The 144,179-nt window shown below is 40.5% G+C and overlaps 1 protein-coding gene and 1 pseudogene across 1 annotated transcript; both read left to right on the top strand.

Annotated features, from left to right (window-relative positions):
* Window positions 1–29,067: 29,067 nt before the first annotated feature.
* LOC126778763 (uncharacterized) lies at window positions 29,068–29,866 on the top strand. Its single transcript, XM_050502381.1, has one exon. The coding sequence runs from the start codon at window positions 29,102–29,104 to the stop codon at window positions 29,864–29,866; it is 765 nt and encodes a 254-aa protein (XP_050358338.1). The 5' UTR covers window positions 29,068–29,101.
* Window positions 29,867–42,680: 12,814 nt separating this feature from the next.
* Window positions 42,681–109,642, top strand: LOC126778836 (GTP-binding protein 2-like; annotated as a pseudogene).
* The last annotated feature ends 34,537 nt before the right edge of the window (window positions 109,643–144,179 follow it).

A 144,179-nucleotide genomic window follows, 5' to 3' on the forward strand; every position in this document is an offset into this window, starting at 1 on the left:
CCACGCAGCGCGGCGCAGTCGCGCACGCCCACCACGTACACCGCCGCGCCGCTGCCCGAGCGCAGCCACCACTTCAGCTGCGGGGGGGGGGGGGGGGGCACGTGTTGAGGTGTCAGGGTGACAATACGATATATTTTTACTGGTGGGAGAGCTTTGTGCGAGCCCGTCCGGGTACGAGGGGGTGCCTCGTCAGATATTCTACCGCAGACCAGCGGTACTCGGTATTGTTGTGTTCCGGTTTGAAGGGTGAGTGAGCCAGTTTAAATACAGGCACGGGGGACACAGCATCTTAGTTCCCGAGGTTGGTGGCGCATTGATGATGTGAGCGATGATTAACATTTCTTACAATGCCAATGTCTATGGACGTCGATGACCACTTCCCATCGGGTGGCCCATATGCTCGTCCGCCTTCCTATTCTATAAAAAAAAAAATATCTCGCTGAATGTCAACCGCCTATCAAAATTCATTTTAATTAAACGATTCGCTAACTAACAGCTTCACACGTGTGTATCCGGGGCATTATTATGTTTTTGACATGCCGCTTATCGTTGTACTTCACTCGAAACGGCGCCACCTATCGGCCCCGAGTGGAACTACGAGCATCGCATCGATATATTTCACGAATAATATATCGAATCGAATATATATATTGAGGGTATTCTCTGAATATTCTCGTATTGTGTTCGGTAAGATTATTGTATATATAAGTCGTGCCATCTCTCCGTTTGGACATCCTCCGCTCCCCGCAACGACCCCCTCCGGTACCAGTTGTACTAGCCGCGTCCTCCGACGTCGGCTTGAGGAAACGGCCGGTGCTAGTTGCCAGGAGTCTGCCTGCTCAGAGAAGAGAAGCGCACGAGTGGATCCTGCACTTTTTTGGTAACCAAAAAATCCTGCAGGATCAATAAAGCATCGGATAGCTGAAGATCAGAATTACCGGTGTGCACGGACCGAACTTCCGCTCGCGGGTGCTTAGTTGGGCCTCCCCTAGGGGTCTCACCTGGCTTGGTTGCACGCGCTGAGGTCGTGGTGCCCGTGCATATCTATCGTGAGCAGCAATAACGAGTTGTATTATAAATAGTGATTGTCATGTTTATGCGGACGATTTACAAGTTTATACATCATTTCACTTGTCGAACCTAGAGGCTGCCGTTAAAAACTTAAATGATGATTTAAATAGAATATTTGCATGGTCACAATCCCACACCCTAGTTTTAAATGCGAAGAAGACTAAATATATGATATTTGGCACAAACAAACAAATTAAACAATTATCTAGTTATAGCCCTATTATATCTATAAACGATGAAATTATTGAAAGAGTCACCGAAGCTAAAAATCTAGGCGTCATTATGGACGAAAACTTGCGTTTTGAAAAACAAGTAAATAATACCGTTCGTAACTGTTTTTACCGTTTAAAATTACTGTACCGTGTACGAGAGTCTCTATCAAACGAATTACGTCTTACACTGTGTGAGTCACTGGTGCTGTCAAAATTAAATTATGCCGATACAGTGATAGGGCCACGAATGCTTGCTCGCTCAAAAACGGCCATTCAAAAAGTACAGAATGCCTGCGCTCGTTATTGTTTTAACATTCCGCCACGTGCTCATGTAACGCCTTACATTAATGAAGCTAAATCTTTAAGGACTGACTACCGCAGACAATTGCATTTCGCTTTACTTTTATTCGGAGTCATAAAATCCAAATCACCAGGATATCTCTATGATAAGCTTTTGTGGTCATCGGCCGTAAATACAACTCGCTCCACCAGGGCGAATTCCTATTTGCTGCTTGTGCACCCACATCGTACTGCAGCCTTTCGTGGAAGCTTCAAATACGCCGCGACCAAATGTTGGAACAATCTGCCGCCCCCACTTCGTAACCTAAAATCATTGCATACGCTTAGACTAAGATATAAGTTATATTTATTTAACCTACAGACTGAACTTTAACTTTCTCATTCACATATTCGTGTATATTGATAATAAATAATTCATAGTATACAAAATTGAAAGAAACATGTTTGACGATATAATTATTTAATTAAAAATGTACCTATAATTGCATGGCCAATTTGTTTCATGCAGATTGTTCATGTCATATTGGTTGCGGAGTGTCTGCCTCCACTGTAGGTTTTAGGAATACCATTATCGCCGTCTCTAAAACAACAGAAATTTGGGCATAAATATATTTTATTACTAGCTGTACCCGCGACTTCGTCCGCGTAGAATTTAACAAAAAAGTTAATCATTTTTATTATCATTTTTTTCTAAAATAAAAGCAGCCTTAGCCAGCCAATAGCCAACAAACAGACAGACAGACAGACAAACAGACAGACAAAAATTGTAAAAAAAAAATATTTCGGTGTATGTACCGTATATATATTATTGCATGTAGTAAAAAGCGGTTATTTCGATATTAAAAACAGACACTCCAATTTTATTTATATGTATAGATTATCATTTTTTTTTCTAAAATAAAAGTAGCCTAAGTTACTCCTTATAACATCAGCTATCTGCCAGTGAAAGTCCCATCAAAATCGGTCCAGCCATTTCAGAGATTAGCCGGAACAAACAGACAGACAGACAGACAAAAATTGTAAAAAATGTTGTTTTGGTATATGTACCGTGTATACATCCATATGCATTTAGTAAAAAGCGGTTATTTTAATATTACAAACAGACACTCCAATTTTATTTTATTTATATGTATAGATTGATATTATCTATGTAAATTACATGGTTAATCTGTAAACACAAATAACGTAATATATTTATGTAAAGCAAAAACAAAGATTAGGTCTTAAGTACTTACCTATTCTCGCTTCTCAGAATGCTCATTCGCCCTGTTGTTTCTTAATAGCATTGGCCGCCATTACTTCCCATGGCGTTGATCGCTGAGTTTGAGTCGGAGTCATATTAATTTTCAAAAATACCGCCTAAATGTCAACTTTTTAATTTGTATATCGGATTTAATCTCCTATTTTTTTATAATCGTATATGTATTTCAGATAACGACTTTAGTTTTAAGTTTTATTAACTTGTAATTTAATAACTTGTTTATACGTAACAATCTACCACTTTAATATTTGATATTACTCTTTGTCACGTTTACATGGCCGTCCGTCACTGTCACATGGAGGCCTCTGAAAATCAGTGCTGGGTTAATATTATGCCAGCTTCAACTGAGAGGTTGTCCATTTTGGATGCCACACCACTTTACAGTTAATTTTTGTTAATTTTTATTTATTTTTTTTTTCTCTTTTCTTTGTGTTTCCATAATAATGCAATTCCCATTTTGCATCCAATTATATTTAATAGATATAGATTAAATAAAATTAGATGCAAAATATTTTTGTAAATATTTTTGTAAATATTTTTGTAAATGTTTTTGTAAGTTAGTTAATTTTTTATTTATTTTTTTCTACGATATAAATTAACTTAAACTCTGTGTTACTTTTGTCATTTCTTTTTTATCTTCTTATTTTTACTCATGTGGTGTGATCCAAATAAAGACTTTATCTTATCTTATCTTATCTTATCAATTCGACACCACCATTATGTCTGAAGGGGGGGAGCCCCCCCCCCTTAGACCAACGCAAGCGTGGCCGAGACAGGTCCGGCATCGCGCGGTCAGTTGTTCGAAGAGACATCTTCGACAACTCGACCGTGCCTGTCGCCCTCACCCCCGCCGCCGCCCCGCGTATACGCATAGTACATGCAGAGACCGGTGGAGAGGACGTTCACCGGGCTGCTGAAGCAGACTTCGCCGCCACTGTAGCTGAGTCTACAGCAGGCGCGGAAGGAGCCAAGCGCCCGAGACCGGACTCTTCTCCGGAGTCATTGGAAGGGGAGGACAAGCGCCCCAAGACCGACGTCTCCACTGCATCACCGCCGTACGGATCGCCGCAGGATTCGGCATCCTCATCGCGCGCGGCATCGCCTACAACGGGCGAAGCAAGCGCAGTAGGACGGCCAAGGGAATTACCACCGCCGCGATCCCCCTCCCCGATGGAGGGGGGGTCGCAAGACACCTGGCCGCGTGACTCGACGAGCTACGCGGCCCTGCCATCGACGGTTGAGGAGAGGACAGCCTCCCGTCCCACTTCACCGCAACCGGGGCCGTCAGGGGTCTCCTATGCGGCGGCCGCTGCCGCTCCAGCGTCGCCCAGGAGTCGGGCCCCTGCACCGGTACCAGCCCCAAGAACGACGCCTCGTTCCAGCTACCCGCCGATTACGGCGGAACGCTTACCGAACTGGACGACGCACTTCGAGGTGCTGAAGAACAAACTCGGTCACGCCCCGAACGCACGCCCTTTAGGAAAGGGAGTGCGCTTCTTGCCCGGATCCGCGGAGGAGTTTCGGGTCATCCAGCGCCATCTGACTGAGGCTATGAACCAGGATAAGACTATATCCTGGTTCTGCTATAGCCCAGCCGCGGAACTGCCAACCAAGGTGGCCATTAGGGGGCTGCCACTCGACACACCCCCGGAAGAGGTGATCGCCGCCCTGCGCAGTTTAGGGTTCCCTGCGCAGAGCGCGAAGGCGATCCCAGGCGGAAGAGGTCGACATGGGTGCACCTATTTCGTCCAGCTGGTGCACCTGAAGGAGCAGGAGCTCACAAGACTATATAGAACTACTGAGCTCCTGTGCATGCCCGGCCTGCTGATCGAGGCCTGGAGAGGCGCGAAGAGCCCACCTCAATGCCACCGCTGCCAGGCATTTGGCCACTCCTCGGCCAATTGCCACAGGCAACGGAAGTGTGTTCGTTGCGCCAGCGAACACCTGGCACGGGACTGCCCGAGACCATTATCAGAACCACCGACGTGCGCAAACTGTGCAAAGGCGCACACAGCAAAGGACCGGAGGTGCCCGGTCTTCAAGAAAGAAGCACGAAGGAGGGGCATTAACGTGCCTGCCCCTCGCCCGAACGGATCGAGAGCACAGCCAAAGGGGGACAGGAAGCGTGTCCCCCCGGTAGCACCTAAGCAGGTGGTCGGTCGCCCTATCGTCGCAGAACCCAGAGCGACGATAGTAGTCGACCAGCGAACAAAGCAGCCACCTCCTGTGAAGAAAGCCACGGAGGTGCGAGCTAAGCTTGCGCCCCCAACAACTCTGGCGCCTCCAGCCAACCAGTCGACGGCCAGGGACCAACCTCTAAAGGCGCCTAGCAGAAAGAGGAAGAGGAAGAGGGCAGCTAGGCCACCCAGGACTGAGCCTGCGGCGGCATCGACGCCGCAGCCCAGGAAGGCAGCGACGGAGCCAAAGTCCGCTCCGGCTGCCGCCACGCGGCCGGTGGTGAGGCAAGAAGTGCCTCCCCCTAAGCAGATGACAACCTCGGCCAGTGCGAAAGGCCCGGACAACACCATCATCGTCCGGGTCTTCATGGAGGCACTGACAGCGATCCTGGTCGCCTATACACAAGGCCAGGACATAATACCTGCCATCTCAGCTGGAATAGCCGCTCTTGCGAAGCTTAATTCCAGCTGAGAATACTTTATTGGAACCCAGGCGGCATACGCGGCCATATCCGGGAGCTGACCCTACTCGCCCAGTCGCAGGATATTCACGTAATCCTCCTGGGCGAGACGAAGCTCTCGGCCGAAATCGCGCTCCGAATCCCGAACTTCTTCGTTTATCGGCGAGATGAAGTCTCTCCCCGGGGCTGCCCATTCAGAGGAACTGCAGCCCTGGTGAGGAGGGATATCATACATGAAGAACTTGCACATGCACCGTTTGTGAGCCTACGTACGCAGGGGGTGCGTGTGCATGCTGGTGAGACGGAGCTGCTGCTGTATGCCGCCTACAAGCCACCCGGACAGGTTTTCTGCAGCACCGATGTCCAATCGCTTATTGACTCGCCGATGCCTACAGTGATCGTGGGTGATCTGAACGCGAAGCACCACGCTTGGGGCTCGCGCGTCATCACCCAGGCGGGTAGGCACCTGCTCGAGGATAGCGAACGACAGGGTTACGGTGTGTTAGGTCCAGGAGCGCCGACCCACATACCGACTAACCCTACGTACCAGCCGGACGTCCTGGACATCGTGCTGCACCACCGACTAGACGCACCCATCGATGTTGAGGTGAACTACGACCTCAATACACAGCATCTACCGATTGTGGTCACAATCGCCCTGCAGCGCGACTTCACAGTGCCCCGCTCCCCTCGTTTGCGGGTCGACTGGGGGCGCTACTCCTCAGAGCTCTCGGAGTTTGAGCTCACGGTCCCGATCGCGACGACTGAAGATGTAGAAGGAGCTGCTTCTAAAATTTCTGAGGCGATCCAGAAAGCCAAAGAAGCAGCCACCTCTCAAGGAAACACGCCGAGAAGTCGTCAGGACCAGCTGCCGAGCTCGCTCCGAGTGAAACTGAGGAAGAAGCGTAATCTTCGCCGACTATGGGCGCGAACGCGCTGCCCGAGGGTGAAGCGTGACCTCAATAGGATTGCAGAGGAAGTGTCGCGTGCGCTCGTGGCTCTCGAGGATGACTACTGGGAGGCCACCATCGATCGAGCATCCGAGCACGACACTACGCTGTACCACCTCTGCAAACAGCTTACCGGACATGACTCGCCTGTCTACCCGCTCCTAGATCGAGCGGGTAACAGAAGATATTCCGCCAGCGACAGAGCAGAGATCCTGGCGGAACACTTGGAGGGTCAATTCACCCCCAACCCACCGGACTTATCTAAGATCGATGTCGTCCATCATCACGCGGCGATCCAGAGTCAAGTGGAGGTATTCCTGTCGGCCCCAACCCCGCCTCTCCAGGGAGACGATTATATCTCTCTGTCCGAGCTGCGGAAGGCCGTCTTCCGACTACCGAAGAGGAAGGCGCCAGGCCCCGACGGAATTACCAACGCCGCGTTGATGCAGCTACCCAACAACTGCCTCGTAGCGCTCGCGAGTGCTTTTAACGGGATACTCCGGACCGGACACTTCCCCGAGGCGTGGAAGAGAGGGAAGGTTATCGCCCTCCCTAAACCCGGGAAGGATCGTCGCTTCCCGGCAAGCTATCGGCCTATCACGCTACTCTCGCACATCGCCAAGCTGTTCGAGCGTCTGTTGCTGCGGAGACTCGCGCCTCACCTGCCCCTGCGCGAGGAGCAGTTCGGATTCCGCAGCGACCACTCAACGACGCTCCAGCTGGCGAGAGTTTTTTTTTTTTTTATAGAATAGGAAGGTGGACGAGCATATGGGCCACCTGATGATAAGTGGTCACCAAACGCCCTTAGACATTGGCATTGCAAGAAATGTCAACCATAGCTTATAGCCAATGCGCCACCAACCTTGGGAACTAAGATTTTATGTCTCTTGTGCCTGTAATTACACTGGCTCACTCACCCTTCAAACCGGAACACAACAATATCAAGTATTGCTGTTTTGCGGTAGAATATCTGATGAGTGGGTGGTACCTACCCAGACGGGCTTGCACAAAGCCCTACCACCAGTTCTTAGCCACTTAGCCAGTGAGCGAAACAAAGGGCATCCCACCGTCGGGGTCTTTCTCGACATGGAGAAGGCCTTCGACCGGGTGTGGCATGCCGGACTCCTGGCTAAGCTCTTGAACACCTCGGCGCCTCTCGCGTATGTGCGAGTAGTGGCGTCGTTTTTGGAAGGCCGAAGCTTCTATGTCTCGGTGGAAGGCGCGGATTCTCAGCCGCGCCCCATTCGAGCCGGAGTACCCCAGGGTAGCTGCCTGTCACCGCGTCTATACGCGGTGTATACGGACGACATCCCTACCCTTGGCGACCATCTGCGAGAGGGTGAAGAGGATGTGATGCTGGCCCTGTACGCGGACGACAGCGCATTCTTTTCGTCGTCCTACCACCAGATCGTCGCCATAAACAGGATGCAACGCGTGTTGGATCTGATACCGGATTGGCTAGACAAGTGGAGGATGGCTGTCAACGTTGGTAAGACGGCCGCTCTGCTTGTCGGTGCTGATAAGCCGATGCGTCGGCTCACCTTCCGAGGCCAGGACGTGGGATTTCAGACCTCAGTCTGCTACTTGGGGTGTCACTTGGACCGCAGGCTGCGCATGATACCCACCGTTAACAAGGTGGTGAGTCATGCCGCGGCTGCCCGGTCTAAGCTGCACACCCACTTCACGTCGCGGCTTCCGTTGAAGACCAGACTGAGGGTCTACGGTGCCTACGTCCGCTCGCGCCTGACGTATGCGGCCCCCGCCTGGTACGCACTCTGCTCAGCGTACCAGAAGCGGAGGATTCAGATCCAACAGAACCGATGCCTACGCTTGATTGTAGGAACTCCGAGGTACGTCAGAAATGATGTCATCCATCGAGACACCAGGACGCCCACCGTGGAGGAGTTCGTCCGCAAGCTCGCTCGCTCGCTATTTGCTAAGGCAGATAGCAGTGCGAGCGTACACCTCCACGGTATAGCACCGCTTCATGCCAGACCACCTGAGGGGCGTCCGTTACCTCGTGAGCTCCTACTGTCGCTGACCATCAGCGCCGATGCGGGCATCGGTGAAGAGGACGACGACGATCTGGAGACACGGTAGGACGACCTCACCCGTGAACAATAGAATACTAAGGAAGAAAGACAGCCGCTGGGTCACAACGACCCTGGCCCTTTGGGCCAAAATGTAAAGACACGACGGACGAACCGTCGGGGAGGACCAACCGGGTAGGGGGGGCAACCCCGAGGCCCGTACCCAGACTGGCCTAGGCCAGCCAGGAGGACCATTGATTGATTGATATTTCACGAGCACAACCTCAATAAAATTGTTTGTATTATACGCTCAAATTGAATATACATATATATTGCTTAAACGACATATAAAAACGCTATTGTTTTTTTTAATCCGTGTTATAAAATGAATTACCTCGTGGCGTTGAGCTGTCAAGACCACAGGGTCTGTATGAAAGCACACACTGTAGCTCGTGGTTGCGTTTTATCAGCGTTAACAGTCAAAATTAGCATATTTTTAAAACCTTCGTGATTTAATAAAATATTTCGAACAAGGAAAATGTTTTCCTAATAAAATGTTTGTTTTATATCAATTAATAACCGTTGTGTGATATCAAAGGTATTTTTTTTTATAGAATAGGAAAACGGACGAGCATATGGGCCACCTGATGGTAAGTGGTCACTAACGCCCATAGACATAGGCATTGTAAGAAATGTTAACCATCGCTTACATCGCAAATGCGCCACCAACCTTGGGAACTAAGACGTTATGTCCCTTGTGCCTGTAATTATACTGTCTCACTCACCCTTCAAACCGGAACACAACAATGCCAAGTACTGCTGTTTTGCGGTAGAATATCTGATGAGTGGGTGATACCTACCCAGTCAGCTACCTAAGTTATATATAATGTTATATATTTAATATTATTTATTATTCACTTGCGTCACCAGGTGCTGGATGCGTCGCTCGTACGGCGAGACCAGCTGCAGTTTGTACTCGACGTTCCCGAAACGAGGCTCCGGGGGTAGACTCCCGTAGCACTCGTCGCCGGAATCGTCGGCGTCGGATGTTCTGAGGGCCAAATCGAATATATTTAACATTGATCTTATTTCGATTATACCATCCGCGTTCGGTGAGACCGACTCACTGTTTATGATCTCCTGGTACATTAGCACTGTAATCCTAACTAAAACTAATTGACTCTTTTAATCTAATCGTTCGGTGAGACCGACTCACTGTTTATGATCTCCTGGTACATTAACACTGTAATCCTATCTGAAACTAATTGACTCTTTTAATATAATCGTTCGGTGAGACCGTCTCACTGTTTATGATCTCCTGGTACATTAACACTGTCATCCGCCTATCAAAATTCATTTTAATTAAACGATTCGCTAACTAACAGCTTCACACGTGTGTATCCGGGGCATTATTATGCTTTTGACATGCCGCTTAACGTTGTACGTCACTCGAAACGGCGCCACCTATCGGCCCCGAGTGGAACTACGAGCATCGCATCGATATATTTCACAAAGCCCTACCATCATTACTGGTGGTAGGGCTTTGTGCAAGCTCGTCTGGGTAGGTACCACCCACTCATCAGATATTCTACCGCAAAACAGCAATACTTGATATTGTTGTGTTCCGATTTGAAGGGTGAGTGAGCCAGTGTAATTACAGACACAAGGGACATAAAATCTTAGTTCCCAAGGTTGGTGGCGCATTGGCTATAAGCGATGGTTGACATTTCTTACAATGCCAATGTCTAAGGGCGTTTGGTGACCACTTACCATCAGGTGGCCCATATGCTCGTCCACCTTCCTATTCTATAAAAAAAAAATCCTAACTGAAACTAATTGACTCTTTTAATCTAATCGTTCGGTGAGACCGACTCACTGTTTATGATCTCCTGGTACATTAACACTGTAATCCTAACTGAAACTAATTGACTCTTTTAATCTAATCGTTCGGTGAGACGGACTCACTGTTTATGATCTTCTGGTACATTAACACTGTAATCCTAATTCTACATCTCTGAAACTAATTGACTCTTTTAATCTAGATGTTAGTTAATGAGCTTAAATATAAAGCCTTGATTGAAATCCCGGGTGAAGCGAATAGATATGTTATTGTTTCTTGCTCTTCCATACCGTGGAAAGCAAGCAAAGCCTTAAGAAAAAACGTATAATTACCCAAAATTACAACACATAAGAGATGAGATGGTCTAGTGATAAGAACGCGTGAATCTTGAACGATGATCGTGGGTTCAAGCCTGGGCAAGCACCACTGAATTTTCATGTGCTTAATTTGTCATTATAATTCATCTCGTGCTTTACGGTGAAAGAAAACATCGTGAGGAAACCTGAATGAAAATGAAATAATAATGCCCCGGATACACACGTGTGGAGCTGTTAGTTAGCGAATCTTTTAATTAAAATGAATTTTGATAGGCGGTTGACATTCAGCGAGATATTTTTTTTTTATAGAATAGGAAGGCGGACGAGCATATGGGCCACCCGATGGGAAGTGGTCATCGACGTCCATAGACATTGGCATTGTAAGAAATATTAATCATCGCTCACATCATCAATGCGCCACCAACCTCGGGAACTAAGATGCTATGTCCCCCGTGCCTGTATTTACGCTGGCTCACTCACCCTTCAAACAGGAACACAACAATACCGAGTACCGCTGGTCTGCGGTAGAATATCTGACGAGGCACCCCCTCGTACCCGGACGGGCTCGCACAAAGCTCTCCCACCAGTGAAAATATATGGTAATGTCACCCCGACACCTCAACACGTGCCCCCCCCCCGCAGCTGAAGTGGCAGCTGTGCTCGAGCGGCGGCGCGGCGGTGTACGTGGTGGGCGAGCGCGACTGCGGCGCGCTGCGCGGGCTGCGGGCTGGCGCGCTGCGGGCGTCGCAGCGCGCGCTGCGGGAAATGGCGCGCGCGCTCGGCGCCGCGCTCGTGAGCGCGCGGGCCCGCCGCGTGGCTCCCGCGCGCGCCGTCGCCGAGGTGTACATCCGCAAGGTGGGCACGCCTGGAACTGGTACACCGAGAGGCCGCGAGGCCGCGATCGAGACGGAGATGGTTTGTCGATGTGTGCTTATAACGTTGCCATAGTACCCGCGTTCCCTGTTTTGGGAGATTTTCGGGACTTAATTATAACTAAATAGGGTTATTAAATTTTACTTTTTAATTTTTATTATACATTTTTTTTAATTATAATATTTTTTGTTTTCCTCCTACACCCGAAAACCGTTGCATTGTTTGTTTTTGTTTCCGTTATCAATAGTACTTCGGCATCTTTATATGGTACTGGATTAGCGTTCTCCTCATAAAGAATGGTTGCCACATATATTTCTATGTTACCCTCTTGACTCGGAATCTAATAATATTATAAATTCATGAAGAATGTTAAATCATGTTGTCGTTAGAAAACTATAAATAGGATAACGAATAAATTAAAATAACATATATACATATAACGAAGCACTTTAGTTTATTAATGGACTCCGTATTTATTTGTTTCATTGTCGACGAGTCGATATTTTTTATCGAATATCGGGACTTTTTTTAGCCGATGCTTTCAGCACTTACATGATAAATAATTATAGGTTATGAATAATAAAAACTGGAAAATCATATTATCTTTAGGATTTTAATGCGATATAAGGTTCCGTCATGCTATGGCATAAATAAACATCACTGAGAAACTATATTTTGAGACAAAATAGTCGTACTTACGCATGAAAACACACGCCGGCAATTTTCTTCTTGCTGTCGCTTTAACATGAAATAATACGACACTGCACCACTGTATAACCATCGATATGATATAAGGATTGTTTCTCGGCCTTTACACTGGATTAGAATCGTTTTCTAACATAAATATAAGCGAAAATTGAACATAAAACACAATGAACGCACCAACTGTCAAGTTTGTTTCGCTACTTAAGTAGCGAAACAAACACCAACACTGGTTACACGATAAGGGTCAAAAGATTTGATAATTCTATCTCTGTCTAAACCTGTCTACGCTACAGTACGTACTCGGTTCGCAGCTGGCGGACACGCAGCAGAGCGTCGAGCTGCGGGTCGCGGTGATGGGGGCGAACGAGTCGGGCAAGTCGACGCTCATAGGCGTTCTCACTCAAGGTACGTTCGTTATTATCTTGTTGAAGTCGTGAGTTCTAGTAACTAAATTAAATATTGAGTATTTAATTACAGGCACAAGGGACATAACATCTTAGTTCCCAAGGTTGGTGGCGCATTGGCGATGTAAGCGATGGTTAACATTTCTTGCAATGTCAATGTCTATGGGCGTTGGTGACCACTTACCATCAGGTGGCCCATATGCTATAAGAACAATCCCCCACCCACTTGCAAAGCCCGGGCAAACACCACTGCACTTTGATGTGCTTAATTAATGGGCACATTGTCAGGAGATCTGCTTTTATGGGATGAAGTATTGCTATGTATATCCATCAACCCGCATTTAAACTGCAATTTAGAGCTCCAAATCACAAGTGGAGGGGAGGGCTTAGCCCAGCAGAGGCGTTATTTTTTTATAATAAGTAAATAGAAAAGAAAAGTAAAAGTAAGTTGTACACTAGAAGTGAGATTTGGAAGCATGTAAAGACATTGTTTGCACCTGAACTCTCTAATTTTCACCCTGGGATTTTATGTAAATGTCAATGTCCCACGGCTGGGCTAATCCCTCCCTCTTCTCCCTTTGATGAGGAGCTTATTCCAATACGCTGTTCCAATTTAGTGGGGCTAATCTGGGTTTTAACACGCTATCATTGGTAACGATTTACACATTCTATTCACTACCATCTCGGTTCTCAATAGGATTAAGAGTGTGTGGGAATAGAGACTGTCTGTGCTTGCACGCACACACAAGTACCATTATTAGTCCCGTGCAGTTGTCTAAACCGTTCGTATTCGTAACAGCCTGTCAATGTCCCACTGCTGGGCTAAAGGCGGGTTGGTGGAATACACATGTGGCAGAATTTCAGTGAAATTAGACAGATACAGGTTTCCTCACAGTGTTTTCCTTCACCGTCAAGCAGAGATGAATTATAATCACAAATTAAGCACATGAAAATTCAGTGGTGCTTGCCCGGGTTTGAACTCACGATCATCGGTTGAGATTCATGCGTTCTTACCACTGGGCCATCTCGGCTACAAGTTGTCTAAACATCTGTATCTAGTTTTCATACTCATTTTTCAATTATATTAATCTTTGTAAAAGCTTCCGTTATTCTATTATCCATCAATCAATGGTCCTCCCGGCTAGCCTAGGCCAGTCTGGGTACGGGCCTCGGGGTTCCCCGTCCTACCCGGGATGGTCCTCCCCGACGGATTCATCCGTCGTGTCCTTTCGTTTTGGCCCAGAGGGCCAGAATCGTTATGACCCGGTGGCTATAAGTCCTTACGATTACGATTACGATTTTCCTTTTTTGAGGGTGATGTCGTCCTACCGTGTCTCCAGATCGTCGTCGTCCTCTTCACCGATGCCCGCATCGGCGCTGATGGTCGGCGACAGTAGGAGCTCACGAGGTAACGGACGCCCCTCAGGTGGTCTGGCATGCAGCGGTGCTATACCGTGGAGGTGTACGCTCGCACTGCTATCTGCCTTAGCAAATAGCGAGCGAGCGAGCTTGTGGACGAACTCCTCCACGGTGGGTGTCCTGGTGTCTCTATGGATGACATCATTTCTGACGTACCTCGGAGCTCCTACAATCAAGCGTAGGCATCGGTTCTGTTGGATCTGAATCCTCCGCTTCTGGTACGCTGAGCAGAGTGCGTACCAGGCGGGGGCCGCATACGTCAGGCGCGAGCGGACGTAGGCACCGTAGACCCTCAGTCTGGTCTTCAACGGAAGCCGCGACGTGAAGAGGGTGTGCAGCTTAGACCGGGCAGCCGCGGCATGACTTACCACCTTGTTAGCGGTGGGTATCATGCGCAGCCTGGGGTCCAAGTGACACCCCAAGTAGCAGACTGAGGTCTGCCATCCCACGTCCTGGCCTCGGAAGGTGAGCCGACGCATCGGCTTATCAGCACCGACAAGCAGAGCGGCCGTCTTACCAACGTTGACAGCCATCCTCCACTTGTCTAGCCAATCCGGTATCAGATCCAACACGCGTTGCATCCTGTTTATGGCGACGATCTGGTGGTAGGACGACGAAAAGAATGCGCTGTCGTCCGCGTACAGGGCCAGCATCACATCCTCTTCACCCTCTCGCAGATGGTCACGAAGGTAGGGATGTCGTCCGTGTACACCGCGTATAGACGCGGTGACAGGCAGCTACCCTGGGGTACTCCGGCTCGAATGGGGCGCGGCTGAGAATCCGCGCCTTCCACCGAGACATAGAAGCTTCGGCCTTCCAAAAACGACGCCACTACTCGCACATACGCGAGAGGCGCCGAGGTAGTCAAGAGCTTAGCCGGGAGTCCGGCATGCCACACCCGGTCGAAGGCCTTCTCCATGTCGAGAAAGACCCCGACGGTGGGATGCCCTTTGTATCGCTCACTGGCTAAGTGGCTAAGAACTCTCGCCAGCTGGAGCGTCGTTGAGTGGTCGCTGCGGAATCCGAACTGCTCCTCGCGCAGGGGCAGGTGAGGCGCAAGTCTCCGCAGCAACAGACGCTCGAACAGCTTGGCGATGTGCGAGAGTAGCGTGATAGGCCGATAGCTTGCCGGGAAGCGACGATCCTTCCCGGGTTTAGGGTGGGCGATAACCTTCCCTCTCTTCCACGCCTCGGGGAAGTGTCCGGTCCGGAGTATCCCGTTAAATGCACTCGCGAGCGCTACGAGGCAGTTGTTGGGTAGCTGCATCAACGCGGCGTTGGTAATTCCGTCGGGGCCTGGCGCCTTCCTCTTCGGTAGTCGGAAGACGGCCTTCCGCAGCTCGAACAGAGAGATATAATCGTCTCCCTGGAGCGGCGGGATTGGGGCCGACAGGAATACCTCCACTTGACTCTGGATCGCCGCGTGATGATGGACGACATCGATCTTAGATAAGTCCGGTGGGTTGGGGGTAAATTGACCCTCCAAATATTCCGCCAGGATCTCTGCTCTGTCGCTGGCGGAATATCTTCTGTTACCCGCTCGATCTAGGAGCGGGTAGACAGGCGAGTCATGTCCGGTAAGCTGTTTGCAGAGGTGGTACAGCGTAGTGTCGTGCTCGGATGCTCGATCGATGGTGGCCTCCCAGAAGTCATCCTCGAGAGCCACGAGCGCACGCGACACTTCCTCTGCAATCCTATTGAGGTCACGCTTCACCCTCGGGCAGCGCGTTCGCGCCCATAGTCGGCGAAGATTACGCTTCTTCCTCAGTTTCACTCGGAGCGAGCTCGGCAGCTGGTCCTGACGACTTCTCGGCGTGTTTCCTTGAGAGGTGGCTGCTTCTTTGGCTTTCTGGATCGCCTCAGAAATTTTAGAAGCAGCTCCTTCTACATCTTCAGTCGTCGCGATCGGGACCGTGAGCTCAAACTCCGAGAGCTCTGAGGAGTAGCGCCCCCAGTCGACCCGCAAACGAGGGGAGCAGGGCACTGTGAAGTCGCGCTGGAGGGCGATTGTGACCACAATCGGTAGGTGCTGTGTGTTGAGGTCATAGTTCACCTCAACATCGATGGGTGCGTCTAGTCGGTGGTGCAGCACGATGTCCAGGACGTCCGGCTGGTACGTAGGGTTAGTCGGTATGTGGGTCGGCGCTCCTGGACCCAACACACCGTAACCCTGTCGTTCGCTATCCTCGAGCAGGTGCCTACCCGCCTGGGTGATGACGCGCGAGCCCCAAGCATGGTGCTTCGCGTTCAGATCACCCACGATCAGTGTAGGCATCGGCGAGTCAATAAGCGATTGGACATCGGTGCTGCAGAAAACCTGTCCGGGTGGCTTGTAGGCGGCATACAGCAGCAGCTCCGTCTCACCAGCATGCACTCGCACCCCCTGCGTACGTAGGCTCACAAACGGTGCATGTGCAAGTTCTTCGTGTATGATATCCCTCCTCACCAGGGCTGCAGTTCCTCTGAATGGGCAGCCCCGGGGAGAGACTTCATCTCGCCGATACACGAAGAAGTTCGGGATTCGGAGCTCGATTTCGGCCGAGAGCTTCGTCTCGCCCAGGAGGATTACGTGAATATCCTGCGACTGGGTGAGTAGGGTCAGCTCCCGGATATGGCCGCGTATGCCACCTGGGTTCCAATAAAGTATTCTCAGCTGGAATTAAGCTTCGCAAGAGCGGCTATTCCAGCTTATTATTATTATTATTTACTTAAAATTGCAATTTTAAGTTAATGATACATATTTATATAACATTACGATATCTAACTATCAATGATCGGATTATTTAATGCCGATTTTACTTTAGACGATATGACATTGACTTTTTATGATTTGTATTAATTAATATTTTTATAGCTATCTGTGGCATCGATATTAATTAAACTACAATAATATTAAACATAATTTAATAAAAGCAATTAATGGTTGAATAAGATTTTTTTTAAACAAAGATAATTAGTATCATTTACGTTTTTGGTCTAAGAAAACGTGTCGCGTTAAAAGTTATTTTTTTAAATAAAAAAACATATTCAAGCCTTTACTAACCTGATTATTATATTACACATAACAAATTTAAAAAAATTGCAGCATAAAATAATGTTAATTATATATAAATTAAAAAATAAACATCCAGGTATTTAGGTATAAGTTGTAATAACTCGGTCATATTTTTTTGAGAACTTTAGGCATTATAAGCACGAACTATTCCCGTCAATCATATTCTGATCAGTTATAAATATAAATGAAATTTCGTCTATTACCTAACTTATGCAATACTAAATTTGAATATGTACCAAAACAAAATTATATATTACTATTTTGGTAATTTTTTACAAAATTCAAGCGATTCATCACTGCTTGAAAATTATATTTTATTCTTATTAGGCGCCATTTTGAATATATAAGGAATGGCCTGTGTTTAAGACTGCGGCAACATGAATGGAAAAAAATACCGCTAAGCTAAATAACAATAATTTTTAAAAGAATAGCAGACCTAACATCAGAAATAGCATTTGAGTGATAACCATCCTCAAGAATATTAAAAAATGCTTAGTAACAGCCTGTTAATATCCCACTGCTGGGCTAAGGCCTCCTCTCCCTTTTGAGGAAAAGGTTTAAAGCTTATTCCACCACGCTGCTCTAATGCGGGTTGGTAGAATACACATGTGGCAGAATTTCAATGAAATTAGACACATGCAGGTTTCCTCACGATGTTTTCCTTCACCGTTAAGCACGAGATGAATTATAAACACAAATTAAGCACATGAAAATTCAGTGGTGCTTGCCCGGGTTTGAACCCACGATCATCGGTTAAGATTCACGCGTTCTTACCACTAGGCCAAAATGCTCTGTTATGTCATATTCTGTTATTTTGAAAAGACCCCATTTTCAAATTCGTATTGTGTTATTTAAATTTATTAAAATATTAAATATTTTTAAACATAATCATGACGCCATTTTAAATTTAAATTTTGGCGCGATTCATATTATTGTATTATTGTATACATATCTTTTGTCGAAGTATTTAAATTTTGTACATTAAATCTAAATGATTTTTCTAGTTCCTGTAAGCTGATATAACTTGCTATTTTAAGTTAAATATACGTATTTATGTAACACAAACGTAAGACATTTTTAAGTGACACCATTTTGAAATTCAGAAATATTTATGGGAACAAAATTAATTAAATAATTTGCTGTTTCGTTTTTCATCTGTAAAAACAATTGTAAGTAAATTTTGTAAGTAAATTTTATTTTAATTTATAATTTGTATGAACTAAAAATACCTAAAAAGTAATCCTACTAAAAAAATGTATATTTATAAGTGTATTTTTTACATTTACTCTATATTTATCATCAAATTTGTATTTTATATGACGGCGGAGGGCCATCACCACAGTTATAGTTCATGGTTTTCTTATGTGGGCGTCTATCGGTGGGTGACGAAGGACCAAGAAAACACACTTTTACAATCAACCACAGTATAATGACTCAGTAACACAGTTTAAGTAGGTGACCGGAATGCGCGATGGTTCTGTGACCGCACGCGCCGAACGCTCGGAGAGTAGTCCTGTCCGACGTTCCCCTCAATCAATGGTCCTCCTGGTTGGCCTAGGCCAGTCTGGGTACGGGCCTCGGGGTTGCCCCCCCTACCCGGGATGGTCCTCCCCGACGGATTCATCCGTCGTGTCCTTTCGTTTTGGCCCAGAGGGCCAGGGTCGTTATGACCCGGTGGCTATAAGTTTCGATTACGATTACGATTTTCCTTTCTTGAGGGTGATGTCGTCCTATCATGTCTCCAGATCGTCGTCGTCCTCTTCACCGATGCCCGCATCGGCGCTGATGGTCGGCGACAGTAGGAGCTCACGAGGTAGCGGACGCCCCTCAGGTGGTCTGGCATGAAGCGGTGCTATACCGTGGAGGTGTACGCTCGCACTGCTATCTGCCTTAGCAAATAGCGAGCGAGCGAGCTTGCGGACGAACTCCTCACGGTGGGCGTCCTGGTGTCTCGATGGATGACATCATTTCTGACGTACCTCGGAGCTCCTACAATCAAGCGTAGGCATCGGTTCTGTTGGATCTGAATCCTCCGCTTCTGATACGCTGAGCAGAGTGCGTACCAGGCGGGGGCCGCATACGTCAGGCGCGAGCGGACGTAGGCACCGTAGACCCTCAGTCTGGTCTTCAACGGAAGCCGCGACGTGAAGAGGGTGTGCAGCTTAGACCGGGCAGCCGCGGCATGACTCACCACCTTGTTAACGGTGGGTATCATGCGCAGCCTGCGGTCCAAGTGACACCCCAAGTAGCAGACTGAGGTCTGCCATCCCACGTCCTGGCCTCGGAAGGTGAGCCGACGCATCGGCTTATCAGCACCGACAAGCAGAGCGGCCGTCTTACCAACGTTGACAGCCATCCTCCACTTGTCTAGCCAATCCGGTATCAGATCCAACACGCGTTGCATCCTGTTTATGGCGACGATCTGGTGGTAGGACTTTCCCCTCTGGCGCATGCTTACACAAACTCCATCGAGTGCCGCTACGTGGCGCTGGCGTTCCGGAAACGATTCCATAACGTAGTCTCGAACGTATACCACTAGATGGCGTTGACAAAATTATTCACCCGGTTGCGACACGGCCATCCTGCTTGCACACGCCCACGTGTGATTGTTAACCTGCCGACAAAACATACCACAGGAAAACCTTGTTCTGCTCGGCCACTTCTGACATTACATACACATCGGATAAATAAAGAAACTCTTAGATCACTACAGTTTAATTTCTATTAACAACTCAACTTCAACTCTACTTTAAAACAATATCGAACAATAGGAATTCAAAATAATCAAAATTACAATTACAGTCAAGATCACCACGCCAGGCCAGATACCACAGTCATTTTATTCCACATTAACACTATACTGCAACATTATCTTTAAAGTTTACAAAACTCTACGAGTAAAAACCTCTAGCGCCACGGCTCTAGCCGACTGGCAATCACATTGCCCTGCCGCATCCACCGCGTGGATCGAAAACTTGCATGTGTCTATGTGTATCACCCCGTGACTACACACCATTGTGGTCTCTCTTAGACCCCGACCTCCGCCTGAGTTAAACGCGCACCGCGCACCCACGGTCTACTTGAGTTGCCTCAAGAGTTACCGACTTCTACCGGGCTACGACTACGTAATAACTACAGGTACGGTCGAACGCAATACGGCCGCTAGCACCCCTTACTCGTCTACACACATTAAGCTTACTCGTCAATACCGTTACAGCTGTCATCAACATCAACATCAACTGGTAAATGATCTGCTGGCATTTTTCTTAATCGTCTAAATCGAAATCGTCGGTATATTGATGAAATGTATTGTTCCCATAGGCGTTTTTTTCCTGATATATCTAATATGGGAATATTATTTTCATCCGTAAGTTGGTGAGTCGTCTTTTTGTGTCCTACCAAAGATTTTATTTCCTTATGCAGGTTAAATGCATCATATTTAGCATAAAGGTCCTCCACAAAATCACACTTGCACTGATACCAAGCATCTCTAGCATAACGAACTTCACGCCGAATTTTCTTATAAATCTCAGTATACTTGCTATTGTCGGAATTCTTGTAGATTCTCCTTTCTTCGATAAGATCATATATTTTTTCTGTCATCCCACTCTGCTTAGGAATCCAATCTCTTTTCAAGTGTGTCTTATTGATGTTTAATATTTTGTTCTTCATTGAACACCACTCTTCCTCCACCGTACGCATTATCCCAGGTTTCTCATCTGCTGCCCACTCGTTTATTTCTTTCGCCACTTTATCTTGGATGTTAAGTTCTTTAAGTTTCCTCACGTCTATTGCGTGGTACTGTGTTCTCTTCTTTAGTTGTTTGAGTCTACATGATATTAACATGGTTCGGTTTGATTTTGGTACTAAGTTAACAGGTGCATTAATGTATTTTGTGTTTATGATTACTCCCACTCCATACTTGTTGGAGCTATCCTCGGAACCAGAGTAATACATGGTGTAATTATTATCTATTTGGTGTTTACCTTTGCCTATCCATCTAATCTCACTTAGTCCCATGATGTTAATCTTCATTCGTTGCATTTCTTTGCAGACATTGTAGACTTTTTCAGGACTCTTCAAGCTTCTGACGTTCCACGTTCCTATCTTCATTTGTTGTTTTTTCCACCTGGAGATTCTTAGCACCCCTGTCCCATCTAAGGGACGCCAGGAACTCGGGGCCATTTCTTTCTTAGACGTTTCCATAAAGCTGACGATAACTAGGGAATAATAGTGCAGTGGTTTCCCCTTGCCTTCTGCACCAGACATTTTAGAGGTTACTTGTACCTCAAGGTCGCTGTTTCCCTTTTTCCAATCATGGTGCGTATGGTTATACCGCCATTGATCGGTCGCCAGAGCCTCGTCTGTTATCTAGCAGGGAGCACCACGTGCAGGTGAGGTTGGCAATTGGGTCGGTTTAGATGGTAGTTCCGTTCCCCCCTTATAAAATAATATAACATTTATAAACATATTTTATAGTAAACATTTTTTTTAATTTAACTTTTTCTAATCTGTTATGACTAATAAAAACATTAAAATGCCTTATCGGTTATCTGTTGTGATTATTTTGATAATGAAATTTGTCATTCATGTTATGTTATTGTATTCAAAAGGAATGTTACTTATCTGTTCCCTAGTCACTTTCTGTGTGTTTTTTTTAAATATATATATCGAGCAGGCATAGTGTAATACATATAACACTACCTTAAACAATAATGACTGTTTCAAACCTAAACAAGCACCAGTGAATTTTCATGTGATTAGTTTGCGTTTAAAAATATCGTGAGACAGCCTGCATTTATAATTATCAAATTTCACTGAAATTCTGCTAAACAATCCACTGTGTATTATCCAAAAAGGTAGAACAGACCTTAACCGGCCAGCTTACTCGTACTTCCTAAAAATAACATAAAATAATTTTGAATTACATTGCTTGTTCGACTCTGTTACATATAATGACATTTTCGGAACATCCAGATTAAATACAGAAATTGGCAATATACCACTTCAATAAAAAAAAATAACCAATGCCAGAAATGAACGATGCCCTACTGGTGGTAGGGCTTTGTGCAAGCTCGTCTGGGTAGGTACCACCCACTCATCAGATATTCTACCGCAAAACAGCAATACTTGATATTGTTGTGTTCCGGTTTGAAGGGTGAGTGAGCCAGTGTAATTACAGGCACAAGGGACATAAAATCTTAGTTCCCAAGGTTGGTGGCGCATTGGATATGTAAGCGATGGTTGACATTTCTTACAATGCCAATGTCTAAGAGCGTTGGTGACCACTTACCATCAGGTGGCCCATATGCTCGTCCGCCTTCCTATTCTATAAAAAAAAAAAATGAAAATATGGTGTGTTGCCAAAACAATTTATAAAGCTTTTATTTTACAATAATACTATAATTATGAAATCGATTTTCAATATTTATTTGTTAAAATAAAACTTCAAAATATACAAGCGCTGTCCCGCAGTTTTATTCGCATTCTATCCAATTGAAGTTAAACAAAATGACGCCCTGAATTCGAGCCTTTTATGAGACTAATTTGTTTATAAAAAAAGGAATGTGAATAAAACCTCGGGCGGAACTAATTTGAAGCCTAGCAGTAGTATTTATATTATATGACGAGCCGTTTGGCGTGGTTGGTAGGTACCTGCCTTTCACGCCGAAGGATGTGGGTTCGATTCCCACCCAGGACAGACATTTGTGTGCATGAACATGTCTGTTTGTCCTGAGTCTGGGTGTAATTATCTATATAAGTATGTATTTACAAAAGAAAAGTAGTATATGTAGTATATCAGTTGTCTGGTTTCCATGGCACAAGCTCTGCTTAATTTGGGATCAGATGGCCGTGTGTGAATAAAGTCCCAGGATATTATTATTATTATTATACATAGAGCTATACAATAATTATTAGTTGGCGGTTCTGTGGTCACGTTATCGTATGTCTATTATATGAGCAAATAAATATTCGCTTTCAAATTGAGTTCCAATTTTAAATTAAGGCTTAGTTTGTTTTAATTTTTGTTATTTTCAACGTTAGGTAGTAATTATTAATATAAAACAATATACTTATATTTAATTTCGTGTCGTATCGTCTCGGTAGAATCCACACGTGAGTCCGATGAAATTATGCCACTTCACTGTATCAGATTATATAGACTTTAGATAAAACAGTTCAGTGCCTTCTTCTCCTTTGTTAAAGGATTCTTTTTTTTGAGCTTTAGTGTTATTCATAAAAAAAAAATTAAAGAGTAGAAAAAATTACGGTCGAAATATGCAAATTCATATATGTCTACAGAACTTGTACCTATGTAAGTATGTTTATAGATGTAGTAAGGGCTAGCTAATGTCGATAATATTAGTATATATGTTATTTTAAAGTTGCCGTCATGATTTTTCTTTAATACAATGATTATAAGAAAAAACTATGACAGATTTTTTTTTTTTGACGTCAAAGAAAATGACGCCCTGAATTCGAGCATTTTACAAGATACAAAAAAAAGACAAGTATCTACTGCTGCTTTAAGCTTTAAGGTCTTATATCCCTCTATGAAGGTTAGGAGCTGTCTCAGGTTACTGCATTACCCTCGTGGTTAGAAGCGCGTTATTATATAGATTACTAACTCCGTAATATTTTAAGGGCTTAAATAAAATGTTTTTACGGAAGGACAGACAAAAAAAAATACTTATTTTTGAGTCAGAAATCTTCGCAGTTTTACACAGAACACCTCACCAAAACTCATACACAATCGAATGATTAGTTCAAGAACGTTTACATAACGACAAACATACTTACAAACATTCCTTTTCATTTATTAATATGCTTAATGTTATTATGTATATTAGTAGTTTTATTCAAAACATAGAGCCGACATGGCCCAGTGGTAACAACGCGTGAATCTTAACCGATGATAGTGGGTTCAAACCCGGCCAAGCACCACTGAATTTTCATGTGCTTAATTTGTGATTATAATTCATCTCTTGCTTTACGGTGAAGGAAAACATCGTGAGGAAATCTGCATGTGTCTGATTACACTGAAATTCTGCCACATGTGTATTCCACCAACCGGCATCGGAGCAGCGTTGTGGAATAAGCTGCAAACCTTCTCCTCAAAAAGAGAAGAGGAGGACTTTAGCCCAGCAGTGGGACATTCACAGGCTGTTACGGATTCAAAGCATGCTAATTTTATTTTTATCGTGTCAGTGAACTCTATTTAAATTTATTTATAATAAGAAAATTCACGATTGTCACGTTAAGAGTCTAAATTTAAAGAGGGTGACACTGCGAAGTACATATATATAGGCCTCTGCATCTTTGACAGATGATTTAAGCTGCATCGCGAAGGCACTTGCGTTCATGACTGAAAAGACCAATGCGAGAGAGGATCCTCCGGCCGCATTTCCGACAAGTGTATGCGCCCCCAGATGGGCGGGGGTTTGAAGCCCGCTCATAACGCGTAGTGCGTTTTTCTTTTAGTAGTTTAAACCAGTCATTGTAATGCTTTGATTGACCTTCGTGAATAAGGCGTCGCCACTTGGCACGGTCCTCTGCCAGTTCCTCCCATCGATTGCTAGGGATGTTAAACGCAACCATATCACGCTTAGCGCAATCTTTGTAACGGAGCATAGGCCGCCCAACAGACCTCTTTGCATCCACAACCTCTCCAAGTAGTATTTGCCTTGGAAGACGGGTCTGCTCCATTCGATGCACGTGTCCCAGCCACCGTAACCGTTTTTTTTTGAGAATGGCCATGATGCTAGGCAGCTGTGGCTCGCCTAGAACAGACTCGTTTGTCACGCGATCCTGCCATGTGATGCCCAGAATTTTCCGAAGACAGCGCAAGTGAAATGTGTTTAGTCGGCGTTCTTGTTTTGCGTACGTTGTCCACGTTTCTGCTCCATACAAGAGTGTGCTTAAGACACATGATTGGTAAACAAGCATTTTCGTTTTTACCGTAAGGTGTCTGTTATCCCAAGCCCTTGAACAGAGCCTCCCGAACGTAGAGGCTGCTTTGCCGATGCGGAAGTCGATCTCTGCATCAAGCGAGAGATTGCTCGACAAATGCGACCCAAGGTAGCAAAATTTGTTAACCACCTGTAAAGGTGCGCCGTTAAGCAAGATGACTGGTTGCTCTAAACATCCTTGCGCTAAAATAACAGTCTTCTTGCAGTTTATGGACATTGAAAAGAGGTCGCACGCTCTGGCAAATTTGTCCATTAGACTCTGGAGTTGAGCTTGGTCATGAGCAACGAAGGCAGCGTCGTCAGCGAAGAGGAGACTATCTACAAATAGGTCCTCCCTGTAGCGTTTGGACTTGAGCATTGAGATGTTGTACAGCCTACCATCGGTTCGCGTGTGTAAGTGGACGCCTTGCTGTTCATCTCCAAAAGCAACCTTCAGAAGCACTGAGAAGAATATTCCGAACAAGGTGGGGGCCAGTGCACAACCTTGACGAACACCACGGCGTACGTCGAATGGCGTGGATGCGTTGCCATTGTGCAGGACGGTGACTTCCATACCTTCGTGGAACGATTGCACTATCCTTAGGAGTTTTGGGGGGCATCCAATTCTGACAAGAACCGAGTACAACCCCTCTCTGCTCACGGAGTCAAAAGCCTTATTTAGGTCTACAAATGCAATGACTAGGGGGGTATGTTGCTCCCTACACTTTTCTTGTAACTGTCTGAGTGAAAATATCATGTCGACAGTTGACCGTTGGGACCTAAAACCACATTGTGCCTCAGGGTATACGCGGTCGGCGAGCCTTTGTAGTTTGCCTAAAATGGCCCTGGCAAAGGCTTTACCGACGATGCTAAGAAGAGATATTCCGCGGTAACAGTTGCAGTCGCCACGATCGCCTTTGCCTTTATAAAGAGTGACGATGTTAGCATCTCGCATATCCTGAGGGACGTAGTTTTCTTCCCAGCACTTAGCCAGGTGGTTATGAAGGATGGGCAAGAGGCACTCAAGCTTGACGACTTCGGTGACAACATCGTCTTTTCCGGGGCTCTTTCCGCATTTGAGCTTCTTGACGGCCAGATAAAGTTCCTCTACTGTGGGTGCAACGTCTAGCTCGTGCCAAGTTGCCAGATTCGGGACAAGCTCCATTGCTTCTGGCTGAATATCCACTGGGCACGAGTAGAGCCCCTTGTAGTATTCTACCCATCTTGCCATCTGACGAGTGCTGTCTGTTATAACAGAACCGTCGGTTTCCTTGAGAGGTGCCGTCTTTTTTGGAGTAGGTCCAAGAGCTCTTTTGATGCCCGCGTACACCCCGCCAATATCCCCCACGTTTGCGCACGCTTGGATGCTTTGGCAAAGCTCTGTCCAATACGCATTTACAAAGAAGCGCGTGCTACGCTGGAGTGAGGCTTTTGCCTTCATGAGATCTTTACGCGTCGCATCGCAAGGGTTAAGGCGAAAATTTAAAGCGGCTTGGCGTTTCGAGTCAATCAAGGGAAGTAATTGCTCCTCGTTTTCTTGAAACCAGTCGTAAGATTTTGCCTTTTGATAGCCAAAAATCTTGCCTGCAGTGTCAGTCAGAAGAGACTTGACTTTTTCCCATTCGACTCGCGCTGATGCCGTACTATCCCAAGTTGCAACTTCTTGGCGGACGAGTTCCCCAAATGACTCCACTACTTCCATGTCACGAGTCTTGAAAAGATTTATTTTTTTTCGACCGGGTGGCTTGGAAGAATGGACTCTTCTAGGGACAAGTCGGACTTTAGTAGCAACGAGGCTGTGATCGGTGTCACAATCGGCACTGTGAAACGCCCGCGTGTGGAGCGTTTCCCGTAGATCCCTCCTTCTTGTAAGAGCAAGGTCTAATTGGTGCCAGTGTTTAGATCGAGGGTGCATCCACGAGACTTTCCGCATCATTTTGCCTTTAAAAAAGGTGTTGGTAACACACAGCTGGTGCCTTGAGCAAAACTCCAACAGTCGTTGTCCGTTGTCGTTAAGCTTGCCTATGCCGTGTGCACCGAGGCATTCAGGCCAGGCTGATGTGCCCTGACCGACGCGGGCATTAAAGTCACCCAAAATATGCAGTCTGTCAGTTGGATTCACCCTGCGCACTGTCTCATCGAGCTGGCCGTAGAATTGATCCTTGGTCTCAGGTTTTGAACTAAGCGTACGCACCGAGCGTAAGCGGAAATTAGCGTGACAAAGCCGCTTTTTGTGTTTAGACGCAAGACCATAATCCGCTCGGAAACGCCTACAGGTGTTTCTATGGCGTTGATGAGATGGTTTCGAACCGCGAAACCTACACCGTGCTCTCGTGTTTCCAAGGAACTCTTGCCCTTCCAGTAAAAAGTGTAGTTAGCTTCACGCAAAGACCCTTCGTCTGCAGTTCTGGTCTCTTGTAAGGCTACAATATCGATATTGAGCCTTTTAAGCTCCACGTCGATACTGTAGGTTTTGCGCAGTTTTTGGGCGCAATCGGAGCTTCCGTAGGTGTTCGGGAAGCCTGTCCTCATCGTTCGGACATTCCATGTCGCAAAGCGCATGTAAGCAGCGTTGGTGTGGGTTTTGAGATTTTTGTTTCTTTGAGCAGGTGGTTAATGTCACAGCGTCAACGTCTAGCTGTAAGGCTTGTGTTCCGTTCACCCAGGCGGAACAAGTTAACGCTGAGGCGGATCAGTACCTTATTGATCGGGGGCTACCCGACTTAAAGCAGGCGGTAACTGATCAATGGATCTACGATGGATCCTCCTACTGTCAAGAGTGGCCCCTGGCGTCCGCACTTACGCCTATTCGTGCTGACTTATAACCGGTGACTGCCACTCTCCGTGTTGTTTTCCACCTGCAAGACAGGTGAGCGAAGTGTCCTCTCCGTGGATGCTGCTACGCCTGGGCCAGGCGACTTTATGGCAACACGGGCTTGCCCAGAGAAATTCACACTGGCTTAATATAATAAAAAGTTAACGACGTTTTTTTAAAAAAAGAAACAATTCAGATTGTAAAAAAATATTTGAAGCAATAGCTTTTAATGTTGTTTCTTTTTACGGGTTAGTAAATAATTATAATTTGTACTCATACTTTGTTTGCAGAAGTAATTTGTGATATGATATAAAAAAGAATAAATTTCGCTTAACAGAGCAAAAGCAGAGAGCGAAGTACATCTATTTATATAATAATAGTTTTCGCCCGCAGCTTGACCCATGTTTGAGGGACTGAGACAGATGTATGTCCTTTGTCCTTTTCTGTTACAATGTCAACATTTTTTCGGTCATGATAATCGGTCGAGAAGTTAAAACGTAAAAGCGTAACAAAGAAACAAACACACTTTCACATTCGTAATATTAGTAAGGATTCTTTTGACCCTGTTGGTCTAGAAGCGATATATAAGGCCGCTGATCTCGAGGTCCTCAGTTCAATCCCCGGGTGGGGCTGATAGAAAGTTATTGGGTTATTCTTTTGAAAATTCTCAATAGCAGCTCGGAGTTTGGATGTTAGATGTGTGTTCATACCCGTGCCTCGGAAAGCACGTAAAGCCGTTGGTCAAGCGCTTGGACTCCCTTCGGTTGTTGTTGTATTGTTGAAACGTAAGCAATGAAGTTCTGAACAAAAATATCATCTATACTTAATATTATAAATGCGAAAGTAACTGTATGTCTGTTACGCTTTCACGGCTTAACCACCCCCCTATAACACGCGTGCGAAACTGCGAGTGTTAACTAGTATTCTAAAAGCAAAACAAAAATAAGCTTAATAAACATAACTAAATCTAAAAGTATAAGTAAGACATTCTAAAATAATTGTCTAACCATAAATCAATAAAATAACAAATAAAAAGCTATCAATAAAATAAAAGGTTTTTCGGGTAGGTGTCAAATAAAAGACAACACGGTTTTATAAGAGCTCTTGTTAATTTCAATTAAATAAATTGGAAGATCAATAATTACACTAATACAAATGTGCTAATAGTGTTCCCTACCTGCCAGCTAAATCTCCATAACACGGATTAAATCCCCCATAAACAGAAACATTGAAAGAATATATAATACATTCACATTTGCACTATGGAGTCCATCAAGCACTCAATTCAAGACCTGACCGAACACTTCAACTCACGGATGGCTGAATTTCAAAAGACTCTTCAGAGTTCTATCCCAGCATCAAGTCCAACCACCAACATAGCGGCTCAGTTTAATACATTTAGAGTCTTTGTTTTAACTGCGTTGGAGAGCCTTCAGAAGCAAGTTGAACTCCTATCAAAGCAATACAACCAAATGGAGATGCGAAGTAGAAGGAAGATGCTCCTCTTGCATGGAATTCCTGAAGAAGTAAAGGAGAATGTACCAACTGTGGTGTCGAGGGTTTTATCAGATAAACTCAAGTTGCCCGAGTTTACCATGGATAAGCTCAGCCGATGCCAGCGATTGGGTCAATCCACGCGAGATAAGCCTCGAGCTATTCTTGTCAAATTTCATGACGCGTCGCTTCGTAATAAAATCTGGTACTCGAAAACATCTCTCAAAAATACGGGTGTGACTCTTTCGGAATTCCTTACTAAGGAGAGACATGAACTGTTTATGGCTGCGAGACGGAAGTTTGGAATATCTAAATGCTGGACGAAGGATGGTGCCGTTATTGTTACTGGGTCAGACGGTAAGCGCCATCGTATTGTCACAACAGCTGAACTTAATTCAATCAAATGCACACAGAATGATATTCCTTTGGCTACTATTCCTGCTGCTATTCCCAGTACCAGTTCTGTCGACTCAATTGGTAAATCTACCAGTTCCACACAGGCTATTCGAAGCAAGAGAACTGTCAAAAAGTAAGCTTTGTTTTGTTAGACGTACTGTAGCATTAAATTAATATCGTATACTTTTGAACATTAGTGTTTAGCTTCGATTTGTATTTTGTATTTATGTTAGATACTATATTGTTCTATTTTTACTTTCATTATTTATAATTAATGGACATGTCGGTACAATGTCAACAATTAGACGTTTGACAAGTTTACATGCTAATTGTAGTTGATTGGCTTTGGACTCTTGCATTTTGGCCGTAGTTTTTTTTTTTTTTCTTTAGTACAAATAACTGTAGTAATTAAATATCTTACACTTATTTTTGTATTACTTTAATTAGTACTTTTTTTTTTTTAATATCCTTTTTATTATTTAAATGTTTCTTGTTTTTTTTTTTGGGATAGTTTAATAGCTTGTTATAATAGTTCTATAGTTTGTGGATACTTGTTGTGTAATTATTCATAATGCTGATGTATGCTTTTTTAGTTATTATTATTTTTTTTTTTATTGTTTTCTTTACCGTGTCACTTAAATCTTTAAAATTGTATCCACTCCTATTGTTTATTATGATATATGATATGATTGGTATTTTCAATATTAATTTTAAAATGCTATCTCACATACTGCTGGCGGGTTAGAGATATGCCTTGGTTAGACCTTATATATATATATATATATATATATATATATATATATATTTTATTCATATATATTTTTATTATTTTATCTATTTGTATATATATATATATATATGTTTTTAATTATTATTATTTTTAGAATTTATACATACATATAATAGTTGGTTGTTAATATAACCAGCATGATTTCAAACACTCTCAGTTTAAGCGACTCGAATGACAATAGTGAGTATCTTAGTGACGCAGTGCTCTCTAGTGATGATAGTTTTCATAGTGCTTCTATTCCTCTAAACTCTCTTTTAGATTCAACTTTCTCCGGTTTCACTAGAAATTTTAATGTAGTGCATATAAATGCACAGAGTGTACCTTCTCATTACCCCGATTTCCTGTCTTCCTTCGATAGTAAAAATATTCATGCCGACCTAGTATCCGAATCTTTTCTGAAACCCTGCTTACCTTCAACTTCTTACTGTTTACCTGGCTTTCATCTGATCCGGAATGATCGTACCGGTAAAGGTGGTGGTGGAGTGGCAATATATCTCCGTAGTCATATCCCCTTTACTATTTTAAATAAATCTCCTACACAATACTGTGAGTCATCTGAACATATTTTTATTGAAGTCTTATTCGGCCATCTCAAACTACTACTGGGTGTTTTTTATAGTCCATCCCTTACTATTAATTATTTTGATAATTTTGAAAATTTGTTGGAACAATTTAGTACGTCTGTTGATCACACAATCATTATGGGAGATTTTAATACTTGTTTAATTAAAGATGATCAACGCGCCAAACGTTTTAAAAATATAATTAATAGCTGTAACCTTAATGTACTTCATACGAACGCAACTCATTTTTTTCCGAATTGTTTGCCATCGCTGTTGGACTTAATGGTTGTTTCCTCGCCTAGTCATGTTGATGCGCATGGTCAGCTTCCCGCTGAAGCCTTTTCTTACCATGCCTTAATTTATTTATCCTATAGGATACGACCTCCGCGGGCTAAGCCCACCATAGTCATGCGGCGAAATTACCAGAATTTGAATACTCTCAATTTTATGGCTGATGTAAACAATATCGACTGGACCGCAATATATAATGCCAACTCAATTGACGATAAAATGAGTATATTTAATTCCCTATTAAATGATCTATTGGATGTACATGCCCCTTTAAGACCTATCAAGCTTAAGCACCTACCGGCTCCTTGGCTAACTCAGGACATTAAAGCACTCATGGCAAAGCGTAATGCTGCGAAAGCTAGATACAAAAGAAATGCGACGAACGATAAGCTTTTAAAATATAAGCAGCTGCGAAATCGTTGCAGTATGCTTTGTCGTGATGCTCAGCGTAAGTTTATTACTAATGCTATCGAAAAAAGCGGAACATCTAGGATATGGCAGTTTTTGAGATCACTGGGGATAGGGCGTCAGCGAGAAACGTTTCCTGCCAATTTCAATCTCGATGATCTTAATAAACACTTTATTTCCTCTTCCTCTCTAAACAATCAGTACAAATCCATCACACTCAACTATCTCCATTCCTTGCCAATCCCTAGCTATCCTCCTTTCCAATTCAGTCCTGTTACCATGGGAGAATTAAAAAAAACACATCCTATGCATCAAATCTGATGCAATCGGTTGTGACGGAATTAGTCGAAAACTTATACTTCTTACCCTTAACAGTATATTGCCTACTTTATGCCATATATTTAACTATTCTTTATTACATGGTGCCTTTCCTTCTGTATGGCGTAAAGCTCTCGTGATTCCTATTCCTAAAGTTTCCAATCCTTTGCTTCCTTCTCATTTTAGACCTATTTCTGTTCTTCCATTTCTTTCAAAGGTGTTAGAGCATGTTGTTCACTCTCAACTAAACCAATTCCTCACTATTAATAAAATCCTATGCCCTTTTCAATCATTCATATTCATATTCAATTCAATAAGGTATGTGATGACATTCGCCAGGGTATTGATAACAAATCCGTGACTGTACTAGCTCTCCTTGACTTTTCAAATGCCTTTAATAACATCGACTATGACATATGCTTGGCAATCCTAAGATCGCTAAGCATAGATTCTACTGTCATTGAATGGTTCCACTCTTATCTGTTTAACCGACAGCAATGCATAATGGCTAATAATAAATATTCATCCTATCTAGATATTCCTTCCGGTGTCCCGCAAGGTGGTGTGCTCTCTCCTCTTCTCTTTTCTATATTCATTAATACTCTCTCTTCACTTATTTCCTCCTCTTATCATCTATATGCTGATGATCTACAAATTTACGTTACCGCTCTTTTAGACAGTATCGATGAGGCAGCTGCAACCTTGAATCATGATTTGGCAAAGATATCCGAATGGTGTAAATCTTACGGTCTCAAAGTGAACCCGAGCAAGTCGCAAGTGGCTATGTTTGGCAGTCATAAGCTTCTGACGAGGGTCCAAGTTAAACATCTACCTCCAATCTTATTTGAGGGCCAAATATTACACATGCAAGAGACTGTTAGAAATCTTGGACTACTTCTTGATGCTTCCTTTTCCTGGATACCTCAAATCACTGAAATGAGTCGTAAGATTTTCGCTATCATTGGTTTCTTAAGGCGATGGAAAAACCTATTGCCTATCAAGGCAAAGATCAGTTTAGCTAATACGTTCCTGTTACCAATACTGGACTATGCTGATGTCTGCTACATGGATTTAACTGAAGACCTCCTAAATAAATTAGAACGGCTGCAAAATATAGCCATAAGATTTATTTTTGGCCTGCGAAAGTTTGATCATGTCTCTGAGTATCGGTCTCAGTTAAAGTGGCTGCCAATCAGACTACGAAGAAATCTACACGCCTTATCTCTTCTCTACTCTATTATTTATATCGATCACACACCATCTTACCTTAAAGAACGCTTTAAATTTCTTGGTTGCGACAGCGCACACAACCTGCGTTCTTCGGATGATAATAAGCTAGTTACTCCCTGCAGCCGGACACAAACCTACAGTAACTCTTTTACTGCAAAAACCATCAAACTTTGGAATGCACTGCCTACAGATATTCGGCAGTCGAATTCATTGAGTATTTTTAAATACCGCTTGAAAAGCTATTATTTGTCCATTTCCAAGTAAGGTATGTATGTATGTATGAAATAGTATGTGGTTTATAATTTATCTATATATAATTTTATACTCTATAATTATATATAATATGTATATGCTAAGTAATAATTATATATGTGTATGTATATATATATATATATATATTTGTATGAATGTTTATGTGTATGTGTGTGTATGTATGTATGTATATGTGGTTAGTGGGATGTAGATATGTGTAGTCTATTAAATATTTAGTATCTCCTTTTTATATGTAAATGCACTTACCTGTTCTCTTACAAAATTCTTTCACCAAAGGTTGTCTGTTACAGATCGCTATAAGCGATAAGACCGCCTTTGCGCACCATTTTTTATTTTCTTTTTCTTTGATTGTTTCCTACTTCTCTCATTTTATGTATATGTTGTGCAAAAAGTGTTAAATAAATAAATAAATAAAAAGCAAAAATCCACGCGAGTATTGGTTCCAAAATGTCTTATACCATTCTAATCGCGCGCGGATTATACATATTTCTTCCATTTGTTTAATATTTAAATTTCATTATTGACGGGCCGGTTGGCGTGGTTGGTAGACACTTACCTTTCACGCCGAAGGTTGTTGGTTCGATTCCCACCAGGACAGATATTCGTGTGCATGAACATGTCTGTTTGTCCCTAGTCTGGGTGTAATTATCTATATAAGTATGTATTTACAAAAGAAAAGTAGTATATGTAGTGGAGACGGCTGTTGAACCAATGCCGGGGGAAACTGTATTGACCTGCCAGACAGGGAGACCCGAAGAAACGGCTGTTCCGCTGGCCGCCCGTGGCATAGTACAGGGGCCCGAGCGTGCCTAACCAGCTCTCGAGGCTGCCCCACCAGGCCACGCATAATCTCGGGGTGGACCGTCGTGCCGGTTGGTGACCGGAAGGTGGGGTCCCGGCGGCCACTTCCGGGGGGGTTCGGGGGCCCTTCCGTCCGGCGGATCAGTATATTTTCCTTTTTGGCAAACATTTGGGAAAACACGCCTCCATACTTTGCCCATCCCTATCGTGGCAATACGTCGCTCGCCTCACGTCTCTTTTCCTAATTTCCAAATGGTAGCGCAAATAAGAAATAACGGTCGTTCAGCGGTGCACACCCCCACCATACCCACGCTGTTTGAGGTCGAGTTCTCTAACATCCGAGGACTCCATGCTAACCTCAACGCTGTCCACCACCATCTCGAGACAGCACGGCCAGCAATGTTGTTTCTCACGGAGACGCAAATACTCCGCCCTGCCGACACCAGCTACCTTAACTATCCCGGCTACATGCTGGAAGAATCTTTTAAAGCGAAAGCCGGAGTATGCTTGTTCGTCAGGGCGGATGTTTGTTGTCACCGATTGCGCTGCTTGGAGGACCCCTCCTTCTCCATGTTGGTGGTACGTGTGGACCTGGTTCGTCAGAGTCGAGTCTACGTGTGCCTCTACAGATCCCACAATGGTGACTTGGAGACAAGCCGATTATTCGACCATCTTAGTCGGGTCGCAGATGCTGCGCAAGAGCAGTTTCCTAACGCGGAATTGGTGTTTTTGGGGGATTTTAATGCTCACCATGAATCATGGTTGAAATCCCTCAAAACTGACCATGCTGGAAGAACTGCTCATGCTTTTGCTCTCACACACGACTTGACCCAACTGGTTGATCAGCCCACCAGGATCCCGGACATTGATGGGCAAGCGCCTTCTCTACTGGATCTTCTGCTGACTTCTCACCCGGTGGAATATCAGGTTGTGGTTCAGGCTCCACTTGGTTCTTCGGATCACGGCCTTATATCTACCAAAGTGCCACAGGCCAAGCTGCCGCCATCAGCGGTATGCAAACGTCGCGTTTGGCACTATAAGTCGGCAGATTGGGACGGTATGCGCGATTACTATGCGTCAGTCCCTTGGAAGGAACGTTGCTTCAGTGGGAATGACCCGACAGCTAGTGCCGCTGCTGTTGCTGATGAGATCATGTTAGGAATGGAATACTACATTCCTAGCTCAGATCTCATCAATAGGGGTACGCGTAACCGTTGGTTCACGCGTGAATGTGCCGACGCTGTATCATCTAAGCAGGCGGCATATCGCGCGTGGATCAACGGCTGCATTAGCGGGGCATCTAACATTGACTCACTGAAAGCAAACTACAATAAAAATTCCAAGTCCTGTAGGAAGGCATACACGAGAGCGGATGCACAGCGCATTGTACAGATTGGTCATGACCTTATTTCGCATCCTAGGGGCTCCCGTAGCTTCTGGCGTCTGACCAAGTCTGTGCAAAACAATTTCTGCCAACCTTCGCTGCCACCGCTCAGAAATCCGGACGGATCGCTAGCTCACAGTCCGCAGGAGAAAGCCGACCTCCTGGCTAAACTCTTTGCCGACAACTCTGTGATCGATGATTGTAGTGCGCAGCCACCAACAATACCTTCATGTGGCCACACGATGCCTGACATCAAAATCAGGCAACGTGATGTGCGTGCGGAGCTGCAATCACTCGATATACGGAAAGCTAGCGGTCCCGATGGAATACCAGCCATTGTGCTGAAGAAGTGCGCAGCGGAGCTGTCTCCTGTGTTAACGCGCCTGTTCCAACTTTCTCTCTCTTCGGGATGTGTGCCGGAGGCTTGGAGAAGAGCTAATGTGCAAGCGGTTCCCAAAAAAGGGGATCGGTCTGACCCGGCAAATTATCGGCCAATAGCTATCACCTCAGTACTTTGTAAGGTGATGGAACGGATTTTAAACAACCAACTGATCCATTACCTAGAAGATCACTGTCTAATTAATGATCGTCAGTACGGGTTTCGACCAAAACGGTCCACAGGTGATCTTCTAGCGTACGTAACGCACCTCTGGGGTGAAGCTATCGACAAGCATGGAGAATCGTTGGCTGTCAGCCTCGATATCTCCAAGGCTTTCGACAGGGTCTGGCACAGAAGTCTTCTCTCCAAGCTACCGGCATATGGTCTGCCTGCTCAGCTATGCACCTGGATTGCCAGCTTCCTACACAAGCGTAGCCTTCGTGTTTTAGTAGATGGTTGCGCTTCACAATTCTATGTAGTGAATGCTGGGGTCCCCCAGGGATCTGTGCTATCTCCCACACTCTTTCTTTTGCATATCAATGATATGCTCTCTCTTGGGAACATACATTGCTATGCAGATGACAGTACAGTGCATGGTGGATACCACGGACGCGCAGTGGCTGGGCGGGCGGAAACTGAGGAGAGGCGGGAGAATCTTGTCATTGAACTCGATAGGACATTAGAGCTCATCGCCAAATGGGGTTCTGATAATCTTGTTGAGTTTAATGCCAAGAAAACACAGGTGTGCGCTCTCACAGCGAAAAAGTCACCATTTTACCCTCATCCCTCCCTCTGTGGCACACCGCTGATGATACAAAGCAAAATCGCCATGCTGGGGATGGACGTTCGCTGCGACCTTAGTCCAAGGGATTACATCGAGGCTATTATAAAAACAGCTTCACGAAAACTCGGAGTTCTGAACAAGGTGCGGCGTTTTTTCACGCCACAACAACTGTGCCTGTTATACAAAACACAGGTACGGTCTTGCGTTGAATATTGCTCGCACCTTTGGGATGGCTCCGCTAAGTACCTAATGGAGGCCTTGGACCGTTTGCAGCGACGTGCAGTACGCATTATTGGCGACGTAAAGGTCACAAACACCCTTGAACCTTTACAATTGCGTCGCGAGATAGCAGCACTGAGCGCTTTCTATCGTCTGTATCACGGCGAGTGCTCTGAGGAATTATTCTCTCTAATTCCTGCTTCCCCCTTCTTTCTTAAGTCCACGCGAGCTGGTTCTCGATGTCACCGCCTAACTGTGACATCAATTCCATCGCGCACAAAGAAATTTGGCAACTCCTTTCTTTGCCGCACTACCAAAGAATGGAATTCCTTACCAGCTCACGTGTTCCCCTCCTCTTACAACCCGGGTTCCTTCAAACGAGGCGTGAAGAGGCATCTTGCGGGCCGGCATGGCGGGGACGGCTAGTACAGAACATTCTTCCCGACTGTACTGGCCGTCGTCGCGTTTGGACTCTACTACCACTTACCATCAGGTGGAGTGGAGCCATTTGCCATCCCGGGGCATATAAAAAAAAAAAAAAAAAAAAAAAAAAAAAAAAAAAAAAAAAAAAAAAAAAAAAAAAAAAAAAAAAAAAATATCAGTTGTCTGATTTCCGTAGTACGAGCTCTGCTTAGTTTGGGATCAGATGGCCGTGTGTGAACAATGTCCCAGGATATTATTATTATTCGAACAATAATGGGTAATCTAATTTTTCAGACAAAAATGGACTCGTTCTTCAGCCTCTTCGATCCGTCAGATGGTAATACGAACAGACAGAATAATAAGAAAAAACATAAAAACGATCAAGAGAACGGCAGGAAGAACCCAGACGCACCCAAGGGTATGTACAAACCTTTGTATATATGTAATAAGTTTATTTATTGAAATAAAAACTAAAGTCGTTGCTCTGTTAAGCGAAATTTATTCTTTTTTATATCATATCACAAATTACTTCTGCAAACAAAGTATGAGTACAAATTATAATTATTTACTAACCCGTAAAAAGAAACAACATTAAAAGCTATTGCTTCAAATATTTTTTTACAATCTGAATTGTTTCTTTTTTTAAAAAAACGTCGTTAACTTTTTATTATATTAAGCCAGTGTGAATTTCTCTAATTATAGAATGACACATGACATAATGCAAAGTGTTGCCACAATAGATAATACTTGGACGTATTAAGTCGAAGTTAATGCACGTGCAATTTAAATTTAATGAAGAGCCCAAAGAGCTTCATTTACATATATATAACATACTGGCATATAAACGCACAGCCCAAACTACTGCGACATGAAAATTTGCATACGGGTTCCTTTTACGCAATAGGTTAGCACTTAGGAAGGATTTTTAAAAATTTAACGCTGCAGAAGGAACTCGGGCAGGAAGAACAGAAGGAAGAAGAACAAAGTATCGCCAGCGAAGGACGTCCTAACAACAGCATGGCAGAGTTCATCACAAGAAGTACCGGAACCGTTGAATAATCAATCGTCGATACCAAAGGTCTTTGACGAGAAAATCGGAAAGAACGTCAACGATTTGAAATCGGAAGACGATTTTAAGAAGACGAAGAGGAAACCGACCAATGATGATGAGGATGCAACGAGAAGTGGGACAAAGTTTGCCGATAGAGTGTACAATGTCATCGATAAGTTGGAGAAGGTCAGTGTTGAATATGTGAATAATATATAATATTATTGATAATTGTTTGAGGATAATTACTGAGCGCAATAAAAGACGTCCATTCGGTTGAGCGTTTAATAGCGAGAGACCACCATACATGGGTTTACAATTACCCACAGTTATAAAAGTAATATTCTAAAACTACCCCATACATTACACCCTCACCCTTAATTACTTATACATTACTTAGAATTAACTTAACCTAACTTAAAATAAATTATATAATATTAGTTGCCTAATCAAATTCGAATCGAAATCGTTCAACTGGTTTCCTAACGCGCTGGGAACGAATCGATGGTGGAACATCTACCTGAGTCTCAGATGATATCGATGGTGGAATAATAAGTTCCGTGTTGGATGATTCAGCCGACTCAGTCGTCGGTATTTCTAGCTGTGGCTCAGATATGGGGTGATCACTCGGCATGTTTTGGTTTTGTGGTGGCGATTTTGACGTAGATAAATCAAAGCTTACCCAACGTTTTTTTATCTGATTAACGTGTCTTATGATAGGTGGACCGTCATCCCTACCTATGAGGTAATTACGAGACCCAAAATTACTATCTATTTTACCTTTTAACCATTTGTTTCCTTCCCCATAATTCCTTACCCAGACATTATCCCCTTGTTTAAATTGCCTTATAACTCCTTTTCCTCTTTCTATTTGCTTATTTTGCACCTCCCGTACTCTATCTTCCATCGCCCAATCCCTATGCAATAAGTCTAGTCTTGATCTTATACGCCTACGTTGTAAAATCATGGCAGGTGAAAGACCCGTGGTACTTTGATCGACGTTCCTGTATGGTAATAAATAGGTTTGCAATGCGGCATCGATATCGCAACCATCTCTTAAAGACTTTTTTATTGCCCGTTTGCACAACTTAACAGCGCCTTCCGCTGCTCCATTACTAGACGGATGATACACGGGGGAGAATGTAACCTTAATACCGTTGTTCCTCATAAAATTGGCATATTCTTTGCTCGAGAAAGGCGGCCCATTATCCGAAACAATTTCTTTAGGCAAACCGAACCTAGCGAAAGTTTCCCGTAAAACTTTAATAACAGCAGCCGCGGTCGTATTTGGCATGTTAAAAATTTCTAACCATTTCGATGTGGAGTCTATTAAAACTAAAAATGTTTTACCGTTAAACGGTCCTAAGAAGTCAATGTGTATTCTTGACCATGGCTCCGGAATAAAAGGCCATGGCTTGATCGGAGCTTTCGCTGGTGCTGCGTTTTCCATCGCACACGTAACACACTCATTACAAGTGCGTTCAATGTCGGCGTCGATACCGGGCCACCAAACGTAACTACGTGCAATGCTCTTCATCTTTACTATACCTAAATGACCAACGTGTATTTCCTTTAGCAAATCAGATGTTAATGATTTAGGTATTACTAAGCGGTATCCCCAAATTATACACCCCGCATCTAAATACAATTCATTACGACGTACAAAATATGGCTTAAGATCTTCATCGTCGAACGCCTTGGACCACCCGGATTGTAAGTATAAAATTACTTTCTTAAGTATGTTATCCTTATTCTGATGTTCTACTACTGTCTTCCGTGTATTATACCTAAATAAGCCCTTGTGAGTGTTTATTACAGTGTATTTTTTTGATTCATCAAGTTCAAGTTGTGCATAGGCCTGAGACAGATCTAACTTAGTAAATTTGATACCCCCGTGTAATTTAACTAACAGATCCTCGACTCTCGGTAAAGGAAAACGATCCACCTCCAAGCACTTATTTAATGTTAATTTAAAATCACCACATACGCGTATTGTGCCGTCCTTTTTCATTACCGGTACGATCGGTGTAGCCCAGTCAGATGTAGTAACCGGCGTGATCACTCCATCCCGTACCAGCTGATCCAGCGCCCGCTCCACAGGCTCGCGAAGTGCGTAAGCGAGCGGTCGTGCGCGCATGAACACCGGCTTCGCGTCGGGTCGCAGCCGAAAACCAACCGTTCCACCATTGAATCGTCCCAGCCCGTCCGAAAACACTTCAAAATATCTGGAACTGAATTCATTTAAATTAAACAGCTTGGAATTAAAATCAATACTATTACAATTCATAATAGGAATCTCGATCTGTAACTCGCTAATACAATGCCTGCCTAACAGATTCGTTTTTGCATCTTTTATAATAAATAAATCCAACGATTTTCTTTTATTTTTGTAATTAACTATAGGACTTATTTTACCAACGGGTTTTACAATTTCTCCAGTATAATAGCGTAAATTTAAATCACACTTTCGAATTAAATTATGTGACAGATATTTCTTATAGCAATTATAACTAATGCATGATATCGCACTGCCCGTGTCTATTTCCATACCAAGAACACATTTATCAATATTGATACTAATTGTGTATGGTGCAAATTTTTTAAAATAACTACTTATAGAAAAATTGTTTACCTCCTCACTGCCCGAGCCTTCGTTTTCTGTGCATACGGAACTATCATCTTTTACGATGTTTAATGACACCTGACTTTGTAGGACTGGGCAAACCTTTTTTAAATGACCTTGTTCGTTGCAAACTCGACATATATAAAGTCTAAATTTACACCGATTTACTTGATGATTTGCACCACAAACGTCACACACTTGTTTAAAAGTCGTTCCCTTCTTTTGTCGTGCGAAGTCATTCATATTATTATCGCTCCGCCTGCTAATTATCGCTCCGCTTGTGAGGCTTGTACCACTGCTTAAAACCGGTTCTCGCGTTCCTACGTTCATATATTTTTGTAGATGTTTCCCTGTGCTTCTTCTCCTGGACGTAATCTGGTTTATAGATTCCTCCGCCTCTGATACGCCGTCACCTAATCTCCTGGTACGACCTTCTACCAAGGCTGCATCCGCCTCTGCAGCTTCCATTGTCACCGCGAGTTTAAACGCCGAATCGAACGTTATATTATCTTCCGCAAACATTCTTTGACGGATACAGTTACTGTTAATACCACATACAAATTGATCCCTCAAATTATCCAATAATGTTTCCGAACAAAAACCGCAATGTTTCGTCAATTTCTTTAATGCCGCCGCATATTCCGCCACGGACTCATTATGACGTTGCACTCTTTGTCTGAATTTGAACCGCTCCGCCAATACACTCGGTTTTGGTTGAAGATGGCGTCGCATAACATCCACCAGCTCTTCATAGCTTTTCGCAGATGGTTTGACTGGTGTACATAAATTCACCATCAGTTCGTACGCGTCACTTCCGATCACCGTTATCAGTGTCGCTACTCGTATCGCCGGTTTCACATCGTTAACAATAAAATACTGTTCCAACCGATCCACATACAAATTCCAATCGTCCTTGCCAAGGTCGAAGTGTTCCAGTTTTCCCACCGACATAGTAATAAAACCACTGGGCCATCTCGGCTATATATAGCCGAGATGGCCCAGTGGTAAGAACGCGTGAATCTTAACCGATGATCGTGGGTTCAAGCCCGGGCAAGCACCACTGACTTTTCATGTGCTTAATTTGTAATTATAATTCATCTCGTGCTTTACGGTGAAGGAAAACATCGTGAGGAAACCTGCATGTGCCTAATTTCATTGAAATTCTGCCACATGTGTATTCCACCAACCCGCACTGGAGCAGCGTGGTGGAATAAGCTCCAAACCTTCTCCTCAAAAAAAAAAAAAAAAAGGGAGAGGAGGCCTTAGCCCAGCAGTGGGACATTTACAGGCTGTTACTGTACTGTATAGTAATAAAAACGATGCGTCACACACGTGGTTTCTTTACTACTCGTCGCCACTGTTGAATATGTGAATAATATATAATATTATTGATAATTGTTTGAGGATAATTACTGAGCGCAATAAAAGACGTCCATTCGGTTGAGCGTTTAATAGCGAGAGACCACCATACATGGGTTTACAATTACCCACAGTTATAAAAGTAATATTCTAAAACTACCCCATACATTACAGTCAGGATAAAGGACGATATGTATTTAGCTGGTGATTTCAATTCCGAGGACTTGGAGAGTGACTTCTTCTACAGCTCTGATGATATGGAAGACTTCTGCGATGATACGTAAGTGATGTTTTTTGTTAATTAAAAAAAAGTATTATAATTTATGTGTTGTAAAGTAGTAAAGTAAAGTAACAGCCTGTGTATGTCCCACTGTTGGGCTAAGATCTCCTCTCCCTTTTTGAAGAGAAGGTATGGAGCTTGTTCCACCACGCTGCTCCAATGCGGGTTGGTGGAATACACATGTGGCAAAATTTCAGTGAAATTAGACACATGCAGGTTTCTTCACGATGTTTTCCTTCACCGTAAAGCACGAGATGAATTATAATGACAAATTAAGTACATGAAAATTCAGTGGTGCTTGCCCGGGCTTGAACTCACGATCATCGTTCAAGATTCATGCGTTCTTACCACTAGACCATCTCATCTCTTATGTGTTGTAGTTTTGGGTAATTATACGTTTTTTCTTAAGGCTTTGCTTGCTTTCCACGGTATGGAAGAGCAAGAAACAATAACATATCTATTCGCTTCACCCGGGATTTCAATCAAGGCTTTATATTTAAGCTCATTAACTAACATCTAGATTAAAAGAGTCAATTAGTTTCAGAGATGTAGAATTAGGATTACAGTGTTAATGTACCAGGAGATCATAAACAGTGAGTCGGTCTTACCGAACGATTACATTAAAAGAGTCAATTAGTTTCAGTTAGGTTTACAGTGTTAATGTACCAGGAGATCATAAACAGTGAATCGGTCTCACCGAACGATTAGATTAAAAGAGTCAATTAGTTTCAGTTAGGATTACAGTGTTAATGTACCAGGAGATCATAAACAGGGAGTCGGTCTCACCGAACGATTAGATTAAAAGAGTTAATTTTGACGAGACGTTTGGCGCGGTTGGTAGATACTTGCCTTTTCACGCCGAAGGTTGTGGGGTCGATTCCCACCCAGGACAGACATTTGTGTGCATGAACATGTCTGTTTGTCCTGAGTCTGGGTGTAATTTTCTGTATAAGTATGTATTTACAAAAGAAAATAGTATATGTAGTATATCAGTTGTCTGGTTTTCATAGCACGAGTTTTGTACGAGCTTAATTTGGGATCAGATGGCCGTGTGTGAAAAATGTCCCAGGATATTATTATTATTAGTTTCAAAGATTTAGAATTAGGATTACGATGTTAATGTACCAGGAGATCATAAACAGTGAGTCGGTCTCACCGAACGCGGATGGCATTAATCGAAATAAGATCAATGTTAAATAAATTCGATTTGGCCCTCAGAACATCCGACGCCGACGATTCCGGTGACGAGTGCTACGGGAGTCTACCCCCGGAACCTCGTTTCGGGAACGTCGAGTACAAACTGCAGCTGGTCTCGCCGTGCGAGCGACGCTCCCAGCACTTGGTGACGCAAGTGAATAATAAATAATATTAAATATATAACATTATATATAACTTAGGTAGCTAACTGGGTAGGTATCACCCACTCATCAGATATTCTACCGCAAAACAGCAGTACTTGGTATTGTTGTGTTCCGGTTTGAAGGGTGAATGAGACAGTATAATTACAGGCACAAGGGACATAACGTCTCAGTTCCCAAGGTTGGTGGCGCGTTGTGTGTCACCGTGTTGAGGTGTCACCCCGACACCTCACCCCGACACCTCAACACGTGCCCCCCCCCCCGCAGCTGAAGTGGCAGCTGCGCTCGGGCGGCGGCGCGGCGGTGTACGTGGTGAGCGTGCGCGACTGCGGCGCGCTGCGCGGGCTGCGGGCGGGCGCGCTGCGGGCGCGCGGCCCGCCGCGTGGCTCCCGCGCGCGCCGTCGCCAAGGTGTACATCCGCAAGGTGGGCACGCCTGGAACTGGTACACCGAGGGGCCGCGAGGCCGCGATCGAGACGGAGATGGTTTGTCGATGTGTGCTTATAACGTTGCCATAGTACCCGCGTTCCCTGTTTTCGGAGATTTTCGGGACTTAATTAAAACTAAATAGGGTTATTAAATTTTACTTTTTAATTTTTATTATACATTTTTTTTAATTATAATATTTTTTGTTTTCCTCCTACACCCGAAAACCGTTGCATTGTTTGTTTTTGTTTCCGTTATCAATAGTACTTCGGCATCTTTATATGGTACTGGATTAGCGTTCTCCTCATAAAGAATGGTTGCCACATATATTTCTATGTTACCCTCTTGACTCGGAATCTAATAATATTATAAATTCATGAAGAATGTTAAATAATGTTGTCGTTGGAAAACTATAAATAGGATAACGAATAAATTAAAATAACATATATACATATAACGAAGCACTTTAGTTTATTAATGGACTCCGTATTTATTTGTTTCATCGTCGACGAGTCGATATTTATTATCGAATATCGGGACTTTTTTTAGCCGATGCTGGCAGCACTCACATGATAAATAATTATAGGTTATGAATAATAGAAACTGGAAAATCATATTATCTTTAGGATTTTAATGCGATATAAGGTTCCCTCATGCTATGGCATAAATAAACATCACTGAGAAACTATATTATCTGTCGCTTTAACATGAAATAATACGACACTGCACCACTGTATAACCATCGATATGATGTAAGGATTGTTTCTCGGCCTTTACACTGGATTAGAATCGTTTTCTAACATAAATATATGCGAAAATTGAACATAAAACACAATGAACGCACCAACTGTCAAGTTTCAACAAACACCAAAACTGGTTACACGATAAGGGTCAAAAGATTTGATAATTCTATCTCTGTCTAAACCTGTCTACGCTACAGTACGTACTCGGTTCGCAGCTGGCGGACACGCAGCAGAGCGTCGAGCTGCGGGTCGCGGTGATGGGGGCGAACGAGGCGGGCAAGTCGACGCTCATAGGCGTTCTCACTCAAGGTACGTTCGTTATTATCTTGTTGAAGTCGTGAGTTCTAGTAACTAAATTAAATATTGAGTATTTAATTACAGGCACAAGGGACATAACATCTTAGTTCCCAAGGTTGGTGGCGCATTGGCGATGTAAGCGGTGGTTAACATTTCTTGCAATGCCAATGTCTATGGGCGTTGATGACCACTTACCATCAGGTGGCCCATATGCTCGTCCGCCTTCCTATTCTATAAAAAAAAATATTTATAAGGCTTCGTATCCAGAAGTTTTTGATTCGATTATCATGTAGAGATCCTATACGTGTGTACTCGTAATAAGGAGATGACGCCTTATCCCAGCTGTGAGTAAAAATGCTGTTACATTTTTAAACAAATTAAATGATACCTACTCAGTCGGGACAAAAATCGACTTTGTTAATATTATATTGAAATATCATTTATTTTATCCTCAGATAAATATTTTATGGTCAAGAAACTGAGTTGTAATTACAATGGCAGTATAAAATTTGATCTTGAAATTGTAATGACGTCATTGGTTGATGGTATGTGAGCTGTTTGTAGTGCGCAATACAATAGTTTTTCTTTTCTACAGGTGAACTCGATAACGGTAGAGAGAGCGCTCGCCTGAACATGTTCAGGCATTTGCACGAAGTGAAAAGTGGTAGGACGTCCTCGCTCAGCCACGAGATACTCGGCTTCGATGCTCAGGTGCGCTAATGATTATTTTGACGTTTATTTAAATTAAGAACAATCCCCCACCCACTTGCAAAGCCCGGGCAAACACCACTGCACTTTGATGTGCTTAATTAATGGGCACATTGTCAGGAGATCTGCTTTTATGGGATGAAGTATTGCTATGTATATCCATCAACCCGCATTGAAGCTGCAAGTTAGAGCTCCAAATCACAAGTGGAGGGGAGGCCTTAGCCCAGCAGAGGTGTTATTTTTTTTATAATAAATAAATAGAAAAAAAAAGTAAAAGTAAGTTGTACACTAGAAGTGAGATTTGGAAGCGTGTAGACATTGTTTGCGCCTGAACTCTCTAATTTTCACCCTGGGATTATGTAAATGTCTATGTCCCACTGCTGGGCTAATCCCTCCCTCTTCTCCCTTTGATGAGGAGCTTATTCCAATACGCTGTTCCAATTTAGTGGGGCTAATCTGGGTTTTAACACGCTATCATTGGTAACGATTTACACATTCTATTCACTACCATCTCGGTTCTCAATAGGATTAAGAGTGTGTGGGAATAGAGACTATCTGTGCTTCCACGCACACACAAGTACCATTATTAGTCCCGTGCAGTTGTCTAAACCGTTCGTATTCGTAACAGCCTGTGAATGTCCCACTGCTGGGCTAAAGGCGGGTTGGTGGAATACACATGTGGCAGAATTTCAGTGAAATTAGACACATGCAGGTTTCCTCACGGTGTTTTCCTTCACCGTCAAGCAGAGATGAATTATAATCACAAATTAAGCACATGAAAATTCAGTGGTGCTTGCCCGGGTTTGAACTCACGATCATCGGTTAAGATTCAGGCGTTCTTACCACTGGGCCATCTCGGCTACAAGTTGTCTAAACATCTGTATCTAGTTTTCATACTCATTTTTCAATTATATTAATCTTTGTAAAAGCTTCCGTTATTCTATTATCCAGTATGATGGCGTATGTTACACCCCGTTAACGATAGATGGCGCTCATTCGATATGTCACATTCCTGAATCGCGCTGTCAAGATATTCGCTACGGAATGTATATAGTGTAGAAGTGATTGTTTTTGTAATCTAATAAATTGTAGTTTCATTTACCTAATCCCAGGTATCAGTGTTGCAGAACTATCGATAGTTTGACCTCGAAAACTATTATCGACAGTACTTCCGAAAGTATCGCCTTGTGTCAATATTGTCGATATTATCGATAGTTACTATAGCTCTCTGTTCACAATACTATTGATAACTCGTTTGCCTGCCTCGTTGGTCTAGTGGCTTGATATAAGACCGCAGACCCCGGAGGTCCTGGTTTCAATTCCCAGGTCGGGCCAATAAAACACACACAAACAGGAAAACGTATGAAATGGACAAATGAATGCAATGAAGCAATTATTAGGATTTATTTCAAAATAACACAATTAGAGACTAATAACACAATAAGACCGCTTATAGAAAACGTTTGTATGAAGAGTTTATAAACTTATACCCGGAGTTTACACACATTACAGAGCAAAGATTAGCGGATCAACGAAGGGCAATAATAAATAATAAATATATTAAACAAGATAGATTAACACTGATTAAACAACAAGTAGCAGATGAATTACATTATACACACACACTAACGGAACACACATATAATGAACATTTACAAACAACAGAACAAAGTAATATTACACAACGATGCATTCAAATCTAATTCAGAAACAAACTCACAAGCTAGGAAAATGCAAAACACTACAGTAACATGCACTGATTCCGTTACATCAACCCCTATCGATGAACAAAACATAGAAAGTATCACCCACGATCATGATATGACTTTAGAAGAAAACACTGAAATAGAGAACACATTCGTTCGTGCTCTAGAACATTTTTGTGATATTGAACCAACTAGCAGACCATACATTCCTAAACAAAGGACTTCTAAAAAGTTTTCATTAATAATGAAATACATAGATACGATGATACTGACAAAATTTGTAAACATTGATACTGATTTTATCACTCTACAGAAAATAATTTACTGTGCAGCATAGACAGCAGCTAAATGTAATAGGGCAAGAATGACATTCTTAACACAAAACAACCACCAAAACAAATCATTCAGAAAACCTAGTTGGCAAAGAAGATTAGAAAATAAAATAAGGAAGTTGCGAGCCAATATAGGCAGGTCAACACAATTTATTAGAGGAAATAGAAACCCAAAAGTAGTAGCTGCAGTAGATCTCATAAAGACACAATATCAATCACACGCACAATATGAAAATACCAACACGCATATAGAACACTTCTTAGATACCTTAAAACAGAAACTCAATGCAGCAGCTAGTAGACTTAAGAGATATTTGATGTGTACTGCCCGTAAAATAGAAAACAAAACATTTGCTAACAATGAAAAAATCTTCTATAGAAATTTATTATCTAACTGCAAAGATAATGAGCAAAATCTAGAAATACCTCCCCCTGAAATATTTCGACAATTCTGGGCTAAGACATGGGAAAACCCCATAGAACATAATGAACATGCAGACTGGGTTAACGAAATAACTACACATATTCCAGAGATGGAGTTCAACTTCATACCAATAGAAACATTTATAGATGTCATCAAACGAATGCACAATTGCAAATCCCCAGGCTCAGACAATATTCACAACTATTGGTACAAGAAATTTAGTAGCATACACTCATACATACATAAGTACTTAAATACATTCATTCAATCACCACATTTACTACCGAAATATATAACACATGGAATCACATACTTAGTACCTAAAGATAAACATGATACCACAAATCCAGATAAATACCGACCAATAACTTGCTTACAAACCATATATAAAATTTTATCAGCTTGCATAAGTGAAGAAATATACAAACATTTAACTAAACATAATATATTAGCCGAACAGCAAAAGGGGTGTAGAAAAAATAGCCAAGGTTGTAAGGAGCAGCTTACTTTTGATGCAATCATTTTAAATAGTGCGTTAAAATCAAAAACAGATATCCATACTATGTTTATTGATTATCAAAAAGCCTTTGATTCAGTCCCGCATAGCTGGTTATTGTATGTCTTAAAATTGTATAAAATAAACCCTAACCTCATATCGTTTCTTAAAAATTCGATGCAAAACTGGCAAACTGTATTAAAAATAAAACAATCGTCCATGAAATCTCTAACTACTGAACCAATCCTTATCCAACGAGGAATTTTTCAAGGAGACGCTCTGAGCCCCCTCTGGTTTTGCTTGGCCTTAAATCCTCTTTCACTCTTGTTAAATAAAACCAATACAGGATTCACACTTTACGGTAATAACACCCAATATAACTTATCACACCTCATGTACATGGACGATATAAAACTTTACTCCACTGACAAAAACACGCTGCTTGAGTTAGCAAGCATTACGGAACAGTTCTCCAAAGATATTCATATGAAATTCGGTGTCGACAAGTGCAAAATTCTGTCAATCTCGAAAGGAAAAATCCTTAATAATAGCTACTCACTCGAAACTGGTGAACAAATTGAACCAATGGATGAACAAAGCACATATAAATACCTTGGTTTTAAACAATCTAGGCAAATACTACAAACTACGACAAAACAAGAACTGCTTACAAAATTCTCGCACCGATTAAATCTCGTATTAAAGACACACCTTAACTCTAAAAACACAATAAAAGCTATTAACACATTTGCCATACCCTTACTTACGTACTCTTTCGGAATAATACAAATTCAAAAAGTGACATAAAAAAATTGCAGCGAACTATAAGCACTCACTTCACTAAATATAGGAAACATCATCCAAAATCTTGTATTCAAAGGCTCACACTACCACGCAAAGAAGGAGGAAGGGGAATAATAGACATACACAATTTACACAATAAGCAGATACTCTCACTCAGACCATACTTCCATGATAAATCCGAACACTCACCTCTACATAGACACGCAACAGAAATAGACAAAAAGCTTACACCATTAAACCTACATGACAAAACACTCAAGTAAACGAACATATCATAAGTAAACAACAACAAATGTTGGCATGGGCTGAAAAAACACTGCATGGGAGGCACCGAGCCTATTTGAACCAACCCAACGTCGACAAAGAGAAGTCGAACGAATGGCTCAAACGAGGTGAACTGTTCCCGGAGACCGAAGGTTTTATGCTCGCCATTCAAGACCAAATAATAGCAACTCGTAACTATAGGAAGTACATAATGAAGGATAATAATCAACCTACTGACTTATGTAGACAATGTAACGCAGCCTCTGAAACTATTCAGCACATAACGGGGGCTTGCAAATCTCTCGCACAGACCGATTATAAGCATCGACATGATCAAGTGGCTGCAATCATACACCAACATTTAGCATACAAATATAAACTTATAACAGAAATGAATCCATATTACAAATATAAACCGGAAAGTATATTAGACACTAGAAACCACAAAATCTACTGGGATAGAACAATAATAACTGACAAAACTATCTGTTATAATAGACCAGATATTACCGTTCATGATAAAATCAATAGAATGGTTTATCTTATCGATATAGCCGTTCCTAATTCACATAACATACAAACCACAATATCTGAAAAGTTAAGTAAATATCAAGATCTCGCCATAGAAATTAAAACGCAATGGAAAGCACAAACAGTACACATAGTCCCAATAGTCCTATCATCCACAGGTATCGTGCCAAAATCCTTGACACAAAGTCTGAACACCTTACAAATGCCAGCGTATATCCTCCATATACTTCAAAAAGCCATAATCCTTAACACCTGCCGTATCACCCGAAAGTTTATATCATCATCCACTTTATCATCAACGTTTTTAATATAAGCAACACTCCTTAACGCTTGGCTGCAGCCCGCGTTTTCGGTTTAAGCTCTTCGAAAGAAGAGAAACTTTAAAAGTTAAATAGAAATAATAATAATAATATTGGACATTATTCACACACGGTCATCTGATCCCAAATTAAGCAGAGCTTGTGTTATGGAAACCAGACAACTGATATACTACATAAACTACTTTTCTTTTGTAAATACATACTTATATAGATAATTACACTCAGACTCAGGACAAACAGACATGTTCATGCACACAAATGTCTGTCCTGGGTGGGAATCGAACCCACGACCTTTGGCATGAAAGGCAAGTAACTACCAACCACGCCAACCGGCTCGTCAAAAAATCAATACGTCAATACTATCGAAAAATCATTGATTATCGATAGTCCAAAACTATCGATTTTATCGATAATGGACTATCGACATGCAACACTACCCGGTATTACTTATACCTAAAATGAAAGTCATATAATGTATTACATTCATATAATCAGGGTAATGTCGTCAACTACGGTTGTTCCGAGCTGATGACAGCGGAGCGCATCGGAGAGAGGAGCGCCAAGCTGGTGTCTTTCCTGGACCTGGCGGGCCACAGCAAGTACTAACGCACCACGCTCCACGGGCTCACGGGTTACTCCCCGCACTACGCCATGCTCGTTGTAAGTATGTTTATTTATTACTAGTTCCCATAAGTGTGGGGGGGGGGCTCAGATTTTAGGTATCCTAAGTCTTTTTCTATAGCCCTGATAACGTGTTTTCAAATTATTATTAGGTAAGGATTTTTTTGGAGTCCTGACATATCAAACCAAAAGTTAATTTTCATTTTATTGAATAAATATCTTATCTTAATAATACATTTTTACAAACAGCTCAAAATCAAAATAATTTATTCAGGTAATAATATATAAACCTAACACCGGCTCAAACTGTAGATCCTACTAAAAATAATCGGCAAAAAACTAAACTCTTTTGCTACAATTAAACTATGTAAAAGTTTAAACACAATTTTTTATCATATTTATAAACCCTTATCGAGCAATACGTCTTATTAATGAAAGTTTTTTAAGAGAGAGAGTTGGTTCCTCCTAACTGGCCTTGGCCAGTCTGGGTACGGGCCGCAGGGTTGCCCCCTAACCTGTCGTGTCTTTAATTTTTGGCCCGAGGGGCCAGGGTAACAGCGACCCAGTGGCTGTAAGTTTTTTAAATCAGCTACAAGATAATATTATAGATGGCACTGTAGTCATATTATCAACTTGTACTATAAAGTTTTTTTTTATTTCTAGATTTCGGCAACAGCCGGTATAACTCGCATCACAGAAGAACACATCGGTCTTCTGCTGGCTTTGGACATAACGTTCTTCGCAGTCATCAACAAGTGTGAACTGGTTAGCGACATCAATGCTGTTGTAGCGAGGCTGGCTCAATTGTTGGAACCCGCTAATAAGGTCAGTGATTTTATTTTAAATATTAAGCATCTATAAAGACTAGCTTATAAACTAGGTTATTATTTCTTACATCAATGCTTTTGGGTGATGGTGACCACTTACCATCAGGTGGCCCAATTGCCCGTCCACACACATATAACATAAAGAGAAGCCAAAAGTTTAACAGACAAATAGATATATTTACTTTCCCATTTATAATATTAGTTTATATTGTAATTGGAAACATGCAGGTTTCCTCGCGATGTTCTTCAAGGAGCACGAGATGATAAATCAGGGATGCTGTATAATTTATAGATTTATTTAAATTTAAAGTAATGGTATATATTGGTATTATTACAGAAACCGCTGTTAATAACTGACGAGAATATGGCAAGGAACTGCGTTGCGCCGCAAAAGTCGATACTGGACACCATAGACAATGTAGACGAGGAAATCAAAAAGGATCGGGAGTGAGTAGCTTCACAAGTGTTTTGAAATCATAAAACGTAGATATGTGTAAATAACAAAGACAGTGTGTGATCTATATAAAAACATTATTGTTTGAATAAGTTTAATACGCAAAAGGGTGAAACGATAATTATATAATATAGGTACTTTTACTGAGGGCAGTGACTTATTTTAGATTTAGAGCAAAATAAGTTAAGAAAGTAGTGTATTAATAGAAATAAATGCTTTATAAAACGATTTTAAGAAACACCTAAAGTTCTAGTAATTTATTTTAAAACAAAGAAATACTTTAAAAAATATACAGTGAAGTGAGTAGATACAAAGAGAATAACTTTTTTTGTAGCGGGTGTTTAATAAAATCTCCAGGCGCAGATTATAATATTGTACATACAGTTCGCAATTTTTACTTGAACGATAACCATATCGTTGGCCCAACGGTGTGAACCATACTTCCACGCACGAGCGATACGGGTTCAAACCCAAGTTGTTGGTGACCTATTTCAATTTATTTATTTTTCTGTTAAGAAGTTGCTGTTATAGTCGTTACTAAGTAAGAATGATTCCACAGAAAAAAATAACAACAACAAGAAATAATACTTCTCCAGAATCTTACAATGTGACAAATCGGCAAAAAAGCAAACAGTCTGAAAAGTGGTCGCCAGTATCAGAACAACTTACTAAACAAGACGTTGAACAAATCATTCGTAATGAGTTTCAGGCCTTTAAAAATTTACTATTGGATGATATCACTAACATGTTAAACAAAATGATTCAAGAGAATCTTAAACCTATAAAAGAGCAAATATCTACTATTGAAAACTCGATGACTTTTTTGAGCGAAGAATACGAATCTACTAAAAAAATAATTGCAAGTTACGACGATAAAATTGCGGAAATGGAAAGAGAGAAAAATGCACTAAAAAATGTAACATCTGATTTGCAACAACGAATACATACTATGGAGCAGTATAATCGATCAAATAACATTGAAATACAAATGATTCCTGAGCATAAAAATGAAAATTTAATTAGTGCAGTAATGCAACTGAGTAAAGCAATATCATGTGATCTAAAGGAGTCTGATATACATCACTGTACTAGAGTTGCAAAATTGAACAACAGCGACAAAAGACCCAGATCTGTGATTGTAAAGCTATCCACACCACGAATGAGAGACACGATGCTAGCATGTGTCATTAATTACAATAAATCGCATCCTGACGATAAACTTAACACAAGTCACATAGGTATTGCAGCAGATAAGCAGCCAATATATGTTATGAAACACTTGTCACCGGCTATTAAGTCTTTACATGCAGCAGCTCGAATAAAATCTAAAGAAAAAAAATACAGATTTGTGTGGGTTAGACAGGGCAAGGTATTTATGAGAAAGACAGAACATTCAGAATGTATTTATGTAAAAAATCATACTGTTTTGAATAATATCCAGTAAATTGCTTTGCTCTCTAAACTCATAGATCATTTTAGTGTTTCATGTTATAAAATTCAACGGTCTTAATATATACTACCAGAACGTCCGAGGTCTCCGTACTAAAACTCATGACTTCATCTGCAATTTATCGTGTACAAATTATGATGTTATTATATTAACAGAAACGTGGCTTAATAATAAAATAGAGAACCATGAAGTATTCGACAACCGTTATACAGTATACAGAAGAGATCGTGATAGTTTACTTTTACATTGTAAAAAAGATGGTGGTGGAGTTTTAGTGGCGGTCTCAAATAAACTGAAATCAATGCGACTCAGTTTTTGTGAAAGTCAGTGTGAAGATCTTTGGATAAATATTGAACGAGAAAATTGTCACGATGAGTGTAACTCAATTGCATTATGTGCAGTTTATTTGCCTCCTCCCGTCAGCCGTAATATGCTATCTAATTTTATCAATAATTTTAATAGTAGAATTGCAGAGAATAGACAAAATGTTATGCTCGTGGGTGATTTTAATTTAAGTAATATCAATTGGTTCGCTACTGATGATAATGTTATTTCTAATAGTTCCTTAGGAAATTTGCTAGTTGATTTTGCATCTCTCAATAATTTAGTTCAACATAATAACATTAGTAATAACGATAATAAAATATTAGACTTAATATTCAGTAATCATAATAACATAAAAATTAGTAAGTCTATTTTGCCAATAGTGCCTCCAGATCACCACCATCCTCCCTTAGATATATTAGTTTCTTATTCATCAGGAACTTCTTTAAAAAGTAATGTTATTGGTGATAAGAAGAACTATTTTAAAGCTGACTACGTAAGTATAATTTCAGAATTAAATAATATCAATTGGTTAAGCGAATTTTGTAATTGTAAGTCAATAAACCTAATGATCGATAAATTTTATAAAATTTTGAACAAATTGATCGAAAAATATGTACCAAAAAAGAAACAAAAAGGTAAACAATATCCTCCATGGTTCAAATTAAGGAAATGATAAATTTATATAAAGAGAAACAAGTTTTTTTAAATAAATACAAAATATATAAAAACCCACTTGATGAAATTTCATTACGTCTTTTGAGCAAACGTTGTGCAGATTTATCGAAAATTTGCTACAATAATTACATTAAGATTGTTGAAGAAAATATTAGTAGAAATTCTAAATATTTTTGGTCATACCTTAAGGGCAAACAAGATAATAGTACCGCACTCCCAGGCATAATGACTTACAAACAAAAAGTAATGAAATCGGGATCAGAAATTTGTAACGAATTTGCCTTGTATTTTGCTTCTGTTTACACACAATCTCACAGTTCATATACATTACCATCTTATAGTAATCAATGTAAACATGACTTTGGAGCGTTCACTAATTTTGTAATATCGCGAAGACAGATTTATCAATACTTAAAAAGACTTGATACAACTAAAGGGACAGGTTATGATAATATCCCTCCTATATTTATTTCTAAATGTGCATGGGTACTAAGTTTCCCTTTATATTTATTATACAACGAATCACTTCGCTCAGGTGTTTTTCCCGATAAGTGGAAAATAGCTAGGATCGTACCAGTATATAAGTCCAAGGGTAGTGAGTGCATTGAGAATTATAGACCGATTTCCATACTTTCCACTTTTGCCAAAGTATTTGAAGCAATAGTTTACCCATATCTAGAATGTCATGTAAAGCAAATGAATAATAATAACCAGCATGGCTTTATAAAGGGTCGATCTACAACATCAAATCTTGTTTCGTACAGTGAATTCATTGTGCCAGCTATTGATAACCACAAGCAAGTTGACGCAATTTATACCGATTTAACCAAGGCTTTCGACAAAGTTTCGCACGATATTTTACTCTTAAAACTAAGCAAGTACGGATTCAATGGTAATATGCTTGAGTGGTTCAAATCATATTTATACAATAGACAACAATTTGTTGTCTTAAAAGGTTTTAGCTCGAGTCTATATAAAGCCTGCTCCGGGGTTCCTCAAGGGTCACACTTAGGACCTTGGCTCTTTAATATCTTCATTAATGATATTTGCGATACGGTACATTATAGTAGAGTATTTTTATTTGCGGACGATTTAAAATTAACAAAAGTAATAAACAACTTAGCTGACTCAGAACTCTTACAGGTGGATATTAATGCTATATATAATTGGTGTAAAAATAATAAAATGGAATTAAACGTCAGTAAATGCAAGCATATAAAATTTACGCGAAAGCTCAATATAATCAAAACAATATATAGCATTGATAACATCAAGTTGGAGGAAGTTTTTGAAATAAGTGATTTGGGTGTCATTTTTGATGACAAGCTTACTTTTGTCCCGCACTTCAATAAAATAATTACGAAAAGTTCCAAAACGTTAGGATTTTTAATTAGAAATGGTAAACACTTCACGAATAACACGAAAAAAATAATCTATAACGCTTACGTGCGTAGTGTACTGGAGTACGGTAGTGTTGTGTGGAATCCTTGTTACAATGTACATCGTCTGCGTATAGAGAGAATACAGAAGCGATTTGTATATCATCTATCCAGAAACAAAAAAACCTCATACAATAAATCTAATAAAAATTACAGCAATCTCTTGAAAGACTTTAATATGGATAGTCTCTCTGTACGCAGACAATTATTAGATCGACTGTACTTACTTACTTGAAAAGATATACTATCGTATTCCAAGGCGCAATGTTCGTAGTTTTCTGGGCACTTTTGATGTCAGAATATCAAAAACGAAATTAGGATGTAATGCACCAATGCCTAGATCATCACGGTTGTACAATGGTTTTTGTCAAGATCTAGATATTTTTAATGACTCTGCCATGATTTATCGTAAACGGGCGCTAGAATTGTTGAGAGATGCAAATAAATAATAAATAAATAATAAATAATGTTATCTTAATTTTATTTTGTATTAATTAGTATATTTTTAGTAATTTTTTTGTAACGTAAACTTTGCATGAATTTAATGAATTATTTAATTTTAATTTGTACCTATATCAATTTTTCAAACTATTTGTGTTATTAATTTTAATTTTATTAAGTGCATGTTTATTTTTTTATGATCTTTAATTTGTACCAATTTGGACTTTTTTTTTTTTTAATCTTTCTACTCATGTTGCTATAATTATGTGTTAATGTATTTTTAAAACAAATATTGTAATTGTTGTGGCTACTTTAAAAAGCTTCACATGTTAGCTATTTTCACTAAATTGTTTTACATTTGTCATTAAAACATGTAGTAGCTACTAGTGGTCCTTAAAATAAATAAAATAAAAAAATAAAATAAAACAAGCCTTTATTTAACCCGAAGTGTTTCTGGGTGAACTCTTATATATGACTTTAAAACGAGTTCCATACTATTGGTAATGGTAATAATATTGTCTATAGCTACGCCAACCACCCTTGCTAGATACTTGCCTTATACTGAGTCTGTGTGTAATTGTCTATACAATAGTATATCAGTTGTCTTGTTGCCATAGTACAAGCTCTGCTTAGTTTCGGATCAGATATATATATATATATAGTTGAACGCAAATCACAGTAGTGTCGGCCGGCAGGGTGGCCGTGTTCCCGGTGAGCTGCGTGCGCAGCGCCGGCCTCAACGCGCTGCACGCGTGCCTGCTGGCGCTGGCGCCGCGCCGCGTCCTGCAGCGCCCCGAGGACGTGAGTGAACCATATGTTGCGCAGTTGACTAGTATCCTTTTTATTAAATTATAAATGTTATAATTTATGTCACTTTACAGGAGGCGTGCGAGTTTCAAATAGACGAAATTTTCCACGTAGGGGACTCGACGGGGCCCGTTGTGGGGGGACTGCTCGCGCGAGGGCGACTCTACGAGGGCGACGAACTTATCATAGGTGCGTTGCGTTCTGTTAGTTGTGAGATGAATAGAGCGACGTATATTTTACACCCCCCCCCCAGGACCTCTGGAGTCCGGCGAGTTCGCGGAGATATCCGTGCGCACGATATACCGGAACCGCGTCACTTGCGGCAGCGTGCGCGCGGGACAGTCGGCGTCGCTGGGCCTGGGTCGCTTCCCGCCGGGACTGCGGCAGGGCATGGTGCTGCTAGCGCGGCCGGGGGGCTACGCCGCGGGAGTATCAGAACTAGTCCACTCGTCGCAAGCTTCGGAGAAGAATCGAAAGAACGCGAGGAGACAGAACAAGAATATCCTCCAGGACATCGCCAACGTGAAGAACAGCCTCACGAAGACATCGGATACGAAGTGCACGAACGTGTACGTGTCGGACGACGCGAGCAAGTACAGCGACGCGCACGTGTCGAGCGACACGCAGGACATGTGCGTGTGTGACGACCTGGTGTTCCGCGAAGACCCAAACGACCCTAGACGCTGTATATACTTTCAGGTGAGCAGAAAACTCTACTCGTTTTTAAAAGATTAGCAAACCTTAGATATGCGATTCCACGCGATTCGCTAACAGTTCTGCTGTATTGTACACTACAAACACTTCTCGATCAATATATCTCTTTATACAACACGACACTGTTACACTTAACTACTTGTATACACTTTAGTTTTACTTACAAAGTTCCGATAACAACTTCACAGATAACCAAAACGGTAATTTTTTCGCGAATCCATAGTCAATACCACAGAATATTAAGATTTCGACCAAATTTCAAGGTCAAAGTTGCTTATATACTCTACTTGCTATTGGAATCGACTATAGACTTGTATATGTTTGCACAGCACATTGTGTGTGTGTGTGTTTTTTTATCCGTAACAGCACGTGAATGTCCTACTGCTGGGCTAAAGGCCTCCTCTCCCTTTTTTGAGGAGAAGGTTTGGAGCTTATTCCACCACGCTGCTCCAGTGCGGTTTGGTAAATACACATGTGTCAGAATTTCAGTGAAATTTAGCCCAGCTGTGGGACATTTATATACTGTAACTATTTTGAATCATGTTGGAATAAGTTTTGTTCTTAAGAAGAGAAATACAAAATACATTTATAATATGATGTTAAAAAAAAGCAAATCAAGTACTGCAAGTAGCATTAGTAAACTTGAAATATACTCAATTAAATGAAGCTGAAGAGTTAATCCCTGGAGAGAATTTCTTTAAAAAATGTTCCTCGTAAAAAATGTCTAACCTGAAAATATCCTATTTGATTTCATCTGACATAGCCCTATTTAGGGGGAAAACCCCCAAGTTGGCAACACTATATAAAAAAAATGTGGACCATCCATATAAACTTTCATATATCACTAGCGGACAAATTTTTAATAAACCATCATATGTGATCGAGCAAATTTTCACTCATAACTCATTTTTATTCAGTCAGTTAATTAATCAGTGTCAGAGTTTTTATTACGTATATAACATACATGCAAAACGTCTATGCTTATGTATAAATAATATTACAATATATAAAGGGTTATATATATATATGAAAATATAATACATCCAATTTCTAGTTAATATTAAATAATTATATAACTAAGTTTATGAAATAACAATGGATATTACATCTTGGTTCCCAATGTTGGTGGCACATTGACAATATAAATGATGGTTAATATTTCTTAAAACGCCAATGACGCGGTGGAGAATTACCACCAAAATTACATTAGCCTTCCTATTCGAAATTAAAAAAGAGAAACAGAAATCGCAACAGTAAAAGGTTATAAGTCTTTATATTTGAAAATATGTACATTCAAAAACATTAAATTCTTAGTTATACCATGTTTGCCTATCTACCCTTCCGTGACGCCACGGTGACAGGACTATGATAATCTTATCGTATGTTAAATTGTTACAATAATAACTTATTTAGAAGTTAGTTGACTTAAAGTTTCAAATAAACTGAGATTTAAATTAAATATTCTTATTTAAAATCAAAATAGCACTATGTACGTGTTAATATTGTATTTAATACACCTTTTACAATTAGTTGAAATGTATATTTAGTATATTCCAATCGTAGGAGTAAATATAAACTAACTTTATATTTCCATATCCCGTGATATTCGCTAACAGCTCAGCTTAACTACTTTCCCGAATAAAACGCAATTTTTTCGCAAATCCATAATGAATATCACAGATAATTCAAAATCTCGACCAATGATATCGCGCCAATACAATGTCAGTTGTTAATTTGCCTTTGTCTACTCTTGTGGCTTTAATACACTAGTTATTTTCTATTTAAATTAAATAACATATTTATATGCATACATATATAACGTAACTGTTTTTAAAATGATAATCACGCCCCAAGGAACAAATCTTTAGGTTTGTATTTTTTTTTTTTTTTGGTAATGGTAGCTCTTACAATGCCGATGTTACTTTTGCATTAAGCCGCGCTGATATGTAAGACTCCAATAACAATTGATTATAAATTTAAAACAATAATGTTGTACGGTAAAATAATTTTTGTATTTATTTAAAAAAAAAACATGCTTAGCATTTTAAAAACACAAACGTCATGACGCCATTTTGAATTACAATTTTGGCGCCATTAATATAATCACTACCTCAAGAGGTAAACCAAAATTAGCTTTCATATTGTTAGTATTTAAACTTTGTACATTAAATGATATATCCAGTTCCTGTTTATAAATTGCAATTTTAAGTTAATGATACATATTTATATAACATTACGATATCTAACTATCAATGATCGGATTATTTAATGCCGATTTTACTTTAGACGATATGACATTGACTTTTTATGATTTGTATTAATTAATATTTTTATAGCTATCTGTGGCATCGATATTAATTAAACTACAATAATATTAAACATAATTTAATAAAAGCAATTAATGGTTGGATAAGATTTTTTTTAAACAAAGATAATTAGTATCATTTACGTTTTTGGTCTAAGAAAACGTGTCGCGTTAAAAGTTATTTTTTTTAAATAAAAAAAACATATTCAAACCTTTACTAACCTGATTATTATATTACACATAACAAATTAAAAAAAATTGCAGCATAAAATAATGTTAATTATATATAAATTAAAAAATAAACATCCAGGTATTTAGGTATAAGTTGTAATAACTCGGTCATATTTTTTTGAGAACTTCAGGCATTATAAGCACGAACTATTCCCGTCAATCATATTCTGATCAGTTATAAATATAAATGAAATTTCGTCTATTACCTAACTTATGCAATACTAAATTTGAATATGTACCAAAACAAAATTATATATTACTACTATTTTGGTAAATTTTTACAAAATTCAAGCGATTCATCACTGCTTGAAAATTATATTTTATTCTTATTAGGCGCCATTTTGAATATATAAGGAATGGCCTGTGTTTAAGACTCTGCGGCAACATGAATGGAAAAAAATACCGCTAAGCTTAATAACAATAATTATTAAAAGAATAGCAGACCAAACATCAGAAATAGCATTTGTGTGATAACCATCCTCAAGAATATTAAAAAATGCTCTGTTATGTCATATTCTGTTATTTTGAAAAGACCCAATTTTCAAATTCGTATTGTGTTATTTAAATTTATTAAAATATTAAATATTTTTAAACATAATCATGACGCCATTTTAAATTTAAATTTTGGCGCGATTCATATTATTGTATTGTTGTATACATATCTTTTGTCGAAGTATTTAAATTTTGTACATTAAATCTAAATGATTTTTCTAGTTCCTGTAAGCTGATATAACTTGCTATTTTAAGTTAAATATACGTATTTATGTAACACAAACGTAAGACATTTTTAAGTGACACCATTTTGAAATTCAGAAATATTTATGGGAACAAAATTAATTAAATAATTTGCTGTTTTGTTTTTCATCTGTAAAAACCTAAAAAGTAATCCTACTAAAAAAATGTATATTTATAAGTGTATTTTTTACATTTACTCTATATTTATCATCAACTTTGTATTTTATATATATATATTCCACTAAGATTCATTTTAACTTTTATCTTCTTCTTAACGACTTTAAAATTTTCTTACATATCTTATTGTTTGTACAATAATAGTCCTTATTGCATAAATTTTAAGTACGTATTTTATTAGATCTCTTTGCCTCAAAGTATCAATTAATCCGAATTAATTTAATTTGATAAAGTAATGGTAAGCGATGAAATGATGGTGTTAAATAATTAATTGTGTATTATCTGTGGCAGTTCGCTTAGATTGTTAATTTGAAACGTGCGTTTCTTTAATTTTTTAATTTTGTCACAGTAAACGGCCAGTTTTAATAAAAGTTAGCTTCGTGTCATCGATTTATGAAAATTTTAGGGTGTTATTAGACTAAATTAATCTTTTTATTTAATTATGCTTTGAATAAAACGTGTGATTGTGACATAAAAAATAAAACAATGTTTTTTACTGACTTAGAAAAATGTTATATATTAGCAAAGATTAAAAAAAATTTTAAGTCAGTCATTCAATATTAAAAAAAAAATTAAAACATTTTTTAGCACATCATTAGACTATAATAAAAATAATTAAAGTATGTTGGATTTTTTATTTAAAATCTTTATAATTTAAGCTACACTTTGCAAAAAATAAATTGGCAATTATTGTGTCAACCCGCGTTCCTAAGAAAGTTTCACGACAATGCGCGCTTGCTGAGTTGGTGATAATTAATCAAGTAGACTTATAAGTACATTCGAATTATTTCACAAAGGTTTAAAGCTACTAGTTGTGGATATATGCAGATTCTACCAAGAAGAACTGAACCGAAGAAAGAAACTCAATAGTAAATCTTGTAGCGTTAATCGAATTCCATACATTAGTATATAATCATAAATATCATTGTGTTGAGTATGTGAATAATATATAATATTATTGATAATTATTTGAGGATAATTACTGAGCACAATAAAAGACGTCCACCATACATAGGTTTACAATTACCCACAGTTATAAAAGTAATATTATAAAACTACCCCATACATTACACCCTCACCCTTAGTTACTTATACATTACTTAGAATTAACTTAACCTAACTTAAAAATAAATTATATAATATTAGTTGCCTAATCAAATTCGAATCGAAATCGTTCAACTGGTTTCCTAACGCGCTGGGAACGAATCGATGGTGACACATCTACCTGAGTCTCAGGGGATATCGATGGTGGAATAATAAGTTCCGTGTTGGATGATTCAGCCGACTCAGTCGTCGGTATTTCTAGCTGTGGCTCAGATATGGGGTGATCACTCGGCATGTTTTGGTTTTGTGGTGGCGATTTTGACGTAGATAAATCAAAGCTTACCCAACGTTTTTTTATGTGATTAACGTGTCTTTTTATAGGTGGACCGTCATCCCTACCTATGAGGTAATTACGAGACCCAAAATTACCATCTATCTTACCTTTTAACCATTTCTTTCCTTCCCCATAATTCCTTACCCAGACATTATCCCCTTGTTTAAATTGCCTTATAACTCCTTTTCCTCTTTCTATTTGCTTATTTTGCACCTCCCGTACTCTATCTTCCATCGCCCAATCCCTATGCAATAAGTCTAGTCTTGATCTTATACGCCTACGTTGTAAAATCATGGCAGGTGAAAGACCCGTGGTACTTTGATCGACGTTCCTGTATGGTAATAAATAGGTTTGCAATGCGGCATCGATATCGCAACCATCCCTTAACGACTTTTTATTGCCCGTTTGCACAACTTAACAGCGCCTTCCGCTGCTCCATTACTAGACGGATGATACACGGGGGAGAATGTAACCTTAATACCGTTGTTCCTCATAAAATTGGCATATTCTTTGCTCGAGAAAGGCGGCCCATTATCCGAAACAATTTCTTTAGGCAAACCGAACCTAGCGAAAGTTTCCCGTAAAACTTTAATAACAGCAGCCGCGGTCGTATTTGGCATGTTAAAAATTTCTAACCATTTCGATGTGGAGTCTATTAAAACTAAAAATGTTTTACCGTTAAGCGGTCCTAAGAAGTCAATGTGTATTCTTGACCATGGCTCCGGAATAAAAGGCCATGGCTTGATCGGAGCTTTCGCTGGTGCTGCGTTTTCCATCGCACACGTAACACACTCATTACAAGTGCGTTCAATGTCGGCGTCGATACCGGGCCACCAAACGTAACTACGTGCAATGCTCTTCATCTTTACTATACCTAAATGACCAACGTGTATTTCCTTTAGCAACTCAGATGTTAATGATTTAGGTATTACTAAGCGGTATCCCCAAATTATACACCCCGCATCTAAATACAATTCATTACGACGTACAAAATATGGCTTAAGATCTTCATCGTCGCACGCCTTGGACCACCCGGATTGTAAATATAAAATTACTTTCTTAAGTATGTTATCCTTATTCTGATGTTCTACTACTGTCTTCCGTGTTATAGGTAAAAAATTTTGTATGAAATTAACGTAAGTTTTCTCCTCTACTTGTAGTTTCCCTTCTCCCGTCTGAAATCTAGATAAAGCATCGGCCGCGTTCTTATTACTTTGAACGTATTCAATATTATAATTATAACCAGCTAAAATAACGGCCCACCGTTGCATTCTGCTAGCCGCCATTGTAGGGATACCATGTTTATCACCGAAAATAGCTACCAACGGTTTATGAACCGTGCGTAACGTAAATTTCCTTCCGTATAAGTACGTGTGAAATTTTTTAATGCCATAAATAATAGCTAAAGCTTCCTTTTCTATTTGAGCATACGATTTCTCAGCAGCATTAAGCACCCGAGACGCATAAGCTATAGGTCGCTCCCCTTTAGCGGTTATATGTGAAATTACAGCCCCTACTCCATAACTACTAGCGTCAGTTGTTAGAATTAAGGGTAAGTCAGGTGAATAATGTGCTAAAATTTCACTAGATGTTAACAATTGCTTAACCTTATTAAAAGCTATATTACTTTCTGTATTCCATTCATATTTTTTTTCCTTTTTTAATAAAATATACAATGGTGCTAAAATTGTACTAATGTTTGGAACAAATCTAGCGTAATACATAACTAATCCTAAAAATGAGCGCAATTCGGATACATTATTCGGTATGCGAACCTTCTGAATTGCTTCAATCTTATTTGGGCATGTATGAACCCCTTCTTTACTAATTACAAAGCCTAAATATGTAACAGAGTCGGCAAAGAACGTACACTTATCTTTTTTAATTTTTAAACCATATTTTTGTAATCGATTAAATACCTCGTGAAGTGTTTTTAAATGTGATTGGTCGTCCTCCCCGGTAATTATCACATCATCTAGGAAAACACCCACTCGAGGCATATCCGAAAATAGTTGTTCTAACAATCTTTGAAAAATACCTGGACTCGAAGCCAAACCATAAATCAGTCTATTATACCTAAATAAGCCCTTGTGAGTGTTTATTACAGTGTATTTTTATGTTTCATCAAGTTCAAGTTGTGCATAGGCCTGAGACAGATCTAACTTAGTAAATTTGATACCCCCGTGTAATTTAACTACCCCATACATTACACATTGTACCCATTTAGTCGATTATATGATTTAATTAATGATTAAACGAACTTACCATAATGTCTAGCATAATGTTACATGTAGTAGACACTAGATGTCGCCAGTCTGCACTGTTTTTGGATTTTTTATTATAGTAGCACAACTTGGTGCTGGTGCCGCTTTCTACTATCTTCATTATGTTCAGAGCATCTTCTTTGCAAATATTGATATTTGAGTATCAAGTAGATGGTTAATATTTGTCTCTGGTCAGACACTCTCTGTCCAATAAAAAATAATTTATTATAAGGGAAATGGTAAATGGGGTGGTTGAGATGCTAATCTATTCTCTTCAAAGTCCTCGTATAATTATGACTGCCTCGTTGGTCTAGTGGCTTGATGTAAGGCAGACCCCCTCCGGGTCAATTCCCAGGTCGGGCAAATAAAAAAAGCTATTGGGTTTGTCTGTCAGAAAATTCTGAGTAGCAGCCCGAAGTCTGGAAATTGGAAATGTGTACACTCCCGTGCCTCGGAAAGCACTTAAAGCTGATGGTCCTGCGCCTAAACTCTTTCCGGTCGTATCGGATTGCCGTCCCATCGGATTATGAGAGTAAGGGAATAGGGAGTGCACCTGTATTTGCGCACACACTTGTGCACTATAATATCTCGTGCGTATTTGGCTAATCAATCTTGAGATTGGCCGCCGTAGCCGAAATCGGTCTGGAGGACATTATTATTATAATTCAATTATAGATTAAAAGAGTCAATTAGTTTCAGTTAGGATTACAGTGTTAATGTAACAGGAGTTCATAAACAGTGTGTCGGTCTCACCGAACGGGTAGATTAAAACTGTAAAACTCCTGGTATATTAACACTGTAATCATAACTGAAACTAATTGACTCTTTTAATCTAATCGTTTGGTGAAACCGTCTCACTGTTTATGATCTCCTGGTACATTAACACTGTAATCCTAACTGGAACTAATTGACTCTTTTAATCTAATCGTTCGGTGAGACCGACTCACTTTTTATGATCTCCTGGTAAATTAACACTGTAATCCTAACTGAAACTAATTGACTCTTTTAATCTAATCGTTCGGTGAGACCGACTCACTGTTTATGATCTCCTGGTACATTAACACTGTAATCCTAACTGGAACTAATTGACTCTTTCAATTTAATCGTTCGGTGAGACCGACTCACAGTTTATGATGTCCTGGTACATTAACACTGTAATCCTAACTGGAACTAATTGACTCTTTTAATCTAATCGTTTTGTGAGACCGACACACTGTTTATGATCTCCTGGTACATTAACACTGTAATCCTAACTGAAACTAATTGACTCTTTTAATCTAATCGTTCGGTAACACCGACACACTGTTTATGATCTCCTGGTGAATTAACACTGTAATCCTAACTGAAACTAATTGACTCTTTTAATCTAATCGTTCGGTGAGACCGACTCACTGTTTATGATCTCCTGGTACATTAACACTGTAATCCTAACTGAAACTAATTGACTCTTTTAATCTAATCGTTCGGTGAGACCGACTCACTGTTTATGATCTCCTGGTACATTAACACTGTAATCCTAACTGAAACTAATTGACTCTTTTAATCTAATCGTTCGGTGAGACCGACTCACTGTTTATGATCTCCTGGTACATTAACACTGTAATCATAACTGGAACTAATTGACTCTTTTAATCTAATCGTTCGGTGAGACCGTTTCACTGTTTATGATCTCCTGGTACATTAACACTGTAATCCTAACTGAAACTAATTGACTCTTTTAATCTAATCGTTCGGTGAGACCGACTCACTGTTTATGATCTCCTGGTACATTAACACTGTAATCCTAACTGAAACTAATTGACTCTTTTAATCTAATCGTTCGGTGAGACCGACTCACTGTTTATGATCTCCTGGTACATTAACAACGTAATCCTAATTCTAAACCTTTGAAACTAATTATAATAATATCCTGGGACATTTTTCACACACGGCCATCTGCTCCCAAATTAAGCTTGTACAAAACTCGTGCTATGGAAACCTGACAACTGATATACTACATATACTACTTTTCTTTTGTAAATACATACTTATACAGAAAATTACACTGAGACTCAGGACAAACAGACATATTCAAGCACACAAATGTCTGTCCTGAGTGGGAATCGAAACCACAACCTTCGGCGTGAAAAGGCAAGTATCTACCAACCGCGCTAAACGTCTAGTCAAAATTAACTCTTTTAATCTAATCGTTCGGTGAGACCGACACACTGTTTATGATCTCCTGGTACATTAACACTGTAATCCTAACTGAAACTAATTGACTCTTTTAATCTAATCGTTCGGTAACACCGACAGACTGCTTATGATCTCCTGTTACATTAACACTGTAATCCTAACTGAAACTAATTGACTCTTTTAATCTAATCGTTCGGTGAGACCGACACACTGTTTATGATCTCCTGGTACATTAACACTGTAATCCTAACTGAAACTAATTGACACTTTTAATCTAATCGTTCGGTGAGACCGACTCACTGTTTATGATCTTTTGGTACATTAACACTGTAATCCTAACTGGAACTAATTGACTCTTTTAATTTAATCGTTCGGTGAGACCGACTCACTGTTTATGATCTCCTGGTACATTAACACTGTAATCATAACTGGAACTAATTGACTCTTTTAATCTAATCGTTCGGTGAGACCGTCTCACTGTTTATGATCTCCTGGTACGTTAACAACGTAATCCTAATTCTAAATCTTTGAAACTAATAATAATAATTACCTGGGACATTTTTCACACACGGCCATCTGATCCCAAATTAAGCTTGTACAAAACTCGTGCTATGGAAACCTGACAACTGATATACTATATATACTACTTTTCTTTTGTAAATACATACTTATACAGAAAATTACACTCAGACTCAGGACAAACAGACATGTTCATGCACACAAATGTCTGTCCTGGATGGGAATCGAAACCACAACCTTCGGCGTGAAAAGGCAAGTATCTACCAACCGCGCTAAACGTCTAGTCAAAATTAACTCTTTCAATCTAATCGTTCGGTAAGACCGACTCACTGTTTATGATCTCCTAGTACATTAACACTGTAATCCTTTCTGAAACTAATTGACTCTTTTAATCTAATCGTTTGGTGAGACCGACACACTGTTTATGATCTCCTGGTACATTAACACTGTAATCCTAACTGAAACTAATTGACTCTTTTAATCTAATCGTTCGGTAACACCGACAGACTGCTTATGATCTCCTGGTACATTAACACTGTAATCCTAACTGAAACTAATTGACTCTTTTAATCTAATCGTTCGGTGAGACCGACTCACTGTTTATGATCTCCTGGTACATTAACACTGTAATCCTAACTGAATCTAATTGACTCTTTTAATCTAATCGTTCGGTGAGACCGACTCACAGTTTATGATGTCCTGGTACATTAACACTGTAATCCTAACTGGAACTAATTGACTCTTTTAATCTAATCGTTTTGTGAGACCGACACACTGTTTATGATCTCCTGGTACATTAACACTGTAATCCTAACTGAAACTAATTGACACTTTTAATCTAATCGTTCGGTGAGACCGACTCACTGTTTATGATCTTTTGGTACATTAACACTGTAATCCTAACTGGAACTAATTGACTCTTTTAATTTAATCATTCGGTGAGACCGACTCACTGTTTATGATCTCCTGGTACATTAACACTGTAATCATAACTGGAACTAATTGACTCTTTTAATCTAATCGTTCGGTGAGACTGTCTCACTGTTTATGATCTCCTTTTACATTAACACTGTAATCCTAACTGAAACTAATTTACTCTTTTAATCTAATCATTCGGTGAAACCGTCTCACTGTTTATTTTCTCCTGGTACATTAACAACGTAATCCTAATTCCAAACCTTTGAAACTAATAATAATAACATCCTGGGACATTTTTCACACACGGCCATCTGATCCCAAATTAAGCTTGTACAAAACTTGTGCTATGGAAACCAGACAATTGATATACTACATATACTACTTTCTTATGTTAATACATATTTATACAGAAAATTACACCCAGACTCAGGACAAACAGACATGATCATGCACACAAATGCAAACACTGTAATCATAACTGAAACTAATTGACTCTTTTAATCTAATCGTTCGGTGAGACCGACTCACTGTTTATGATCTCCTGGTACAATAACACTTTAATCCTAACTGGAACTAATTGACTCTTTTAATTTAATCGTTCGGTGAGACCGACTCACTGTTTATGATCTCCTGGTACATTAACACTGTAATCCTAACTGAAACTAATTGACTCTTTTAATCTAATCGTTCGGTGAGACCGACTTACTTTTTATGATCTTTTAATCTAATCGTTCGGTGAGACCGACTCACTGTTTATGATCTCCTGGTACATTAACACTGTAATCCTAACTGGAACTAATTGTCTCTTTTAATCTAATCGTTCGGTAAGACCGACACACTGTTTATGATACCCTGGTACATTAACACTGTAATCCTAACTGAAACTAATTGACTCTTTTAATCTAATCGTTCGGTGAGACCGACTCACTGTTTATGATCTCCTGGTACATTAACAACGTTATCCTTATTCTAAATCTTTGAAACTAATAATAATATCTTCACCAATCACCTTTTTTCGGGTAGGTGTCAAATAAAAGACAACACGGTTTTATAAGAGCTCTTGTTAATTTCAATTAAATAAATTGGAAGATCAATAATTACACTAATACAAATGTGCTAATTGTGTTCCCTACCTGCCAGCTAAATCTCCATAACACGGATTAAATCCCCCATAAACGGAAACATTGAAAGAATATATAATACATTCACATTTGCACTATGGAGTCCATCAAGCACTCAATTCAAGACCTGACTGAACACTTCAACTCACGGATGGCTGAATTTCAAAAGACTCTTGAGAGTTCTATCCCAGCATCAAGTCCAACCACCAACATAGCGGCTCAGTTTAATATATTTAGACTCTTTGTTTTAACTGCGTTGGAGAGCCTTCAGAAGCAAGTTGAACTCCTATCAAAGCAATACAACCAAATGGAGATGCGAAGTAGAAGGAAGATGCTCCTCTTGCATGGAATTCCTGAAGAAGTAAAGGAGAATGTACCAACTGTGGTGTCGAGGGTTTTATCAGATAATCTCAAGTTGCCCGAGCTTACCATGGATAAGCTCAGCCGACGCCAGCGATTGGGTCAATCCACGCGAGATAAGCCTCGAGCTATTCTTGTCAAATTTCATGACGCGTCGCTTCGTAATAAAATCTGGTACTCGAAAACATCTCTCAAAAATACGGGTGTGACTCTTTCGGAATTCCTTACTAAGGAGAGACATGAACTGTTTATGGCTGCGAGACGGAAGTTTGGAATATCTAAATGCTGGACGAAGGATGGTGCCGTTATTGTTACTGGGTCAGACGGTAAGCGCCATCGTATTGTCACAACAGCTGAACTTAATTCAATCAAATGCACACAGAATGATATTCCTTTGGCTACTATTCCTGCTGCTATTCCCAGTACCAGTTCTGTCGACTCAATTGGTAAATCTACCAGTTCCACACAGGCTATTCGAAGCAAGAGAACTGTCAAAAAGTAAGCTTTGTTTTGTTAGACGTACTGTAGCATTAAATTAATATCGTATACTTTTGAACATTAGTGTTTAGCTTCGATTTGTATTTTGTATTTATGTTAGATACTATATTGTTCTATTTTTACTTTCATTATTTATAATTAATGGACATGTCGGTACAATGTCAACAATTAGACGTTTGACAAGTTTACATGCTAATTGTAGTTGATTGGCTTTGGACTCTTGCATTTTGGCCGTAGTTTTTTTTTTTTTTCTTTAGTACAAATAACTGTAGTAATTAAATATCTTACACTTATTTTTGTATTACTTTAATAAGTACTTTTTTTTTTTAATATCCTTTTTATTATTTAAATGTTTCTTGTTTTTTTTTGGGATAGTTTAATAGCTTGTTATAATAGTTCTATAGTTTGTGGATACTTGTTGTGTAATTATTCATAATTTTTAGTTATTATTTTTAGTTTTTAGTTAAGCTTTTTTAGTTATTATTATTTTTTTTTTATTGTTTTCTTTACCGTGTCACTTAAATCTTTAAAATTGTATCCACTCCTATTGTTTATTATGATATATGATATGAATGGTATTTTCAATATTAATTTTAAAATGCTATCTCACATACTGCTGGCGGGTTAGAGATATGCCTTGGTTAGAACTTATATATATATACATAAAATTTTTTTTATTCATATATATTTTTATTATTTTATCTATTTATATATATATATATATATATATATATATATATATATATATATATATTTAATTATTATTATTTTTAGAATTTATACATACATATAATAGTTGGTTGTTAATATAACCAGCATGATTTCAAACACTCTCAGTTTAAGCGACTCGAATGACAATAGTGAGTATCTTAGTGACGCAGTGCTCTCTAGTGATGATAGTTTTCATAGTGCTTCTCTTCCTCTAAACTCTCTTTCAGATTCAACTTTCTCCGGTTTCACTAGAAATTTTAATGTAGTGCATATAAATGCGCAGAGTGTACCTTCCCATTACCCCGATTTCCTGTCTTCCTTCGATAGTAAAAATATTCATGCCGTCCTAGTATCCGAATCTTTTCTGAAACCCTGCTTACCTTCAACTTCTTACTGTTTACCTGGCTTTCATCTGATCCGGAATGATCGTACCGGTAAAGGTGGTGGTGGAGTGGCAATATATCTCCGTAGTCATATCCCCTTTACTATTTTAAATAAATCTCCTACACAATACTGTGAGTCATCTGAACATATTTTTATTGAAGTCTTATTCGGCCATCTCAAACTACTACTGGGTGTTTTTTATAGTCCATCCCTTACTATTAATTATTTTGATAATTTTGAAAATTTGTTGGAACAATTTAGTGCGTCTGTTGATCACACAATCATTATGGGAGATTTTAATACTTGTTTAATTAAAGATGATCAACGCGCCAAACGTTTTAAAAATATAATTAATAGCTGTAACCTTAATGTACTTCATACGAACGCAACTCATTTTTTTCCGAATTGTTTGCCATCGCTGTTGGACTTAATGGTTGTTTCCTCGCCTAGTCATGTTGATGCGCATGGTCAGCTTCCCGCTGAAGCCTTTTCTTACCATGACTTAATTTATTTATCCTATAGGATACGACCTCCGCGGGCTAAGCCCACCATAGTCATGCGGCGAAATTACCAGAATTTGAATACTCCCAATTTTATGGCTGATCTAAACAATATCGACTGGACCGCAATATATAATGCCAACTCAATAGACGATAAAATGAGTATATTTAATTCCCTATTAAATGATCTATTGGATGTACATGCCCCTTTAAGACCTATCAAGCTTAAGCACCTACCGGCTCCTTGGCTAACTCAGGACATTAAAGCACTCATGGCAAAGCGTAATGCTGCGAAAGCTAGATACAAAAGAAATGCGACGAACGATAACCTTTTAAAATATAAGCAGCTGCGAAATCGTTGCAGTATGCTTTGTCGTGATGCTCAGCGTAAGTTTATTACTAATGCTATCGAAAAAAGCGGAACATCTAGGATATGGCAGTTTTTGAGATCACTGGGGATAGGGCGTCAGCGAGAAACGTTTCCTGCCAATTTCAATCTCGATGATCTTAATAAACACTTTATTTCCTCTTCCTCTCTAAACAATCAGTACAAATCCATCACACTCAACTATCTCCATTCCTTGCCAATCCCTAGCTATCCTCCTTTCCAATTCAGTCCTGTTACCATGGGAGAATTAAAAAAAACACATCCTATGCATCAAATCTGATGCAATCGGTTGTGACGGAATTAGTCGAAAACTTATACTTCTTACCCTTAACAGTATATTGCCTACTTTATGCCATATATTTAACTATTCTTTATTACATGGTGCCTTTCCTTCTGTATGGCGTAAAGCTCTCGTGATTCCTATTCCTAAAGTTTCCAATCCTTTGCTTCCTTCTCATTTTAGACCTATTTCTGTTCTTCCATTTCTTTCAAAGGTGTTAGAGCGTGTTGTTCACTCTCAACTAAACCAATTCCTCACTATTAATAAAATCCTGTGCCCTTTTCAATCTGGGTTTAGATTAGGCCATAGTACAGTTACAGCTCTTGTTAAGGTATGTGATGACATTCGCCAGGGTATTGATAACAAATCCGTGACTGTACTAGCTCTCCTTGACTTTTCAAATGCCTTTAATAACATCGACTATGACATATGCTTGGCAATCCTAAGATTGCTAAGCATAGATTCTACTGTCATTGAATGGTTCCACTCTTATCTGTTTAACCGACAGCAATGCATAATGGCTAATAATAAATATTCATCCTATCTAGATATTCCTTCCGGTGTCCCGCAAGGTGGTGTGCTTCACTTATTTCCTCCTCTTATCATCTATATGCTGATGATCTACAAATTTACGTTACCGCTCCTTTAGACAGTATCGATGAGGCAGCTGCAACCTTGAATCATGATTTGACAAAGATACCCGAATGGTGTAAATCTTACGGTCTCAAAGTGAACCCGAGCAAGTCGCAAGTGGCTATATTTGGCAGTCATAAGCTTCTGACGAGGGTCCAAGATAAACATCTACCTCCAATCTTATTTGAGGGCCAAATATTACACATGCAAGAGACTGTTAGAAATCTTGGACTACTTCTTGATGCTTCCTTTTCCTGGGTACCTCAAATCACTGAAATGAGTCGTAAGATTTTCGCTATCATTGGTTTCTTAAGGCGATGGAAAAACCTATTGCCTATCAAGGCAAAGATCAGTTTAGCTAATACGTTCCTGTTACCAATACTGGACTATACTGATGTCTGCTACATGGATTTAACTGAAGACCTCCTAAATAAATTAGAACGGCTGCAAAATATAGCCATAAGATTTATTTTTGGCCTGCGAAAGTTTGATCATGTCTCTGAGTATCGGTCTCAGTTAAAGTGGCTGCCAATCAGACTACGAAGAAATCTACACGCCTTATCTCTTCTCTACTCTATTATTTATATCGATCACACACCATCTTACCTTAAAGAACGCTTTAAATTTCTTGGTTGCGACAGCGCACACAACCTGCGTTCTTCGGATGATAATAAACTAGTTACCCCCTGCAGCCGGACACAAACCTACAGTAACTCTTTTACTGAAAAAAACCATCAAACTTTGGAATGCACTGCCTACAGATATTCGGCAGTCGAATTCATTGAGTATTTTTAAATACCGCTTGAAAAGCTATTATTTGTCCATTTCCATGTAAGGTATGTATGTATGTATGAAATAGTATGTGGCTTATAATTTATCTATATATAATTTTATACTCTATAATTATATATAATATGTATGTATGATATGTGTAGTCTATTAAATATTTAGTATCTATCTGTATTTTTATATGTAAATGCACTTACCTGTTCTCTTACAAAATTCTTTCACCAAAGGTTGTCTGTTAGAGATCGCTATAAGCGATAAGACCGCCTTTGCGCACCATTTTTTATTTTCTTTTTCTTTGATTGTTTCCTACTTCTCTCATTTTATGTATATGTTGTGCAAAAAGTGTTAAATAAATAAATAAATAAATAATAACATCCTGGGACATTTTTCACACACGGCCATCTGATCCCAAATTAAGCTTGTACAAAACTCGTGCTATGGAAACCTGACAACTGATATACTACATATACTACTTTTCTTTTGTAAATACATACTTATAGAGAAAATTACACCCAGACTCAGGACAAACAGACATGTTCATGCACACAAATGTCTGTCCTGGGTGGGAATCGAACCCACAACCTTCGGCGTGAAAAGGCAAGTATCTACCAACCGCGCCAAACGTCTCGTCAAAATTCTTTTAATCTAATCGTTCGGTGAGACCGATTCACTGTTTATGATCTCCTGGTACATTAACACTGTAATCCTAATGGAAACTAATTGACTTTTTTAATCTAATTGTTCGGTGAAACCGTCTCACTGTTTATGTTCTCCTGGTACATTAACAACGTAATCCTAATTCTAAATCTTTGAAACTAATAATAATAATAATATCCTGGGACATTTTTCACACACGGCCATCTGATCCCAAATTAAGCTTGTACAAAACTCTTGCTATGGAATCCTGACAAATGTCTGTCCTGGGTGGGAATCGAACCCACAACCTTCGGCGTGAAAAGGCAAGTATCTACCAACCGCGCCAAACGTCTCGTCAAAATTAACTCTTTTAATCTAATCGTTCGGTGAGACCGACACACTGTTTATGATCTCCTGGTACATTAACACTGTAATCCTAACTGAAACTAATTGACTCTTTTAATCTAACCGTTCGGTGAGACCGACACACTGTTTATGATCTCCTGGTACATTAACACTGTAATCCCAACTGAAACTAATTGACTCTTTTAATCTATAATTGAATTATAATAATAATGTCCTCCAGACCGATTTCGGCTACGGCGGCCAATCTCAAGATTGATTAGTCAAATACGCAGGAGATATTATAGTGCACAAGTGTGTGCGCAAACACAGGTGCACTCCCTATTCCTTAACTCTCATAATCCGATGGGACAGCAAACCGACACGACCGGAAAGAGTTCAGGCGCAGGACCATCGGCTTTACGTGCTTTCCGAGGCACGGGAGTGTACACATTTCCAACATCCAGACTCCGGGCTGCTACTCAGAATTTTCTGACAGACAAACCCAATAGCTTTTTTTATTTACCCGACCTGGGAATTGACCCGGAGGGGGTCTGCCTTACATCAAGCCACTAGACCAACGAGGCAGTCATAATTATACGAGGACTTTGAAGAGAATAGATTAGCATCTCAACCACCCCATTTACCATTTCCCTTATAATAAATTATTTTTTATTGGACAGAGAGTGTCTGACCAGAGACAAATATTAACCATCTACTTGATACTCAAATATCAATATTTGCAAAGAAGATGCTCTGAACATAATGAAGATAGTAGAAAGCGGCACCAGCACCAAGTTGTGCTACTATAATAAAAAATCCAAAAACAGTGCAGACTGGCGACATCTAGTGTCTACTACATGTAACATTATGCTAGACATTATGGTAAGTTCGTTTAATCATTAATTAAATCATATAATCGACTAAATGGGTACAATGATATTTATGATTATATACTAATGTATGGAATTCGATTAACGCTACAAGATTTACTATTGAGTTTCTTTCTTCGGTTCAGTTCTTCTTGGTAGAATCTGCATATATCCACAACTAGTAGCTTTAAACCTTTGTGAAATAATTCGAATGTACTTATAAGTCTACTTGATTAATTATCACCAACTCAGCAAGCGCGCATTGTCGTGAAACTTTCTTATGAACGCGGGTTGACACAATAATTGCCAATTTATTTTTTACAAAGTGTAGCTTAAATTATAAAGATTTTAAATAAAAAATCCAACATACTTTAATTATTTTTATTATAGTCTAATGATGTGCTAAAAATGTTTTAATTTTTTTTTTAATATTGAATGACTGACTTAAAATTTTTTTTAATCTTTGCTAATATATAACATTTTTCTAAGTCAGTAAAAAACATTGTTTTATTTTTTATGTCACAATCACACGTTTTATTCAAAGCATAATTAAATAAAAAGATTAATTTAGTCTAATAACACCCTAAAATTTTCATAAATCGATGACACGAAGCTAACTTTTATTAAAACTGGCCGTTTACTGTGACAAAATTAAAAAATTAAGGAAACACACGTTTCAAATTAACAATCTAAGCGAACTGCCACAGATAATACACAATTAATTATTTAACACCATCATTTCATCGCTTACCATTACTTTATCAAATTAAATTAATTCGGATTAATTGATACTTTGAGGCAAAGAGATCTAATAAAATACGTACTTAAAATTTATGTAATAATTAACTATTATTGTATTGTAGCGGAGTTGTGAATGATGTTGTAGATGAGGTTTGATTAAAACAAAGTTTCTTCCACTACTAATTTATTTCTTGTAGAAATAATAAACACAAAGATAGGCACAGCACAGAGTAGAATGAGAAGAACGAAGTATGAAGATAAGTTTAGATGCAAGAAGGAAGTATGACTTATTACAAAGACTTAAGGTGCAAAATCGTGTAGCAAATTACAAGCGAGAAGCGACGTGCGTTCAATACGAGATCTAGGATTCGACTGGTTTGCGGAAGGCGGCCGACTTCTGAGCCGATGCGCTTACGTTTCTTTGTTCAAAGTAACGGTATTTTATTTAGAATAGACATTTCTATTATACGATCGCGCGGCGACTGCCTTCCGACATTACATAATTTATTATATTATATTTTAATTATTTATATGATTTTAAAGTGTAAATATTTATATTGTGTATTACATGTATATGTTATAATATATAATATGTATTTATTATATAATTTATATAAGTATATAAAGTATTAAAGTATATATAGTATAGTTATAGTAATATTTGTATTTATGTTACATTTATTATTTTATGTATGAAAAATATATAAGATATTACATGATTATATATATAATGTTTTATTTATATAAGCTATATAGGTTGTAGGGATCTGGTAAGTGTCGCGTTCGCCACACCACTCCCCTCCAGAGACCGTCCTACGGGCGATAATAATCAGGTATGTGTACTGTTCTGCCCGATCGTGTCTTTTTGTTATTATTTTCCTTATCTTTAATTTTATCATCATGATTTTTTATTTCAGGTGGAGTAGCAGGAGGAAGAGGTATATCCCTTGGATCGTCGTCGTCGGTAAGCATGTATGCAGGCTTCAGTCTTTCTATTGTTACAGAGGTAGGTTTTCCTCGGACAAGTATTTTGAATACTTTGTCGTTCCTCGCCAGTACTTCATGTGGGCCAGTATAAGCCAGTTGGAGTGCTCCTCTGTTAGCATCTTCTCTGAGGTACACATGACTAGTCGTTGCAAGATCTTTGAATATGAAGATAGATTTCTTACAGTGCCTGGAAGCTGGTTGCGGTTGAAGGTTCTTCGCAATAATCCGAAGTCGTGCCATAAAATCGGTTATGTCATCAGACTTATTCGTGGATGGTTGAAAAAGCTCTCCAGGTAATCTAAGCGTCTCGCCATATACCATTTCTGCCGAAGATGCTTGAATATCTTCTTTAATGGCATTTCGGATTCCAAGCAACACCAATGGAAGTGATTCTGTCCAATTTGAGTTTTCATGACAGACAATGGCGGCTTTTAATTGGCGGTGAAATCTCTCAACCATGCCATTACATGCAGGGTGATAAGCAGTAGTTTTCTTGTGTTCAAAACCAACCATTTCAGAGAGGTGCTTGAAAAGGGCAGATTCAAATTGTCGTCCTCTGTCAGTGATTATAGCAGTAGGGCATCCAAAGCGTGCTATCCAGTCGGATATCAAGGCCTTAGCTACTGTCTCTGCTGTTATGTCCATAATAGGAATAGCTTCTGGCCATCTCGTGAATCTATCTACGGCTGTAAGACAGTATTTGTAACCGTTTGAGATTGGCAGTGGTCCTATTAGATCTATATGGACGGTGGTAAATCTGGCACGTGGAAGTTGAAAATTCCCAGGACTGGTTGAAACGTTCCGAGTAGTCTTCGCTCGCTGACAGACTTGACATTTCTTTGTCCATTCACGGCAATCTTTCCGTACGCCGGGCCATACGAAACGCTGAGCTACAAGTTTAGCAGTGGCATTGGCGCCAGGATGGCTGAGTGAATGTATGCTTTGCAATAGTCTGTAGTGAAACGGTGATGTTACAAAGGGTCAGAAAAAAACAAAAAAACAGCCAAGATGGTTCAGGCACCACTGAATTTTCATGTACTTAATTTGTGATTATAATTCATCTCGTACTTTACGACGAAGGAAAACATCGTGAGGAAACCTGCATGTGTCTAATTTCACTGAAATTCTGCCACATGTGTATTTACCAAACCGCACTGGAGCAGCGTGGTGGAATAAGCTCCAAGCCTTCTGCTCAAAAAAGGGAGAGGAGGCCTTTAGCCCAGCAGTAGGACATTCACATGCTGTTACGGATACAAAAAACACACACACACACACAATGTGCTGTGCAAACACATACAAATCTATAGTCGTATAAATTTAGCGTTTTGGTTATCTGTGAAGTTTTTATCGGAACTTTGTAAGTAAAACTAAAGTGTATATAAGTGGTTAAGTGTAACAGTGTCGTGTTATATATAGAGATATAATGATCGAGAAGTGTTTGTAGTATACAATACAGCAGAGCTGGTAGCGAATCGCATGGAATCGCATATCTAACGAAAAACGAGTAGAGTTTTCTGCTTACCTGAAAGTATATACAGCGTCTAGGGTCGTTTGGGTCTTCGAGGAACACCAGGTCGTCACACACGCACTTGTCCTGCGTGTCGCTCGACACGTGCGCGTCGCTGTACTTGCTCCCGTCGTCCGACACGTACACGTTCGTGCACTTCGTGTCGGATGTCTTCGTGAGGCTGTTCTTCACGTCGGCGATGTCCTGGAGGATATTCTTGTTCTGTCTCCTCGCGTTCTTTCGATTCTTCTCCGAAGCTTGCGACGAGTGGACTAGTTCTGATATCTGTAACGATGAATTTTGAAAATAAAAAAATGTATCACTTTTTTAATTTCGTATAGGTACGCTGGCAAATGACCACCTTATGGTAAGTGGTCGTCACTACCCATAGACTTTGTCACAGTCTATTAACCACCCCTAACATCGTAATGCGCCATCAACCTTGGGAACTAAGATATTAAGTCTCTTGTGCCTATAGTTACACTGTCTAACTCATCTTTCAAACTAGCACACAATAATACTAAGTATTGCCATGGCGGTAGAAACGTTATTCAAAAAAGCCTTTTTAAATCGTTTGTATAATATAATTTTAAATATAAAGCTACAACCAGTATGGCTACTCTGTAAGAACATTCTCTCACTCATCATCATCATGTCAACATTTCACCGGAGAGTGATGAATGTAAAATTCTAGAATAGCACTACTGGCCGCATATATATATTCTGTCTTAAATACATGTAAGTTTTTATTTAGTAATAAGGTTTGAATTAGAGGACGACAGGTGGGTACCTGTCGTCCTCTGCAAGTCCCGGGCCGCACGGGACGCGGTTGCGGTATATCGTGAGCACGGATATCTCCGCGAACTCGCCGGACTCCAGAGGTCCTGGGGGGGGGGGGTGGTGTTAAATATACGTCGCTCTATTCATCTCACAACTAACAGAACGCAACGCCCCTATGATAAGTTCGTCGCCCTCGTAGAGTCGCCCTCGCGCGAGCAGTCCCCCCACGACGGGCCCCGTCGAGTCCCCTACGTGGAAAATTTCGTCTATTTGAAACTCGCACGCCTCCTGTAAAGTGACATAAATTATAACATTTATAATTTAATAAAAAGGATACTAGTCAACTGCGCAACATATGGTTCACTCACGTCCTCGGGGCGCTGCACGTCGCGGCGCGGTGCCAGCGCCAGCAGGCACGCGTGCAGCGCGTTGAGGCCGGCGCCGCGCACGCAGCTCACCGGGAACACGGCCACCCTGCCGGCCGACACTACTGTGATTTGCGTTCAACTATATATATATATATATATATATCTGATCCGAAACTAAGCAGAGCTTGTACTATTACTGTGATTTGCGTTCAACTATATATATCTATATATATATATAGTTGAACGCAAATCACAGTAATAGTATATATATATATATATATATATATATATATATATATATATATATATATATATATATATATATATATATATATATCTGATCTGAAACTAAGCAGAGCTTGTACTATGGCAACCAGACAACTAATATACTATTGTATAGACAATTACACACAGACTCAGGAAAAACAGACATGTTAATGCACACAATTGTCTGTCCTGAGTGGGAACCGAACCCACAACCTTTGGCGTGAAAGGCAAGTATCTAGCAAGGGTGGTTGGCGTAGCTATAGACAATACTATTACCATTGCCAATAGTATGGAACTCGTTTTAAGGTCATACATAAGAGTTCACCCAGAAACACTTCGGGTTTAAATAAAGGCTTGTGAAGCTACTCACTCCTCATCCTTTTTGATTTCCTTGTCTAGATTGTCTATGGTGTCCAGTATCGACTTTTGCGGCACAACGCAGTTCCTTGCCATATTCTCGTCAGTTCAATCTATAAATTATACAGCATCCCTGATTTATCATCTCGTGCTCCTTGAAGAACATCGCGAGGAAACCTGCATGTTTCCAATTACAATATAAACTAATATTATAAATGAGAAAGTAAATATATCTATTTGTCTGTTAAACTTCCCCCCCCCCCCCCCCGGCTTCTCTTTATGTTATATGTGTGTGGACGGGCAATTGGGCCACCTGATGGTAAGTGGTCACCATCACCCAAAAGCATTGATGTAAGAAATAATAACCTAGTTTATAAGCTAGTCTTTATAGATGCTATTTAAAATAAAATCACTGACCTTATTAGCGGGTTCCAACAATTGAGCCAGCCTCGCTACAACAGCATTGATGTTGCTAACCAGTTCACACTTGTTGATGACTGCGAAGAACGGCATTTCCAAAGATAGCAGAAGACCGATGTGTTCTTCTGTGATGCGAGTTATACCGGCTGTTGTCGAAATCTAGAAATAAAAAAAAAAACTTTATAGTACAAGTTGATAATATGACTACAGTGTCATCTATAATATTATCTTGTAGCTGAATTAAAAAACTTACAGCCACTGGGTCGCTGTGACCCTGGCCCCTCGGGCCAAAAATTAAAGACACGACAGGTTAGGGGGCAACCCCGCGGCCCGTACCCAGACTGGCCTAGGCCAGTTAGGAGGAACCAACTCTCTCTCTTAAAAAACTTTCATTAATAAGACGTATTGCTCGATAAGGGTTTATAAATATGTATGATAAAAAATTGTGTTTAAACTCTTACATAGTTTAATTGTAGCAAAAGAGTTTAGTTTTTTGCCGATTATTTTTAGTAGGATCTATTACCTGAATAAATTATTTTGATTTTGAGCTGTTTGTAAAAATGTATTAATAAGATAAGATATTTATTCAATAAAATGAAAATTAACTTTTGGTTTGATATGTCAGGACTCCAAAAAAATCCTTACCTAATAATAATTTGAAAACACGTTATCAGGGCTATAGAAAAAGACTTAGGATACCTAAAATCTGAGCCCCCCCCACACTTATGGGAACTAGTAATAAATAAACATACTTACAACGAGCATGGCGTAGTGCGGGGAGTAACCCGTGAGCCCGTGGAGCGTGGTGCGTTGGTACTTGCTGTGGCCCGCCAGGTCCAGGAAAGACACCAGCTTGGCGCTCCTCTCTCCGTTACGCTCTGCTGTCATCAGCTCGGAACAACCGTAGTTGACGACATGACCCTAAATTATATGAATGTAATACATTATATGACTTTCATTTTAGGTATAAGTAATACCGGGTAGTGTTGCATGTCTATAGTCCATTATCGATAAAATCGATAGTTTTGGACTATCGATAATCAATGATTTTTCGATAGTATTGACGTATTAATTTTTTGACGAGCCGGTTGGCGTGGTTGGTAGTTACTTGCCTTTCATGCCAAAGGTCGTGGGTTCGATTCCCACCCAGGACAGACGTTTGTGTGCATGAACATGTCTGTTTGTCCTGAGTCTGGGTGTAATTATCTATATAAGTATGTATTTACAAAAGAAAAGTAGTATATGTAGTATATCAGTTGTCTGGTTTCCATAACACAAGCTCTGCTTAATTTGGGATCAGATGACCGTGTGTGAATAATGTCCAATATTATTATTATTATTATTTCGATTTAACTTTTAAAGTTTCTCTTCTTTCGAAGAGTTTAAACCGAAAACGCGGGCTGCAGCCAAACGTTAAGGAGTGTTGTTTATATTAAAAACGTTGATAATAAAGTGGATGATGATATAAACTTTCGGGTGATATGGCAGGTGTTAAGGATTATGGCTTTTTGAAGTATATGGAGGATATACGCTGGCATTTGTAAGGTGTTCAGACTTTGTGTCAAGCATTTTGGCACGATACCTGTGGATGATAGGACTATTGGGACTATGTGTACTGTTTGTGCTTTCCATTGCGTTTTAATTTCTATGGCGAGATCTTGATATTTACTTAACTTTTCAGATATTGTGGTTTGTATGTTATGTGAATTAGGAACGGCTATATGGATAAGATAAACGATTCTATTGATTTTATCATGAACGGTAATATCTGGTCTATTATAACAGATAGTTTTGTCAGTTATTATTGTTCTATCCCAGTAGATTTTGTGGTTTTTAGTGTCTAATACACTTTCCGGTTTATATTTGTAATATGGATTCATTTCTGTTATAAGTTTATATTTGTATGCTAAATGTTGGTGTATGATTGCAGCCACTTGATCATGTCGATGCTTATAATCGGTCTGTGCGAGAGATTTGCAAGCCCCCGTTATGTGCTGAATAGTTTCAGAGGCTGCGTTACATTGTCTACATAAGTCAGTAGGTTGATTATTATCCTTCATTATGTACTTCCTATAGTTACGAGTTGCTATTATTTGGTCTTGAATGGCGAGCATAAAACCTTCGGTCTCAGGGAACAGTTCACCTCGTTTGAGCCATTCGTTCGACTTTTCTTTGTCGAAGTGGGGTTGGTTCAAATAGGCTCGGTGCCTCCCATGCAGTGTTTTTTCAGCCCATGCCAACATTTGTTGTTGTTTACTTATGATATGTTCGTTTACTTGAGTGTTTTTGTCATGTAGGTTTAATGGTGTAAACTTTTTGTCTATTTCTGTTGCGTGTCTATGTAGAGGTGAGTGTTCGGATTTATCATGGAAGTATGGTCTGAGTGAGAGTATCTGCTTATTGTGTAAATTGTGTATGTCTATTAATCCCTTTCCTCCTTCTTTGCGTGGTAGTGTGAGCCTTTGAATACAAGATTTTGGATGATGTTTCCTATATTTAGTGAAGTGAGTGCTTATAGTTCGCTGCAATTTTTTTATGTCACTTTTTGACCATTGTATTATTCCGAAAGAGTACGTAAGTAAGGGTATGGCAAATGTGTTAATAGCTTTTATTGTGTTTTTAGAGTTAAGGTGTGTCTTTAATACGAGATTTCATCGGTGCGAGAATTTTGTAAGCAGTTCTTGTTTTGTCGTAGTTTGTAGTATTTGCCTAGATTGTTTAAAACCAAGGTATTTATATGTGCTTAGTTCATCCATTGGTTCAATTTGTTCACCAGTTTCGAGTGTGTAGCTATTATTAAGGATTTTTCCTTTCGAGATTGACAGAATTTTGCACTTGTCAACTCCGAATTTCAAATGAATATCTTTTGAGAACTGTTCCGTAATGCTTGCTAACTCAAGCAGCGTGTTTTTGTCAGTGGAGTAGAGTTTTATATCGTCCATGTACATGAGGTGTGATAAGTTATATTGGGTGTTATTACCGTAAAGTGTGAATCCTGTATTGGTTTTATTTAACAAGAGTGAAAGAGGATTTAAGGCCAAGCAAAACCAGAGGGGGCTCAGAGCGTCTCCTTGAAAAATTCCTCGTTGGATACGGATTGGTTCAGTAGTTAGAGATTTCATGGACGATTGTTTTATTTTTAATACAGTTTGCCAGTTTTGCATAGAATTTTGAAGAAATGATATGAGGGTTGGGTTTATTTTATACAATTTTAAGACATACAATAACCAGCTATGCGGGACTGAATCAAAGGCTTTTTGATAATCAATAAACATAGTATGGATATCTGATTTTGATTTTACCGCACTACTTAAAATGATTGCATCAAAAGTAAGCTGCTCCTTACAACCTTGGCTATTTTTTCTACACCCCTTTTGCTGTTCGGCTAATATATTATGTTTAGTTAAATGTTTGTATATTTCTTCACTTATGCAAGCTGATAAAATTTTATATATGGTTTGTAAGCAAGTTATTGGTCGGTATTTATCTGGATTTGTGGTATCATGTTTATCTTTAGGTACTAAGTATGTGATTCCATGTGTTATATATTTCGGTAGTAAATGTGGTGATTGAATGAATGTATTTAAGTACTTATGTATGTATGAGTGTATGCTACTAAATTTCTTGTACCAATAGTTGTGAATATTGTCTGAGCCTGGGGATTTCCAATTGTGCATTCGTTTGATGACATCTATAAATGTTTCTATTGGTATGAAGTTGAACTCCATCTCTGGAATATGTGTAGTTATTTCGTTAACCCAGTCTGCATGTTCATTATGTTCTATGGGGTTTTCCCATGTCTTAGCCCAGAATTGTCGAAATATTTCAGGGGGAGGTATTTCTAGATTTTGCTCATTATCTTTGCAGTTAGATAATAAATTTCTATAGAAGATTTTTTCATTGTTAGCAAATGTTTTGTTTTCTATTTTACGGGCAGTACACGTCAAATATCTCTTATGTCTACTAGCTGCTGCATTGAGTTTCTGTTTTAAGGTATCTAAGAAGTGTTCTATATGCGTGTTTGTATTTTCATATTGTGCGTGTGATTGATATTGTGTCTTTATGAGTTCTACTGCAGCTACTACTTTTCGGTTTCTATTTCCTCTAATAAATTGTGTTAACCTGCCTATATTGGCTCGCAACTTCCTTATTTTATTTTCTAATCTTCTTTGCCAACTAGGTTTTCTGTATGATTTGTTTTGGTGGTTGTTTTGTGTTAAGAATGTCATTCTTGCCCCATTACATTTAGCTGCTGTCCATGCTGCAGAGTAAATTATTGTCTGTAGAGTGATAAAATCAGTATCAGTGCTTACAAATTTTGTCAGTATCATCGTATCTATGTATTTCATTATTAATGAAAACTTTTTAGAAGTCCTTTGTTTAGGAATGTATGGTCTGCTAGTTGGTTCAGTATCACAAAAATGTTCTAGAGCATGAACGAATGTGTTCTCTATTTCAGTGTTTACTTCTAAAGTCATATCATGATCGTGGGTGATACTTTCTATGTTTTGTTCATCGATAGGGGTTGATGTAACGGAATCAGTGCATGTAACTGTAGTGTTTTGCATTTTCCTAGCTTGTGAGTTTGTTTCTGAATTAGATTTGAATGCATCGTAGTGTGTAATATTACTTTGTTCTGTTGTTTGTAAATGTTCATTATCTGTGTCTTCCGTTAGTGTGTGTGTATAATGTAATTCATCTGCTACTTGTTGTTTAATCAGTGTTAATCTATCTTGTTTAATATATTTATTATTTATTATTGCCCTTCGTTAATCCGCTAATCTTTGCTCTGTAATGTGTGTAAACTCTGGGTATAAGTTTATAAACTCTTCATACAAACGTTTTCTATAAGCGGTCTTACTAGTCTCTAATTGTGTTATTTTGAAATAAATCCTAATAATTGCTTCATTGCATTCATTTGTCCATTTCATACGTTTTCCTGTTAGTGTGTTAAGGGATGTTTTAAGATTTGTGGCGTTTTGTTGTATCTGAGTTTGGATTACTTGCAATTCTGTTCTAACTTCATCGTAAATCTGATCAATGGTTTCTTGTGATAATAATTTCTTTTGTATAATAGCTCTACGTTGGTCACCAATTCTCTGTCTGCTTACTTCCATATGTGGATATTTATCTATAAATTTTATATGTAATGAAGAAATATATGAATTTGTGTATGATTCTAAATTTGTAAGATATAGGTAGGTACGTAGGATGAACTTATTCATTTCCATACTCCATTTTTTACGTTTTTTTACGCCACTGGTGGTGGGCACAGGTTCACTGACAAAATTTGTTTCCTGTGCAACATCCGCCAGTTGAGCACCGGTTGATGATGAATTTGGTGAAGATGCATACAAAATTGGTGATGAAGAGGGTATTGATGGGAATAAAGATTTGGAGGATGAATTAGAAGTCTGCGTGGACTCTTCTTCTAACGATGGCTCGTTCGCCTGTATATATTTTTTAGTTTTAGACCTAGTTATCATATTATTCCCACGAGTAGCTAGGGACATAAAAGTCAATCACAGCAGAGCCCTGCATTCACTGTGATAAGGGTAAATTAAATTAGAGACAAAGGGACCTCCCCTTGTCTCTAAAGTTCGCATACTAACGACTAAGCACCCCCTTAGCCATGGAGCCCTCGGCGTACGCTGTTCCACCTTGGCTTGGCTTGTATCTCTCTTGGTCTGTCTTCTTATCTTAGGCCAATCCAACATGAGTAGCTCTATTGGCATAGCCCTAAGAATCATTGAAGCGTACAAGCCCCACCACGTCGGCAATGTAAAGATACGTCGGTGGGGTTATCATTTTTATTATTATATTATTATTGCTTTCTCAAAATAAGTAATGTAGTAGGCCCAGGAACAACACTATTATTAATGAAGTTTTATTAAATCGTTACTATCGAATGAATACCTATGGATTGCTGTTATCAATAGTATTAATAATAATAATGTCCTCCAGACCGGTTTCGGCCACGGCGGCCAATCTCAAGAGAGATTAGCCAACTACGCAGGAGATATTATAGTGCACAAGTGTGTGCGCAAACACAGGTGTACTCTCTGTTCCCTGACTCTCATAATCCGATGGGACGGCGATCCGAAACGACCGGAAAGAGTTCAGACGCAGGACCAACGACTTTACGTGCTTTCCGAGGCACGGGAGTGTACACACTTCCAACTTCCAGTCTCCGGGCTGCTACTGAGAATTTTCTGACAGAAAAACCCAATAACTTTTTATTCGCCCGACATGGGTATTGAACCCAGGACTTCCGGGGTCTGCGGTCTTATATCAAGCCACTAGACCAACGAGGCAGGCAAACGAGTTATCAATAGTATTGTGAACAGAGAGCTATAGTAACTATCGATAATATCGACAATATTGACACAAGACTATACTTTCGGAAGTACTGTCGATAATAGTTTTCGAGGTCAAACTATCGATAGTTCTGCAACACTGATACCTGGGATTAAGTTAATGAAACTACAATTTATTAGATTACAAAAACAATCACTTCTACACTATATACACTCCGTAGCGAATATCTAGACAGCGCGATTCAGGAATGTGACATTTCGAATGAGCGCCATCTATCGTTAACGGGGTGTAACATACGCCATCATATAACTGGATAATAGAATAACGGAAGCTTTTACAAAGATTAATAGTATAATTGAAAAATGAGTATGAAAACTAGATAAAGATGTTTAGACAACTTGTAGCCGAGATGGCCCAGTGGTAAGAACGCCTGAATCTTAACCAATGATCGTGAGTTCAAACCCGGGCAAGCACCACTGAATTTTCATGTGCTTAATTTGTGATTATAATTCATCTCTGCTTGACGGTGAAGGAAAACATCGTGAGGAAACCTGCATGTGTCTAATTTCACTGAAATTCTGCCAAATGTGTATACCACCAACCCGCCTTTAGCCCAGCAGAGGGACATTCACAGGCTGTTACGGATACGAACGGTTTAGATAACTGCACGGGACTAATAATGGTACTTGTGTGTGCGTGCAAGCACAGACAGTCTCTATTCCCACACACTCTTAATCCTATTGAGAACCCAGATGGTAGTGAATAGAATGTGTAAATCGTTACCAATGATAGCGTGTTAAAACCCAGATTAGCACCAATAAATTGGAACAGCGTATTGGAATAAGCTCCTCATCAAAGGGAGAAGAGGGATTAGCCCAGCAGTGGGACATAGACATTTACATAATCCCAGGGTGAAAATTAGAGAGTTCAGGCGCAAACAATGTCTTTACACGCTTCCAAATCTCACTTCTAGTGTACAACTTACTTTTACTTTTTTTTTCTATTTACTTATTATAAAAAAAATAACACCTCTGCTGGGCTAAGACCTCCCCTCCACTTGTGATTTGGAGCTCTAACTTGCAGCTTCAATGCGGGTTGATGGATATACATAGCAATACTTCATCCCATAAAAGCAGATCTCCTGACAATGTGCCCATTAATTAAGCACATCAAAGTGCAGTGGTGTTTGCCCGGGCTTTGCAAGTGGGTGGGGGATTGTTCTTATAGCATATGGGCCACCTGATGGTAAGTGGTCACCAACGCCCATAGACATTGGCATTGCAAGAAATGTTAACCATCGCTTACATCGCCAATGCGCCACCAACCTTGGGAACTAAGATGTTATGTCCCTTGTGCCTGTAATTAAATACTCAATATTTAATTTAGTTACTAGAACTCACGACTTCAACAAGATAATAACGAACGTACCTTGAGTGAGAACGCCTATGAGCGTCGACTTGCCCGCCTCGTTCGCCCCCATCACTGCGACCCGCAGCTCGACGCTCTGCTGCGTGTCCGCCAGCTGTGAACCGAGTACGTACTGTAGCGTAGACAGGTTTAGACAGAGATAGAATTATCAAATCTTGTGACCCTTATCGTGTAACCATTTTTGGTGTTTGTTGAAACTTGACAGTTGGTGCGTTCATTGTGTTTTATGTTCAATTTTCGCTTATATTTATGTTAGAAAACGATTCTAATCCAGTGTAAAGGCCGAGAAACAATCCTTATATCATATCGATGGTTATACAATGGTGCAGTGTCGTATTATTTCATGTTAAAGCGACAGATAATATAGTTTCTCAGTGATGTTTATTTATGCCATAGCATGACGGAACCTTATATCGCATTAAAATCCTAAAGATAATATGATTTTCCAGTTTTTATTATTCATAACCTATAATTATTTATCATGTGAGTGCTGCCAGCATCGGCTAAAAAAAGTCCCGATATTCGATAAAAAATATCGACTCGTATCGACAATGAAACAAATAAATACGGCGTCCATTAATAAACTAAAGTGCTTCGTTATATGTATATATGTTATTTTAATTTATTCGTTATCCTATTTATAGTTTTCTAACGACAACATGATTTAACATTCTTCATTAATTTATAATATTATTAGATTCCGAGTCAAGAGGGTAACATAGAAATATATGTGGCAACCATTCTTTATGAGGAGAACGCTAATCCAGTACCATATAAAGATGCCGAAGTACTATTGATAACGGAAACAAAAACAAACAATGCAACGGTTTTCGGGTGTAGGAGGAAAACAAAAAAATATTATAATTAAAAAAATGTATAATAAACATTAAAAAGTAAAATTTAATAACCCTATTTAGTTTTAATTAAGTCCCGAAAATCTCCCAAAACAGGGAACGCGGGTACTATGGCAACGTTATAAGCACACATCGACAAACCATCTCCGTCTCGATCGCGGCCTCGCGGCCCCTCGGTGTACCAGTTCCAGGCGTGCCCACCTTGCGGATGTACACCTCGGCGACGGCGCGCGCGGGCGCCACGCGGCGGGCCCGTGCGCCCACGAGCGCGGCGCCGAGCGCGCGCTCCATGTCCCGCAGCGCGCGCAGCGACGCCCGCAGCGCGCCCGCCCGCAGCCCACGCAGCGCGCCGCAGTCGCGCACGCCCACCACGTACACCGCCGCGCCGCTGCCCGAGCGCAGCCACCACTTCAGCTGCGGGGGGGGGGGGGGGCACGTGTTGAGGTGTCAGGGTGACAATACGATATATTTTTACTGGTGGGAGAGCTTTGTGCGAGCCCGTCCGGGTACGAGGGGGTGCCTCGTCAGATATTCTACCGCAGACCAGCGGTACTCGGTATTGTTGTGTTCCGGTTTGAAGGGTGAGTGAGCCAGTTTAAATACAGGCACGGGGGACACAGCATCTTAGTTCCCGAGGTTGGTGGCGCATTGATGATGTGAGCGATGATTAACATTTCTTACAATGCCAATGTCTATGGACGTCGATGACCACTTCCCATCGGGTGGCCCATATGCTCGTCCGCCTTCCTATTCTATAAAAAAAAAAATATCTCGCTGAATGTCAACCGCCTATCAAAATTCATTTTAATTAAACGATTCGCTAACTAACAGCTTCACACGTGTGTATCCGGGGCATTATTATGTTTTTGACATGCCGCTTAACGTTGTACTTCACTCGAAACGGCGCCACCTATCGGCCCCGAGTGGAACTACGAGCATCGCATCGATATATTTCACGAATAATATATCGAATCGAATATATATATTGAGGGTATTCTCTGAATATTCTCGTATTGTGTTCGGTAAGATTATTGTATATATAAGTCGTGCCATCTCTCCGTTTGGACATCCTCCGCTCCCCGCAACGACCCCCTCCGGTACCAGTTGTACTAGCCGCGTCCTCCGACGTCGGCTTGAGGAAACGGCCGGTGCTAGTTGCCAGGAGTCTGCCTGCTCAGAGAAGAGAAGCGCACGAGTGGATCCTGCACTTTTTTGGTAACCAAAAAATCCTGCAGGATCAATAAAGCATCGGATAGCTGAAGATCAGAATTACCGGTGTGCACGGACCGAACTTCCGCTCGCGGGTGCTTAGTTGGGCCTCCCCTAGGGGTCTCACCTGGCTTGGTTGCACGCGCTGAGGTCGTGGTGCCCGTGCATATCTATCGTGAGCAGCAATAACGAGTTGTATTATAAATAGTGATTGTCATGTTTATGCGGACGATTTACAAGTTTATACATCATTTCACTTGTCGAACCTAGAGGCTGCCGTTAAAAACTTAAATGATGATTTAAATAGAATATTTGCATGGTCACAATCCCACACCCTAGTTTTAAATGCGAAGAAGACTAAATATATGATATTTGGCACAAACAAACAAATTAAACAATTATCTAGTTATAGCCCTATTATATCTATAAACGATGAAATTATTGAAAGAGTCACCGAAGCTAAAAATCTAGGCGTCATTATGGACGAAAACTTGCGTTTTGAAAAACAAGTAAATAATACCGTTCGTAACTGTTTTTACCGTTTAAAATTACTGTACCGTGTACGAGAGTCTCTATCAAACGAATTACGTCTTACACTGTGTGAGTCACTGGTGCTGTCAAAATTAAATTATGCCGATACAGTGATAGGGCCACGAATGCTTGCTCGCTCAAAAACGGCCATTCAAAAAGTACAGAATGCCTGCGCTCGTTATTGTTTTAACATTCCGCCACGTGCTCATGTAACGCCTTACATTAATGAAGCCAAATCTTTAAGGACTGACTACCGCAGACAATTGCATTTCGCTTTACTTTTATTCGGAGTCATAAAATCCAAATCACCAGGATATCTCTATGATAAGCTTTTGTGGTCATCGGCCGTAAATACAACTCACTCCACCAGGGCGAATTCCTATTTGCTGCTTGTGCACCCACATCGTACTGCAGCCTTTCATGGAAGCTTCAAATACGCCGCGACCAAATGTTGGAACAATCTGCCGCCCCCACTTCGTAACCTAAAATCATTGCATACGCTTAGACTAAGATATAAGTTATATTTATTTAACCTACAGACTGAACTTTAACTTTCTCATTCACATATTCGTGTATATTGATAATAAATAATTCATAGTATACAAAATTGAAAGAAACATGTTTGACGATATAATTATTTAATTAAAAATGTACCTATAATTGCATGGCCAATTTGTTTCATGCAGATTGTTCATGTCATATTGGTTGCGGAGTGTCTGCCTCCACTGTAGGTTTTAGGAATACCATTATCGCCGTCTCTAAAACAACAGAAATTTGGGCATAAATATATTTTATTACTAGCTGTACCCGCGACTTCGTCCGCGTAGAATTTAACAAAAAAGTTAATCATTTTTATTATCATTTTTTTCTAAAATAAAAGCAGCCTTAGCCAGCCAATAGCCAACAAACAGACAGACAGACAGACAAACAGACAGACAAAAATTGTAAAAAAAAAATATTTCGGTGTATGTACCGTATATATATTATTGCATGTAGTAAAAAGCGGTTATTTCGATATTAAAAACAGACACTCCAATTTTATTTATATGTATAGATTATCATTTTTTTTTCTAAAATAAAAGTAGCCTAAGTTACTCCTTATTAGATCAGCTACCTGCCAATAAAAGTCCCATCAAAATAGGTCCAGCCATTTCAGAGATTAGCCGGAACAAACAGACAGACAGACAGACAAAAATTGTAAAAAATTTTATTTCGGTGTATGTACCGTATATATATTCATATGCATGTAGTAAAAAGCGGTTATTTCGATATTAAAAACAGACACTCCAATTTTATTTTATTTATATGTATAGATTGATATTATCTATGTAAATTACATGGTTAATCTGTAAACACAAATAACGTAATATATTTATGTAAAGCAAAAACAAAGATTAGGTCTTAAGTACTTACCTATTCTCGCTTCTCAGAATGCTCATTCGCCCTGTTGTTTCTTAATAGCATTGGCCGCCATTACTTCCCATGGCGTTGATCGCTGAGTTTGAGTCGGAGTCATATTAATTTTCAAAAATACCGCCTAAATGTCAACTTTTTAATTTGTATATCGGATTTAATCTCCTATTTTTTTATAATCGTATATGTATTTCAGATAACGACTTTAGTTTTAAGTTTTATTAACTTGTAATTTAATAACTTGTTTATACGTAACAATCTACCACTTTAATATTTGATATTACTCTTTGTCACGTTTACATGGCCGTCCGTCACTGTCACATGGAGGCCTCTGAAAATCAGTGCTGGGTTAATATTATGCCAGCTTCAACTGAGAGGTTGTCCATTTTGGATGCCACACCACTTTACAGTTAATTTTTGTTAATTTTTATTTATTTTTTTTTTCTCTTTTCTTTGTGTTTCCATAATAATGCAATTCCCATTTTGCATCCAATTATATTTAATAGATATAGATTAAATAAAATTAGATGCAAAATATTTTTGTAAATATTTTTGTAAATATTTTTGTAAATGTTTTTGTAAGTTAGTTAATTTTTTATTTATTTTTTTCTACGACATAAATTAACTTAAACTCTGTGTTACTTTTGTCATTTCTTTTTTATCTTCTTATTTTTACTCATGTGGTGTGATCCAAATAAAGACTTTATCTTATCTTATCTTATCTTATCAATTCGACACCACCATTATGTCTGAAGGGGGGGAGCCCCCCCCCCTTAGACCAACGCAAGCGTGGCCGAGACAGGTCCGGCATCGCGCGGTCAGTTGTTCGAAGAGACATCTTCGACAACTCGACCGTGCCTGTCGCCCTCACCCCCGCCGCCGCCCCGCGTATACGCATAGTACATGCAGAGACCGGTGGAGAGGACGTTCACCGGGCTGCTGAAGCAGACTTCGCCGCCACTGTAGCTGAGTCTACAGCAGGCGCGGAAGGAGCCAAGCGCCCGAGACCGGACTCTTCTCCGGAGTCATTGGAAGGGGAGGACAAGCGCCCCAAGACCGACGTCTCCACTGCATCACCGCCGTACGGATCGCCGCAGGATTCGGCATCCTCATCGCGCGCGGCATCGCCTACAACGGGCGAAGCAAGCGCAGTAGGACGGCCAAGGGAATTACCACCGCCGCGATCCCCCTCCCCGATGGAGGGGGGGTCGCAAGACACCTGGCCGCGTGACTCGACGAGCTACGCGGCCCTGCCATCGACGGTTGAGGAGAGGACAGCCTCCCGTCCCACTTCACCGCAACCGGGGCCGTCAGGGGTCTCCTATGCGGCGGCCGCTGCCGCTCCAGCGTCGCCCAGGAGTCGGGCCCCTGCACCGGTACCAGCCCCAAGAACGACGCCTCGTTCCAGCTACCCGCCGATTACGGCGGAACGCTTACCGAACTGGACGACGCACTTCGAGGTGCTGAAGAACAAACTCGGTCACGCCCCGAACGCACGCCCTTTAGGAAAGGGAGTGCGCTTCTTGCCCGGATCCGCGGAGGAGTTTCGGGTCATCCAGCGCCATCTGACTGAGGCTATGAACCAGGATAAGACTATATCCTGGTTCTGCTATAGCCCAGCCGCGGAACTGCCAACCAAGGTGGCCATTAGGGGGCTGCCACTCGACACACCCCCGGAAGAGGTGATCGCCGCCCTGCGCAGTTTAGGGTTCCCTGCGCAGAGCGCGAAGACGATCCCAGGCGGAAGAGGTCGACATGGGTGCACCTATTTCGTCCAGCTGGTGCACCTGAAGGAGCAGGAGCTCACAAGACTATATAGAACTACTGAGCTCCTGTGCATGCCCGGCCTGCTGATCGAGGCCTGGAGAGGCGCGAAGAGCCCACCTCAATGCCACCGCTGCCAGGCATTTGGCCACTCCTCGGCCAATTGCCACAGGCAACGGAAGTGTGTTCGTTGCGCCAGCGAACACCTGGCACGGGACTGCCCGAGACCATTATCAGAACCACCGACGTGCGCAAACTGTGCAAAGGCGCACACAGCAAAGGACCGGAGGTGCCCGGTCTTCAAGAAAGAAGCACGAAGGAGGGGCATTAACGTGCCTGCCCCTCGCCCGAACGGATCGAGAGCACAGCCAAAGGGGGACAGGAAGCGTGTCCCCCCGGTAGCACGTAAGCAGGTGGTCGGTCGCCCTATCGTCGCAGAACCCAGAGCGACGATAGTAGTCGACCAGCGAACAAAGCAGCCACCTCCTGTGAAGAAAGCCACGGAGGTGCGAGCTAAGCTTGCGCCCCCAACAACTCTGGCGCCTCCAGCCAACCAGTCGACGGCCAGGGACCAACCTCTAAAGGCGCCTAGCAGAAAGAGGAAGAGGAAGAGGGCAGCTAGGCCACCCAGGACTGAGCCTGCGGCGGCATCGACGCCGCAGCCCAGGAAGGCAGCGACGGAGCCAAAGTCCGCTCCGGCTGCCGCCACGCGGCCGGTGGTGAGGCAAGAAGTGCCTCCCCCTAAGCAGATGACAACCTCGGCCAGTGCGAAAGGCCCGGACAACACCATCATCGTCCGGGTCTTCATGGAGGCACTGACAGCGATCCTGGTCGCCTATACACAAGGCCAGGACATAATACCTGCCATCTCAGCTGGAATAGCCGCTCTTGCGAAGCTTAATTCCAGCTGAGAATACTTTATTGGAACCCAGGCGGCATACGCGGCCATATCCGGGAGCTGACCCTACTCGCCCAGTCGCAGGATATTCACGTAATCCTCCTGGGCGAGACGAAGCTCTCGGCCGAAATCGCGCTCCGAATCCCGAACTTCTTCGTTTATCGGCGAGATGAAGTCTCTCCCCGGGGCTGCCCATTCAGAGGAACTGCAGCCCTGGTGAGGAGGGATATCATACATGAAGAACTTGCACATGCACCGTTTGTGAGCCTACGTACGCAGGGGGTGCGTGTGCATGCTGGTGAGACGGAGCTGCTGCTGTATGCCGCCTACAAGCCACCCGGACAGGTTTTCTGCAGCACCGATGTCCAATCGCTTATTGACTCGCCGATGCCTACAGTGATCGTGGGTGATCTGAACGCGAAGCACCACGCTTGGGGCTCGCGCGTCATCACCCAGGCGGGTAGGCACCTGCTCGAGGATAGCGAACGACAGGGTTACGGTGTGTTAGGTCCAGGAGCGCCGACCCACATACCGACTAACCCTACGTACCAGCCGGACGTCCTGGACATCGTGCTGCACCACCGACTAGACGCACCCATCGATGTTGAGGTGAACTACGACCTCAATACACAGCATCTAACGATTGTGGTCACAATCGCCCTGCAGCGCGACTTCACAGTGCCCCGCTCCCCTCGTTTGCGGGTCGACTGGGGGCGCTACTCCTCAGAGCTCTCGGAGTTTGAGCTCACGGTCCCGATCGCGACGACTGAAGATGTAGAAGGAGCTGCTTCTAAAATTTCTGAGGCGATCCAGAAAGCCAAAGAAGCAGCCACCTCTCAAGGAAACACGCCGAGAAGTCGTCAGGACCAGCTGCCGAGCTCGCTCCGAGTGAAACTGAGGAAGAAGCGTAATCTTCGCCGACTATGGGCGCGAACGCGCTGCCCGAGGGTGAAGCGTGACCTCAATAGGATTGCAGAGGAAGTGTCGCGTGCGCTCGTGGCTCTCGAGGATGACTACTGGGAGGCCACCATCGATCGAGCATCCGAGCACGACACTACGCTGTACCACCTCTGCAAACAGCTTACCGGACATGACTCGCCTGTCTACCCGCTCCTAGATCGAGCGGGTAACAGAAGATATTCCGCCAGCGACAGAGCAGAGATCCTGGCGGAACACTTGGAGGGTCAATTCACCCCCAACCCACCGGACTTATCTAAGATCGATGTCGTCCATCATCACGCGGCGATCCAGAGTCAAGTGGAGGTATTCCTGTCGGCCCCAACCCCGCCTCTCCAGGGAGACGATTATATCTCTCTGTCCGAGCTGCGGAAGGCCGTCTTCCGACTACCGAAGAGGAAGGCGCCAGGCCCCGACGGAATTACCAACGCCGCGTTGATGCAGCTACCCAACAACTGCCTCGTAGCGCTCGCGAGTGCTTTTAACGGGATACTCCGGACCGGACACTTCCCCGAGGCGTGGAAGAGAGGGAAGGTTATCGCCCTCCCTAAACCCGGGAAGGATCGTCGCTTCCCGGCAAGCTATCGGCCTATCACGCTACTCTCGCACATCGCCAAGCTGTTCGAGCGTCTGTTGCTGCGGAGACTCGCGCCTCACCTGCCCCTGCGCGAGGAGCAGTTCGGATTCCGCAGCGACCTTTCAACGACGCTCCAGCTGGCGAGAGTTTTTTTTTTTTTTATAGAATAGGAAGGTGGACGAGCATATGGGCCACCTGATGATAAGTGGTCACCAAACGCCCTTAGACATTGGCATTGCAAGAAATGTCAACCATAGCTTATAGCCAATGCGCCACCAACCTTGGGAACTAAGATTTTATGTCCCTTGTGCCTGTAATTACACTGGCTCACTCACCCTTCAAACCGGAACACAACAATATCAAGTATTGCTGTTTTGCGGTAGAATATCTGATGAGTGGGTGGTACCTACCCAGACGGGCTTGCACAAAGCCCTACCACCAGTTCTTAGCCACTTAGCCAGTGAGCGAAACAAAGGGCATCCCACCGTCGGGGTCTTTCTCGACATGGAGAAGGCCTTCGACCGGGTGTGGCATGCCGGACTCCTGGCTAAGCTCTTGAACACCTCGGCGCCTCTCGCGTATGTGCGAGTAGTGGCGTCGTTTTTGGAAGGCCGAAGCTTCTATGTCTCGGTGGAAGGCGCGGATTCTCAGCCGCGCCCCATTCGAGCCGGAGTACCCCAGGGTAGCTGCCTGTCACCGCGTCTATACGCGGTGTATACGGACGACATCCCTACCCTTGGCGACCATCTGCGAGAGGGTGAAGAGGATGTGATGCTGGCCCTGTACGCGGACGACAGCGCATTCTTTTCGTCGTCCTACCACCAGATCGTCGCCATAAACAGGATGCAACGCGTGTTGGATCTGATACCGGATTGGCTAGACAAGTGGAGGATGGCTGTCAACGTTGGTAAGACGGCCGCTCTGCTTGTCGGTGCTGATAAGCCGATGCGTCGGCTCACCTTCCGAGGCCAGGACGTGGGATTTCAGACCTCAGTCTGCTACTTGGGGTGTCACTTGGACCGCAGGCTGCGCATGATACCCACCGTTAACAAGGTGGTGAGTCATGCCGCGGCTGCCCGGTCTAAGCTGCACACCCACTTCACGTCGCGGCTTCCGTTGAAGACCAGACTGAGGGTCTACGGTGCCTACGTCCGCTCGCGCCTGACGTATGCGGCCCCCGCCTGGTACGCACTCTGCTCAGCGTACCAGAAGCGGAGGATTCAGATCCAACAGAACCGATGCCTACGCTTGATTGTAGGAACTCCGAGGTACGTCAGAAATGATGTCATCCATCGAGACACCAGGACGCCCACCGTGGAGGAGTTCGTCCGCAAGCTCGCTCGCTCGCTATTTGCTAAGGCAGATAGCAGTGCGAGCGTACACCTCCACGGTATAGCACCGCTTCATGCCAGACCACCTGAGGGGCGTCCGTTACCTCGTGAGCTCCTACTGTCGCTGACCATCAGCGCCGATGCGGGCATCGGTGAAGAGGACGACGACGATCTGGAGACACGGTAGGACGACCTCACCCGTGAACAATAGAATACTAAGGAAGAAAGACAGCCGCTGGGTCACAACGACCCTGGCCCTTTGGGCCAAAATGTAAAGACACGACGGACGAACCGTCGGGGAGGACCAACCGGGTAGGGGGGGCAACCCCGAGGCCCGTACCCAGACTGGCCTAGGCCAGCCAGGAGGACCATTGATTGATTGATATTTCACGAGCACAACCTCAATAAAATTGTTTGTATTATACGCTCAAATTGAATATACATATATATTGCTTAAACGACATATAAAAACGCTATTGTTTTTTTTAATCCGTGTTATAAAATGAATTACCTCGTGGCGTTGAGCTGTCAAGACCACAGGGTCTGTATGAAAGCACACACTGTAGCTCGTGGTTGCGTTTTATCAGCGTTAACAGTCAAAATTAGCATATTTTTAAAACCTTCGTGATTTAATAAAATATTTCGAACAAGGAAAATGTTTTCCTAATAAAGTGTTTGTTTTATATCAATTAATAACCGTTGTGTGATATCAAAGGTATTTTTTTTTATAGAATAGGAAAACGGACGAGCATATGGGCCACCTGATGGTAAGTGGTCACTAACGCCCATAGACATAGGCATTGTAAGAAATGTTAACCATCGCTTACATCGCAAATGCGCCACCAACCTTGGGAACTAAGACGTTATGTCCCTTGTGCCTGTAATTATACTGTCTCACTCACCCTTCAAACCGGAACACAACAATGCCAAGTACTGCTGTTTTGCGGTAGAATATCTGATGAGTGGGTGATACCTACCCAGTCAGCTACCTAAGTTATATATAATGTTATATATTTAATATTATTTATTATTCACTTGCGTCACCAGGTGCTGGATGCGTCGCTCGTACGGCGAGACCAGCTGCAGTTTGTACTCGACGTTCCCGAAACGAGGCTCCGGGGGTAGACTCCCGTAGCACTCGTCGCCGGAATCGTCGGCGTCGGATGTTCTGAGGGCCAAATCGAATATATTTAACATTGATCTTATTTCGATTATACCATCCGCGTTCGGTGAGACCGACTCACTGTTTATGATCTCCTGGTACATTAGCACTGTAATCCTAACTAAAACTAATTGACTCTTTTAATCTAATCGTTCGGTGAGACCGACTCACTGTTTATGATCTCCTGGTACATTAACACTGTAATCCTATCTGAAACTAATTGACTTTTAATATAATCGTTCGGTGAGACCGTCTCACTGTTTATGATCTCCTGGTACATTAACACTGTCATCCGCCTATCAAAATTCATTTTAATTAAACGATTCGCTAACTAACAGCTTCACACGTGTGTATCCGGGGCATTATTATGCTTTTGACATGCCGCTTAACGTTGTACGTCACTCGAAACGGCGCCACCTATCGGCCCCGAGTGGAACTACGAGCATCGCATCGATATATTTCACAAAGCCCTACCATCATTACTGGTGGTAGGGCTTTGTGCAAGCTCGTCTGGGTAGGTACCACCCACTCATCAGATATTCTACCGCAAAACAGCAATACTTGATATTGTTGTGTTCCGGTTTGAAGGGTGAGTGAGCCAGTGTAATTACAGACACAAGGGACATAAAATCTTAGTTCCCAAGGTTGGTGGCGCATTGGCTATAAGCGATGGTTGACATTTCTTACAATGCCAATGTCTAAGGGCGTTTGGTGACCACTTACCATCAGGTGGCCCATATGCTCGTCCACCTTCCTATTCTATAAAAAAAAAATCCTAACTGAAACTAATTGACTCTTTTAATCTAATCGTTCGGTGAGACCGACTCACTGTTTATGATCTCCTGGTACATTAACACTGTAATCCTAACTGAAACTAATTGACTCTTTTAATCTAATCGTTCGGTGAGACGGACTCACTGTTTATGATCTTCTGGTACATTAACACTGTAATCCTAATTCTACATCTCTGAAACTAATTGACTCTTTTAATCTAGATGTTAGTTAATGAGCTTAAATATAAAGCCTTGATTGAAATCCCGGGTGAAGCGAATAGATATGTTATTGTTTCTTGCTCTTCCATACCGTGGAAAGCAAGCAAAGCCTTAAGAAAAAACGTATAATTACCCAAAATTACAACACATAAGAGATGAGATGGTCTAGTGATAAGAACGCGTGAATCTTGAACGATGATCGTGGGGTCAAGCCTGGGCAAGCACCACTGAATTTTCATGTGCTTAATTTGTCATTATAATTCATCTCGTGCTTTACGGTGAAGGAAAACATCGTGAGGAAACCTGCATGTGTCTAATTTCACTGAAATTTTGCCACATGTGTATTCCACCAACCCGCATTGGAGCAGCGTGGTGGAACAAGCTCCATACCTTCTCTTCAAAAAGGGAGAGGAGATCTTAGCCCAGCAGTGGGACATACACAGGCTGTTACTTTACTACTTTACAACACATAAATTATAATACTTTTTTTTAATTAACAAAAAACATCACTTACGTATCATCGCAGAAGTCTTCCATATCATCAGAGCTGTAGAAGAAGTCACTCTCCAAGTCCTCGGAATTGAAATCACCAGCTAAATACATATCCTCCTTTATCCTGACCTTCTCCAACTTATCGATGACATTGTACACTCTATCGGCAAACTTTGTCCCACTTCTCGTTGCATCCTCATCATCATTGGTCATTGGTTTCCTCTTCGTCTTCTTAAAATCGTCTTCCGATTTCAAATCGTTGACGTTCTTTCCGATTTTCTTGTCACAGACCTTTGGTATCGACGACTGATTATTCAACGGTTCCGGTACTTCTTGTGATGAACTCTGCCATGCTGTTGTTAGGACGTCCTTCGCTGGCGATACTTTGTTCTTCTTCCTTCTGTTCTTCCTGCCCGAGTTCCTTCTGTAGGGTTAAATTTTCAAAAATGCTTCCTAAATGCTAACCTATTGCGTAAAAGGAACCCGTATGCAAATTTTCATGTCGCAGTAGTTTGAGCTGTGCGTTTATATGCCAGTATGTTATATATATGTAAATGAAGCTCTTTTGGCTCTTCATTAAATTTAAATTGCACGTGCATTAACTTCGACTTAATACATCCAAGTATTACCTGTTGTGGCAACACTTTGCATTATGTCATGTGTCATTCTATAATTAGAGAAATTCACACTGGGTTAATATAATAAAAAGTTAACGACGTTTTTTTAAAAAAAGAAACAATTCAGATTGTAAAAAAATATTTGAAGCAATAGCTTTTAATGTTGTTTCTTTTTACGGGTTAGTAAATAATTATAATTTGTACTCATACTTTGTTTGCAGAAGTAATTTGTGATATGATATAAAAAAGAATAAATTTCGCTTAACATAGCAACGACTTTAGTTTTTATTTCAATAAATAAACTTATTACATATATACAAAAGTTTGTACATACCCTTGGGTGCGTCTGGGTTCTTCCTGCCGTTCTCTTGATCGTTTTTATGTTTTTTCTTATTATTCTGTCTGTTCGTATTGCCATCTGACGGATCGAAGAGGCTGAAGAACGAGTCCATTTTTGTCTGAAAAATTAGATTACCCATTATTGTTCGAATAATAATAATATCCTGGGACATTATTCACACACGGCCATCTGATCCCAAACTAAGCAGAGCTCGTACTACGGAAATCAGACAACTGATATACTACATATACTACTTTTCTTTTGTAAATACATACTTATATAGATAATTACACCCAGACTAGGGACAAAGAGACATGTTCATGCACACGAATATCTGTCCTGGTGGGAATCGAACCAACAACCTTCGGCGTGAAAGGTAAGTGTCTACCAACCACGCCAACCGGCACGTCAATAATGAAATTTAAATATTAAACAAATGGAAGAAATATGTATAATCCGCGCGCGATTAGAATGGTATAAGACATTTTGGAACCAAGACTCGCGTGGATTTTTGCTTTTTATTTGTTATTTTATTGATTTATGGTTAGACAATTATTTTAGAATGTCTTACTTATACTTTTAGATTTAGTTATGTTTATTAAGCTTATTTTTGTTTTGCTTTTAGAATACTAGTTAACACTCGCAGTTTCGCACGCGTGTTATAGGGGGGTGGTTAAGCCGTGAAAGCGTAACAGACATACAGTTACTTTCGCATTTATAATATTAAGTATAGATGATATTTTTGTTCAGAACTTCATTGCTTACGTTTCAACAATACAACAACAACCGAAGGGAGTCCAAGCGCTTGACAAACGGCTTTACATGCTTTCCGAGGCACGGGTATGAACACACATCTAACATCCAAACTCCGAGCTGCTATTGAGAACTTTCAAAAGAATAACCCAATAACTTTCTATCAGCCCCACCCGGGGATTGAACTGAGGACCTCGAGATCAGCGGCCTTATATATCGCTTCTAGACCAACAGGGTCAAAAGAATCCTTACTAATATTATGAATGTGAAAGTGTGTTTGTTTCTTTGTTACGCTTTTACGTTTTAACTTCTCGACCGATTATCATGACCGAAAAAATGTTGACATTGTAACAGAAAAGGACAAAGGACATACATCTGTCTCAGTCCCTCAAACATGGGTCAAGCTGCGGACGAAAACTATTATTATATAAATAGAGGTACTTCGCAGTGTCACCCTCTTTAAATTTAGACTCTTAACGTGACAATCGTGAATTTTCTTCAATCAACAGCCAATCGTTGTCCACTGCTGAACATAGGCCTCTCCCAAGGTGCGCCAAAGCTCCCTGTCCTCCGCCTTCCGCATCCAGTTGGTGCCCGCCACCTTCTTAAGGTCGTCGGTCCACCTGGCTGGAGGGCGCCCTACGCTGCGCTTCCCGATTCGCGGTCTCCACTCTAGGACTCGTCTGCTCCAACGGCCATCGGTCCTACGACATACGTGACCAGCCCACTGCCACTTCAGCCTGCTAATTTTGCAAGCTATGTCGGTGACTCCGGTTCTTTTCCGGATAATCTCATTTCTGATCTTATCCTTCAAAGATACTCCGAGCATAGCTCGCTCCATAGCACGCTGAGCGACTTTGAATTTGTGGACTAGTCCCGCAGTTAGTGTCCACGTTTCGGCACCGTATGTCATGGCAGGTAAGACGCATTGGTTGAAGACTTTCGTCTTCAAACATTGCGGTATAGACGACTTGAGGACTTGACGAAGGTTGCCAAATGCTGCCCATCCCAAGCGAATCCTTCGATCGGCTTCCTTCTCGAAGTTGTTCCTACCGACTTGTATTATCTGTCCTAGGTAGGTATATTCACTAACAACTTCGAGAGGTTTCCCCTCGACGTATATCGGTCCCGGCACGACATGCCTATTGAACATGACCTTGATCTTGTCCAAGTTCATACCGAGACCGACACGCCGGGAAGACTCGCCTAGGCTACGCAGCATTTCGGTGAGTTGTTCCAGCGACTCTGCTATGATGACGATATCGTCGGCAAATCGAAGGTGTGAGATGTACTCGCCGTTTACATTGACTCCATACCTAGTCCAATCCAGCGTTTTGAAAACGTCTTCCAACGCGTTGGTGAACACTTTCGGGGATATTACATCCCCCTGTCTCACCCGTCTGCGCAGTTGGATCGCCTTCGTCTTACAGTCCTGGATGTGGACAGTCATTGTAGCGGCGTTGTACAGACATCTCAGTACCTCGATATATCTCCAATCGATATGACATCTCTGCAATGAGTCGAGCACTGCCCAGGTTTCAATGGAGTCGAAGGCTTTCTCGTAGTCCACAAATGCCATACACAGCGGCTGATTGTACTCTTCGGTCTTCTGCACAATCTGCCGAACAGTATGGATGTGGTCCACGGTGCTGTAGCCTGATCGAAAGCCGGCTTGCTCTGGGGGCTGGAACTCGTCAAGTCGTCTGGCGAGACGGTTCGTGACGACTCTTGAGAACAGCTTATACACGTGACTCAGGAGGGAGATGGGTCTGTAGTTTTTCAAGAGGGTTTTATCACCTTTCTTGAAAAACAGTACCACCTCACTCCCGCTCCACGTTTCCGGGGTCTTGCCATGTTGGATGACGGAATTAAAGAGGCTTGCTAGCTCTTTCAGGACCGGAGTCCCGCCTGCCTTAAGCAACTCTGTTGTGATTCCGTCATCTCCCGGAGCTTTGTTGTTTTTAAGCTGTTCTAGAGCCGACCTAATCTCTCCTTGGTCAACGACTGGGAGCTCCTCGGAGTAATGGCGCATAAGAGGGGCGCGCTGGTCATCAATACTGATTCCCACGGGTTTATCCGATCTTGAAGAGAACAACTGCCCATAAAACCTCTCTACTTCTCCGACAATCTCAGGCCTAGAGGTAACGACCCCACCATTTTCAGTTTTAAGTTTTGTCAGACGCGGCCTCCCAAACTTGCGAGCGAACACTTTCGATCCCCGATTTTGCTCAATTGCAGCCTTGATGGCACGGGTATTGGAGCGTCGGAGATCGCGTCGCGTCAGAGTTTTTATTGTTCGGTTTAAGGCCTTATCTGACAAAAACGATGGTAGTTCTCGTCGTTTTCTCATGAGCTCGAGTGTCTCAGCAGAGAGTTTTGGTGCGTTGTCTCTTCTCTGTGGCGGAAAACACTTGCGGGATGTGTTTTGCAGTATTTTGACCAGCGTGTCGGTTCTCTCATCAATGCTGCTTATGGTTTCCAACGCGGTGAATTGATTTTGAAGTTCCATTTGGAACTTTTCGGAGCCTTGAGCAGCTTGGAGCATGGTAGGTCGGAGAGTAGACCTCATCATTCTCGATCTTTCGGCTTTTAAGTTGATATTTAGAGTGCCTCGAACCAAGCGGTGATCACTTCCGGTATTAAACCTGTTGATCACTGAAACATCTCTAAATATGTGCCTTTTATTCGAAATGATAAAGTCTATCTCGTTCCTTGTCACGTTATCGGGGCTTCGCCAGGTCCACCTCCTCTGAGGCTTCTTTTGAAAGAAAGAATCCATCAAAAAAAGCCCCTGCGCTTCGAGAAAGTTTACCAGCATTTGCCCCCTGTGATTTCTGCAGCCCAAGCCGTAAGGTCCGACTTTCGATTCACCGCTATCTTGTACTCCCACTTTAGCATTAAAGTCTCCCATAACAACATTGTAGTGGGCCCTCGAGGTGTCGTTGAGGGCCTTTGCGATGTCCTCGTACATCGCTTCGACCACATCATCAGAGTATGTCGAAGTTGGCGCATATACCTGTACGACCTTCAGGGAGTACCTGTCGGAAAGTTTTAGGACAAGGTACGCTACCCGGTTCGACACACTACTGATTTCCACAATGCTGCTAATGAGATCCTTTTTGACTAGAAAACCGACACCACCCTGGGAGAGGTTATCACCTTCGCGGAAGTAGAGTAAGTTACCGGACTCTAGAGTTATCGTGTCCTCCCCCTGTCTTCGGACTTCAGATAACCCCAGTATATGCCAGTTTATATGACTTAACTCTACTTCTAATTCGGCGAGGTGATGGTCCAGCCTCATCGAGCGTCCATTATACGTTGCCATGTTCAGTCGTTTTATACGGTAGCCTGCCTTGAACCGGTGATTCTTAGCACCCCCTGCCCTGCCGATACCGCGACCGCTACCTTGGTCGGGCCTAGCGGGCTTGCCGGTAACTGGGGGCCTTTTTTTGAGCGCATCTGCCATTAATGGAGGGGTTTGCCCATACTCGCCGCGCTGGGCAGGCGTGTTGGCGAGCGCAGTAGGGGGGTAAGATGTTTATGCGAGGGGGGACGCTGCTGCCCATTCCCCCTTTTCCCCGTCCCTCAGTCGCCTCTTACGACACCCACGGGATGAGATTGGGGGAGTACTATTCTAAGCCGGTACTCCACGGCATTTTCTTATTATAAATAAATTTAAATAGAGTTCACTGGCACGATAAAAATAAAATTAGCATGCTTTGAATCCGTAACAGCCTGTGAATGTCCCACTGCTGGGCTAAAGTCCTCCTCTCCTCTTTTTGAGGAGAAGGTTTGCAGCTTATTCCACAACGCTGCTCCGATGCCGGTTGGTGGAATACACATGTGGCAGAATTTCAGTGTAATCAGACACATGCAGATTTCCTCACGATGTTTTCCTTCATCGTAAAGTACGAGATGAATTATAATCACAAATTAAGTACATGAAAATTCAGTGGTGCCTGAACCATCTTGGCTGTTTTTTTTATATGCTAGCAATATTAGCACAGACTGTGCAATATAATATGTAATGCGGTCATGAATTAAATTTGATTGAATGTAACAGGCATCCGTGCATGTCCTGAGACACTCCACGGCCATCTACCCAGGGTTCCAGTGCTCTGTGCATGTCGGGAACGTGCGTCAGACGGCCATTATACGAGGAGGTAACGAATACATACATCAAACTCACTTTGCGGAATGGAATTAAATAGTTTAATTTTGGTATAATTTGTGGTGTTGCGTAAAATACTTAAGTATGATAATGATATTTATTTTTTTATGTCATATTCCTGTTACCAGCGGTAGAATATCTGATGAGTGGGTGGTACCTACCCAGGCGGGTTTGCACAATGCCCTTACCACCAGTTACCACACACACTTATAATATATTCTGCCGCCAAACAGCAATAGCATTGTTGTTGGTGAGTAAAACAGTGTAACTACAGGCACGAGGGACATAACATCTTAGTTCCCAAGGTTGGTGACGCATTGTTGATGTAAGCGATGGTTAATATTTATTGCGGTGTCAATGTCTATGGGCGGTGGTGACCACTTACCATCGGGTTGCTCATCTCATCGCTGACCACGTTTATATTTTTCGCTTTAGGGTATAATGTCCTTTAGGGTATAACGTGCTGAGGGCGGGCGAGGGGGCCTCCGTGCTGTTCAGGTTCGCCCGCTGTCCGGAGTACCTCGTGCGGGGCCGCCGGCTGCTGTTCATGGCGGGGCTGGGGACCAGGTACCGCTCAACGAACCCAACGATAACTTCTAATTACAGTTGAATTGTTGAGCCAATAAAGTATATCGTCAGCTCAGTGTTGGTATCCGAGATCGCTAGCTCCACCGACTTTCACATATTTAATTTATAAGTGTTCGGTGAAGGAAATCCATGCATCGAAGCAGGTTGTGGAATAAGCTCAAACCTTCTCCTGAGAAGGAGAGGTTTTAGCCCAGCTGTGGGACATTTATATACTGTAACTGTTTTGAATCATGTTGGAATAAGTTTTGTTCTTAAGAAGAGATATCTTCGACCAACAGACACTTTTGTACTTTACTAGCAAAACCCGGTAGGTGGCTGTTAATGTGGTACAGCGCCATCTAGCGGCGTTACAACGAAGTGGATATTATAAAATCATCCATGAGACATACATCTAAATTTCAACTATGATGGTGATTCAAACGGTCCAAACTCTATTAATCACAAACAGATACACAAACAGCCATTTTTATATATTAACGAAATTGTTTTGTTACAGAGCCATCGGCCGGGTCACGCAAACCTTCCCGTACATACCATGAATTCTATAGAACACGGCTCCAATGCAAAATTCGAGATCTCTCTAGAATATTCTAGATAAATTAAATATATTAATTGTATCTGTAACCAGTTTTCTTGTCGTGTTCACTTCATGATTGCGTGGGGGGCGTTTCGCCTTGCGGATTAAATTACAAAAAACGACAAACGATGATGGTATTTTTATGTTACATAAAAACAGTGTTGCCAACCTCTTAGAAGCATCCTCCTGACGGATGAATTGAAACAAATACAAAATACATTTATAATATGATGTTAAAAAAAAGCAAATCAAGTACTGCAAGTAGCATTAGTAAACTTGAAATATACTCAATTAAATGAAGCTGAAGAGTTAATCCCCGGAGAGAATTTCTTTAAAAAATGTTCCTCCTAAAAAATGTCTAACCTGAAAATATCCTATTTGATTTCATCTGACATATTTATTTTTAGGGGGAAAACCCCCAAGTTGGCAACACTGTATAAAAAAAATGTGGACCATCCATATAAACTTTCATATATTTAACACTAGCGGACAAATTTTTAATAAACCATCATATGTGATCGAGCAAATTTTCACTCATAACTCATTTTTATTCAGTCAGTTAATTAATCAGTGTCAGAGTTTTTATTACGTATATAACATACATGCAAAACGTCTATAAAATATAATACATCCAATTTCTAGTTAATATTAAATAATTATATAACTAGGTTTATGAAATAACGTACATACACAATGGATATTACATCTTGGTTCCCAATGTTGGTGGCACATTGACAATATAAATGATGGTTAATATTTCTTAAAACGCCAATGACGCGGTGGAGAATTACCACCAAAATTACATTAGCCTTCCTATTCGAAATTAAAAAAGAGAAACAGAAATTGCAACAGTAAAAAGTTATAAGTCTTTATATTTGAAAATATGTACATTCAAAAACATTAAATTCTTAGTTATACCATGTTTGCCTATCTACCCTTCCGTGACGCCACGGTGACACTAATATGATAATCTTATCGTATGTTAAATTGTTATAATAATAACTTATTTAGAAGTTAGTTGACTTAAAATTTCAAATAAACTGAGATTTAAATTAAATATTCTTATTTAAAATCAATCAAAATAGCACTATGTACGTGTTAATATTGTATTTAATACACCTTTTACAATTAGTTGAAATGTATATTTATCTTCTTTGCAAATATTGATATTTGAGTATCAAGTAGATGGTTAATATTTGTCTCTGGTCAGACACTCTCTGTCCAATAAAAAATAATTTATTATAAGGGAAATGGTAAATGGGGTGGTTGAGATGCTAATCTATTCTCTTCAAAGTCCTCGTATAATTATGACTGCCTCGTTGGTCTAGTGGCTTGATGTAAGGCAGACCCCCTCCGGGTCAATTCCCAGGTCGGGCAAATAAAAAAAGCTATTGGGTTTGTCTGTCAGAAAATTCTGAGTAGCAGCCCGGAGTCTGGAAGTTGGAAATGTGTACACTCCCGTGCCTCGGAAAGCACTTAAAGCTGATGGTCCTGCGCCTGAACTCTTTCCGGTCGTATCGGATTGCCGTCCCATCGGATTATGAGAGATAGGGAATAGGGAGTGCACCTGTGTTTGCGCACACACTTGTGCACTATAATATCTCCTGCGTATTTGGCTAATCAATCTTGAGATTGGCCGCCGTAGCCGAAATCGGTCTGGAGGACATTATTATTATAATTCAATTATAGATTAAAAGAGTCAATTAGTTTCAGTTAGGATTACAGTGTTAATGTACCAGGAGATCATAAACAGTGTGTCGGTCTCACCGAACGGTTAGATTAAAACTGTAAAGCTCCTGGTACATTAACACTGTAATCATAACTGAAACTAATTGACTCTTTTAATCTAATCGTTCGGTGAAACCGTCTCACTGTTTATGATCTCCTGGTACATTAACACTGTAATCCTAACTGGAACTAATTGACTCTTTTAATCTAATCGTTCGGTGAGACCGACTCACTGTTTATGATCTCCTGGTACATTAACACTGTAATCCTAACTGAAACTAATTGACTCTTTTAATCTAATCGTTCGGTGAAACCGTCTCACTGTTTATGTTCTCCTGGTACATTTACAACGTAATCCTAATTCTAAATCTTTGAAACTAATAATAATAATATCCTGGGACATTTTTCACACACGGCCATCTGATCCCAAATTAAGCTTGTACAAAACTCGTGCTATGGAAACCTGACAAATGATATACTACATATACTACTTTTCTTTTGTAAATACATACTTATACAGAAAATTACACTCAGACTCAGGACAAACAGACATGTTCATGCACACAAATGTCTGTCCTGGGTGAGAATCGAAACCACAACCTTCGGCGTGAAAAGGCAAGTATCTACCAACCGCGCCAAACGTCTAGTCAAAATTAACTCTTTTAATCTAATCGTTCGGTATGACCGACTCACTGTTTATGATCTTCTAGTACATTAACACTGTAATCCTATCTGAAACTAATTGACTCTTTTAATCTAATCGTTCGGTGAGACCGACACACTGTTTATGATCTCCTGGTACATTAACACTGTAATCCTAACTGAAACTAATTGACTCTTTTAATCTAATCGTTCGGTGAGACCGACTCACTGTTTATGATCTCCTGGTACATTAACACTGTAATCCTAACTGGAACTAATTGACTCTTTTAATTTAATCGTTCGGTGAGACCGACTCACTGTTTATGATCTCCTGGTACATTAACACTGTAATCATAACTGGAACTAATTGACTCTTTTAATCTAATCTTTCGGTGAGACCGTCTCACTGTTTATGATCTCCTGGTACATTAACACTGTAATCCTAACCGAAACTAATTGACTCTTTTAATCTAATCGTTCGGTGAGACCGACTCACTGTTTATGATCTCCTGGTACATTAACACTGTAATCCTAACTGGAACTAATTGACTCTTGCAATATAATCGTTCGGTGAGACCGACACACTGTTTATGATCTTCTGGTACATTATCACTGTAATCATAACTGGAACTAATTGACTCTTTTAATCTAATCATTCGGTGAGACCGACACACTATTTATGATCTCCTGGTACACTAACACTGTAATCCTAACTGAAACTAATTGACTCTTTTAATCTAATCGTTCGGTGAGACCGAATCACTGTTTATGATCTCCTGGTACATTAACACTGTAATTCTAACTGAATCTAATTGACTCTTTTAATCTAATCGTTCGGTGAGACCGACTCACTGTTTATGATCTCCTGGTACATTAACACTGTAATCCTAACTGAAACTAATTGATTCTTTTAATCTAATCGTTCGGTGAGACCGACTCACTGTTTATGATCTCCTGGTACATTAACACTGTAATCCTAACTGAAACTAATTGACTCTTTTAATCTAATCGTTCGGTGAGACCGTCTCACTGTTTATGTTCTCCTGGTACATTAACAACGTAATCCTAATTCTAAATATTTGAAACTAATAATAATAATATCCTGGGACATTTTTCACACACGGCCATCTGATCCCAAATTAAGCTTGTACAAAACTCGTGCTATGGAAACCAGACAACTGATATACTACTGTTATAAATCAAACAATTATTAAAATAAAAAAAGATTTATTTGGCCTTCGGCCTCAAGTACATACACAATTTATGACTTTAAACAAACATAAAATAATTAGTAATTTAATTAAATCGGTAATTATTCGGGCAGAGCTTCCGCACACTTCAAAAGTTAACGTAATAATGAGCTCTTATCGCCAACATCTCGTCTTATATAAGCAGGTGTGGTGTTGCTGAATTAAAATATTAGTCTTCCTCCAACACTACATATACTACTTTTCTTATGTAAATACATATTTATACAGAAAATTACACCCAGACTCAGGACAAACAGACATGTTCATGCACACAAATGCAAACACTGTAATCCTTACTGAAACTAATTGACTCTTTTAATCTAATCGTACGGTGAGACCGACTTACTGTTTATGATGTTTTAATCTAATCGTTCGGTGAGACCGACTTACTGTTTATGATCTTTTAATCTAATCGTTCGGTGAGACCGATTCGCTTTTTATGATCTCCTGGTACATTAATACTGTAATCCTAACTGGAACTAATTGACTCTTTTAATCTAATCGTTCGGTGAGACCGACACACTGTTTATGATCTCCTGGTACATTAACACTGTAATCCTAACTGAAACTAATTGACTCTTAATCTAATCGTTCGATGAGACCGACTCACTGTTTATGATCTCCTGGTACATTAACACTGTAATCATAACTGGAACTAATTGACTCTTTTAATCTAATCGTTCGGTGAGACCGTCTCACTGTTTATGATCTCCTGGTACATTAACACTGTAATCCTAACTGAAACTAATTGACTCTTTTAAACTAATCGTTCGGTGAGACCGACTCACTGTTTATGATCTCCTGGTACATTAACACTGTAATCCTAACTGAAACTAATTGACTCTTTTAATCTAATCGTTCGGTGAAACCGTCTCACTGTTTATGTTCTCCTGGTACATTAACAACGTAATCCTAATTCTAAATCTTTGAAACTAATAATAATAACATCCTGGGACATTTTTCACACACGGCCATCTGATCCCAAATTAAGCTTGTACAAAACTCGTGCTATGGAAACCAGACAACTGATATACTACATATACTACTTTTCTTATGTAAATACATATTTATACAGAAAATTTCACCCAGACTCAGGAGAAACAGACATGTTCATGCACACAAATGCAAACACTGTAATCCTTACTGAAACTAATTGACTCTTTTAATCTAATCGTTCGGTGAGACCGACTTGCTGTTTATGATCTTTTAATCTAATTGTTCGGTGAGACCGACTCACTGTTTATGATCTCCTGGTACATTAACATTGTAATCCTAACTGGAACTAATTGACTCTTTTAATCTAATCGTTCGGTAAGACCGACACACTGTTTATGATCTCCTGGTACATTAACACTGTAATTTATTTATTTATTAGGGAAACATACAGCATATCGTATATTACAACTTAATATAATAATCATATTTTAACACTTATGCCAGTTAGGTTTCCACTACTGTTTTAACAGGGAAGTGGACTAATTTTGATGTTACATAAAATATAACTATTTATGACAAAGTAAAATTTTAACGTAAATATGGTTATGGTTAATTACTAATAAGTATTTTTCACAAGATTATAAAATTTACTTAAACTATTTTTAAACAGATCAATGTGGTTGTATTTTCTATTATGACTATTACAAGATCTTAGAATAAAAGAATTTTTGAAATAATTTGTTTTATAAATGGGTATTGAAAAAGTATCCTGAGAGCGAGCGTTAAAACGAGGACACTTAAATAAAATCTCACTGAGCAGATATGGAGAATCAATTAAATTATTTAATATTTTGTAAAGAAACATTTGGTCTCTTTGTTCTCTACGTTCTTCAAGTGGCATAAAAACAGAGTCATGAAAAGTAAATTTGTATCGCAACCTCCTGATAAATTTGTTTTGTATATTTTCAATTAAGTTGACATATTTTGCATATTGTGGATTCCAAACAGTTGACGCATACTCTAAATGTGATCTAACGAAAGCATTGTACAAAATTACAAAGGTATGAATATTTTTAAAATCTGCCCCTTGCCGAAAGGTAAATCCAAGCATTTTATACGACTTCATCACTATTTCCTCAATATGCTTATCGAATATAAGTTTGTTGTCTAGTTGTACCCCAAGGTCTCTCACCTCGGATACCCTTTTTAATTTAGTATTAAATATGGAATAGTCAAAAATTATTTGTTCTTTTTTTTCGAAAATGTAATTACACAGCACTTGTCAACATTAAGCTGCAAATTATTAGCAATACAATATTGTCCTAATTTATATAAATCCTCTTGTAAATGAAAACAGTCTTGATTATTTTTTATTATCTTAAAAATTTTAGTGTCATCAGCGTATAATAAAACTTGAGAATTTTTGAAACAATTAGTTACGTCATTAATAAAAATGTTAAAAAGTAAAGGGCCAAGGTGAGAACCTTGTGGTACACCCGATGTTACAGGAATAAAACTAGACGTATATCCTTTAATAGCAATGGCTTGAGATCTTTCGCGGAGATAAGATGTAAGCCAACGTAGAAGGTCACCATGTATACCGATGTTGTTAAGTTTTTGTAATAACAAATTGTGCGATATCTTATCAAATGCTTTCGAGTAATCAGTGTATACGACATCTACCTGGAAACCAACTTCCATAGCACTCAATACTGTATGCAAGAACTCACACAGATTGGACTCAGTGGATCGCTTATTAATAAAACCATGTTGGTTACAGGTAAGTAGAGGCCTTAATAATGGAAATATCGTATCATAGACAATCTTTTCAAAAAGTTTTGGAATAACTGACAATTTAGAAATACCGCGATAGTTTTTTATATCGTTTTTATTTCCAGACTTATAAATCGGCGTAATTAAAGATTTTTTCCAAATAGTTGGTAATAATCCGTTGTCCGATGATTTTTTGAAAAGCATTGTTAAAGGCACACATAACACTTTACTGCAGTTTTTTAAGAAAATGGGATGTATTCCATCTGGACCATAACCCTTGGATGTATCTATGTTCGATAAATTTCGTTCTACTTTTTTGTCAACAATCTCGATAGAGCTGATGATAGTCTGATTTGCGGTAGTAGAATAGTGATCCATTGTTTGATTTCCACTATTATCCTCAAAAACTGAATGAAAATAAGAATTAAACATATTTGCTATATCGTGTCCATTGTATCCAACCTGAGAGTTAAAATACATTACATTAGGTACAGATGTATGACCTTTTTTAGTCTTTATATAGGACCAAATAGCCAAGATGGCCCAGTGGTAAGAACGCGTGAATCTTAACCGATGATCGTGGGTTCAAGCCCGGGCAAGCACCACAGACTTTTCATGTGCTTAATTTGTAATTATAATTCATCTCGTGCTTTACGGTGAAGGAAAACATCGAGGAAACCTGCATGTGCCTAATTTCATTGAAATTCTGCCACATGTGTATTCCACCAACCCGCACTGGAGCAGCGTGGTGGAATAAGCTCCAAACCTTCTCCTCAAAAAAAAAAAAGGGAGAGGAGGCCTTAGCCCAGCAGTGGGACATTTACAGGCTGTTACTGTTACTGTATAGGACCAAAACTGTTTTGAGCTAAAATGAATATTATTCTCTGCTCGTTCCAGAAACTCATTATAACACGTTCCTTCTAAGTTTTTTGATTGTAGTCGTAATTCAGAGAACTTGTTATAATCGTTTTGTTGGCCATAAATTTTCCATTTTTTGTGGAATTTTAATTTTTTATTAATTAATTTTATCAAGGGTCGCGTAAACCAGCGTGGATATTTATTGATCTCATTTATACACTTAGACGGGACAAATGTCTCTATAATGTGATTTACGATAAGATAGAACGTATCAACTGCCTGACTAATATCTTTGTTTTTAAATTCGTGTTGCCAGTTGACTTTAGCTAATTCAAAATTAATTTTATCATAATCAGCGCTGTGAAAGCGACGTACAACACGAATAGCTGGATTTAAATTTCGCTCAATGGTATTCATATCAACTTTAATACAAAGGGAAGGATGATGTTCATCTTCAGGTTCTGATAAAGGGTCCACACGAGATATGTTACAATTCAGATTGGAAAGTACATTAGTACTAACCTAACCTAACCTAACCTAACCTAACTTTTTTTTTTTTTATATGTCCGGTATGGCAAATGACTCTACTCCACCTAATGTTAAGTGGTAGTAGAATCCAAACGCGACGACGGCCAGTACAGTCGGGAAGAATTTTCTGAACTAGCCGTCACCACCTTGCTGGCCCGCAAGATGCCTCTTCACGCCTCGTTTGAAGGAACCCGGGTTGTAAGAGGAGGGGAACACGTGAGCTGGTAAGGAATTCCATTTTTTGGTAGTGCGATAAAGAAAGGAGTTGCCAAATTTCTTTGTGCGCGATCGAATTGATGTCACAGTTAGGCGGTGACATCGACAACCAGCTCGCGTGGACTTAAGAAGGAAGGGGGAAGCAGGAATTAGAGAGAATAATTCCTCAGAGCACTCGCCGTGATACAGTCGATAGAAAGCGCTCAGTGCTGCTATCTCACGACGCAATTGTAAAGGTTCAAGGGTGTTTGTGACCTTTACGTCGCCAATAATGCGTACTGCACGTCGCTGCAACCGGTCCAAGGCCTCCAGTAGGTACTTAGCGGAGTCATCCCAAAGGTGCGAGTAATATTCAACGCAAGATCGTACCTGTGTTTTGTATAAAAGGCACAGTTGTTGTGGCGTGAAAAAACGCCGCACCTTGTTCAGAACTCCGAGTTTTCGTGAAGCTTTTTTTATAATAGCCTCGATGTAATTATATGCCCTTGGACTAAGGTCGCAGCGAACGTCCATCCCCAGCATGGCGATTTTGCTTTGTATCATCAGCATAACATCTCAGTTCCCAAGGTTGGTGGCGCATTTGCGATGTAAGCGATGGTTAACATTTCTTACAATGCCTATGTCTATGGGCGTTAGTGACCACTTACCATCAGGTGGCCCATATGCTCGTCCGCTTTCCTATTCTATAAAAAAAAAATACCTTTGATATCACACAACGGTTATTAATTGATATAAAACAAACAATTTATTAGGAAAACATTTTACTTGCTCGAAATATTTTATTAAATCACGAAGGTTTTAAAAATATGCTAATTTTGACTGTTAACGCTGATAAAACGCAACCACGAGCTACAGTGTGTGCTTTCATACAGACCCTGTGGTCTTGACAGCTCAACGCCACGAGGTAATTCATTTTATAACACGGATTAAAAAAAAACAATAGCGTTTTTATGTGTCGTTTAAGCAATATATATGTATATTCAATTTAAGCGTATAATACAAACAATTTTATTGAGGTTGTGCTCGTGAAATATATCGATGCGATGCTCGTAGTTCCACTTGGGGCCGATAGGTGGCGTTGTTTCGAGTGACGTACAACGTTAAGCGGCATGTCAAAAGCATAATAATGCCCCGGATACACACGTGTGGAGCTGTTAGTTAGCGAATCTTTTAATTAAAATGAATTTTGATAGGCGGTTGACATTCAGCGAGATATTTTTTTTTTATAGAATAGGAAGGCGGACGAGCATATGGGCCACCCGATGGGAAGTGGTCATCGACGTCCATAGGCATTGGCATTGTAAGAAATGTTAATCATCGCTCACATCATCAATGCGCCACCAACCTCGGGAACTAAGATGCTATGTCCCCCGTGCCTGTATTTACGCTGGCTCACTCAACCTTCAAACCGGAACACAACAATACCGAGTACCGCTGGTCTGCGGTAGAATATCTGACGAGGCACCCCCTCGTACCCGGACGAGCTCGCACAAAGCTCTCCCACCAGTAAAAATATATCGTATTGTCACCCCGACACCTCAACACGTGCCCCCCCCCGCAGCTGAAGTGGTGGCTGCGCTCGGGCGGCTGCGTGGCGGTGTACGTGGTGGGCGTGCGCGACTGCGGCGCGCTGCGCGGGCTGCGGGCGGGCGCGCTGCGGGCGTCGCTGCGCGCGCTGCGGGAATGGCGCGCGCGCTCGGCGCCGCGCTCGTGGGCGCGCGGGCCTGCCGCGTGGCACCCGCGCGCGTCGTCGCCGAGGTGTACATCCGCAAGGTGGGCACGCCTGGAACTGGTACACCGAGGGGCCGCGAGGCCGCGATCGAGACGGAGATGGTTTGTCGATGTGTGCTTATAACGTTGCCATAGTACCCGCGTTCCCTGTTTTGGGAGATTTTCGGGACTTAATTATAACTAAATAGGGTTATTAAATTTTACTTTTTAATTTTTATTATACATTTTTTTTAATTATAATATTTTTTGTTTTCCTCCTACACCCGAAAACCGTTGCATTGTTTGTTTTTGTTTCCGTTATCAATAGTACTTCGGCATCTTTATATGGTACTGGATTAGCGTTCTCCTCATAAAGAATGGTTGCCACATATATTTCTATGTTACCCTCTTGACTCGGAATCTAATAATATTATAAATTCATGAAGAATGTTAAATCATGTTGTCGTTAGAAAACTATAAATAGGATAACGAATAAATTAAAATAACATATATACATATAACGAAGCACTTTAGTTTATTAATGGACTCCGTATTTATTTGTTTCATTGTCGACGAGTCGATATTTTTTATCGAATATCGGGTCTTTTTTAGCCGATGCTTTCAGCACTTACATGATAAATAATTATAGGTTATGAATAATAAAAACTGGAAAATCATATTATCTTTAGGATTTTAATGCGATATAAGGTTCCGTCATGCTATGGCATAAATAAACATCACTGAGAAACTATATTTTGAGACAAAATAGTCGTACTTACGCGTGAAAACACACGCCGGCAATTTTCCCTACTTGAGTAGCGAAACAAACACCAACACTGGTTACACGATAAGGGTCAAAAGATTTGATAATTCTATCTCTGTCTAAACCTGTCTACGCTACAGTACGTACTCGGTTCGCAACTGGCGGACACGCAGCAGAGCGTCGAGCTGCGGGTCGCGGTGATGGGGGCGAACGAGGCGGGCAAGTCGACGCTCATAGGCGTTCTCACTCAAGGTACGTTCGTTATTATCTTGTTGAAGTCGTGAGTTCTAGTAACTAAATTAAATATTGAGTATTTAATTACAGGCACAAGGGACATAACATCTTAGTTCCCAAGGTTGGTGGCGAATTGGCGATGTAAGCGATGGTTAACATTTCTTGCAATGTCAATGTCTATGGGCGTTGGTGACCACTTACCATCAGGTGGCCCATATGCTATAAGAACAATCCCCCACCCACTTGCAAAGCCCGGGCAAACACCACTGCACTTTGATGTGCTTAATTAATGGGCACATTGTCAGGAGATCTGCTTTTATGGGATGAAGTATTGCTATGTATATCCATCAACCCGCATTGAAACTGCAATTTAGAGCTCCAAATCACAAGTGGAGGGGAGGGCTTAGCCCAGCAGAGGCGTTATTTTTTTATAATAAGTAAATAGAAAAGAAAAGTAAAAGTAAGTTGTACACTAGAAGTGAGATTTGGAAGCACGTAAAGACATTGTTTGCGCCTGAACTCTCTCTAATTTTCACCCTGGGATTTTATGTAAATGTCTATGTCCCACGGCTGGGCTAATCCATCCCTCTTCTCCCTTTGATGAGGAGCTTATTCCAATACGCTGTTCCAATTTAGTGGTGCTAATCTGGGTTTTAACACGCTATCATTGGTAACGATTTACACATTCTATTCACTACCATCTCGGTTCTCAATAGGATTAAGAGTGTGTGGGAATAGAGACTGTCTGTGCTTGCACGCACACACAAGTACCATTATTAGTCCCGTGCAGTTGTCTAAACCGTTCGTATTCGTAACAGCCTGTGAATGTCCCACTGCTGGGCTAAAGGCGGGTTGGTGGAATACACATGTGGCAGAATTTCAGTAAATTAGACACATGCAGGTTTCCTCACGGTGTTTTCCTTCACCGTCAAGCAGAGATGAATTATAATCACAAATTAAGCACATGAAAATTCAGTGGTGCTTGCCCGGGTTTGAACTCACGATCATCGGTTAAGATTCACGCGTTCTTACCACTGGGCCATCTCGGCTACAAGTTGTCTAAACATCTGTATCTAGTTTTCATACTCATTTTTCAATTATATTAATCTTTGTAAAAGCTTCCGTTATTCTATTATCCAGTTGTATGATGGCGTATGTTACACCCCGTTAACGATAGATGGTGCTCATTCGAAATGTCACATTCCTGAATCGTGCTGTCTAGATATTCGCTACGGAGTGTATATAGTGTAAAAGTGATTGTTTTTGTAATCTAATAAATTGTAGTTTCATTTACCTAATCCCAGGTATCAGTGTTGCAGAACTATCGATAGTTTGACCTCGAAAACTATTATCGACAGTACTTCCGAAAGTATCGTCTTGCGTCAATATTGTCGATATTATCGATAGTTACTATAGCTCTCTGTTCACAATACTATTGATAACTCGTTTGCCTGCCTCGTTGGTCTAGTGGCTTGATATAAGACCGCAGACCCCGGAGGTCCTGGGTTCAATTCCCAGATCGGGCCAATAAAAAGTTATTGGGTTTTTCTGTTAGAAAATTCTCAGTAGCAGCCCGGAGTCCGGAAGTTGGAAGTGTGTACACTCCCGTGCCTCGGAAAGCACGTAAAGCCGTTGGTCCTGCGCCTGAACTCTTTCCGGTCGTGTCGGGTCGCCGTCCCATCGGATTATGAGAGTTAGGGAGTAGAGAGTGCACCTGTGTTTGTGCACACACTTGAGCACTATAATATCTCCTGCGTAGTTGGCTAATCTCTCTTGAGATTGGCCGCCGTGGCCGAAATCGGTCTGGAGGACATTATTATTATTATTAAAAATATTGATAACAGCAATCCATAGGTATTCATTCGATAGTAACGATTTAATAAAACTTCATTAATAATAGTGTTGTTACTGGGCCTACTACATTACTTATCTTGAGAAAGCAATTATAATATAATAATAATAATAATAATAACCCCACCGACGTATCTTTACGTTGCCGACGTGGTGGTGCTTGTTTTTTTTTTTTATATGTCCGGGATGGCAAATGACTCTACTCCACCTGATGGTAAGTGGAAGTAGAGTCCAAACGCGACGACGGCCAGTACAGTCGGGAAGAATGTTCTGTACTAGCCGTCACCGCCTTGTCGGCCCGCAAGATGCCTCTTCACGCCTCGTTTGAAGGAACCCGGGTTGTAAGAGGAGGGGAACACGTGAGCTGGTAAGGAATTCCATTTTTTGGTAGTGCGTCAAAGAAAGGAGTTGCCAAATTTCTTTGTGCGCGATGGAATTGATGTCACAGTTAGGCGGTGAGGCTATCATTGAAGCGCACAGTTGTCCGCTTCAATGATTCTTAGGGCTATGCCAATAGAGCTACTCATGTTGGATTGGCCTAAGATGAGAAGACAGACCAAGAGAGATACAACCCAAGCCAAGGTGGAACAGCGTACGCCGAGGGCTCCATGGCTAAGGGGGTGCTTAGTCGTTAGTATGCGAACTTTAGAGACAAGGGGACCTCTAATTTAATTTACCCTTATCACAGTGAATGCAGGGCTCTGCTGTGATTGACTTTTATGTCCCTAGCTACTCGTGGGAATAATATGATAACTAGGTCTAAAACTTAAAAATATATACAGGCGAACGAGCCATCGTTAGAAGAAGAGTCCACGCAGACTTCTAATTCATCCTCCAAATCTTTATTCCCATCAATACCCTCTTCATCACCAATTTTGTATGCATCTTCACCAAATTCATCATCAACCGGTGCTCAACTGGCGGATGTTGCACAGGAGACTAATTTTGTCAGTGAACCTGTGCCCACCACCAGTGGCGTAAAAAAACGTAAAAAATGGAGTATGGAAATGAATAAGTTCATCCTACGTACCTACCTATATCTTACAAATTTAGAATCAGACACAAATTCATATCTTTCTTCATTACATATAAAATTTATAGATAAATATCCACATATGGATGTAAGCAGACAGAGAATTGGTGACCAACGTAGAGCTATTATACAAAAGAAATTATTATCACAAGAAACCATTGATCAGATTTACGATGAAGTTAAAACAGAATTGCAAGTAATCCAAACTCAGATAGAACAAAACGCCACAAATCTTAAAACATCCCTTAACACACTAACAGGAAAACGTATGAAATGGACAAATGAATGCAATGAAGCAATTATTAGGATTTATTTCAAAATAACACAATTAGAGACTAATAAGACCGCTTATAGAAAACGTTTATATGAAGAGTTTATAAACTTATACCCAGAGTTTACACACATTACAGAGCAAAGATTAGCGGATCAACGAAGGGCAATAATAAATAATAAATATATTAAACAAGATAGATTAACACTGATTAAACAACAAGTAGCAGATGAATTACATTATACACACACACTAACGGAAGACACAGATAATGAACATTTACAAACAACAGAACAAAGTAATATTACACACTACGATGCATTCAAATCTAATTCAGAAACAAACTCACAAGCTAGGAAAATGCAAAACACTACAGTTACATGCACTGATTCCGTTACATCAACCCCTATCGATGAACAAAACATAGAAAGTATCACCCACGATCATGATATGACTTTAGAAGAAAACACTGAAATAGAGAACACATTCGTTCATGCTCTAGAACATTTTTTAGAAATATACAAACATTTAACTAAACATAATATATTAGCCGAACAGCAAAAGGGGTGTAGAAAAAATAGCCAAGGTTGTAAGGAGCAGCTTACTTTTGATGCAATCATTTTAAGTAGTGCGGTAAAATCAAAATCAGATATCCATACTATGTTTATTGATTATCAAAAAGCCTTTGATTCAGTCCCGCATAGCTGGTTATTGTATGTCTTAAAATTGTATAAAATAAACCCAACCCTCATATCATTTCTTCAAAATTCTATGCAAAACTGGCAAACTGTATTAAAAATAAAACAATCGTCCATGAAATCTCTAACTACTGAAACAATTCGTATCCAACGAGGAGTTTTTCAAGGAGACGCTCTGAGCCCCCTCTGGTTTTGCTTGGCCTTAAATCCTCTTTCACTCTTGTTAAATAAAACCAATACAGGATTCACACTTTACGGTAATAACACCCAATATAACTTATCACACCTCATGTACATGGACGATATAAAACTTTACTCCACTGACAAAAACACGCTGCTTGAGTTAGCAAGCATTACGGAACAGTTCTCCAAAGATATTCATATGAAATTCGGTGTCGACAAGTGCAAAATTCTGTCAATCTCGAAAGGAAAAATCCTTAATAATAGCTACACACTCGAAACTGGTGAACAAATTGAACCAATGGATGAACAAAGCACATATAAATACCTTGGTTTTAAACAATCTAGGCAAATACTACAAACTACGACAAAACAAGAACTGCTTACAAAATTCTCGCACCGATTAAATCTCGTATTAAAGACACACCTTAACTATAAAACACAATAAAAGCTATTAACACATTTGCCATACCCTTACTTACGTACTCTTTCGGAATAATACAAATTCAAAAAGTGACATAAAAAAATTGCAGCGTACTATAAACACTCACTTCTCTAAATATAGGAAACATCATCCAAAATCTTGTATTCAAAGGCTCACACTACCACGCAAAGAAGGAGGAAGGGGATTAATAGACATACACAATTTACACAATAAGCAGATACTCTCACTCAGACCATACTTCCATGATAAATCCGAACACTCACCTCTACATAGACACGCAACAGAAATAGACAAAAAGCTTACACCATTAAACCTACATGACAAAAACACTCAAGTAAACGAACATATCATAAGTACACAACAACAAATGTTGGCATGGACTGAAAAAACACTGCATGGGAGGCACCGAGCCTATTTGAACCAACCCCACGTCGACAAAGAGAAGTCGAACGAATGGCTCAAACGAGGTGAACTGTTCCCTGAGACCGAAGGTTTTATGCTCGCCATTCAAGACCAAATAATAGCAACTCGTAACTATAGGAAGTACATAATGAAGGATAATAATCAACCTACTGACTTATGTAGACAATGTAACGCAGCCTCTGAAACTATTCAGCACATAACGGGGGCTTGCAGATCTCTCGCACAGACCGATTATAAGCATCGACATGATCAAGTGGCTGCAATCATACACCAACATTTAGCATACAAATATAAGCTTATAACAGAAATGAATCCATATTACAAATATAAACCGGAAAGTGTATTAGACACTAGAAACCACAAAATCTACTGGGATAGAACAATAATAACTAACAAAACTATCTGTTATAACAGACCAGATATTACCGTTCATGATAAAATCAATAGAATCGTTTATCTTATCGATATAGCCGTTCCTAATTCACATAACATACAAACCACAATATCTGAAAAGTTAAGTAAATATCAAGATCTCGCCATAGAAATTAAAACGCAATGGAAAGCACAAACAGTACACATAGTAACAGTACACATAATACTGGTGGTAGGGCTTTGTGCAAGCTCGTCTGGGTAGGTACCACCCACTCATCAGATATTCTACCGCAAAACAGCAATACTTGATGTTGTTGTGTTCCGGTTTGAAGGGTGAGTGAGCCAGTGTAATTACAGACACAAGGGACATAAAATCTTAGTTCCCAAGGTTGGTGGCGCATTGGCTGTAAGCGATGGTTGACATTTCTTACAATGCCAATGTCTAAGAGCGTTGGTGACCACTTACCATCAGGTGGCCTATATGCTCGTCCGCCTTCCTATTCTATAAAAAGTCCCAATAGTCCTATCATCCACAGGTATCGTGCCAAAATCCTTGACGCAAAGTCTGAACACCTTACAAATGCCAGCGTATATCCTCCATATACTTCAAAAAGCCATAATCCTTAACACCTGCCGTATCACCCGAAAGTTTATATCATCATCCACTTTATCATCAACGTTTTTAATATAAGTAACACTCCTTAACGCTTGGCTGCAGCCCGCGTTTTCGGTTTAAACCCTTCGAAAGAAGATAAACTTTAAATAGAAATAATAATAATAATAATATTGGACATTATTCACACACGGTCATCTGATCCCAAATTAAGCAGAGCTTGTGTTATGGAAACCAGACAACTGATATACTACATATACTACTTTTCTTTTGTAAATACATACTTATATAGATAATTACACCCAGACTCAGGACAAACAGACATGTTCATGCACACAAATGTCTGTCCTAGGTGGGAATCGAACCCACGACCTTTGGCATGAAAGGCAAGTAACTACCAACCACGCCAACCGGCTCGTCAAAAAATCAATACGTCAATACTATCGAAAAATCATTGATTATCGATAGTCCAAAACTATCGATTTTATCGATAATGGACTATCGACATGCAACACTACCCGGTATTACTTATACCTAAAATGAAAGTCATATAATGTATTACATTCATATAATCAGGGTAATGTCGTCAACTACGGTTGTTCCGAGCTGATGACAGCGGAGCGCATCGGAGAGAGGAGCGCCAAGATGGTGTCTTTCCTGGACCTGGCGGGCCACAGCAAGTACCAACGCACCACGCTCCACGGGCTCACGGGTTACTCCCCGCACTACGCCATGCTCGTTGTGAGTATGTTTATTTATTACTAGTTCCCATAAGTGTGGGGGGGGGGCACAGATTTTAGGTATCCTAAGTCTTTTTCTATAGCCCTGATAACGTGTTTTCAAATTATTATTAGGTAAGGATTTTTTTGGAGTCCTGACATATCAAACCAAAAGTTAATTTTCATTTTATTGAATAAATATCTTATCTTATTAATACATTTTTACAAACAGCTCAAAATCAAAATAATTTATTCAGGTAATAATATATAAACCTAACACCGGCTCAAACTGTAGATCCTACTAAAAATAATCGGCAAAAAACTAAACTCTTTTGCTACAATTAAACTATGTAAGAGTTTAAACACAATTTTTTATCATATTTATAAACCCTTATCGAGCAATACGTCTTATTAATGAAAGTTTTTTAAGAGAGAGAGTTGGTTCCTCCTAACTGGCCTAGGCCAGTCTGGGTACGGGCCGCGGGGTTGCCCCCTAACCTGTCGTGTCTTTAATTTTTGGCCCGAGGGGCCAGGGTCACAGCGACCCAGTGGCTGTAAGTTTTTTAATTCAGCTACAAGATAATATTATAGATGGCACTGTAGTCATATTATCAACTTGTACTATAAAGTTTTTTTAAAGTATCTACTGCTGCTTTAAGCTTTAAGGTCTTATATCCCTCTATGAAGGTTAGGAGCTGTCTCAGGTTACTGCATTACCCTCGTGGTTAGAAGCGCGTTATTATATAGATTACTAACTCCGTAATATTTTAAGGGCTTAAATAAAATGTTTTTACGGAAGGACAGACAAAAAAAAATACTTATTTTTGAGTCAGAAATCTTCGCAGTTTTACACAGAACACCTCACCAAAACTCATACACAATCGAATGATTAGTTCAAGAACGTTTACATAACGACAAACATACTTACAAACATTCCTTTTCATTTATTAATATGCTTAATGTTATTATGTATATTAGTAGTTTTATTCAAAACATAGAGCCGACATGGCCCAGTGGTAACAACGCGTGAATCTTAACCGATGATAGTGGGTTCAAACCCGGCCAAGCACCACTGAATTTTCATGTGCTTAATTTGTGATTATAATTCATCTCTTGCTTTACGGTGAAGGAAAACATCGTGAGGAAATCTGCATGTGTCTGATTACACTGAAATTCTGCCACATGTGTATTCCACCAACCGGCATCGGAGCAGCGTTGTGGAATAAGCTGCAAACCTTCTCCTCAAAAAGAGGAGAGGAGGACTTTAGCCCAGCAGTGGGACATTCACAGGCTGTTACGGATTCAAAGCATGCTAATTTTATTTTTATCGTGTCAGTGAACTCTATTTAAATTTTTTTATAATAAGAAAATTCACGATTGTCACGTTAAGAGTCTAAATTTAAAGAGGGTGACACTGCGAAGTACATCTATTTATATAATAATAGTTTTCGCCCGCAGCTTGACCCATGTTTGAGGGACTGAGACAGATGTATGTCCTTTGTCCTTTTCTGTTACAATGTCAACATTTTTTCGGTCATGATAATCGGTCGAGAAGTTAAAACGTAAAAGCGTAACAAAGAAACAAACACACTTTCACATTCGTAATATTAGTAAGGATTCTTTTGACCCTGTTGGTCTAGAAGCGATATATAAGGCCGCTGATCTCGAGGTCCTCAGTTCAATCCCCGGGTGGGGCTGATAGAAAGTTATTGGGTTATTCTTTTGAAAATTCTCAATAGCAGCTCGGAGTTTGGATGTTAGATGTGTGTTCATACCCGTGCCTCGGAAAGCACGTAAAGCCGTTGGTCAAGCGCTTGGACTCCCTTCGGTTGTTGTTGTATTGTTGAAACGTAAGCAATGAAGTTCTGAACAAAAATATCATCTATACTTAATATTATAAATGCGAAAGTAACTGTATGTCTGTTACGCTTTCACGGCTTAACCACCCCCCTATAAAACGCGTGCGAAACTGCGAGTGTTAACTAGTATTCTAAAAGCAAAACAAAAATAAGCTTAATAACTAAATCTAAAAGTATAAGTAAGACATTCTAAAATAATTGTCTAACCATAAATCAATAAAATAACAAATAAAAAGCAAAAATCCACGCGAGTCTTGGTTCCAAAATGTCTTATAAAATTCTAATCGCGCGCGGATTATACATATTTCTTCCATTTGTTTAATATTTAAATTTCATTATTGACGGGCCGGTTGGCGTGGTTGGTAGACACTTACCTTTCACGCCGAAGGTTGTTGGTTCGATTCCCACCAGGACAGATATTCGTGTGCATGAACATGTCTGTTTGTCCCTAGTCTGGGTAAAAGAAAAGTAGTATATGTAGTATATCAGTTGTCTGATTTCCGTAGTACGAGCTCTGCTTAGTTTGGGATCAGATGGCCGTGTGTGAATAATGTCCCAGGATATTATTATTATTCGAACAATAATGGGTAATCTAATTTTTCAGACAAAAATGGACTCGTTCTTCAGCCTCTTCGATCCGTCAGATGGCAATACGAACAGACAGAATAATAAGAAAAAACATAAAAACGATCAAGAGAACGGCAGGAAGAACCCAGACGCACCCAAGGGTATGTACAAACCTTTGTATATATGTAATAAGTTTATTTATTGAAATAAAAACTAAAGTCGTTGCTCTGTTAAGCGAAATTTATTCTTTTTTATATCATATCACAAATTACTTCTGCAAATAAAGTATGAGTACAAATTATAATTATTTACTAACCCGTAAAAAGAAACAACATTAAAAGCTATTGCTTCAAATATTTTTTTTTACCATCTGAATTGTTTCTTTTTTAAAAAAACGTCGTTAACTTTTTATTATATTAAGCCAGTGTGAATTTCTCTAATTATAGAATGACACATGACATAATGCAAAGTGTTGCCACAATAGATAATACTTGGACGTAATAAGTCGAAGTTAATGCACGTGCAATTTAAATTTAATGAAGAGCCCAAAGAGCTTCATTTACATACTAACATACTGGCATACATATATATCATACTGGCATATAAACGCACAGCCCAAACGACTGCGACATGAAAATTTGCATACGGGTTCCTTTTACGCAATAGGTTAGCACTTAGGAAGGATTTTTGAAAATTTAACCCTGCAGAAGGAACTCGGGCAGGAAGAACAGAATTAAGAAGAACAAAGTATCGCCAGCGAAGGACGTCCTAACAACAGCATGGCAGAGTTCATCACAAGAAGTAACGGAACCGTTGAATAATCAATCGTCGATACCAAAGGTCTTTGACGAGAAAATCGGAAAGAACGTCAACGATTTGAAATCGGAAGACGATTTTAAGAAGACGAAGAGGAAACCGACCAATGATGATGAGGATGCAACGAGAAGTGGGACAAAGTTTGCCGATAGAGTGTACAATGTCATCGATAAGTTGGAGAAGGTCAGGATAAAGGACGATATGTATTTAGCTGGTGATTTCAATTCCGAGGACTTGGACAGTGACTTCTTTTTTGCGAGATTTGACGTCGGATCTGACAGAATGACATTGCATTTTCCAACAGACTTTATATCCAAATTAAGTCTAGTTCTAAGAGATTCGTTCTGAGCACATTCCATCAATACGTGCAGAAGATCATCAGGTACATTACAAGTTGAACAGTTTGGAGAAGTTGATTTCCGCATCAGAAATGCAAACTTATTGCATGGGATGTGCCCAGACCGAAGCCGCAGAATTAATTTCGTTTCATTAAAATTCATGTTACTATTCTCAATCCAAGGATATCTGCATGGATGAGGCTGGATCGTACGGTACCATATACCTTTCTCCTTAGCTCTTTCGTCAAAGTACTCTTTCCATAAATCATAGCAATGCACTTTTAGATTTGGCAAGTAACTTTCAAATGAAGGTGTAAAGAGGACTTCAACACCGTCAGATATAGCTTCTTTGGCTAGTACATCTACTTGTTCATCCCCTTCTATGCCTACGTGAGATGGTATCCATTGAAAGAAAATTACTTTGTCATCTGATTGTAACTTAGATAGAAGCTTTAGAATCGCGTAAGCTACAGGTAACCCTCGACAGATCGAGGTACACCGAGCTAGGTGTTGAAGCGCGCTTTTGGAGTCTGACAAGATAACTACTTTACTGTAGCTTGTACACTCAATATAGCCTAAAGCCTCTAAAATAGCCACAAGCTTCAGCTTCAATTATAGATACCTCTATTTTAATTTGGAATTTAGAATAAATGTTCCAATTGAAATCCAAAAATGCAGCTCCTATTCCATATTTGTCTTTCGAACCATCTGTAAATATTTTTTGACAGTTGGAGTAATTCGAATTTATGTATTTTATACAAGTATTTCGCAAACTAATTTGATGATACTCTCGCTTAGAACCGGTAAATCCTTCGATATTTGTTTTTAGAATGCTTGACATATCAATACTAGTTGCCCATTGATCTAATGAAAACATGCCTAAACTTGAGAAAGAGTTGCATGGTTGAGATTTGTACATCTCGGAAATTTGTGTAAGTAGAGGTTTTTTCTTGTTAGTCCAGAATCTGTTATGTGTCAGATCTGTTAATTGATTAATTAATGAAAAAGAAGTATTATTATAGAATGATCTGTTTTTAAGCCAAAATTTTCCTGCCAAATATAATCTTCTTAAATACAAAGGAGGTAAACAAAATTCACTCTCCATCACATGTATGGGAGTGGTCCTTATAAACCCTCCAATGTTTCGCATTGCTTGATTTTGAATTTTGTCCAATTTCGATAAATTGGTTTTACAACAGTTGTCATACAAAAATGAACCATAATCTAATCTACTTCTAAGTAACGTTATATACAGCTTACGAATATGTTTTGGATGGACTCCCCAACCTGATCCTGTTAACACCTTAAATATATTTAAAAACTTAGACACCCTAGACACAATCTCTTTAATATGTTTAGTCCATCTAAGACCGCGATCCAGCCACATCCCCAGGTACTTAACATTATCCACGACTTCCAAAACTACATCATTTAGAGTAATAGTAATATTGTGCAATTTGTGCCCTCTTGAAAAAATACATATTTTGCTTTTTGTTGATGAAATTTCTAAATTAATATCATGGAATTTTTTGGCTATACAATCAAAAGCAGTTTGTAATCGGCTTTGAATGTCAACTAAATTATCAGAAGAAGTAAATATTACAAAGTCATCGGCATATTGCGAAAAACTAATATAATCCATCGAATTAATAGTATCACATATATCAATTGTTGCAACATTAAATAGTAATGGAGATATAGGATCTCCCTGTGCAAGGCCTACTCCCGTACATCTTACAATTTTAAAGTCTTGGCCTTCAATAATCAGACATCGTTTATGTAAAAAATCCCACAAATAATTACAAAGCATGCCTACACCTAATTGATCTAATTTACAAATAAGATATGTAACATCAACATTGTTATAAGCATTTTCTACGTCTATAAAACACCCCACTGTCATTAGATTTTTACTAAATCCAATTTGTACACTAGATACGAAGTCTGTTAGATTATCTAAGCAAGAGCGGGTTTTTCTAAAGCCTTTTGTTTGTTCGGAAAATATATGATTTTTTTCAAGATACCATTCGATTCTATTCTTTAAGATAGCATGAAAAATTTTGCATATACATGACATCAGGGATATTGGCCTAAGAGATGATACTTGGGTACAGTCCCGGCCAGGCTTAGGAATGAGAAGTATGCGAATGTATCGCCATTGATTAGGAACTATATTACTATTGAGGAACATATTATAAATTTTTAGTAACGAAGTCTTTCCTATAGTAGGTAAATTAAAAATCATTGAATATGAGACATCGTCTAAACCTGGTGCCGTGTCCTTAGATTTTAAGAGGTGGTCGCTGCCTAGACATTCATTGGTAACATTCCAGGAGAACCCCAATGCAATATCCGACGAAACTATAGAGATGTCAGGACTCGACTTTTGTAATACACCATTTGCAAGTTTTATGCGCGTATGTCTACCATCATTAAGCGTAACAAAATCATGGTCCATTAGTGCGTCAAATATTTGCATTCCTCTGACGTCAGTTTTATTGGACCAGTTTGGGTGGTGTCCATTGAAGTCACCGAGTATTATAGTCCTTCTATGAGAAATTGAGAATATAAAATCCCAATCTGCGTTTGTTGTACAAGCACTCGGGGGGCAGTACACTGAAATTATGTTTTCTAATCTTTCACAGTTCAATACCCTAACAGAAATAATCTCAATGGCAGTATTTCCACTTTGAATTGACAGAGGCTCTGTTTTAAAGGATCTATGAGCCACTATAGCGACACCCCCATAAGAGTCATCCCGGTCCAACCTGTAAATATTAAAGTTTGTAAGTTTGAATGTATTTACTGAACTAAGCCACGTTTCACACAATGAAGCAAAATGTATTTTTTCCTGACACAGTAATTGTTCCAACTCAAGTATTTTTGGTTTTAAGCTTTGTTCCCTTTTCGAATAATAAGACACACTTTCCTCGGAGTCTGTAACCATCATATTTTCTTCCGAGAACTGATAAGCGATACTCACAATATAATAAAAACAATGAAACACGTCCAAGCAATATAACAATTGAAATTATACTGTTTTTTGTTAATTAAAAAAAGTATTATAATTTATGTATTGTAAAGTAAAGTAACAGCCTGTGTATGTCCCACTGCTGGGCTAAGATCTCCTCTCCCTTTTTGAAGAGAAGGTATGGAGCTTGTTCCACCACGCTGCTCCAATGCGAGTTGGTGGAATACACATGTGGCAAAATTTCAGTGAAATTAGACACATGCAGGTTTCCTCACGATGTTTTCCTTCATCGTAAAGCACGAGATGAATTATAATGACAAATTAAGCACATGAAAATTCAGTGGTGCTTGCCCGGGCTTGAACCCACGATCAAATGTACCAGGAGATCATAAACAGTGAGTCGGTCTCACCGAACAATTAGATTAAAAGAGTCAATTAGTTTCAGTTAGGATTACAGTGTTAATGTACCAGGAGATCATAAACAGTGAGTCGGTCTCACCGAACGATTAGATTAAAAGAGTCAATTAGTTTCAGTTAGGATTACAGTGTCAATGTACCAGGAGATCATAAACAGTGAGTCGGTCTCACCGAACGATTAGATTAAAAGAGTCAATTAGTTTCAGTTAGGATTACAGTGTTAATGTACCAGGAGATCATAAACAGTGAGTCGGTCTCACCGAACGATAAGTTTAAAAGAGTCAATTAGTTTCAGTTAGGATTACAGTGTTAATGTACCACGAGATCATAAACAGTGAGACGGTCTCACCGAACGATTAGATTAAAAGAGTCAATTAGTTTCAGTTAGGATTACAGTGTTAATGTACCAGGAGATCATAAACAGTGAGTCGGTCTCACCGAACGATTAGATTAAAAGAGTCAATTAGTTTCAGTTAGGATTACAGTGTCAATGTACCAGGAGATCGTAAACAGTGAGTCGGTCTCACCGAACGATTAGATTAAAAGAGTCAATTAGTTTCAGTTAGGATTACAGTGTTAATGTACCAGGAGATCATAAACAGTGAGTCGGTCTCACCGAACGATAAGTTTAAAAGAGTCAATTAGTTTCAGTTAGGATTACAGTGTTAATGTACCAGGAGATCATAAACAGTGAAACGGTCTCACAGAACGATTAGATTAAAAGATTTAATTTGGACGAGACGTTGGGCGCGGTTAGTAGATACTTGCCTTTTCACGCCGAAGGTTGTGGGTTCGATTCTCACCCAGGACAGACATTTGTGTGCATGAACATATCTGTTTGTCCTGAGCTGGGTGTAATTTTCTGTATAAGTATGTATTTACATAAGAAAAGTAGTATATGTAGCATATCAGTTGTCTGGTTTTCATAGCACGAGTTTTGTACAAGCTTAATTTGGGATCAGATGGCCGTGTGTGAAAAATGTCCCAGGATGTTATTATTATTAGTTTCAAAGATTTAGAATTAGGATAACGTTGTTAATGTACCAGGAGAAAATAAACAGTGAGACGGTTTCACCGAACGATTAGATTAAAAGAGTCAATTAGTTTCAGTTAGGATTACAGTGTTAATTTACCAGGAGATCATAAACAGTGAGACGGTCTCACCGAACGATTAGATTAAAAGAGTCAATTAGTTCCAGTTATGATTACAGTGTTAATGTACCAGGAGATCATAAACAGTGAGTCGGTCTCACCGAACGGTTAGATTAAAACTGTAAAACTCCTGGTACATTAACACAGTAATCATAACTGAAACTAATTGACTCTTTTAATCTAATCGTTCGGTGAAACCGTCTCACTGTTTATGATCTCCTGGTACATTAACAACGTAATCCTAATTCTAAATCTTTGAAACTAATAATAATAATATCCTGGGACATTTTTCACACGGCCATCTGATCCCAAATTAAGCTTGTACAAAACTCTTGCTATGGAAACCTGACAATTGATATACTACATATACTACTTTTCTTTTGTAAATACATACTTATACAGAAAATTACACTCAGACTCAGGACAAACAGACATGTTCATGCACACAAATGTCTGTCCTGGGTGGGAATCGAAACCACAACCTTCGGCGTGAAAAGGCAAGTATCTACCAACCGCGCCAAACGTCTAGTCAAAATTAACTCTTTTGATCTAATCGTTCGGTAAGACCGACTCACTGTTTATGATCTCCTAGTACATTAACACTGTAATCCTATCTGAAACTAATTGACTCTTTTAATCTAATCGTTCGGTGAGACCGACTCACTGTTTATGATCTCCTGGTACATTAACACTGTAATCCTAACTGGAACTAATTGACTCTTTTAATTTAATCGTTCGGTGAGACCGACTCACTGTTTATGATCTCCTGGTACATTAACACTCTAATCATAACTGGAACTAATTGACTCTTTTAATCTAATCGTTCGGTGAGACCGACTCACTGTTTATGATCTCCTGGTACATTAACACTGTAATCCTAACTGAAACTAATTGACTGTTTTAATCTAATCGTTCGGTGAGACCGACTCACTGTTTATGATCTCCTGGTACATTAACACTGTAATTCTAACTGAAACTAATTGACTCTTTTAATGTAGATGTTAGTTAATGAGCTTAAATATAAAGCCTTGATTGAAATCCCGGCTGAAGCGAATAGATATGTTATTGTTTCTTGCTCTTCCATACCGTGGAAAGCAAGCAAAGCCTTAAGAAAAAACGTATAATTACCCAAAATTACAACACATAAGAGATGAGATGGTCTTGTGGTAAGAACGCGTGAATCTTGAACGATGATCGTGGGTTCAAGCCCGGGCAAGCACCACTGAATTTTCATGTGCTTAATTTGTCATTATAATTCATCTCGTGCTCTACGATGAAGGAAAACATCGTGAGGAAACCTGCATGTGTCTAATTTCACTGAAATTTTGCCACATGTGTATTCCACCAACCCGCATTGGAGCAGCGTGGTGGAACAAGCTCCATACCTTCTCTTCAAAAAGGGAGAGGAGATCTTAGCCCAGCAGTGGGACATACACAGGCTGTTACTTTACTTTACAATACATAAATTATAATACTTTTTTTAATTAACAAAAAACAGTATAATTTCAATTGTTATATTGCTTGGACGTGTTTCATTGTTTTTATTATATTGTGAGTATCGCTTATCAGTTCTCGGAAGAAAATATGATGGTTACAGACTCCGAGGAAAGTGTGTCTTATTATTCGAAAAGGGAACAAAGCTTAAAACCAAAAATACTTGAGTTGGAACAATTACTGTGTCAGGAAAAAATACATTTTGCTTCATTGTGTGAAACGTGGCTTAGTTCAGTAAATACATTCAAACTTACAAACTTTAATATTTACAGGTTGGACCGGGATGACTCTTATGGGGGTGTCGCTATAGTGGCTCATAGATCCTTTAAAACAGAGCCTCTGTCAATTCAAAGTGGAAATACTGCCATTGAGATTATTTCTGTTAGGGTATTGAACTGTGAAAGATTAGAAAACATAATTTCAGTGTACTGCCCCCCGAGTGCTTGTACAACAAACGCAGATTGGGATTTTATATTCTCAATTTCTCATAGAAGGACTATAATACTCGGTGACTTCAATGGACACCACCCAAACTGGTCCAATAAAACTGACGTCAGAGGAATGCAAATATTTGACGCACTAATGGACCATGATTTTGTTACGCTTAATGATGGTAGACATACGCGCATAAAACTTGCAAATGGTGTATTACAAAAGTCGAGTCCTGACATCTCTATAGTTTCGTCGGATATTGCATTGGGGTTCTCCTGGAATGTTACCAATGAAAGTCTAGGCAGCGACCACCTCATCATAAAATTATCAACATCTTCTAACTATAACCCTATATTTAACAAAAAACTATACTACTTTTCTTTTGTAAATACATACTTATATAATAAATTCATGAAGAATGTTAAATCATGTTGTCGTTAGAAAACTATAAATAGGATAACGAATAAATTAAAATAACATATATACATATAACGAAGCACTTTAGTTTATTAATGGACTCCGTATTTATTTGTTTCATTGTCGACGAGTCGATATTTTTTATCGAATATCGGGACTTTTTTTAGCCGATGCTTTCAGCACTTACATGATAAATAATTATAGGTTATGAATAATAAAAACTGGAAAATCATATTATCTTTAGGATTTTAATGCGATATAAGGTTCCGTCATGCTATGGCATAAATAAACATCACTGAGAAACTATATTTTGAGACAAAATAGTCGTACTTACGCGTGAAAACACACGCCGGCAATTTTCTTCTTGCTGTCGCTTTAACATGAAATAATACGACACTGCACCACTGTATAACCATCGATATGATATAAAGATTGTTTCTCGGCCTTTACACTGGATTAGAATCGTTTTCTAACATAAATATAAGCGAAAATTGAACATAAAACACAATGAACGCACCAACTGTCAAGTTTGTTTCGCTACTTAAGTAGCGACAAAACTTAACCACCAACACTGGTTACACGATAAGGGTCAAAAGATTTGATAATTCTATCTCTGTCTAAACCTGTCTACGCTACAGTACGTACTCGGTTCGCAGCTGGCGGACACGCAGCAGAGCGTCGAGCTGCGGGTCGCGGTGATGGGGGCGAACGAGTCGGGCAAGTCGACGCTCATAGGCGTTCTCACTCAAGGTACGTTCGTTATTATCTTGTTGAAGTCGTGAGTTCTAGTAACTAAATTAAATATTGAGTATTTAATTACATGTTCATGCACACAAATGCAAACACTGTAATCCTTACTGAAACTTATTGACTCTTTTAATCTAATCGTTTGGTGAGACCGACTTACTGTTTATGATCTTTTAATCTAATCGTTCGGTGAGACCGACTCACTGTTTATGATCTCCTAGTACATTAACACTGTAATCCTAACTGGAACTAATTGACTCTTTTAATCTAATCGTTCGGTAAGACCGACACACTGTTTATGATCTCCTGGTACATTAACACTGTAATCCTAACTTTTTTTTTTTTTATATATATGTCCGGGATGGCAAATGACTCTACTCCACCTAATGGTAAGTGGTAGTAGAGTCCAAACGCGACGACGGCCAGTACAGACGGGAAAAACGTTCTGAACTAGCCGTCACCACCTTGCCGGCCCGCAAGATGCCTCTTCACGCCTCGTTTGAAGGAACCCGGGTTGTAAGAGGAAGGGAACACGTGAGCTGGTAAGGAATTCCATTTTTTGGTAGTGCGACAAAGAAAGGAGTTGCCAAATTTCTTTGTGCGCGATGGAATTGATGTCACAGTTAGGCGGTGACATCGAGAACCAGCTCGCGTGGACTTAAGAAGGAAGGGGGAAGCAGGAATTAGAGAGAATAATTCCTCAGAGCACTCGCCGTGATACAGTCGATAGAAAGCGCTCAGTGCTGCTATCTCGCGACGCAATTGTAAATGTTCAAGGGTGTTTGTGGCCTTTACGTCGCCAATAATGCGTACTGCACATCGCTGCAACCGGTCCAAGGCCTCCAGTAGGTACTTAGCGGAGCCATCCCAAAGGTGCGAGCAATATTCAACGCAAGATCGTACCTGTGTTTTGTATAACAGGCACAGTTGTTGTGGCGTGAAAAAACGCCGCACCTTGTTCAGAACTCCGAGTTTTCGTGAAGCTGTTTTTATAATAGCCTCGATGTAATTATATGCCCTTGGACTAAGGTCGCAGCGAACGTCCATCCCCAGCATGGCGATTTTGCTTTGTAAGGGATAAGGGTAAAATGGTGACTTTTTCGCTGTGAGAGCGCATACCTGTGTTTTCTTGGCATTAAACTCAACAAGATTATCAGAACCCCATTTGGCAATGAGCTCTAACGTCCTATCGAGTTCAATGACAAGATTCTCCCGCCTCTCCTCAGTTTCCGCCCGCCCAGCCACTGCGCGTGCGTGGTATCCACCATGCACTGTACTATCATCTGCATAGCAATGTATGTTCCCAAGGGAGAGCATATCATTGATATGCAAAAGAAAGAGTCTGGGAGATAGCACAGATCCCTGGGGGACCCCAGCATTCACTACATGGAATTGTGAAGCGCAACCATCTACTAAAACACGAAGGCTACGCTTGTGTAGGAAGCTGGCAATCCAAGTGCATAGCTGAGCAGGCAGACCATATGCCGGTAGCTTGGAGAAAATACTTCTGTGCCAGACCCTGTCGAAAGCCTTGGAGATATCGAGGCTGACAGCCAACGATTCTCCATGCTTGTCGATAGCTTCACCCCAGAGGTGTGTTACGTACGCTAGAAGATCACTTGTGGACCGTTTTGGTCGAAACCCGTACTGACGATCATTAATTAGACAGTGATCTTCTAGGTAATGGATCAGTTGGTTGTTTAGAATCCGTTCAATCACCTTACAAACTACTGAGGTGATAGCTATTAGTCGATAATTTGCCGGGTCAGACCGATCCCCTTTTTTGGGAACCGCTTGCACATTAGCTCTTCTCCAAGCCTCCGGCACACATCCCGAAGAGAGAGAAAGTTGGAACAGGCGCGTTAACACAGGAGACAGCTCCGCCGCGCACTTCTTCAGCACAATGGCTGGTATTCCATCAGGACCGCTAGCTTTCCGTATATCAAGTGATTGCAGCTCCGCACGCACATCACGTTGCCTGATTTTGATGTCAGGCATCGTGTGGCCACATAAAGGTATTGTTGGTGGCTGCGCACTACAATCATCGATCACAGAGTTGTCGGCAAAGAGTTTAGCCAGGAGGTCGGCTTTCTCCTGCGTACTGTGAGCTAGCGATCCGGATTTCTGAGCGGTGGCAGCGAAGATTGGCAGAAATTGTTTTGCACAGACTTGGTCAGACGCCAGAAGCTACGGGAGCCCCTAGGATGCGAAATAAGGTCATGACCAATCTGTACAATGCGCTGTGCATCCACTCTCGTGTATGCCTTCCTACAGGACTTGGAATTTTTATTGTAGTTTGCTTTCAGTGAGTCAATGTTAGATGCCCCGCTAATGCAGCCGTTGATCCACGTGCGATATGCCGCCTGCTTAGATGATACAGCGTCGGTTTCATTTCACATTCACGAGTGAACCAACGGTTACGCGTACCCCTATTGATGAGATCTGAGGTAGGAATGTAGTATTCCATTCCTAACATGATCTCATCAGCAACAGCAGCGGCACTAGCTGTCGGGTCATTCCCACTGAAGCACCGTTCCTTCCAAGGGACTGACGCATAGTAATCGCGCATACCGTCCCAATCTGCCGACTTATAGTGCCAAACGCGACGTTTGCATACCACTGATGGCGGCAGCTTGGCCTGTGGCACTTTGGTAGATATAAGGCCGTGATCCGAAGAACCAAGTGGAGCTTGAACCACAACCTGATATTCCACCGGGTGAGAAGTCAGCAGAAGATCCAGTAGAGAAGGCGCTTGCCCATCAATGTCTGGGATCCTGGTGGGCTGATCAACCAGTTGGGTCAAGTCGTGTGTGAGAGCAAAAGCATGAGCAGTTCTTCCAGCATGGTCAGTTTTGAGGGATTTCAACCATGATTCATGGTGAGCATTAAAATCCCCCAAAAACACCAATTCCACGTTAGGAAACTGCTCTTGCGCAGCATCTGCCACCCAACTAAGATGGTCAAATAATCGGCTTGTCTCCAAGTCACCATTGTGGGATCTGTAGAGGCACACGTAGACTCGACTCTGACGAACCAGGTCCACACGTACCACCAACATGGAGAAGGAGGGGTCCTCCAAGCAGCGCAATCGGTGATAACAAACACCCGCCCTGACAAACAAGCATACTCCGGCTTTCGCTTTAAAAGATTCTTCTATCATGTAGCCGGGATAGTTAAGGTAGCTCGTGTCGGCAGGTCGGAGTATTTGCGTCTCCGTGAGAAACAGCATTGATTATAATTGAAACAAATTTTTTTTTTTTTTTTTTTATATTCGCCGGGAGGGCAAATGACTCTACTCCACCTGTTGGTAAGTGGTAGTAGAGTCCAAACGCGACGACGGCCAGTACAGACGGGAAAAACGTTCTGCACTAGCCGCCTTCGCCTTGCCGGCCCGCAAGATGCCTCTTCACACCTCGTTTGAAGGAACCCAGGTTGTAAGAGGAGGGGAACACGTGAGCTGGTAAGGAATTCCATTTTTTGGAAGTGCGACAAAGAAAGGAGTTGCCAAATTTCTTTGTTCGCGATGGAATTGATGTCACAGTTAGGCGGTGACATCGAGAACCAGCTCGCGTGGACCTAAGAAGGAAGGGGGAAGCAGGAATTAGAGAGAATAATTCCTCAGAGCACTCGCCGTGATACAGTCGATAGAAAGCGCTCAGTGCTGCTATCTCACGACGCAATTGTAAAGGTTCAAGGGTGTTTGTGACCTTTACGTCGCCAATAATGCGTACGGCACGTCGCTGCAACCGGTCCAAGGCCTCAAGTAGGTACTTAGCGGAGCCATCCCAAAGGTGCGAGCAATATTCCACGCAAGACCGTACCTGTGTTTTGTACAGCAGGCACAGTTGTTGTGGCCTGAAAAAGCGCCGCACCTTGTTCAGAACTCCGAGTTTCCGTGAAGCTGTTTTTATAACAGCCTCGATGTAATCCCTTGGACTAAGGTCGCAGCGAACGTCAATCCCCAGCATGGCGATTTTGCTTTGCATCACCAGCGGAGTACCACAGAGGGAGGGAAGAGGGGAAAATGTTGACTTTTTCGCCGTGAGAGCGCATACCTGTGTTTTCTTGGCATTAAACTCAACAAGATTATCAGAGCCCCATTTGGCGATGAGCTCTAACGTCCTATCGAGTTCAATGAGAAGATTCTTCCGCTTCTCCTCAATTTCCGCTCGCCCAGCCACTGCGCGTCCGTGGTATCCACCATGCACTGTACTATCATCTGCATAGCAATGTATGTTCCCAAGAGAGAGCATATCATTGATATGCAAAAGAAAGAGTGTGGGAGATAGCACAGATCCCTGGGGGACCCCAGCATTCACTACATAGAATTGTGAAGCGCAACCATCAACTAAAACACGAAGGCTACGCTTGTGTAGGAAGCTGGCAATCCAGGTGCATAGCTGAGCAGGCAGACCATATGCCGGCAGCTTGGAGAGAAGACTTCTGTGCCAGACCCTGTCGAAAGCCTTGGAGATATCGAGGCTGACAACCAACGATTCTCCATGCTTGTCGATAGCTTCACCCCAGAGGTGCGTTACGTACGCTAGAAGATCACCTGTGGACCGTTTTGGTCGAAACCCGTATTGACGATCATTAATTAAAGAGTGATCTTCTAGGTAATGGATCAGTTGGTTGTTTAAAATCCGTTCCATCATTTTACAAAGTACTGAGGTGATAGCTATTGGCCGAAAATTTGCCGGGTCAGACCGATCCCCTTTTTTGGGAACCGCTTGCACATTAGCTCTTCTCCAAGCCTCCGGCACACTTCCCGAAGAGAGAGAAAGTTGGAACAGGCGCGTTAACACAGGAGACAGCTCCGCTGCGCACTTCTTCAGCACTATGGCTGGTATTCCATCGGGACCGCTAGCTTTCCGTACATCAAGTGATTGCAGCTCCGCACGCACACCACGTTGCCTGATTTTAATGTCAGGCATCGTATGGCCACATGCAGGTATTGTAGGTGGCAGTGCACTACAATCATCGATGACGGAATTGTCGGCAAAGAGCTTAGCCAGGCGATCAGCTTGCTCTTGACTGACTCTTTTAATCTTATGACTCTTTTAATCTAATTGTTCGGTGAAACCGTCTCACTGTTTATGTTCTCCTGGTACATTAACAACGTAATCCTAATTCTATAAAATTTAAATTTAAAATGGCGTCATGATTATGTTTAAAACTATATAATATTTTAATAAATTTAAATAACACAATACGAATTTGAAAATGGGGTCTTTTCAAAATAACAGAATATGACATAACAGAGCATTTTTTAATATTCTTGAGGATGGTTATCACTCAAATGCTATTTCTGATGTTAGGTCTGCTATTCTTTTAATAATTATTGTTATTTAGCTTAGCGGTATTTTTTTCCATTCATGTTGCCGCAGAGTCTTAAACACAGGCCATTCCTTATATATTCAAAATGGCGCCTAATAAGAATAAAATATAATTTTCAAGCAGTGATGAATCGCTTGAATTTTGTAAAAATTTACCAAAATAGTAATATATAATTTTGTTTTGTTACATATTCAAATTTAGTATTGCATAAGTTAGGTAATAGACGAAATTTCATTTATATTTATAACTGATCAGAATATGATTGACGGGAATAGTTCGTGCTTATAATGCCTGAAGTTCTCAAAAAAATATGACCGAGTTATTACAACTTATACCTAAATACCTGGATGTTTATTTTTTAATTTATATATAATTAACATTATTTTATGCTGCAATTTTTTTTAATTTGTTATGTGTAATATAATAATCAGGTTAGTAAAGGTTTGAATATGTTTTTTTATTTAAAAAAATAACTTTTAACGCGACACGTTTTCTTAGACCAAAAACGTAAATGATACTAATTATCTTTGTTTAAAAAAAATCTTATTGCGCCCTTATATTGAAAAACGATTTATTCCATACTTATCAACCATTAATTGCTTTTATTAAATTATGTTTAATATTATTGTAGTTTAATTAATATCGATACCACAGATAGCTATAAAAATATTAATTAATACAAATCATAAAAATTCAATGTCATATCGTC

This window comes from Nymphalis io, chromosome 27, assembly GCF_905147045.1.
Source record: "Nymphalis io chromosome 27, ilAglIoxx1.1, whole genome shotgun sequence".
Lineage (NCBI taxonomy): Eukaryota > Metazoa > Arthropoda > Insecta > Lepidoptera > Nymphalidae > Nymphalis > Nymphalis io.

Bases quoted from the DNA above. Each gene is read 5' to 3' on its own strand.
- LOC126778763 (XM_050502381.1), top strand. From the start codon at position 29,102: ATGGAGTCCATCAAGCACTCAATTCAAGACCTGACCGAACACTTCAAC.